Below are 135,157 nucleotides of genomic sequence, written 5' to 3'. Positions count from 1 at the left end.
AGAGTGATACGACTGCACTGTGTAAACAGCTTACTCACTCAGGTTTCTGATTCCAGCACATGTCCCACGCCTAGATTATGGAATGATCATCTTAGAACCAAAGATTAACTCCTTCCGAAACAGCTCATTTAACAGTGCTGGCCGAATGTATTTCCCACACAGCGATGCAAATGTATAGCATGGGGACGGCGCAGGGTGTCAGTGGTAACAGAGGACAGCCTCCTGCAACATCTGTATCAGCACTAACGCCGATCTCCAGCACTTTACACCCTATATGCCACAGTAAATAGCAACCAAAGCACAAGCTCTACAGTGTGATCAAAGGAGCACAAATCAAAGTCCCCTCGTGGGACTAATAACTGTTCAAAGGCAACATGCACACCACAGTAAAAAAAACTGATGGCCTGTGAATAATGCCCATCAAAAAACAAATATTTAGTTTACCGGTAAATGGCTTTCCAGGAGTCCGGAATGACAGCACCCATGGAGGATGTCCTTATTGGCATCTGTAGGGACAGGAAGAGAGACAGTTTAAAAGGCCCCTCCCCACCCCCTCTCTCCAGTGTTCTTATAACGTACTACACCGGATAGGCCGCCACATCTTTATTTTGAGAACAATGTTAATTCACACTGTATACAGTAACAGTATAAGTCATACAAACCAAAAAGGGGGGGGGGGGGGGGGGGGGGGGGGGAGTATTGGGTGCTGTCATTCCGGACTGCTGGAAAGCCATTTACCTGTAAACTAAATATATGTTTCCAGGACGTCCTCCATGACAGCACCCATGGAGAACTAACAACTTAGAACGTAATCTTAGGGGGGGGACCACTGCCTGTAGGACCTTATGGCCAAAGGCTAAGTCCTGATTGGCCATTTAGTCCAGTCTGTAGTGTCTGACAAAGGTAGTGGAGGAAGACCAGGTTGCTGCCTTGCAGATTTGATCGATGGAAGCTCCTGCTTTCTCTGCCCAGGTTGTAGCCATGGCTCTGGTAGAATGAGCCCTCAAAGCTATGGGGCAAGACAGATTCTGTAGTCTATAACATTCCCTGATGGTCTCCTTGATCCAGCGGGCTAAAGAGGTCTTAGAGGCTTTGCATCCCTTGTTTCTACCTCCGAATTGGATGAAGAGGTTTGGCGATTTTCTCCAAGGTTTCGTCCGCTTGATGTAGGCGAGGACTGTTCTCCTCACATCCAGACAGTGGAACCGTTCCTCCTGTATGTTTTTGGGAGCGGTACAAAATGAAGGGAGAATTATCTCCTGTTCTCTGTGAAACACTGAAACAACCTTGGGAAAAAAAGGAATGATCCAACTTAAGAACTATCCTATCGTCTAGGATCCTCAAAAAGGGTTCCCTAACTGACAGGGCCTGAATCTCGCCTATCCTACGGGCAGTAGTGATGGCTAGTAGAAACACCGTCTTGAAGGATAGGAGTTTGTCAGATATATCCTCAATGGGTTCGAAAGGAGAATCACATAAGCTGTTCAGTACTACATTTAAGTCCCATGTGGGAACCGTTTGTCTTAAGGTGGGTCGCATTCTGGAAACTGCCCTGACAAATCTTTTGACCCACCTGTGTTCTGCTAATGGAAAGTCTAAGCAGCTACTTAAGGCTGAGATCTGTACCTTGAGTGTGCTAGGTTTTAAACCCATATCAAACCCTCTCTGGAGGAAATCTAGTATGTGGCCTATGGACGGATTTCTAGTCCCTGGATGATTCTGAGCTAGCCAAGATGAGAATCTCTTCCATATTTTAAGATATATGGCCGAGGTTACCGGTTTACGGCCTTGTTGCAGGGTTGATATTACCTGATCGGAGAGACCCTTTTCCTTCAAGGTCTGCCTCTCAGGATCCCGGCAGTCAGTCTCAGCTTGTTGAGATTGAGATGTTCCAGAGGCCCTTGTGTTAACAGGTCTTTCCTGCATGGTACGGATCTTTGACTGACATCTCTTTCAAGATAGGGTACCAGGCTCTCTTGGGCCAGTCTGGCGCAATTAGGATCAGAGTGGTAGAGCTGGTCCTCATCTTCTTTAAGATCGCCGGGATTAGGGGCAAAGGAGGAAAGGCGTATGCCAGTTTCATGTCCCAACTCTGGGCTAGGGCGTCTACTGCCACTGGGTTTCCACTGGGGTTTAGAGAGTAGAAACAGTCCAGCTGAGAATTTTCCCTGGATGCGAAGAGATCTCTCTCTAGTTGGCCCCATACCTGGCAGATCTGCTTGAAAATCTGTTTGTTCAGACTCCATTCTCCCGCGCCGATCCTGTGACGACTTAGGAAGTCGGCTCTCAAGTTCTGAGACCCCTTTAAATGGGTCGCTGAAATGGACAGAACTTCCCTCTCTGCCCATGTAAAAATCAGATCTGCTAGATCCTGAAGGAGCGGGCATCTGGTTCCGCCCTGTCTCTTTAGATAACAAACTGACGTTATATTGTCGGATAGGATCCGGACGTGTTGACCTTGGAGAAGATGCTTGGCTGCTCTCAGAGTCTTCAGCACTGGCTTCAGTTCCCGGTAATTTGAGGACCTTATTCTGTCCTGAAGCACCCAAGAACCCTGGAAGAGATGTTGGTCCACATGCCCCCCCCCCCAGCCATTCAGACTTGCATCCGTGGTAACTGTTATGGCTGGAGACATATTCCACGGAACCCCCTTCTGCAAATCTATCCACCAGGACAGGGATTTCAAAACTCTGACAATTTTATCTTTGAGTTCAGAGAGCGGTGGTCTCTGTTCCAGGCTGTCAACACTGCCCCCTGGGAGGGTCCTGGAGTGGAATTGGGCCCAAGGTATAATTGAGATACAGGAGGTCATCAGTCCCAGGATCTGCATGGCTTCTCTGATTGAGTGGGTTCTCTTCTTTTTGAACGACTCCATCTTTTCTCTCATATTGATTTGTTTCCTCTCTGGTAGAAAGGAGTGTTGTATCCTCGTGTCCAGGAGAGTGCCCAGGAATTCTTTCCTCGTGTCTGGTACCAGGTCCGATTTTGGATAGTTCACGATCCACCCCAGATCTTTGAATAGGGCTAAAGTCTGATGGATGTCCCCCTCCAACTTTTGGACTGAATCTGCTATCAGCAGAAAATCGTCCAAGTAGGGCACGATTGTAATCGAACTCTGGCGAAGGTAGGCCATCATTTCTGATACTATCTTTGTGAAGAGACGGGGGGCAGATGAGATCCCGAACGGCAGGCACTGAAATTGGTAGTGAAGGATCTCCTCCTTGTACTTGACCGCAAACCTTAGATACTGTTGATGTTGAAGATGTATGGGGATGTGGTAGTATGCATCCTTGAGGTCCAGTGTGCAAAGGTGAGCACCTGGTGGGATCAAAGGAGTAGTGGATCTTATTGACTCCATCTTGAACCTGTAGTAGGTCACCCACCTGTTTAGAAATTTTAAATTGATGATCGTCCTTACCGACCCGTCTGGCTTCTTCACAAAGAATAGTCTTGAATAGTGTCCTGTGAAATGCTGGGGAGGAGGGACCTGGGTGATAGCTCCCAGAACCAGAAGCTTTTGTATATCTGACAGCAGCTGTTGCTGAAGGAGACGAGATTCTAAGTAATTCACCTGGAAGGTTTGTGGAGGAGGAGTTCTGAAATCTATCCTGAAGCCTTCCCTGATGGAGTCCAGGATCCACTGGTTGTGAGTAACTCTCTTCCATCTTTCCCAAAAGTGACGAAGTCTCCCTCCTACCGGTCTGGCGTCACGGTTTTCCTGTGTTGGTATTGGGGTTGAAGAGGAAACCCCTTCCCCTGCCCCCTTTGGGGTAGCTCCAACGGCCCGATTTACCTTTCCCTCTATAAGCCTTGGCCTGACTTTGGCCAGAGGGTCTACGAAAGGGCTGCGGCTTTTTAGGTTTCTCCTCAGGAAATCCTTTTTTGTTATCCGCCACGTTCTGGAGGATAGAGTCCAAGACTGGGCCGAACATAAAAGAACCAGAGAATGGTATGGAGCAGAGTCTGTTCTTAGACGCTACATCCCCAGACCAGGACTTGAGCCAAAGGGCACGTCTAGCAGCGTTAGTCTGAGACTGGGATTTGGCTGCAAATCTAATAGTTTTCGCTGAAGCATCCGCCAGGAAACTTGAGGCCATGTTTAACAGAGGGAGTGACTCTAAGATTTCTTCCCTGGATGTCTTAGCCCTGAGGTGACTCATGATTAATCCATAAGACTAAAGGCTCTGGAAGCTGAAGTGGCAGCAATGTTAGTGTTAATTGTAGCTGCCCCTGACTCCCAGGATTTTTTCAGCAGACCATCCAACTTCCTATCCATGGGATCCCTCAGCTGCGATGAATCCTCAATCGGTATTGAGGTCTTTTTAACAACCTTGGCCACCTGGACATCTACTTTTGGGACCTCGTCCCAGAGATTAGGGTCCTTCGGATCGAATCGCAGTCGATTTTTGAAATCTCTGGGAATGAAGAGCTTCTTTTCTCCATCTGCCCATTCTTCTGTAATAAGATCTTTTAGATTTTTATTTACTGGGAAGACCTTTCTTTTCCTGACTTTAAGACCCCCGAACATATCATCTTCCACTGAGCGTGTTTGTTCCTCCTCCTCAATAGCCATGGTCTGTCTAATGGCGGTGAGAAGAGGATCTAGATCCTCGGATGAAAATAAATATCTACGTTGTTCAACCTGAGGAAAGGACACTGCGTCATCGTCGATTCCGTCTGAAGCGCATAGTCCCTCTTCCTCTGAATCAGAGCCTGACTGGATCCTGGCTCTTTTGGAGGGGGGGGGGGGAGATGGTACTGGGTCTGGGTTCTGGCTCGAGGTTGCTGCCTGCACCTCTTGTTTTACGATATCCCTCAAGTCTGAAAGAAGGGATGACCGTTCGTCTTTAAGAATTTTGGAAAGGCATTCTGGGCATAACTGTTTTTTATATGACTCCAGAAGCCTTGTTTGGCAGGTCGCACACTTCTTTCCCTTCTTTTTAGGGTCTCCATGTGGTTTGTGCCCTGACTCCTTAGCAGTCTAAGGGAAAAGGGAATAGAGACTAATTTAGCAAAGGGGATTGCTAAAAAAAACACCCCTGTCAAAGCACATAAAGCGTGGCTTCTTACAGGGGCCTGGACGGGGGAGTCTGAACAAATCTCCTGCTTGTTGGACGCCTGGACCTCCATGATGCAACCTCCCCAGGCTGCCATCAGACATTTAAATAGGTTTTCGTTTACTCACCGGTCCGCCCGTCGCCGCCTGGCTCTGCCTGCTTTTCACAGGGGGACTCATTCCAAGGAAGAGTCAACCCCCTAGACATGCGAGACCTCCTGATTCGGAAGGTCTCCAGCATGCCGATGCGCGCCGCCATGACACTTCCGGTGCCGCGTGTTCCGGTCACGTGGGAGCGCTCGGTAATCCACCTAGCGTGCGCAGGGGAGCGCAGGAGCCACTGCCGAGCCCAGAGCTCCGGAAGGGAGAAGCGACTACAGCGTCCCCGATTCCTGCGGCCAAGCTCAGAGAGGGGTATCGGGGACTCAACCAGGGGACCACTTCCCAGAGGGGTGCTGGTTAAGGGGCTGCAGGAGACTGAAGAGGAGAGGTAAGCACCCCCCGACCAGACTCGCCCCATTCCCTACCTAACATGCTAGGAGGGAGCTGTCTCACTCCCCCTATCCCAGTAGGGACAGGAAGAACACTGGAGAGAAGGGGTGGGGAGGGGCCTTTTAAACTGTCTCTCTTCCTGTCCCTACAGAAGCCAATAAGGACATCCTCCATGGGTGCTGTCATGGAGGACGTACTGGAAATAGAACATTTTCTGTCTTGTCTGTTTTCTGAAAGGCATCCTTCAAAAATCAGCTGTTAAAAATTGACCATTTTCTGTTTATGGGGTAAAAAAAATAATTGCTGTTTGCTCAACGACCACCCAAAAAACCTGAATTAGGCCTTATTCATACGACCGTTGTTTGGGTCACATCTGAGCATCATTTTTTGCAACTCAGATGCGGACCCATTCACTTCTATAGGGCCATAAAAGATGTGGACAGCACTGTGTGCTGTCGGCATCCGTTGCCCCGCCCCAAAAAAATAGAACATGTCCTATTCTTGTCCATGTTGCAGACAGTCCGTTCCATAAAATGAGGAACTTACACAGATGACATCCGTGTCTTTCGGACCGCAAAACGCAGCGCAGTCGTGTGCATGTAGCCTAAAGGTGATCCCACAGTCTTATGTACCGATAAACAGTGCATCAAACAGCGCTGGAGCCTGATGAGGGTAGTAACCACCAGACCCAAGGTACTTTACTCATGCCCTTACATATACTCTTAAAGGGAGTTATCAAGGTTGTACCGCAATCCCGTTCCGTACATTGGTCACGTGAACCTAGCCTATAACCTGCAGTGCATGAGCGAGTCTGAATCTTTCAAAAGCGCTGTGGCAGGAGATTCAGACGCGCGCATGCACAGTGGGTTCTAACCCCAGGTACCAGAAGAGGCTGCCGAACAGGATCACGGCGCAACCTTGATAACCCCTATGATGACCTATCCTCAGGATAGGTTATCATTATCACATCGGATTCAGCAGTTGTCCAAATCCCAGCACCCCCAGTGATCAGCCGTTTCAGGGAGCTGCTGTGCTCACCGGAGCTCTGGTGAGAGATTCAGGCTCCCGGCAGCTTTCCAAGCACAGCGCAGTAAAATGTATAGTGGCAGTGCTTAGTACTGCAGCTCAGCTCCTTTCACTTCAATGGGGCTCAGCTGCAACTAGGCCATATGACCGATGTACAGTAACATCACTGGCCTAGGAAGGGGCAGCGGCGCCTAACAGAAGGCCAGCCTCTTCTAACAGCTGTCAATAGGTCATCAATATTAATTACTGGATAACCTCTTCACTAAAAACCACAAAAGATAATACACGTAGTGTATTTGCTGAGGACAAGCTCCAGAAATTGCAGCAAAATCTGAATGTTCTACAGTGGTTTTTTTCAAGGAGCTTTCCCCAAATTTGACCATAGATTTTACCGTTTGCATTGCAAAGTCTAAAATCTAAAGGTACTATTACCCCAGCAGATGTCATATGGATCACAATAAACAATCGAAGATGTAGCCACTCATTAACTACAAACACTTCGCTTATTATACGCATAATCGCTCGTACTTGCGGTCGTTACTCGTTCGCTTTTATATCGTTACTTATTACATGTAGATATGGGAGACAGATGCTTGGTCAAGAGGCAGGTATGAGATTGTTAACAATTAGACGACTCCATATTATACGAACCGTTATATTAACGAGGAGCGATCATTTTTTAGCTGAAAGATCACGAAGGACAAGAAACAAGCGATTTTTTTCACTAGTCTTTGAATCGTTCATACTTACATCACACGATTCTCGTTCATTTTCGCTCACGTGCACAAGAATCTGTACGATATTCACGCTGTGTAATAGGGCCTTAAAGGGAATTTTTCCTAAAAAAATGACCTGCTGTTTAACCAGCTCCCGACCGCCTAACGCAGGGATGCGTTTTTTTTTTTTTCCTGATCACTGCAAAAACACCGTAAAATTGCTGCGGCGCTATAAAGATCACTTTTGAGCTTTTTGGATCTTTATTAGCGATCGCAGCTTTTTGTTTTTTTTTGAACATTTTTTGGCATAGATTTTTTCATCCACATTGATCGATGCGAATGAAGAAATCTGTGCCGTTCATTTTTTCTTTTAGCCCAGAGGCTGAACGGAAAAAAAATCTCATTACTCGTATGCTCAATATAAGGCCTCATGCACACGACCGTGCAGTTTTTTGCGGTCCGCAAACCGCGGATGCGCAAAAAAGGAAGGCGCCCGTGTTGACTTCCGCAATTTGCGGAACGGGCGCCAGCAATATAAATGCCTATTCTCTTCCGCAAAGCGCGGACAAGAATAGGACATGTTATATTTTTTTTGCAGGGCCGCGGAACGCAGCCACGGATGCGGACAGCACACGGAGTGCTGTCTGCATCTTTTGCGGCCCCATTGAAATGAATGGGTCCGCATCCGAGCCGCGATGCGGACCCAAACAACGGTCGTGTGCATGAGGCCTAAGGAGAATAGCAGAAACTCCTAATGCTGGCCATACATGTAATGATTGTGGAGACCCTCAAATGCCCGGGCAGTACAAACACCCCACAAATGACCCCATTTTGGAAAGAAGACACCCCAAGGTATTCGCTGAGGGGCATATTGAGTCCATGAAAGATTGAACTTTTTTGTCACAAGTTAGCGGAAAGGGAGACTTTGTGAAAAAATAAAAATAAAATCATTTTCCGCTAACTTGTGCAAAAAAAAAATAATATTCTAGGAACTCGCCATGCCCCTCACGGAATACCTTGGGTGTCTTCTTTCCAAAATGGGGTCACTTGTGGGGTATTTATACTGCCCTGGCATTTTAGGGGCCCTAAAGCGTGAGAAGAAGTCTGGAATCCAAATGCCTAAAAATGCCCTCCTAAAAGGTACTCGTTGGACTTTCGGCCCCTTTGCGCATCTTGGCTGCAAAAAAGTGTCACATGTGGTATCGCCGTACTCAGGAGAAGTAGGGCAATGTGTTTTGGGGTGTCTTTTTACATATACCCATGCTGGGTGAGAGAAATATCTCTGTAAAATGACAACTTTGTATAGAAAAATGGGAAAAGTTGTCTTTTACAGAAATATTTATCTCACCCAGCATGGGTATATGTAAAAAGACACCCCAAAACACATTGCCCTTCTTCTCCTGAGTACGGCGATACCACATGTGTGACACTTTTTTGCAGCCTAGGTGGGCAAAGGGGCCTAAATTCCAATGAGTATCTTTACGATTTCACAGGGCATTTTTTACGCATTTGGATTCCAAACTACTTCTCATGCTTTAGGTCCCCTAAAATGCCAGGGCAGTATAAATATCCCACAAGTGACCCCATTTTGGAAAGAAGACACCCCAAGGTATTTCGTGAGGGGCATGGCGAGTTCATGTAAAATTTTATTTTTTGTCACAAGTTAGTGAAATATGAGACTTTGTAAGAAAAAAAAATATAATAATTTAAAAAACATTTTCCGCTAACTTGTGACAAAAAATAAAAACTTCCATGAACTCACTATGCCCATCAGCGAATACCTTAGGGTGTCTACTTTCCGAAATGGGGTCATTTGTGGGGTGTTTCTACTGTCTGGCCATTGTAGAACCTCAGGAAACATGACAGGTACTCAGAAAGTCAAAGTGCGTAAATTCATATTTTTGTACCATAGTTTGTAAACGCTATAACTTTTACCCAAACCAATAAATATACATTTATTGCATTTTTTTTTATCAGACATGTAGAACAATAAATTTAGAGAAAAAATTATATAGAAATGTCGTTTTATTTGAAGAATTTTACAACAGAAAGTGAAAAATGACATTTTTTTGCAAAAACTTCGGTCAATTTCGATTAATAACAAAAAATGTCAGCAGCAATGAAATACCACCAAATGAAAGCTCTATTAGTGAAAAGAAAAGGAGGTAAAATTAATTTGGGTGGTAAGTTGTAGGACCGAGCAATAAACCGTGAAAGTAGTATAGTGCAGAATTGTAAAAAGTGGTCTGGTCATTAAGGGGGTTTAAGATAGGGGAGCTGAGGTGGTTAAAACACTTTGAACTATGAGCAAGCCTTGAGATTCGAACAAGAAATATAGCTAGGCCAGATTTGTTAGAAACTCAGATCTTAACCACCTCAGCCCCCAGTGCTTAAACACCCTGAAAGACCAGGCCACTTTTTACACTTCTGACCTACACTACTTTCACCGTTTATTGCTCGGTCATGCAACTTACCACCCAAATGAATTTTACCTCCTTTTCTTCTCACTAATAGAGCTTTCATTTGGTGGTATTTCATTGCTGCTGACATTTTTACTTTTTTTGTTATTAATCGAAATTTAACGATTTTTTTTGCAAAAAAATTACATTTTTCACTTTCACTTGTAAAATTTTGCAAAAAAAAACGACATCCATATATAAATTTTTCTCTAAATTTATTGTTCTACATGTCTTTGATAAAAAAAAAATGTTTGGGTAAAAAAAAAAAATGGTTTGGGTAAAAGTTATAGCGTTTACAAACTATGGTACAAAAATGTGAATTTCCGCTTTTTGAAGCAGCTCTGACTTTCTGAGCACCTGTCATGTTTCCTGAGGTTCTACAATGCCCAGACAGTACAAACACCCCACAAATGACCCCATTTCGGAAAGTACACACCCTAAGGTATTCGCTGATGGGCATAGTGAGTTCATAGAACTTTTTATTTTTTGTCACAAGTTAGCGGAAAATTATGATTTTTTTTTTTTTTCTTACAAAGTCTCATATTCCACTAACTTGTGACAAAAAATAAAAACTTCCATGAACTCACTATGCCCATCACGAAATACCTTGGGGTCTCTTCTTTCCAAAATGGGGTCACTTGTGGGGTAGTTATACTGCCCTGGCATTCTAGGGGCCCAAATGTGTGGTAAGGAGTTTGAAATCAAATTCTGTAAAAAATGACGAGTGAAATCCGAAAGGTGCTCTTTGGAATATGGGCCCCTTTGCCCACCTAGGCTGCAAAAAAGTGTCACACATCTGGTATCTCCGTATTCAGTAGAAGTTGGGGAATGTGTTTTGGGGTGTCATTTTACATTTACCCATGCTGGGTGAGATAAATATCTTGGTCAAATGCCAACTTTGTATAAAAAAATGGGAAAAGTTGTCTTTTGCCAAGATATTTCTCTCACCCAGCATGGGTATATGTAAAAAGACACCCCAAAACACATTCCCCACCTTCTCCTGAGTACGGAGATACCAGATGTGTGACACTTTTTTGCAGCCTAGGTGGGCAAAGGGGCCCATATTCCAAAGAGCACCTTTCGGATTTCACTCGTCATTTTTTACAGAATTTGATTTCAAACTCCTTACCACACATTTGGGCCCCTAGAATGCCAGGGCAGTAGAACTACCCCACAAGTGACCCCATTTTGGAAAGAAGAGACCCCAAGGTATTCGCTGATGGGCATAGTGAGTTCATGGAAGTTTTTATTTTTTGTCACAAGTTAGTGGAATATGAGACTTTGTATGAAAAAAAAAAAAAAAAAATCATCATTTTCCACTAACTTGTGACAAAAAATAAAAAATTCTAGGAACTCGCCATGCCCCTCACGGAATACCTTGGGGTGTCTTCTTTCCAAAATGGGGTCACTTGTGGGGTAGTTATACTGCCCTGGCATTTTCCAGGGGCCCTAATGTGTGGTAAGTAGGTAAATGACCTGTGAAATCCGAAAGGTGCTCTTTGGAATATGGGCCCCTTTGCCCACCTAGGCTGCAAAAAAGTGTCACACATGTGGTATCGCCGTACTCAGGAGACGTTGGGGAATGTGTTTTGGGGTGTCATTTTACATATACCCATGCTGGGTGAGAGAAATATCTTGGCAAAAGACAACTTTTCCCATTTTTTTATACAAAGTTGGCATTTGACCAAGATATTTCTCTCACCCAGCATGGGTATATGTAAAATGACACCCCAAAACACATTCCCCAACTTCTCCTGAGTACGGGGATACCAGATGTGTGACACTTTTTTGCAGCCTAGATGCGCAAAGGGGCCCAAATTCCTTTTAGGAGGGCATTTTTAGACATTTGGATACCAGACTTCTTCTCACGCTTTGGGGCCCCTAGAATGCCAGGGCAGTATAAATACCCCACATGTGACCCCATTTTGGAAAGAAGACACCCCAAGGTATTCAATGAGGGGCATGGCGAGTTCATAGAAATTTTTTTTTTTTGCCACAAGTTAGCGGAAATTGATATTTTTTATTTTTTTCTCACAAAGTCTCCCGTTCCGCTAACTTGGGACAAAAATTTCAATCTTTCATGGACTCAATATGCCCCTCACGGAATACCTGGGGGTGTCTTCTTTCCGAAATGGGGTCACATGTGGGGTATTTATACTGCCCTGGCATTCTAGGGGCCCTAAAGCGTGAGAAGAAGTCTGGAATATAAATGTCTAAAAAATTTTACGCATTTGGATTCCGTGAGATTTTATTTTTTGTCACAAGTTAGTGGAATATGAGACTTTGTAAGAAAAAAAAAAAATAATTCCGCTAACTTGGGCCAAAAAAATGTCTGAATGGAGCCTTACAGAGGGGTGATCAATGACAGGGGGGGTGATCAATGACAGAGGTGGTGATCAATGACAGGGGGGTTGATCAATGACAGGGGGTTGATCAATGACAGGGGGGGGGATCAATGACAGGGGGGGGATCAATGACGGGGGGGATCAATGACAGGGGGGTGATCAATGACAGGGGGGGGTGATCAATGACAGGGGGGGGGGGTGATCAATGACAGGGGGGGGTGATCAATGACAGGGGGGGTGATCAATGACAGGGGGGTGATCAATGACAGGGTGGTGATCAATGACAGGGGGGGGATCAATGACAGGGGGGTGATCAATGACAGGGGGGGGGTGATCAATGACAGGGGGGGGGGGTGATCAATGACAGGGGGGGGGTGATCAATGACAGGGGTGGTGATCAATGACAGGGGGGTGATCAATGACAGGGGGGTGATCAATGACAGGGGGGTGATCAATGACAGGGGGGTGATCAGGGAGTCTATATGGGGTGATAACCACAGTCATTGATCACGCCCCTGTAAGGCTTCATTCAGACGTCCGGATGCGTTTTGCGGATCCGATCCATCTATCAGTGGATCCGTAAAAATCATGCGGACGTCTGAATGGAGCTTTACAGGGGGGTGATCAATGACAGGGGGGGTGATCAATGACAGGGGGGTGATCAGGGAGTCTATATGGGGTGATCAGGGGTGTAGTGTAGTGGTGCTTGGTGCTACTTTACTGAGCTACCTGTGTCCTCTGGTGGTCCATCTAAAAAAAGGGGACCACCAGAGGACCAGGTAGCAGGTATATTAGACGCTGTTATCAAAACAGCGTCTAATATACCTGTTAGGGGTTAAAAAAAACACATCTCCAGCCTGCCAGCGAACGATCGCCGCTGGCAGGCTGGAGATCAACTCTCTTACCTTCCGTTCCTGTGAGCGCGCGCGCCTGTGTGCGCGCGTTCACAGGAAATCCCGGCTCACGCGAGATGACGCGTATATGCGTCGCTGAGCGCAGGGCTGCCACCTCCGGAACGCGAATCTGCGTACAGCGGTCCGGAGGTGGTTAAAGGGCTTATCCAACCACTATAATGCCCAGGCGCCTCACAGATTGTACTTACCCAGCTCCTTGGCACCCGCGTCGCTCCTGATAGCCGCAGGGCTGCCACTGCATCTCCCCATCGCTCAGATCAAAACATCTGGCGACGGGGGCAGGCCGCGTTGGGACGAGCCTTCATAGCATCACCCGCTATTCTAGGGAGGCTCGTCTTCGTCGTGGGGTGCTATTGGCTGCCACCCCCTTTAATATTTTAATCTGCGCAGGGAGATGCAGCGTGGGCCGTACAGGCAGAAGGAGAGATGAGGGTGTCGGGAGCAGCATTAGAGGGGTTGGATTACCCCTATAACGCATAGGGTGCTACTTCCAATAGGTGGTGCTGGAGAGATGGTTCTCTTTCTTGGGCGATACCTCTTCGAATAGTCGTTTCCCATGGAGCATTGGCCACAAATCTCCACACAGGACCGGTCTCGTTAGGGAGATTCAGCATTTGCCTCAGGCAACAGAAAGGCTGGGCACAGCCCTCCGATCAGTGGAGGTCCTGCCACCGTCTCCCAAAATGTATGGAGAACACGCAGGAGAAATACGTGCACATCGCCTCAGAGTCTTCATATTACACAGTGTGGGCTCCTCTCACCGCCCTCTGCCCTGGCAGACATTAGGGAGGCTCTCCTCTTGCCCACAAACCCTATTATTTACCTCAGATTTTTCATAATTCTCCATTACATTTTTGATTTCTGTCATAAACTTGACAATACACCGGGCTGCACCCAGCAGCACCGTCACAGAACAGCCTCACATGGTCCTCCTGACAGGAGGACAAGATTTCCCGCCCTTCGCTACCCCAGTGACACGCATCGCCACAGACCACGCCCACTGGCGGTGAGCCGCTCGGTAGGACGACGTGCCAACTACCTCGCAAGCCAATCAGAGTTTCGCCTGCGTATTGCGTCATGCCGGCACTTTTCTGCGCTACGTACGGGGCGGAGCCTTGTGACCTCCCTGAAGATGATTGGAGGGCGGGATGTGACGTCAGGCAAAGGGGCGTCTGAGCGGATTGAGGCCGGGGAAGTGACGTCAGAGTGCGGGCAGTGGGTGGGTAGAGAGTGCTAGAGCCTTCCAGAAGGCGAGAAGTCCGTGCAGCCTCCAGGTGGGTGCCTCTTATTAGTATTATATCACACACACACACTTGTGTCATCATGTGATGTCACTCATCTGCACTGAGATATTATTTATAGTCTATGAGTCCATAGTGTGTACCCAGAAGTAGATACTGGAACTATAACTCCCAGTATTGTAGAGAGATCACCACCATCATGTGTGTGGCAGGGCCTTGTAGTCCTCTTGAGCTGGGTCATGTCACGTCTGTATTGGGGTAGAGGTTGTATGATGTCATGCTGTCACATGTTATCACCCGGATGATCGCAGGAGAGTGAGACCTGACAATGTTATTCGTAGGGTCCGTTCACAGTCGCGCTTCAAATCCGGCTTACAGGCGCACAAAAAACGGTATTTGCAACCCGCCAATAATGCCATAAAGCAGCCAGACCGCAGGCGGCAACAACGCCTGTAAACGTACCCTTAAAGGGGTTGTACACACACTAGGTCGGACCTGTAAAGGGCAGCTTCCTGGCGCTGGCTCTCCGCACGTTCTCCTCCAGGCCTGCGATGCTCTGCTGGGCTCCCTCGATGTCAACGTCCGGTTTGACATCACCGCAGCCAATGAATAGCCATGGTGGAGACCGGACCCCCTTACGCCATGACAAACAGTCACATGATGCAAGGGGATCCGGTCTCTGCTGCGGCCAGTGATTGGCTGCGGTGATGTCAAACTGGATGTTGACGTAGAGAGAACCTAGAGGAGCACCACAGGACTGGAGGAGAAGGAGCCAGGTAGCGGTAACCAACCACACACACACAATTTTGGGGTGAAGATTTAAAAAAAAAAAAAAAGACATGATCTTGGATATGGAGTCCACGTGTGGATTAGCTCTACTGTCTGGGGCAAATCTGCGCAGCTTTGGTGTGGATTTTCCGCTGTGGAATTTACCTGTTAGTTCTTCAACCATGTGACCCTAAAGAGTCCAGGAGGACGTGTTTGCGTTGTGCCGCATTGTCACAGTTCGTATTGTCTGTGTCTCCGTCAGGTCCCTCTGTAAGCAACAAGATGGTGGATTACAGCGTGTGGGATCACATCGAAGTGTCTGATGATGAAGACGACACTCATCCTAACATCGATACGGCCAGCTTATTCCGATGGCGTCACCAGGTGAGAACGTCATCCTCTTCAATAATAATACAGCGGGCCCTCAAGTTACAATATTAATTGGTTCCAGGACGACCACTGTATGTTGAAACCATTGTTAGGCTACTTTCACATTAGCGTTTTCAATTCCGCTATTGAGATCCGTCATAGGATCTCAATAGCGGAAGAAAACGCTCCAGTTTTGTCCCCATTCATTGTCAATGGTGAATGGTGTCCACCAAAATGCATTCCGTTCAGTTTGGTTGCTGCAAGCAGTGTTTTTCTGTCCGCGATGTGGTGCGGAGCAAGACAGATCCGTCCTGTAACACAAAATGTAAGTCAATGGGGACGGATCCGTTTTCTCTGACACAATAAAAAAACTGATCCGTCCCCCATTGACTTTCAATGGTGTTCATGACAAATCCGTCACGGCTAAAGAAGACATAATACAACCGGATCTGTTCATGACGGATGCATGCGGATGTATTATGGTAACGGAAGCTTTTTGCAGATCCATGACGGATCCGCAAAAAATGCTAATAAGAAAGTAGCCTAAGTTGAGTAATCAGTTCGAAAGCCCCAAAATGTCATCCAAGATAAGAGAAAATAAAGATTTATGAAAAATAAGCAGATAACTAAGACAGATATAACAGGTCCGTACATATACCAGTCAGGAATAGCTGTTAAGTAGAAAATAATACAGCTATTTTACCAGAGAAGTGACCTTGATTGGTTGGATCTGGGTCTGAGACATTGTATGTTGAGTCTAGTTTAAACTTACGATGGGTCAGAAAAGACCACTGTATGCTGAAAATATTGTATCCTGAGGCCGTTGTATCCTGATGGATCACTGTATATTGATTGAAGTGCGTTTAAAGGGTTTTCCAGGAAGCTGTAATTTTGTAATGTATTTTTTTTACCTTTGTTGCTCCTATCTTCAGTTCTGGGCTGTGGTCACATGACCGTGTCCATGCAGCTCTTTCATATCTCCTGTGATGTTATGTCAATGGGCGGGGCAGTGATAGGGGAGTGGCTATGAAACTAGCTGGGTGGGAGGAGCTATGAACTAGCTGGGCATTTTTAGGGGCGGAGCTGGAAGCTGTGGCAGAGGAAGGAGAAGTGCATCATGGGTTTGATTGGATACAGCAACAGGAAGTGCTACATACAGGATGCAAATGAACTAGAGGGATCGGTTTACATGGTGAAAATAGGTCAGAAGAGTCCAAACTGAAAAAAAAAAAAAAAAACATGGGGAAGATGTACATGAGCATAACAATTAGGGCTCATGCACATGACGGGTTATCCGCAAATCATGGATACCGGCCGTGTGCATTCCACATTTTGCGTAACAGAACATCCGGCCCATAATAGAACAGTCCTATCCTTTGTCCATAATTCGAACAAGAATAAGACGTTCTGTATTTTTGCAGATGCCACGGAACCAACAGATGCGGTTCCGCATCTGACCCATAGAAAAACGTTTGTGTGCATGAGCCCTTAAAATCAGAGGAATCCTGAAAAACCCTTTAAAGAGGACCTTTCACCAGAAGAAAGTATCTAAACTGACTATATAGACGTGTAGAGCGGCGCCCAGGGATCCCCCTGCACTTACTGTTATACCTGGGCGCCGCTCCGTTTTCCTGGTATAGCCTCCGGTATCTTCGTAGTTAGGCTCCACCCAGGGGAACCTGCCGCGGTCTCCTTCTCCTAAGCTGTAGTGCTGGCCAATCGCAGTGCTCAGCTCATAGCCTGGCTATGAGCTGAGCGCTGCGATTGGCCAGCGCTACAGCATAGGAGAAAGAGACGCCGGCAGGTTCCCCTGGGTGGAGCCTAACTATGAAGATACCGGAGCCTATAACCGGAGAACGGAGCGGCGCCCGGGGATAACAGTAAGTGCAGGGGGATCCCTGGGCGCCGCTCTACACGTCTGTATAGTCAGTTTAGATACTTTTTCTGGTGAAAGGTCCTCTTTAAAGGGTTTCTGTCACCCCATTAAACCGTTTTTTTTTTTGTTTTTTCTTTAATAATAATCCCTATAGTGCGATCTCATGATACATAATCAACTTAATAATTTTGGTTCAGTAGATTTTGGTAAAAAACGATTTTTAAAATATGCTAATTACCTTGCTACCAGCAAGTAGGGCGGCTACTTGCTGGTAGCAGCCGCATCCTCCGATGGTAATGACGCCCCCTCGGCATGCTGATTGACAGGGCCAGGGAAGGTAATCCTTCTCTGCTGGCGCTGTTAGAATTTGAAATGTCGCGCCTGCGCCGTACCTGGCTTCAATCGGCGCAGGCGCACTGAGAGGCGGCCGCTCTGCTCGACCGCTCCATCCTCAATGCGCCTGCGTCGATGACGTCATCGCATACACCCGGAAGAGAAGACGCCGGAGTCTTCTCTTCCGGGTGTATGCGATGACGTCATCGACGCAGGCGCATTGAGGATGGAGCGGTCGAGCAGAGCGGCCGCCTCTCAGTGCGCCTGCGCCGATTGAAGCCAGGTACGGCGCAGGCGCAACATTTCAAATTCTAACAGCGCCAGCAGAGAAGGATTACCTTCCCTGGCCCTGTCAATCAGCATGCCGAGGGGGCGTCATTACCATCGGAGGATGCGGCTGCTACCAGCAAGTAGCCGCCCTACTTGCTGGTAGCAAGGTAATTAGCATATTTTAAAAATCGTTTTTTACCAAAATTATTAAGTTGATTATGTATCATGAGATCGCACTATAGGGATTATTATTAAAGAAAAAAAAAAAAAAATGGTTTAATGGGGTGACAGAAACCCTTTAAAGGCCCTTAGGTCTGCCAGATGCACGGCCTAATAAATGCGCTGATAGGCAGTAATGCTGTGGATACTAATTGTGAAATGATTACTATATTATGTGACTGTTGAAGGGAACCTGTCACCGGGATTTTGTGTATAGAGCTGAGGACATGGGTTGCACATCCGCAATACCCAGTCCCCATAGCTCTGTGTGCTTTTATTGTGTATAAAAACCGATTTGATACATATGCAAATTAACCTGAGATGACGAGCCCCCGTCCCTGAGGTGACGAGCCCCCGTCCCTGGGGTGACGAGCCCCCGTCCCTGAGATGAGCCAGGGACAGGACTCATCTCAGGTTAATTTGCATATGTATCAAATGGTTTTTTTGACACAATAAAAGCACACAGAGCTATGGGGACTGGGTATTGCGGATGTGCTTGCGGCCATCTAGCAACCCATGTCCTCAGCTCTATACCCAAAATCCCGGTGACAGGTTCCCTTTAAGGGGGTCAAAATGGTTTTTAAAAAAAAAAAACACACTCACTAATCCTATCAGAACTGCCACCACCAGTCTCTACTTTCAGGTCCCTCTCATTACAGGACCTGTGTCCGCACAGCCAATCACTGGCCGCAGTGGTGACCTGCCTTAGCGAGTGATCGGCTGAGCGGACACATTTCCTGTATCGGGAGGGACTAGAACCTAGAGACTGGTGGGGGACTGAGAAGTGTCAGGACTCTTTTGTTGTTTTCCATTTCATTGTGGAGATTTTTTATTTTTTTTGTCTCGTTGACTTTACTCCTCTTGTAAACGCGACAGATTTTCTGCATGCATTTCCGCTATGGAAAATCTGGAGCATATCCACCCCATGCAGCTGTACCCTAAATGTTATGGCTGATCGGTGTGGGGATGCAACTGTAATAAACCCTCATTTGTGGGAAGTTCTAGGTCTGTATTGGTGTGTATTCACTGACAGCAAACAGAGATCTTAAAAATGGCGAGGAATTGAAACACAAATCAGATGAGAAAGTCCTGTCCGGTGAACACCACAAGGTAGTGCAGAAGCGGTATATTCCCAACAGGGGATTTCAGTAGATTGGAGTATTGGGGGCCCCCGATGATCTTCATGGGTAATGTTGTGTATATATGTAAGTGAAGGTCCTGATAATTGACCCGGCTTTACCTCCACCTGCCTGGCACAGGCCCGTGTTGAGCGGATGGAGCAGTTTGACAAAGAGAGAGGAGAACTTCAGAAATCGGCGAATGAATGTAAAAAGAAACTGTCCGAATGTCAGAAGAAACTGAAAGAAATGGAGGTTAAGGACAGCGCGAAGGCCGATGCTGAGAAGCTGAAGAAAGAAGTGGAGCAGCTGAAGAAGGAGGAGAAGAACTGGCAGAAGAAGGAAGAAGATCTGAAGAAGAAAGAGAAGACGATGCCTTGGAATGTGGACACGCTCAGCAAGGAAGGCTTCAGCAAGGTAGGAGTGGGGGGGCCGCACTCGACTACTTAGGGGGTGTTCACATGGCGTCTTTTGCAGTTGTTTTGCGATTTGTGGCGGCACCAAGAATGGACATGTCCCTCCTTGTCGCGGCTGTAGATCACAGTTGCATGAACGGCAGTGCGGTCTCCTATTGAGAACAATGGGAGATGAATTCCGGCCGCCTGGCGAGTTTCTTGGCTTGGATGTTGTCAAGTTCTGACTGCAAAAGCCGCTGTGCGAATGGACCCTTAGGCCACCGGGGAGTGGGGTGGACCACCTCTATGACGTAGGGCACATGTTTGTACTGTAACGACGTCTCGGTTTTCTCCAGAGCGTTTTTAACGTAAAACCAGAAGTTAATGAGGAGTCGGAAGAGCAGAAGGAACAAAAGCACAAAACCTTTGTAGAAAAGAACGTCAAGCAACTGAAACATTTTGGTAAGTGGCAGGACTATAGAGAACGGAAATGTCAAAATAATCGTATTCATGGATGTCTGAAGACAGGGGAAGAAGAGAGATCGGCAGGGGTCCGACACCCGGGACCCCCGCTGATCAGCTGTTTGAGAAGGCCCAGTGACGTCACGACTAGTATCACTGGCCTGGGGGCGTGGCTAAGCTCCATTCAAGGGAACAGAGCATAGCCCCGCCCAGGCCAGTGATACTAATCGTGACGTCACTGGGCCTGCGGAAAACAGAGAGGAGGACCCCCACCGATCAGATGCTGCTGATCTATCTAGAGCAGGCATCTCAAACTCGCGGCCCTCCAGCTGTTGTAAAACTACAACTCCCACAATTCCCTGATGTAGACTGATACCTGTAGGCTGTCCGGGCATGCTGGGAGTTGTAGTTTTGCAACATCTGGAGGGCCGCGAGTTTGAGATGCCTGCTCTAGATAGATCAGCAGCATCTGATTGGCGGGGGTCCTCCTCTCTGTTTTCCGCAGGATAGATCATCAGTTTAAAAGAACTTCAGAACCCCTTTAAGCAAATCACATTTATCATGTAGAGAAAGTTAATACAAGGCACTTACTAATGTATTGTGATTGTCCATGTTGCCTCCTGTCCTGGCTGGATTCATTTTTCCATCACATTATACACTGCTCTTTCCATGGGTTATGACCACCCTGTAATCCAGCAGCGGTGGTCGTGCAGAGGATAGGTCATCAGGAAAAAGAAAACACTTGGAAAACCCCTTTTAACGTGTCTAGTGGCAGCCATGTATGAGTGGGGATGAGGTGGAAATGGTCTTTACTGATCCATAAAGTGCAGTGTCACAGGGATGCTTCACCTAGGTAGTTGGGTGGGGTAGCGTTGTGCCAGGGTATATGACCTCTGACACGGGTTGGGTTGTCTTGTGATATGGCAGCTGTCCCCCAAGTAACGATCCCTCCTATCCCTCTCTGTAAGGAATGCTGCACCGCTGGGACGACAGCCAGAAGTACCTGTCTGATAACCCCCACCTGGTGTGCGAGGAGACCGCCAACTACCTGGTCATCTGGTGTATTGACCTGGAAGTGGAAGAGGTGAGAGGATCTTCTGGTTAAGGGTGCATTAACACGGGTCGCATGAGGAGACATTCATTTCTATCGGGCCACAAAAAAGGCGGACAGAGCGCGAGCCATCCGCATCCGTGCAGAATTATAGAACATGAAGAATAGGCTTTTTTTTTTTTTTTTTCAATATGCCCTGCGAAAAGTGTGGGATTCACATGGGTCACCTCTGTATTTTGTGGTCCTGCGATTTGCAGACCACAAAACGCATACGGTCATGTGAATGAGCCCTAATTGTGATGAGGGCCGAAAGTCAGCTCATCCAGTACCTAAAGGAGATTATGAATGTGTGGGCCATACAACTAATGTATACATTTATATAGCATATAAACACACACATATATATCAAATGAGATGACTTGCGGACTTCAGTCCATGTCCGCAGGACCAGCGCGTATTTGCAGTCCATGTACAAAACCGTACAGGCTACTGGATTGGTCCCACTGGCTACTATAGTCTACTTTGGAGGTCTCCTCTGAGCGTACACACCTATAAGAATATATTAATACACTTAAAGCGGTATTCCCATCTGTGACAATGGCCGCATATCGCTAGGGTATGTCCCCAGTGGTGGGACCAGCACCTACGCTGAGAACGGAGCGGGGAGAGTGGTGGCTGGTTCGGTCCACCACCACCAAGCTCTCTCCCCATAGAAGTGAATGGGAGCGCGCCACGCTTGCGCAGCCACCACTCCCAGGCCCCTTTAATTTCCTGTTTCGTTTCTACAGATTTTATGCAGACCCTATGTGTCTCCATGGTAACAGACCCCAAACAAATTTTGTAATGTTATTCTAGAGTCTCCTACTTTCTTTCATGTGTCCCCTTCTTTGTACTAACATATATTTCATTAGTAAGAAGTAAAGGACATGTAGATGCCAATATGACTGCACGGTAAGACTACAGAGGGTTTGTTTGTAGTCTGTTACCATGGAGACACCGTAGAATCAGAACAATAGGACATTTTTAATGAAGTTGCTTAAATTAAAGGATAACTGTCATATTTTCATTTAAAAAAAAATCTATTTTTTGCATATGTTCCTGCTGCAGCAGCATTATGCACAAACCAATCTTTAGTTTCTTCACTTACCACTGTTTTCCTTGAGTTTTTCTCTTAGTTACGGCTGTTTTTAATCCTACATTATGAGGATCTTCTCAAGATGGCTCCTCTGCCAGTTCTCTGAGGCCAAAACTGCCTTCCCTCAGGTCACATACACACTTACTGTAGCCAGCAGCTCCCTGCCAGCCAATCAGATTGGATTACTGAGAGACACGCCTCCTCACTCTGAAGCCTTATGCAGGCATGCAGTGTGAAGGACCGCCCCTCTCTGTCTTCCTAGCCGGAGACAGATGAGCCATAGCAACGGTCTTTTAAGGGAGCAGTGGAAAGGGACAGAGGACATTAATGAAAGCTGTTATTATAAGGTAATTACAGATCTTTTGACAATCATTGACAGACTAACTCAGGTATACATGCCTAGCTCTAATAGACTAGCAAATAAAATAAAATATGACACTTATCCTTTAATTTTTCATGTCGTGCGCATTTAGAAAATATAATTGTTGTGAAGATGGGCATATCCTTTAAAGGGGTTGCTTAGGATTAGAAGAATATGGATGCTTTCTTCCCAAAACAGCAACGCACATGTCCACAACCCTATTCGGAGATCTGAGTGGCAGTACCAGACACAACCTGAGGACAGGTGTGGTGCTGTTTCCAGTAGAAATCAGTCTTTTTTTTTTTTTTTCTAAACCTGGATCACCCCTTTAAATGTTTATATAAATAGCATGGGTTTATTGAAGGGGTTGGCCCTTCTGGAACATTGATGGCTTATCTCTAGGATATGCCATCAATGTAAGAGAGGTGCAGGTCCCACCTCTGGGACCCTCTTCTATCTAGAGAACTCCCCAAAGTGGAGAGCACACTGCGCGTGCGTGGCATGCTCTGCATTCATCGCTATAGCCCAGCCGCGCAGCGCCATGGGACTGCTGGAAACATCTGAGCCAGCGCGGCTGCTTTCTGTTCACTTCGGGGGTCCCGTTCCTGAGATAGGAGCTATGGGGGGATGGCAGCTGTTCTGAAACTACAATTCCCAGCAAGCTCCATTTATTTCTATGACCATTCTGAGAAGAGTAGAGCAAGTTTGCATGCTGGGAGTTGTAGTGCTGCAGGTTGCCCACCCCTGTATAGCACATACCTGGGGGTGGGCTGCAATACCAAACATGGCCTACAGACATCAGTGGCGCTGTTTCTGGTAACCAGCAGGACTTTTATCCTAATCTTTGAGCATAACCCTCACCGTGAATGTGGAACATGTCCGTGTCTGTGAAGTAAGAGCATGGTATGAATGGGGACGTGTTTTCCTTCCTGAAATAACGCCGCCCTCCTCGTGTTTGCTTACTGTAGAAACACGCCCTTATGGAACAAGTCGCCCACCAGACCATCGTCATGCAGTTTATTCTGGAGCTGGCCAAAAGCCTAAAGGTTGATCCCCGAGCATGCTTCCGCCAGTTCTTCACCAAGATAAAGGTCAGTGACTAACGCCTGGGACCGGGGGCGTCCCCTGTAGGTCTGGCTTCAGCTAAAGGAGACGGGCACCAAGTTCCTTAGGTACCTACGGTTGGCATTAAAGTGGCGCTCGCTATTCAGGGCTCTCCTCTATTATCCCATGCGGGTCCCACTGCGAAGCGCGGCTTTCCTCTGGTGTCTGGGGATAACGTGGGCGGCCCATAGATTTTTCGGTTTGACCTACCGCTACCCTGCATCACTCCCTTTCATAAGGCGGTATAAAAAGTGAAGCTTGAGGAGGCGCAGCGATGAAACGCTGACACTATTCTGTATAACGTCCGCAGCGTGGCTGCACAAAATGGGCCTGAAGAGGCTGTTGCTGCGTTAGCAGTTGTCAGCAGTCACTCGCTTTACGGCGCTGCTGAAAATAGACTTGTATATTTGGTACCACAGCATACTAAACACACAGGATACGCTTGGCGCTAATGCTGGCCAGGAGAGAGATGTCCCCCCCCCCAGAGCGCAGTTGCCCCTTTGCTCTGAATGGCCGTTAACATTAGCGGCTGAAGTGGGGCAGATATTGGTGGAAGAGGATCCGCCGCTGTTCCTTACCATTCTTCATAAAATAAAAATTCTGTATTCTTCTCTTTTTAGAATTCTGCCTTGTGCCGTTCCTCCATTATACCTCCCAAAAATGCATTAAAGGGGTTTTCCAATATATATTTTTTTTAAACTGATAACCTATCCTCTGGATAGGTCTTCACTGTCTGATTGGTGGGGGTCCGACACCCGGGACCCCGCCAATCAGTTGTTTAAGATGGCAGTGGTGAGCCGGTGCCTACTTGCAGCTTTGCCTAGGCCACTGACGTCACGTGGGCTAGGAGCGGCTCAGTCCCACTGCGCTGTCGGACCCCCACTGATCAGATACTGATGGTCTATCCTGAGAATAGGTCTTCACTATAAAAATGTCAGAAAAACCCTCTTGAATGAAATGACGGCTGGGTGTTTCCATTCTCCCTTTTTCTGGAGCCTGTTCTTACACTATGGAAAGACAAGGGTTGTAGTAACACCCAGTTATCAATTCATTCATTCATTTCCAGGAGGAATAACAGAGGAATGGCACAATGCAGAGTTGTAAAAAAAATATATACTCCAGCATTGGTATTTTTGTGAAGTACCGTACAAGTATATACTAAAGCAGACGTGATCTTTTGAAAGGGGCACAAATCGTATATTCTGATGTGTCGTGGAGGCCATGTCAGAAAAGAGGAGCCGCCCTACATTCCCATTCGTGCCCCCTAATTGGGCATGGGAAAGGGGGTTCTCCTGATTTATCGATTATAGTGAGTGTCTGCCCAATATACTGTACTCCCATAATGTCCCCCCCCGCAGACCGCCGACCAGCAGTATATGGACGCCTTCAACGACGAGCTGGAAGCTTTCAAGGGCCGAGTACGGGAACGAGCAAAAGTCCGGATAGAAAAGGCCTTGAAAGAATACGAAGAGGAGGAGCGAAAGAAGAGACTAGGCCCCGGGGGGCTGGATCCTGTGGAGGTTTACGAGAGTCTTCCAGCTGTAAGTCAGTGTGATATCAGGGGTTGTGTAGGGTGATGACCAACCATCCCATAATAGTATCAGGACAGGAGGTAGATGAACATCCGCTGCCATTTGTATCGTTTATTGGCCAACATCATGGCTGTAGCCTTAGTCCAGCCTGAGATAAAGCCTTGTATCGAAGACTTTCCTGGCACGATCCGGACTACTGATGGCCTAAAAAATTACTTAGAGGGGTTATCCCATAAATAATTTAAAATGAGACATCGTATAGTACACGACAACCTCTTTCTAACAAAGCTAGAACCGGCCCTGTACCTGACATGGATCCAGAGATCTCACATTGCCGGTGTCCGTGTTTTGTGGATCCACAATTTGCGGATCCGCAGAACACTTACGGACGTGTGAATGGACCCTTAGGGGGTGTGTCCTGTCTCAGGGGGCATGTCCTTTCTGGTGCAGCTGGTGGCAGTTGAAGAATGGAACTGAGCGTGTGCTTCCATCTCAGTGAGCAGGACAGAGAACAAACAGCAGGTGGCGCTATACAGATAGATTTCAGGGAATAACTTGGGGGCTATGCTAAATTTTATTGATTATCTCAGGGGCTATACTAAATTTTGGAAGCTCAGGGGGTAGTGACTACTGCGCACCAGCAGTCAGTGGGGGAGTCAACATGGCTGCCTCCTAAGAGAAGAACACACTGGGTTACACTTTCATTGCTCAGGTTTTGGTATTGTCATCTAGGACGGAGCAGGAGGTAACGTCAGGATGGGATTGATGTGCTTTCTCTTCTTGGGTTCTCGGTCGGAAGCATTGGGTTATGGATTTGCTTTTGGATTATAATCCCGGTAATTTCTGTCAGGGCATACTGTGTGTGTAGTGGGATTAAGGGACAGTCTGCTTATAATGGCGGCCGAGCTGTAAAGTGTGTTAATGGATGTAATCAGCTTGAGGGAGGAGGAGCAGAGACGGGCATAATGACGACCTGGAGAAATCTAAGAGCCGTTACTAGTGAGGCGTTCATGTGCATTCCCATATGATGGGTGGGAGGAAGAGCCAGTTAAAGGGCATCTGTCAGCAGTTCTGTCCCTATGACACTGGCGGACCTGTTACATGTGACCTGTTTCTTGTCCGCAAAACACACATGGACATGTGATTGGACCCTAAGATGTCGGGTAATGGGCGCCCACCCACCGTTCATCTGCTGCCTATTAGATGTACAGAGCCCTGTAGCTATGTACCTGCACGCCATGGATAGTGGTGGAGTTGTGGGGGTTAAACCTTGGCGTTTCCCATTTGTGTCTGCAGAATGCAAATCTTGTGGCTAAACCCGCGGGCGTGCGTGCGTTTGCAGTTATGTAGCGACATTGGCAAGAGGACGCACTAACGCCATGTTTTTTTTCCCTCTGTCTAGGAATTACAGAAATGCTTTGATTCAAAAGACATTCAGATGCTGCAGGACGCGATTAGCAAACTGGACCCTAAAGTAAGTCTGTAGGGGGAATGAGTGGACAGGCCGGCGGGGCAGTGTCCGGGCACGTATGCTTGTGCGGAGCATTCTGGCATTTGACACATTACCGTAGAAATTGGTCAACCCCTTCAATCCCAGGTGTAGACCCAGAGGCAACTATAAAGCAACTAAACTTTTCCCGCATCAAGTGTAGTCAATGAGAAAAGTCATTTCACTGAAGTTTGTTTCATACTGAAATTGACCACTAGATGTCACTCAATGCCATGAGATTGTGGCTGCGCGCGCAGTGCTGAGATCGCGAGCCCTAATCGCCTTACGCTACGCAACGTGACGTGCAAATAAAAAAAATTCTAATCCGATGTATTTTTCGTTGCAGATCGCAAGTTGCATGACGTGTGTGAGAAACCCTTGCGACATCATGCAACTTTCTTTAGCATTTAATGGGGATGTTGCAAATCTTAGGCTACGTTCACACAACCGTTCTGCATCCTAGTGCGCATCCATTCTCTGGGCATTTTTAATGGCCGTTAAAAATGGTTTATTTCTTTTTTTAAGATCGCAACCCCTGGTATGTGACTAGATGTCATTCTGCCGTAGCCTTAGGGCAGATTCACAGGACTGTGCTCGGCCCGGGAAGCACAGCCCATGTGTGTCGGTTGCATCTCCCAGACTGAACTGACTACGTCATAGTGATTTATGATACGGTGAGTTCCTATCTGATTGTGGGGCTATTGTACTGTACTCCCATGGATGATATGAGTACAGTACAGTAGATCCGCGATCAGGTGGGAACTGTCGGTACCCTAGATCACTATGATGCAGTGAGTTCGGGTCAGGGTTGCCGATGATGTGGATGACACACATGTGGACTGTTTCCAAACCGAGCACAGTCCTGTGAATCACCCCTTAGTCATTGGCGCCTGCAGTCCACCTGTCCAAATATGACCGTACCCCTCATGTCCATCACACCCTTCCTCAGTCTTTGTTATTCCACCCCGCAGGACGCCAGGTTTTACATGAAGCAATGCGTCGACTCCGGACTCTGGGTTCCAAACGCCAAAGGAGACGCCCCCGACCAAGAGGGCGCGGACGCAGAACCAGTCTACGAAGAGGCCAAAAATGAGTCCACCGAGCAGAAAGCGGCATCTTAAGGCATCTCCAAAGCAGCTCTCAACGTGGTGCAATAGAATTAGCAGGATCTCTTCTGAGGGACCTTTACCTTTTTTGACCCACAAGAGGCGCAGCCAATGCTATTAACCTTCCTCTGAGATCCGGATCCAATCACAAGGCTGAAGAAAGCAAAATACCGACGGGGAACAAAAAACAAAAACAAACTGGTGACACTGGGAACGAGGGATATAGCGAAGGTCCCCAGGCTCCATGATTTCTGGCGGGTACCTGACTGTAGTTTTGTTAAATTTCTTCCTTTCCACCTCGGGGTATGAATTTTTTTGGAGGCTGCTTTTTATCCCTCAGGGCTGAACGGGTGAGACTGCATCCCAGGAGGTGACACTGAACCTACGTAATCCCAATAGCGCAGTAGCATGCAGGTTAGGGATGGTCTACTACAGCTGGGGTGTCGTGCCTATATCAGTACTGGGACAGGGATAGCGGCAGTCTTGTGTCCTGTGTTGGCTGTGAATCATTTGCTTGTTCTGCTTTCTTGTTAATGTTACAGCACTGAGAAGAACATAAAAGTCATTTTTTTCACTAGAAATTCATTGTGTTTTTTTCCATCACTTTCATTTTTCAGTAGTTTATGCAGTTGTTGCTCCTTTCATCAGTAGTGGGGAGTATGGAGCCCCAGATGATAGGACGGGAAGGTTAAAGGGGATGTCCGGTAATTATTATTGATAATCTATTCTCAGCATAGGTCATCATTATGAATTTCTGGATAACCCCTTTAAAGGGGTTCTCCAGTTCAGAGTTAAAGGGGTTGTCTCATGGCCTATTGCAAGGATATACCACCTCTGGGACCTCTCCTACCTCCAGAATGGCCACCCTCCATTCGGGTCGCATATCCCATCCTTTTGAGGATTTTTCCATTGCTTCTTACGTCTGGTGTGGATTTACCCGAATTAGCTTTTCACCTATGGGAGTATCACTAAAACTGGTTCCCATTCAGTGTATGCAAGCAGAGATCTTGAAACCCTGAGCATCTGATATACAAAGTGAACCGTTATATCCGCTAAGACTCCCGTCACCCGCTACAACATGGGCGCTGCATGTCTCCTTCAGGTTTTCTAGCTCGGAGGCTGATTACAACAGGCAGCCCTCCATATAAAGAGCCTGTTTACTTAACCCTTGTGCTGCTGATTGGGCACTATAGCCTTCAGGTGCACATATGAAGGGGCACAGAGTTCTGTTATTAGTCATTGATGGGGGGGGGGTCTTAGATTTCTACAGTGTCCATGACAAGATGCCCTTAAAATTGAAATGTTCTCATCTGTATCTTTGGGGGACACAGGATAGACGGTGGGTATAGCTGCGGCCACTATGGTTAAAAGTAGTCTATCCTCCTGCCAGCTATACCCTTCCCCCAGGGACTAAGCCGGATCAGTTTCAGTTTAGTGCTTGCAGGAGGCCGACATACCTTTACAGGTGGTCACCCCACACATAGTGATGGAGACCAGCGGGTCACCAAGCCTGCTGCACATTCCCTATCTTTAGAAGGCATGGAAGGATGCTGTTGTCTGTCAATATTAGGTCAACTTAGCCTTCAAGTCCCCCCTGTTTTCCGGTGTAGCTTCCCTCCCTGAGGGACAACATACCTAAGAAAGTGATTCGGCTGGAAAGGTGAGTAGTATCCTGAGACACCCCATCTATCTGCCCAGGATTCCCTATCCAGGTATGCTGGAGGACTCGTCTTCCTTTCTCTTCTACCCTTCCCCGTATGGCTGGAAGGGTTAATTTTTTGCCTCTGCAAAATGGGAGTGTTCTCCCTGAGCGGATCAAAACCTCATCCTTCCCTCCCCTCCCCTGTATCTCCTCCTCTGGACTTGGAGTGTCCTCCAATCCAAGTTTAGGGACGGGCCACCTGGACCATACTAGGGTCAGTCCTCCTTTGTATTCCTTCTTTCCAGGATCCTCCTTCCCTCCCGATGCGCTGCCTAACACTAAGTGATGACCAGGTAGCCATTGAGGAGGCTTCCTCCTCAGGCTATATTTTATATTTTTTTTTACCCGCCAGAGGATCCGCACTCTCACCCACAGAACTCCCGGCGATGGCATCGGGGTTATGGTTTCTTCTTCCTCTCTGGTGTTTTTTCTTCCCACTGGAGGAGTCCTGGAGCCTTCCAGCTCTGACACTGATGCTGGGGCTGTAAGAAGGATTATCCTGCAAAGTAAGCGAAACATGTGTCCCCTTTCCGCTCTTCATTCCCTCCGGAGCTGGACATCATGACCACTAGGCCACGGGCGTAGGTAATTGAGCCCAAAGTTTCACTTTAGGCCTGGGCCTCCTCCCGGAAGGAAGGGCAATTAGAGGGCAGAGCAGAAGTGTCCTTTTCTGGCACAAAATCTTTGCGCCTTCACTCCCTCTGCCTTTTCTTCAGGGGAGACTCATGGCCACGGTTTCTGAGTCCTGTTTTCCCACCATGGGGACTGTTTAAGAACGTTGCATGATCTAGCCAATGTCCTCTACTGATACGGATGAGAAATATGGATTTTTGTTCCTTACTGTAAAATCCTTTTCTGTTCCATTCATTGGGGGACACAGTCCCCACCTTTCTAAAATTTTGAGGTATAGTCCAGTTTTTCTTGGTCTCCAGCATCGTTGTGGGGTGGCTCTGCTCTGGGTTCCTACATTACTTTGGCTACTCTTTCCGATTCTCCTCCACCTGCTCTAGAACGCATTGATCTAGCTTAGTCCCTGTGGGAGGGGTATAGCTGGCGGGAAGATCGAGCACTTTATGCTTCGAGTCTGCCCCCTTCTGGCAGCAGCTATAGCGATGGTCTCTCCCGTGTCCCCCCTATGAAGGGAAAGGGATTTTACAGTAAATGACTTGTATTTTCTGCTGATAAAGGCTTATCAAGAATAGAAAATCAGAAGTTACTCGTCCCACACTTCTTGTTCCTCCTACACTACTCATCAGATGACTGCACAGGGCACCGTTCTGCACCCCCACACGATACTGATTGCATGAACCCCACAATAAAGTGTTAAAGGCAATGTGCTTCGGTTTTGTGTATACAGCTCCTCTGCAGACCTATGTGTCTCCATAGTCACAGCCTAGAACCCTTTCTAGTCCTGCAGCTGGGAGTTGTTCCTCTCTTTCTGTCTCCACCTTTTGCTAAGCTACGCACTAGAGGTGGACGGAAACATTTGATCGTAGTCTCTCTTCATAGGGTTTCCCAGAAGGAGGAGCTGAGCAGATTATACTGTATAAAAAGAGAACCTGTCACCATGTAATCTGCAGGCAGCGTGTTATAGAGCAGGAGGAGCTGAGCAGATTATATATAAAGAGAACCTGTCACCATGTAATCTGCAGGCAGCGTGTTATAGAGCAGGAGGAGCTGAGCAGATTACATGGTGACAGGTTCTCTTTATATATAATCTGCTCAGCTCCTCCTGCTCTATAACACGCTGCCTGCAGATTACATGGTGACAGGTTCTCTTTATATATAATCTGCAGGCAGCGTGTTATAGAGCAGGAGGAGCTGAGCAGACTAATATATATAGTTTTATGAGAAAAGATTCAGTATAACTTATTTTTCATTCATTTAAATTCCTGTGCATTCTGGGCTTTGTAGTCCAGGAGGCGGTCCTATCAGTGATTGACAGCTCTCTTTGTATACACAGTCATAGGGAGAAGGCTGTCAATCACAGATAGGACCGCCTCCGGGACTACAAAGCCCAGAATGAGCAGGAATTTAAATAAATGAAATACAAGTTACACTGAATCTTTTCCCATAAAACTATATATCAATCTGCTCAGCTCCTCCCACTCTGTAACAGGCTGCCTATAGATTGCACTGCATTTTGATGTTGACAGGTTCCCTTTAAGGGGACAACCCTTTTAAAGATTAGTCCAGATGCGGCGAATAATTTCTGCTCCAGCTTTTTACATGAATCTCCAATAAAATCTGCCTGCGGATTGACCCTGTGCATTGCAAAGGGTGAAATCTGCGGCTTTTCCGCTACATAAATACTGTGGATTTTAAAATCTGAAGCATGGTCTTTAAGAAGATTTGTTTCCACTACACAGGGTTGGGCTTTTCATGCCTGGACCCAGCCTAGCGGGAATCTGGCACTATCCGTTCACATTAGGCAGTAACACTGCTGTGTTTCGAGTCACATAAGGGGTCGTCTGGTGTAAAAAAAAAAAACAATATTCAGATACGTTTATTGGGGGCAATCTAAGTGACAAGGCAAATCCTCATGCAGGACCTCCATCGCTGTGTCGGGGCAGCTCCTGGGATGATATCTCCCTATGTACCTTGCTTTACATAGACACATTACTGTTTTCTGTGGGAAGTGTGTAATACATCCTTTCACCTGTGGGGGCACTGCAGGGGAATCGCACACTTGTCATATTCCCTTCCTGAAGGACAACCAATATTATGTAAGGTAAATGGCTTCCACCCCAGCCGTGGCAGAATGGCACTGACGGACGGGCACTCTGGCCGGGATCGGAGATAAATCTAATCCTGACCATTTCACCCCTTCAGCCTCATGATCAGTAGTCGAGGTGCTGTCAAATGGATGGGGGTTTCCTATGAATAATAATGATCACTGCCCCAGCACAAAGGTCCCCAAGTCAGTTCCCCCAAAAAATATACCCATATTACTTATTCCATGCACAGAGAGATAGCAGTTAAAGGGGATTGAGAAGAAGTTGGGCAGACCCTCCCTCCTGGCCAGACTTGTAAAGGGAAGCGTACTTACCTGCTCCTTGCTGCTGGGTCCTGCCCTCTTCACTTCCCAGCCCCCACTACCTCGCTCAGGTCCCAACATGTGCTTTGACGCCTCTGCAGCCAATGACTGGCCTTAGTGGTGACCTCGGCACCCCCCCCCCCCCCCTTTTATTGATGGCCTTTGTGATCGGTGGGAGTCCAACACCCGGCACCCACACTGATCAGTTGTTTAAGGAAGCCACAGCTTTCCAATGACCACAGAGGTCTTCGCGCAGCTCACCGAGCATAGCGCCATACATTGTATTGTGGTTGACACTGGTACTGCAGCCCAGGCCCATTCACTTCAATGTAACTGAGCTACACCTAGGCCATGTGGGGCACCGCAGCCTCTACAAACAGCTGATCGGAAGTTGGACCCCCACCGATCAGATATTGATGACATCCTTTAAATCTGCAGTGACAATTTGTGCTGTGGATTTTCCCCTTTGCTGTGGGGAAATCCGTGGGAAAATTTGCATGTAAATTATGAGGATTTCTCAGCAATTTAGCAAAAATCCACTGCAGACTTTCTGTTAAACTTCTGCCCAGAGATGCAGTCGTCCTCATAACTAGAGATACGGATCTTTCTCCTGCAGGCTGGAACGTGGATGCCCTGGGGCTGAGAACATCATGTTTTGTGTAAATAATAGGAAGTTTCATTTCAAGCCCTCGGGACATCAGTGAGCGAAGCATCACCAGCGTGGAAAACACCTAGAATTGTACCGCCATCCACCCTGTATACTGTAGCACCGCAGTGCATCTGTCCGTCCTGTGGACCCGTGATATCATGAAACTAAAGGGGCTCCCCGGCTTTCACCACTCCACTTTCTTTACGTTCCATCAGATTCCTCACTGGTTTCAAGATCTCTGCTACTGTCAGGAAACTGAACGGTTTCTGCTTATATCCAAAGGCTTGAAACTCGTTCTGGTTATTTGCAAAGCACCAGGAAAAGAGGGTCAACAGTCCCAATCCTTGGATCCCTTCAATTACAAGGCACAGTTTATTGACCCCCCCTATACAGGCGGCAGGTTGACTAGACAGGGACGTAACGTTGCACAATCAGGTGCGGGACCAACATGCGACAAGTGGGTATTTGGAAACTGCTTGGCATAAAAAGTTTATGAGGCTGTTATTGGGTTGCGGCACTGTGTCCTCTACCGTTCTCTTCCCATCGTATCCCTAATGCACATACATCACATGGAGAAAAGTATTAGAACACAACTCTTAATCATTGAATTCAAATGTTTATTTCAGTCCCATTGCCACAGGTGTATAAAATCCAGCCTGCCATTACCATAGGTGTATAAAATCTAGCCCCTAGCCATGCAGTCTGCCATTACCACAGGTGTATAACATCCAGCCCCAAGCCATGCAGTCTGCCATTACCATAGGTGTATAAAATCTAGCCCCTAGCCATACAGTCTGCCATTACCACAGGTGTATAACATTTATCCCCCTAGCCATTACCACGGGTGTATAACATCCAGCCCCAAGCCATGCAGTCTGCCATTACCATAGGTGTATAAAATCTAGCCCCTAGCCATGCAGTCTTCCATTACCACAGATGTATAACATTTATCCCCTAGCCATGCAGTCTGCCATTACCACAGGTGTATAACATCCAGCCCCAAGCCATGCAGTCTTCCATTACCACAGGTTTTTAAAATCTAGCCCCTATCCATGCAGTCTTTTATTACCACAGATGTATAACATTTATCCCCTAGCCATGCAGTCTTCCATTACCACAGGTTTTTAAAATCTAGCCCCTAGCCATGCAGTCTTCCATTACCACAGGTGTATAAAATCTAGCCCCTAGCCATGCAGTCTGCCATTACCACAGGTGTAAAACCTCCAGCCCCAAGCGATACAGTCCTCCATTACCACAGGTGTATAAAATACAGCCCCAAGCCCTGCAGTCTGCCATTACCATAGGTGTATAGCCTCTAGCCATGCAGTCTGCCATTACCACATGTGTATAACATCCAGCCCCAAGCCATGCAGTCTGCGATTACTAAAGGTGTATAAAAAAAATTCAGCCCCTTACCATGCAGTCTGCCATTACCAAAGATGTATGACATCCAGCCCCTAGCCCTGCAGTCTGCCATTACCACAGGTGTAGAACATTCAGCTCCAAGCCACACAGTCTGCCATTACCATCCAGCTTCTAGCCATGCAGTCTGCCATTACCACAGGTGTATAACATCTAGCCCCTAGCCATGCAGTCTGCCATTACCACAGGTGTATAAAATCCAGCCCATAGCCATGCAGTCTGCCTTTACATACATTTGTGAAAAAATGGCTCATTCTAAAGATGTCACTGAGTTCCAGTGTGGTCCTGTAATAGGATGTCACAGCCGCCACAAGTCACTTCCTGAAATTTCTTCCTCCTAGATTTTCCACCATCACCTGTGAGCAGTATTATTGCAGACCTCCCAAGTGTCCCTCTTTTTGACCCAAGTCCCTCTTTGCTCCTTAAATGTCCATCTTTTTGATCTGAGGTATAGATTTGCATTACTACATTCACAATATTGACCCAGAAAGTGTTTCTCTGGTTCCTCTCTGTGTATTAGAGCCTGTCTTGTATATTATTTCATTATTTAATGCAGTTGGGATTTTAGAAATTTCTATAGTCAGATTATTTTTGCGCTATTTCGCAAGAGAGAACTATTGAAGTGCATAGATATGCAGGAAAAATGGAGCTTTCACGCAATGAACCATAAGTGTCCCTCTTTGACTGTCCAAAAAGTTGGGAGGTGTGTTATTGGATTGGAAGGAACTGCAGCAATTCAGCCACAAAGTGAAAACCACGTAAAGTTACAGAGCATGGTCAGTGAGTGCTGAGGATATAAAAGTCACCAGTGTTCTGCTGACTCCACAACTACAGAGTCCAGACCTTCTCTGTTATTATCAGCACAACAACTGTGCTGTGTCCAGGTGATTTGAGAATATCGGACAGAATGACCACCTGTGGTAAGTCCTGATGCACTGACACCAATTATATCCCCTGCTCAATACTAAGAAATCCTGAAAACATAACCGGCAGGTGGGCTCTGAGGACTGGAGTTGAGGAACACTGCCTTACATCACCAACCACCATGTCAACCACCACTGGACTCTGGAGCAGTGGAAACATCTTCTGTGGAATAATGAATCACACTTCTCTATCTGATGGATGAGTCTGGTGAATGCCAGGAGAACATTACCTGCCTGACTGCATTGTACCAGCTGTAAAGATGGTGGAGGATAATGCTATGTGGGTGTCCTTCAGGGGTTGGCCTAGGCCTCTTAGTTCCAGCGAAGGGAAATCTTAATACTTCAGCAAACAGAGACATTTTGGACAATTGTCTGCTTCCAGCTTTGTGGGAATAGTTTGGGAGAATGCCCTTTTCTGTTCCAGCAGGACTGTGCCCCAGTGCACAAAGCAAGGTCCATGAAGGCAATGTTTAGGGGAGTTTGGTGTGGAAGAACTTGAGTCCTGAACTCAACCTCATACAAGACCTTTGGGATGAACTAGAACAGAGATTGTGAGCCAGGCCCTCTCCTCCAACATAAGTGTCTGACTTCACAAACACTTTTCTAGATGAATGGGCAGCAAAAATTCCCACAGACACCCTCCAAAATTTTGTACAAAGCCTTCATGGAAGCCTGGAAGATGTTTTCAACGAAAAGGGTTAAGGGGGAGCTACACCATATTAATACCTATGGATTTAGAATGGGTGGGATATCATAAAAGCTCCTGGAGGTGGAATGTGGAGACGACCCAATACTTTTCTACATATAGTGTATGTATCTTCCAGCATTCAGGTAAATTATATGTCAAAGCATAGAGCATCCAGATAATATACATGTTTCAGACTAACAAGGCCTTTGGTGTAGGGTACTGTGGTCCCTGGTGGACATACATGAGGTGTTGTCTCTCCCCACATGTGAGGACATGAAGCCCACCTGGTCATTGTTAATGACGTGGGGTGACAAATCGTGGAGCCCCCTTCTTTGGGGTGTGTAATGATGAAGGCCCTCATTGAATCCACTGGAAAGGAGGATCCTTGGGATGTTGAGGCCCTCACTGTGAGGAGAGGTTCTCGTGGTATGGGAAGAGGAGGCTCCCGGACTTTAGTTCTCCTACATTCAATTTATAAACTCTACATCAATATCTAGAACCCGAGATCTTAGTCCTGATAATTGTCCTTGTGATCTCATCGTTACACATCTCACCGCCGCCTCCCAGATACATTTAGATTAGTTTAATATCTATATTTGCATCTTTAATTGGATTATGTAAGATGGACTTTTTGTCAGTTCCATCCTGTGAGGCGGTGATGTGATGAAAGACTAATATCACAGAAATATATAGCTACCTATTAAAAAATAACTTTTAATTAATAATAATAAAAGAGCATCATTCCAATTATTTCTATGATATTGATTTATATGCCAGATTAGATTACAGGCAGACCTATCCTGAACATAAGGGTGAAAGATGTTCAATTGATATAATAGAAAGCAGAGACTCAACACTTACGTTTTGATGATGTATGTACGTGTGGAGGGTTCAATATCCTAGAGGATATGTGATGACTAACCCTTTACTTACCCCTACATGACCCTAATGCTTTCTCAAGTAGGCTGCTAGTATATAGGACAAGATGGATTGTCCTGTGGATGGTGAATTCCGATAATGGAAGGTCCAAAAAGAAATGTCCCGACGCGTTTCCCCAAGTACAAAAGCTTGGTTCGTCAGGGGACTTTGTTGATATTCCGTAGCCGAAGGATGGTGGCTATACGTTCTGGCGGTAACAGAGGCTGATGACACGCAATGATTGTGTGATGAAAGACTAGTCATAAGTTCAACTATGATATTTAGCCTTCCTATTTTAGCTCTACTACTTTAGTTTAATTCTGCTACACCAGTTCAGCTCTGCTACTTCAGTTCAACAGTGTTACATAAGTCCAGCTCTGCTACTTCAGGTAAACCCTGCTAAAACAAGTCTACTCTGCTATGTCAGTTCAGCTTTGCTACAGCTTAACCCTGCTACATCTGCTCAGCTCTGTTACTTCAGTTCTACTCTGCTACATCAGTTCAGCCCTGCTACTTCAGCTCAACATTGCTACATCAGTTTAGCCCTGCACCATTATTTCAGCTCTGCTTACTTGAGTTAAACCCTACTACATCAATTCAGCTCTGCTACTTCAATTCAACCCTGCTACAACAGGTCTACTCTGCTGCTTCAGTTAAAGGGAATCTGTCACCGGGATTTTGTGTGTATAGAGTTGAGGACATGGGTTGCTAGATGGCCGCTAGCACATCCGCAATACCCAGTCCCCATAGCTCTGTGTGCTTTTATTGTGTAAAAAAACCCCGATTTGATACATATGCAAATTAACCTGAGATGAGTCATGTACAGGACTCATCTCAGGTTAATTTGCATATGTATCAAATCGTTTTTTTACACAATAAAAGCACACAGAGCTATGGGGACTGGGTATTGCGGGTGTGCTAGCGGCGATCTAGCAGCCCATGTCCTCAGCTCTATACACAAAATCCCGGTGACAGGTTCCCTTTAAAGTCTGCTACATCTATTCAGCTCTGTTTCTTCAGTTCTACCCTGCTACATCAGTTCAGCTCTGCTACTTCAGCTCATGCCGAACACCACATCAGCTTTGCTACTTCAGTTCAACCTTACTTTATCCGTTCAACTATGCTATTATAGTTCATCACTGCTGCATTGGATATCTTACTATGCTGCATCAGGTCCACAGCATAGCCACACTGTCTGGCGCACCCAGGTCTTGTGCATAATAGTAATTTTTCGTTTGGGGGCTCTCTCTCTCTCCTTAGCTATCCTTGCTTGTACTGGCTTGGGGTGACCTACTCCCGTCAGCACAGTCACTATGTCAAACCAGCCCACAAATGGGGCATCTTCACCTGCTCCAGCTCTGCAGAATTATTCTTCTAATGATCATGCGACCCCCGCGGCCTCTTATTCCCAATAAAATTTGTGACACCCCTACGGTTGATCCTAAGATGGTGCAATTTTTAGCTAAGACGGGTTTCAACCCTCGCAAAGGCTTAGATTCCGCACTGAGGGCATGTCAGGACAAGTTACTGGATATAACTGGTCCTCTGGCAAAAATATTTGATTTAACAGAATCCGCTAAAGCGGACGGCAAACAGGTGGACCCTGAGGAACTCAGGGGATGGGTTCAGAGGGCCATCTGTATTGCGGGAAACTCCAATACATCCCTCGCCATAGAGAGGCGCAAGGCTATACTCATGAAAATCGAGCCCAAGCTTGCCAATTTAGCTCTGACTGAGTCGGGCAAAGCTGCCCAGTGTCTCTTATTTCGTGACTCCTTTATTAAGGAACTGGGCAAATATGTCGGGGCCTTTACGGCCTTAGACAAGGCGCAGACATCCATGCGCAAGGTGTTTCAGAACAGTTTTTCCATCAGGGCCGGCAGTTCGAGTGACCGTCTGTCCGGCCGTTCCTCTCTTCAGACCCGAGGCTCGGGTAGAGGCTCCTTTGCATACAGGCCATCTCTACAAGACCCAAGATACCAGCCTTCGTTCTTCCCATCCCGCCGCGGAGCAGGCCGTTCCAGGGGTTTCAGAGGAAATCCAGGTTCCAGACACCCATATGGTAAGTTCTCATGCTCTGAATTCTTCGGCTGTTTGTGTCGGGGGCAGACTTTGGCTCTTTTCACATGCTTGGTCAAAAGTCACCTCCGACCCTTGGGTCCTGTCCACGGTCAGGGGTTTCCAGATAGATCTCGTAGATATCCCGACAAACCTACCTCCTGCACACCCACTGTGGTTGTCCGATCAGGCTCGCGCTCTCGTCCACGGGGAGCTAACGGCTCTGTACCATGTACCACAAAGGGGCGATAGAACGGGCTCCCGAGAGCCATTCGGTGGTCGTCAGCAACATTTTTCTGGTACAGAAAAAAGGGGGCCTGATGCGCCCCATTATCAATCTCAAAACTTTGAACACCTTTGTCCGTTACCGTCACTTCAAAATGGAGGGCATCCACCTACTAAGGGACATGCTTCTCCCAGGGGACTGGATGGTCAAATTAGACCTCAAAGATGCATACCTGACGGTTCCGATAGCTCCCGCCTCCAGGGACTTGCTCAGTTTTTGTTGGAACGGTCAGATATGGCGCTTCACGTGCCTACCATTCGGCCTCTCGTCCGCTCCCTGGTGTTTCACCAAGCTGATGCGCCCAGTGGTAGCTTGGCTCCACGGCCGGGGAGTTCGATTAATCATCTATCTGGACGATATCCTCCTCATGGCCCAGAGTCCTTCTGTCCTCCAGGAACATTTGGAGATGTCCATGGCTCTCATCTCCAGTCTCGGTTTTATCGTCAACCGTCAGAAATCCCGAGAGTCCCTCTACGTCTATACAGTTTTTGGGCTTCACCATAGACGCCATCGAACAGACTCTCAGTCTTCCTCAGACAAAGGTCCGGGCTATTCCCAAGGAGATACGGATTTGGTGATAGAGTCGGATGCCAGCCTTCACGGTTGGGGGGCTCATTGCAACGGTCTTTCCACCGGAGGCCCGTGGTCTTCAGACGAGACACGACTCCAGTCTACATCAATGCCCTGGAGCTCCTTGCGGGATCTTTTGCGATACGCAGTTTCGTCAACGGCACAGTCAGGGCCTGTATCAGGCTCTGCATGGACAACGTGTCGGCGGTCCGATACGTCAACTGCATGGGTGGCACTCGGTCATCCGTTTTAACGCACTTAGTGAAAGATTTCTGGGATTTCTGTTTGGCCAGACACATCACTGTGGTGGCGGAGTACCTCTCATGCCTCCAACAATACTCTCGCCGACTGGAGCTCACGTTACATCTCCGATTCCAGCGACTGGAAGTTAGATGTAACAATTTTCTCCACCATGTCATCTCGTTGGGGCCCTTTCTCCGTAGACCTATTCGCGTCACGGTTGAACACACAATTACCCAGGTATTACAGTTGGCGACCAGATCCGGAGGCAGAGGCGGTGGATGCTTTCCTCCAGCAGTGGACGGGGCCCCTCATGTACGCTTTTCCGCCTTTCGCTCTAATTCCTCGGGTATTAGTCCAGATTCGTCGCCAGTCAGCCGAGCTGGTGCTGATCCTGCCCTTTTGGAGGACCCAATCTTGGTTCCCCCAACTTTTAGAGTTGCTCATAGAGGAGCCCTTCCTCCTACTGTTTTTCCCGGAACTCCTCATAGGGCCATCCGATCGCCCTCATCCTCTACTCCAAGAGGGATCCCTGCGACTCCTTGCTTGCAGGGTGTCAGGGGTCCCTGGGACATCGTGGGTGTTTCGGAGACAACTAGACTCTTATTGGAGAGTGCATGGGCCCCCGGTACTAGACGGGCCTATCGAGCAGCCTGGAATACTTGGGCTCGCTGGTGCGTCATTCGGGATCTGGATCTCGTTGAGGCACCTGTGACTTCGTTGTTGCTTTTCCTTACGTCCCTGTTTGAAGACGGTAAGGCGTATCGCACTATTAATTTATACAGGTCCGCTATTTCTTCCAGACATCATGGTTTTGATGGATGCCCAGCGGGTCAACACCCTCTTGTGTGTAGGCTACTCCGTGGTTCTCGCCTTGCCCGACCACCGAGACCTCGGTTTTCCGCGACTTGGGATGTTTCGTTTGTCCTAAATTTTTTAGTCGCTTGGCCTTCTAACAGACAGTTGTCGCTTCGCCAGTTGTCAGCTAAACTTGTCACCTTGTTTTGCTTGATTTCTTGCAAGCGGGTGTCGGATGTGCGTGCGTTGGATCATGATGCCCGTTCGTTCACTCCGGAGGGCGTTACGTTTAACATTACTCGGCGTACAAAAACTAACATCCGTTCTGTTTCCTATCCCGCTTTTCCTTCTTCTCCGCAGCTGTGTTCTGTTGCCTGCTTGCGTGAATACGAATCGCGCACGTTGCAGGTACGTTCTGCAGTTTCCCCTCAGTTATTCAATTCTTTCCGTCGGCCTTTCGCCCCTGTTACCAGCGTTACGCTCTCCCGGTGGGTTAAGTGGATCCTTTCCCTCTCTGGGATCGATACATCCATTTTCACCGCTCATTCGGTCCGCGGGGCGGCGGCTACGTCCATGGCTGTGGCTCGTTTGGAAGATGTAATGAAATTGGCAGACTGGTCTCGAAGTCTCCACCTTTCGGGAATTTTATTTTCGACCAGCGCCTCATGTTTTCTCTTCGGTGGTGGCCCAACTTTAAACTTGCAATAGGAGCCTCCGTGTCTTGATATAAAATTACATGATTTTCCTATTTTATGAAGTCGTGATTTTATGAAAGACACAGAGGCGAGTATTGCCCCACCCTTGATTGTCCTCCTTTTCACTGTGATTTGTGTTTTTGATTGGATTGCTGATTGCCTGTGATTATGATTTACTCTCAGTTATTGCAGTCTCAGACGCTTTATTTACCGACTCTTTATCAAACATTTCTCTTCCGTAGGTTGAAGAAGCTAGACCACCTGGAACGTTCGTCATCGTTTTCTCTGCTCAGAGGCCCTGTTTTCTTCGCAGTCGATGTTGCGGCTGCAGTAAACAAGTTCAAGTACAAGGTTGCTTCGTTCATCGTGTTCTTGGATGTTCGTTGATCAGCAAGTAGTATCCGATGGCAGTGCACAAAGAAAGAGGAGGATCCCAGTTGGAGAGGGTCCTTATCTACTGGGACTGTGGGAGGAGCTGTTGTCATGGTTACTTTGTTTTTCCATTCTTTTTTCTTTGCTGCTATGTGGTTCAGTAAAGAAAGGGTTAATGCAATACTTACCTGTGTCTTTCATAAAACCATGACTTTACGTCATAGAATAGGAAAATCATGTAATTTTATTGGTTCCATTTTTGTGGCACGTACGACTTTTTTTTTATCACTTATTCAAAATTATTTTGAGGGGAAATTAACAAATCATTAAAAAAAAAGTGAATTCTGTGTTTTTAATTTTTGTTTCCATTACGGCGATCAGCGCACATGAAATTTGTATTCATATTTTAATAGTTCTGACGTTTTCGAATGAGGCGATAACTAATATGTTTTTTTGTTTATATATATTTTTTAATGTAAAATTGGGAAAGGGGGGCGATTATAACTTTAAAACTTCTACCGTGTTCCACCATAGATTTGCACCGATAAAATCTATCCCACTTTACTGAGCCATAGGCGTGCACTGTGCCTGCCAGGAGGAGTAACTGAGGTACATGGGGGGCAAGGTATTATTTTGGTCCCTCACTTTTTTCAGTGAATTTATTTATGACATGAGGGTCCATACAGACACTACTACGTCCCCGGCTCAGCACCAGGGTCCAGCTCTCCTCCGCCCCTGCACGCAAGCCAAATAAACAAGAGTCACGGCACCGCCCACCCCTAGTCACGTGGCTCACCCGCTCCATCCAATGATATGAATCCGGACGCTGGAGCTCTAACCAATCGCAGCGGTGAGCTAGGCGGAAGTGGGCGTGGCTGCTGAGGCGTATTCTGCCCTGTTGACGGTGGGTGACGTCAAACCTTCTCTTGCGGTGACAGTGAGAGCGGCCCCGGGCGGACATGAGACCGGCGGAGGTGAGCGGGATCGGCTGTTACACGCTGGTAGCAGCCGCTAGTTAACCCCTTCTTCTCCGGTGGGGCGGCTGTGTGCATGGCGCTCCTCTTCCCCTAGTTACGCCTCCTGTCCTCATATTACTGTATTAATGGTACAGATGTGCTGCGCAGCTTCTCATAACTGCCATGTAGGCTGCAGCCAATGTGTGTGCGACCGCAGGATCAATATCCTCTATCTACAGATGTAGCTGAGCAGGGGTACTCTGGGGGAGGCTGCGCGCAGTGGAGGGGGCTCCTCAGGGGGAGGCTGCGCGCAGTGGAGGGGGCTCCTCGGGGGGAGGCTGCGCGCAGTGGAGGGGGCTCCTCGGGGGGGGGAGGCTGCGCGCGGCGGAGGGGGCTCCTCGGGGGGGGAGGCTGCGCGCGGCGGAGGGGGCTCCTCGGGGGGGGGGCTGCGCGCGGCGGAGGGGGCTCCTCGGGGGGGAGGCTGTGCGCAGCGGAGGGGGCTCCTCGGGGGGAGGCTGCGCGCGGCGGAGGGGGCTCCTCGGGGGGGGAGGCTGCGCGCGGCGGAGGGGGCTCCTCGGGGGGGAGGCTGCGCGCGGCGGAGGGGGCTCCTCGGGGGGGAGGCTGTGCGCGGCGGAGGGGGCTCCTCGGGGGGAGGCTGCGCGCGGCGGAGGGGGCTCCTCGGGGGGGGAGGCTGCGCGCGGCGGAGGGGGCTCCTCGGGGGAGAGGCTGCGCGCGGCAGAGGGGGCTCCTCGCGGAGGGGGTGTGGGCGGGCATATGAAGTTGTGGTGCTGATACAAACCCTTCCCCATACTTGATGGAGCAGACCTTTAACACACGTTACTAATGTGAAAAATATCTTATGTCTGAAATTACAGGGTAAAAGCCTGAGGCTGCACTACTGAGGGATGTTCCTGCAGTGTTGTCATAGAGACCGTGTGATGATCCCTGTCCTATAGACACAGGATGTGGAGATAGTGATTTGGATCCGTACAAGGTCTATATGACAACCTGCATCTGACCGGTCAGAAAGGGACATGTCATCACCAGAATGTCTCAGTAGTGCAGCCTCAGGTTTTGGGCCTGTAACTTCAAGCAGTTATCTCAGCAAGTATTTTGTAATGCCACGTTCCGTTATTTATGCTTTTGGTTTTATATGCTTATTTACTGTAGTTGTTTGTACTTTCTGTTTCTACACATCACTTCTCTATGTAACCTGTGATCAGTCAATGTCACCTCAGCGTGAGCCGCCGACTGACAAACTCTGCTCTGCTACATCTGTAGTCTGACTTTGTTTATACATTACTTTTCTCTCTTTCTGGGCCTTGCGCCCACCCCCTCCCTGTCTGCCGGCCCCTGGGCCTAACATAGAAACATAAGAACCATTTGGCCCATCTAGTCTGCCCAATATACTGAATCCTATGAATAGCCCCTGGCCCTATCTTATATGAAGGATGGCCTTATGCCTATCCCATGCATGCTTAAACCCCTTCACTGTATTTGCAGCTACCACTTCTGCAGGAAGGCTATTCCATGCATCCACTACTCTCTCAGTAAAGTAATACTTACTGATATTACTTGCGCCCACCCCCTCCCTCTCTGCCGGCCTCTGGGCCTTGCGCCCACCCCCTCCCTCTCTGCCGGCCTCTGGGCCTTGCGCCCACCCCCTCCCTCTCTGCCGGCCTCTGGGCCTTGCGCCCACCCCCTCCCTCTCTGCCGGCCTCTGGGCCTTGCGCCCACCCCCTCCCTCTCTGCCGGCCTCTGGGCCTTGCGCCCACCCCCTCCCTCTCTGCCGGCCTCTGGGCCTTGCGCCCACCCCCTCGATCTCTGACTACCTTTCGCGCTATGCACACATGTGACACCAAAGTTGGCACCCCATACCACTGCCCACTATTCCACACCAGTAGGCCGGTACCATTTATAAAACTGGTGTCTTCTCATGTGGCAGAGGGGTCTTTAAGCCCGCTCTGTGGCCCAGGTACAACTAGTACCCCCACATCCCCTGTAGCAATCATTGATACTTCCTTTTTCAGAGGCGTTCCCCACTATGAAAATTCCCTTTTAATTGAGCAGGTCCTCCTATGGTCTGTTTGGTCTGGTGACCACCCTGTGGCCAGCTGTCTAATGCATGGGCTCCAGCGGTTCCTTGTAGAACATGGCCTCCATCAGGTCAGGACAGGACTCTAGAAAGGATACGTGGAATAGGTTGACTACTCCTTTAATACCAATGCCTGGAGGTGGTTCCTGCCCCATCCCCCAGTTTGTTTCCTCACCGTGCCACCTATTTAATAATAATTTTGGTGCACGTCTGTCTCACTGTTTACAGAAGAACGGGTTTTATCTGCCGTTTCCTCCTGGTAACAGAAGCCACAATGTGTTTTCTTATTATTATTATTATTATTGAGTCCTATGAAGGTCACTGATGATAGAAAGAATAGGCTCTTTCAGACCTTCATGGTGAAGATGTGGCAAGTCAGAACTTGCAGGGGCCGATAGAAAGCTGGTGGAACAAAGGATGTGTAAGGTGTGGGCTGGAAAGGTCATACTTGGTGAGGCTCCACCGTACGCTTGTGGTGGAAATATTCACATGTATGTAACAGATGACCCGGTTATGTGAGGTCATCACATCTTCTAGGTATTACCACAGATGAGATCATATCTCTGGAGCCTCCATCTTCTAGGTATTATCAAATGATAAGGTCATATCTCAGGAGCTTCCATCTTCTAGGTCAGGGGTCAGCAAGTGAAAAGAAGATTCTGGGAGTTGTAGTTTCAGTACAGCTGCCGAAGGTTGCTGATCCCTGTTCTAGGTATGATCACAGATGAGGTCCTATCTCAGGAGCTTCCATCTTTTAGGTGCTATCACATATAAGAGCATATCTCAGGAGCTTCCTCTCCTGTCTTCTTCTTCTGTTCTGCTCATTGCTCCATTCTTCATGTGGTAGATGATTATGAAGGTACAACCACACGGCACAGTTGTGACACAGCCGGGCTGTACGAGTCGTAGTCGTACCTATGTTCAAGGGTGGCGCTATTTCCGGAAGAAAGCAGCTACCTATTTCTCGTCTGTTACAACTCCCTTTATGTTCATCCTGGGCTTCCTAGTTCCTGACTATCGTGCCACAAATTCTGTGAACCTTCTGGTGCCTATATTTATACATTGTAAAGTCGGCTGAACTCCTTTTGAGCATTTAAAGACGTTGTCTACAGGGGGTCATGTATTGGGGATCCTAGCAGCAAGTGTTCCAATTCTCTGCAGCGCCACCACAGGATATGTGGAGCATTACACTGCGCCCTTTGAAATAAATGGTCTGATTGCGCAGTGTGAATGCTACAGACTAAGGGCTCATTCACACAAACATATTTTTTTGTCTATGTCCCTTCCTTTTTTTTTTTCTGTATGCGGAACCATTCATTTCAATGGGGCTGCAAAAAAAAACCGGAAATTACTCCATGTTCATTCTGTATCCGTATGTCCGCAAGTACGTTCTGCAAAAAATTGAACATATCCTACTCTTGTCCGTTTTGGGGACAAAGAAAGGCCCCTTGCAGACGAGCGTGTCCGGATTAGGTCCGGATGGGTTGCGGATGCGTTCAGTGAAAACTGCGCGATTTCGCAAGCAAGTCTATTCAGTTTTGTTTGCGATCGCATTCAGTTTTTATCGCATGGGTGCGATGCGTTTTGCACGCGCGTGATAAAAGACTGAATGTTTACAAATCTCTTGACAACCATCTGTGAAAAACGCATCGCATCTACACTGGCTTGCGATTTTCACGCAGCTCCATTCACTTCTACGGAGCCAGCATTGCGTGAAAATCGCAGAATATAGAACATGCTGCCATTTTTCACGCGACGCCCAAGTGATGCGTGAAAACCAACGCTCATGTACACAGGTCCATTGAAATGAACGGGTCCGGATTCCGGGCGGGCTCAATGCGCTCGCTTCACGCATTGCACCCGCACGGAATACTTGCTCGTGTGAAAGGGGCCAAAGGCATTGTGGCAATGGATCCGTGGTTTGGGGACCACATAATACATATGGTCGTGTGCGTGAGCCCTCACATATATGTTTTATAAAAGCGGGTTCTCCCCTAATCGGAGGGGTTTTCTGGTACTTAAATATGGATGAGCTGTGCTCAGGATAGGTCCTCGATATCAGACCAGTGGGGACCAACTCCCGGCACCCCCACCGATCATCTATTTGAAGGGTCTGAGTTGCTCTGGCGAGCGCTGCAGCTGCTTCACAGTATACTGAGCACAGCGCCCTACATTGGATAGTGGCTGTGCTTGGTATTGCAGCTCATTCCCTTTCACTTCAGTTTGACCGACTGACGCCACAGCAAGAGGCAGCAGCGCTTACCCGAGCATTTCCAACAATTGATCGGCAGGGGTGCCTGGAGTTTGACCACCGCTGAGCAGATATCGATGACCAACCCTAGGAGTAGGTAATCCGTAATCAGGGCTGTGTCACAAAACTTATTTGCGATTTTTTTCAAACCAGCCCTTGGATCTGAAAACTTTTGCAATTGCAAATTTCTATAGCCAGTGAGATGTTTCCTGAAATCTGTCTATTTAGCGCCACCTGCTGTTCTTTTCTTTTCTGTATTTTTTTTTTATTTATTTTTTCGTCTCACTGAGGTGGTCGCACATGCTCAGTTTAAATCTTCAGCGGCCGCCAGCTATATGTTGTGTTAGAAGCCGTAGCAGTTACAGGGAGACGCCAGGCCGAAGATAATCTAGCTGAGCAATTGCAGCAATGATTGGCAGTAGCTCTGGATCCATGTCCTAGATGATGTCTGATTCTCATTTCTTAAATCAATCATGGACTAAGTCCCGGAAAACATTTTAACCCTGTAAATTTTATAATAAAATAAAATCGGACATTTTCCCAATTGCAGGCATTATGGCAATGGCGGGTGTAAAAGTACGGTATGATGGGAAGGATTTGACATATGGGTGGTGGTCAGTATTTTTGCACCTGTATTTTCTCAGTAGCTGTGGAAAGCTGGGTGATCGCCCATATGGACACTTTCCATGAGGCCATTCGTGGTTTATTCGCCACTGAACATCCGGTATCTCTTGATTCCTCTTCCTTCGCTCTGGAATGGCCGATAACACGGGACAATAGCGCACGGTCAGCACTTGTATTTCCCCTCTTGGGAACGATTAATCCCACTTGGTGATTGTCTCCCTGTAGTGCACAAAGCAGCTATTGTGACATCCCGGGGATTTCCTGATGTTATGTAATGTGATACAAAAAGCGGATCCTGTGCCCGGGTACACAGGCCTCCTTGTAATGACCATGTGTTCTCTGCTCTGCCCTCTAGTGATGGCTTTGTGTCAGTGCACGGTGAGAAACAGCGACTCGGACATGGAAGGCTGCACCTTCACCGGAGCTGGCCTCAGGGTGTTTCTCTATTGGAGCAACGGAAAGGAACACTACGTCAGCTTTACTCAGAGCGTCACCACCGCCGAGGAGATCTGTATTCACGTGGCACAGAGGCTGGGTGAGTAACTAACCGCATGTCCTGCCAGCCAATGGTTAAGGCTACTTTCTCTCTTGCGGCAGAGTGATCCGACTGCCTGCCGGATCCGTCAAAACGTATGTCAACTGATGGCATTTATAAGACTGATCAGGATCCTGAACCGTCTTACAAATGCATTGAAATGCCGGATCCGTCTTTCCGGTGTCATCCGGAAAAACGGATTCGGCATTTATTTTTTTCACAGACCGGAAGGACGGATCCGGCACTAATACATTCCTATGGAAAAAAAAATGCCGGCATTCAGGCAAGTGTTCAGTTTTTTTGACCGGAGATAAAACCGTAGCGTGCTGCGATACTACCTCCGTCCTGATCAGTCAAAAAGACATCCTGATGCATCCTGAACGGATTACTCTCCATTCAGAATGCATGGGGATGAAACTGATCAGTTCTTTTCCGGTATAGAGCCCCTAGGACGGAACTCTGTGCCGGAAAAGAAAACCGCTAGTGTGAAAGTAGCCTAAATCAGACATGATGCTAAGGTGTGAACTGCGCTGCAGCATGAGCTGATCTCTGCCGTACGTCTCTCTGCAGGAATTACACCGCTCTGCTATACCTTGTTTGCTCTGTATGATGTGCAGGAGAAATACTGGTATCCTCCAAATCATGAATTCAAGATCACTAGAGATATGAAACTACTTCTCCACTTTCGGATGAGGTAAGTGATGTAATAACCTGTGTATAAATTATGTGTTATATATCCTCTCCTATATCCACCCTAATACTCCATATATTCTCTCCTATATCTCCTCCTATTACTCCATATATCCTCTCCTATATCTCCTCCTATTACTCCATATATCCTCTCCTATATCTCATAATATTACTCCATATATCCTCTCCTATATCTTCTCCTGTTACTCCATATAACCTCTCTTAGATATCCTCCTATTACTCCAAATATCCTCTCCTATATCCCCTCCTATTACTCCATATAACCTCTCCTATATCTCCAACTATTACTCCATATATCCTCTCCTATATCTCCTCCTATTACTCCATATATCCTCTCCTATATCTCCTCCTATTACTCCATATAACCTCTCCTATATCTCCTCCTATTACTCCATATAACCTCTCCTATATCTCCTCCTATTACTCCATATAACCTTTCCTATATCTCCTCCTATTACCCCATATATCCTCTCCTGTATCTCCTCCTATTACTCCATATATCCTCTCCTATATCTCCTCCTATTACTCCATATAACCTCTCCTATATCTCCTCCTATTACTCCATATAACCTCTCCTATATCTCCTCCTATTACTCCATATAACCTCTCCTATATCTCCTCCTATTACCCCATATATCCTCTCCTGTATCTCCTCCTATTACTCCATATAACCTCTCCTATATCTCCTCCTATTACTCCATATAACCTCTCCTATATTTCCTCCTATTACTCCATATAACCTCTCCTATATCTCCTCCTATTACTCCATATAACCTCTCCTATATTTCCTCCTATTACATTCCCCCCCCCCTTACAAATGACCTTATGTATGTAAAAATACTTAATTGCATTGCCATGTTCATAATGACACAAAAACAAATTATGTTAAATTAGTCTTTCTCGCCCATATTCCTTGGGGGACACAGAAAACCATGGGTATAGCTCTGCTCCCTAGGAGGCGTGACACTAAGTGAAGACTGTTAAGCCCCTCCTCCATCAGCTATACCCTTCAGCCTGGAGAAGAGACTGCCAGTTTTTGCTTAGTGTCCAAGGAGGCAAGACACCCCCTGCTTATGCAGGGTTGTTTTCCTATAATTTTTTTATTTTTTGCGTTATTTGTTGTTTTAATTCGATTTTTTTCTACCTACAGGGACAACAGAGGCGCATTAGACCCCTCTTTTTCTCCCGGGGTTGAGTTGCGCCAGTGCCGGTAATCCGCACTGCCGCCTCCCCCACAGAAGACAAGGTGGACCAGGGCAGCCTCGCTCCCCTGCGTCCCGCCAGCTCAGGGTCGCCCGCACGCCAAGTCCCTCCCCCGGCTTCCTGCCACTGCGGTGCCAGGAGCTGAAGGGGCGACCCCGCTGGATGGATTGAGGGCGAAGACAGCGTATGGTGAGAGTGGCTGCTCCAGCCTCCCCTTCCTCCCTCCCACCACTGCTACATCCCCCACCACTGCTACATCGTCCCCCCCCCCCCCCCCCCCCCCCCATGGGCATATCGGGACCGTTACCGGGCATCATTTGGGGGGGACTTTGTCTTGGGCAAGTCCTTGGCACGGACGCTGCCTTCAGGGGACGGCTGCAGGCAAAGAGGCCGTCTGCCACATCCAGGCGCGGCTGGGGCCGCTTACTTGGCGCGAACGGCGCCATTTCATCTTGGCCGGCACTTCATCACCTTGGGGGTTAAAATCATTTTGCCGCACGCGCGGGGCTCTGCTTCTCCTTCAGCGCGGCAGAGGGGGGGCGGAGCTTCCTACATGCGCTCCGCTACTTCCGGTTTCGTCGGGCTCCACTCCTCATAGTGCTGCGTGGAATCCTCTCTGCCGTGCGATCCGGAAGCCATTCATCTCCGTGCTGCTGCCTCTCCTCCACAGCCTCCTCAGTCTGTTCCCCTTGCTGCTGCCGCTTGCATCATCCGGGTCTGGTAGGACTGTTAACCCCCTCCGTGCCACCAGTACTGTTGCTTGGGTGTAATCCCCGTTCCGCTTTTCTCTGGGGTCTCCCACTTTAAGTGCAACATCTTTTTTCCACCATGTCAGACCCTTCTGCGGCCGCCAAGCCTTGGTACCATGCCTGTACTGCTTGTAGGGAACCCTTTCCCCGGGGGCAGTCTGATCCGCACTGTACTGCATGCCGAGCTCCACCGCAGCCTCAGTCGCCCGCTGTGTCGCTCCCTGCTTCCTCTGACCCGCCTGACTGGGCTAGATCCCTGTCCCAGGCCGTGGAAAGCCTCACTCATGTCGTGGGCCGCCTAATAGACAGGCCGCCTACCCCGCAGGACGCCACTCTTACTGTCGCGCCCTCCGGGTCCACTGCTTCTGCCGCTGCAGCGGGTTCACTCTCTCTTAGTGACCCCTCCCGAGCTAGGCACTCTCAGAAGCGTCTTAGAGTAGAGCGAGCCTCCTCCTCAGAGGCCTCCCTCTCCCCGCGTGGGCACCCAGACGGGCCTCTCCTCTCCAAAGGATTCGCTCTCTGAAGGTGAATTGGCGGTTTCAGATTTGGAAATGGACTCGGCCCTGCCGTCCAAGCTAGCCTCAGCGATGGGTCAACTCATCTCTGATATTCGTGACACCTTTAAGGTGCAAGATGACCCCCCCTAGCTCTGACGCAGCTAGCGTCTCCTTTATCAGACCCAGGCAGGCCTCAAAAGTCTTTCCAATCCACTCTGATTTCTCCTCCGTGGTGTCTAAGGCTTGGGCTCGCCCGGACGCCCGTTTTGTCAACCCCAAGAAGCTGGACATTTGCTATCCTTTTCCAGCCGATGTCGTGGCCACCTGGTCGTCCCCACCCAAGGTGGACCCCCCTGTGGCCCGGCTGTCAAAGAACACGGCCATCCCTGTTCCCGACGGGTCCTCTCTTCAGTCAGCGGAGGACCGTCGCATGGAGACCCTTTCCAAGGGCATTTTTGCTGCCTCCGGTTCTGCTCTCAGACCGGTTTTTGCCTCTGCTTGGGCAGGAAAAGCAATCTCTGCTTGGGGTGCGCAGCTGGAACAGGAGTTGGACTCGGACGTCCCCATCCAGGACCTACGTTCCTTGGCCCAGCTTATTATTCGGGCCGGGAATTTTGTTTGTGAGGCCTCCCTTGATGCGGGAGCCCTTATTGCACGCTCCTCCGCCCTGGCAGTTTCCGTCAGGAGGGAGCTCTGGCTGAAGGTTTGGAAGGCGGACGCTGCCTCCAAACGTTCCTTGGCGGGGCTACCGTTTGCGGGTTTCCGCCTTTTCGGGGTCCGCCTAGACGAACTTATTTCGGAGGCCACGGGTGGTAAAAGCACCCATCTTCCGCAACCCCAAGCCAGGGGCACCCCCCGCGGACGCCCTGGTGCGTCTCGTTTTCGGTCCTCCCGCAGGGCCTCTGGGGCTCCCCCCACAGCTGCCGCTTCGGCTCCTCCCCAGGATAAGCGTAGGAAGCCGTTTTTTCGGGCGCAGCCCTCCTGGCGCAGGCCGCAGGCTGCCCGCGCACCCGCAGCAAAGCAGTCCTCTGCCTGAAGGCGCGCCCCCACCCACCCGGGTGGGGGGCCGGCTCCTCCTTTTCAGGGAAGTCTGGATGGCTCACGTCTCCGACGCCTGGGCTCTCGAAATTGTGTCCTCCTGATACAAGATCGAATTTGCATCCTTCCCTCCAGATCGGTTCTTTCGCTCCCGCCCGCCGCAGGACCCGAAAAGCGTGGCTGCGTTCTCCGCGGCTGTTCAAGCCTTACTGGACAGGGGGGTGATTACCCCCGTTCCTCTAGAGGAAAGGTTCCAAGGGTTCTACTCGAACCTCTTTGTAGTTCCCAAGAAGGGAGGTTCGGTGCGGCCCATTTTGGACCTCAAAAAGCTCAACCGTTTTCTCCTCCTTCGACGGTTTCGGATGGAGTCCCTCCGTTCCGCGGTGGCTTCCCTGGAGCAGGGAGATTTCATGTCTTCCATCGATATACAGGATGCCTACCTCCATGTTCCGGTAGCCCGGTGTCACCATCGCTTCCTCCGATTCGCCTTGGGAGACCTCCACTTCCAATTTGTCGCCCTTCCCTTTGGGCTGGCAACAGCCCCCCGGGTGTTCACCAAGGTCCTGGCCCCGGTTTTGGCCTTACTCCGTTCCAGGGGTGTTTTTCTGCTACCGTACTTGGACGATATCCTCATCAAGGCTCCGTCCCTTTCTCAAGCGGTTGCCAGCGTGGATCTCACTCTAGAGACTCTGGCGAGGTTCGGTTGGGTCATCAACTTTCCCAAGTCCTCCCTTCCCCCCTCCAGACAACTAGTCTTCCTGGGAATGCTTTTAGACACGGGAGCGGCGGAGGTACGTCTTCCCTCGGAAAAACGACTGATCCTCCGTCGGGCGGTTCGGGGTCTCCTTCTCCACCGTCGACCGTCCTTCCGCTTCTGCATGCGGGTCTTGGGGCAGATGGTTGCCTGCTTCGAGGCGATCCCATTTGCGCAGTTTCACTCCCGCCCTCTCCAACGGGCGATCCTCTCCTCCTGGGACAAATCGCCGGAGTCTCTGGATCATCCCTTCCATCTATCGCCTCCGGTGCGGTCATCTCTCCGCTGGTGGTTACAGTCCCCTCTTCTGGGCAGGTCTTTTCTGCCACTCAACTGGTTGGTGGTTACAACCGATGCCAGTCTCTTGGGCTGGGGAGGCGTGTTTCCTCCCCGATCCGTCCAGGGCATTTGGTCTCCATCGGAGTCCAAACTCTCGATCAATGTCCTGGAGCTGAGAGCGGCCCTTCTGTCTCTGCGACACTGGACTCATCTGCTGAAGGGTCATCCAGTTCGTGTGCAATCGGACAACGCCACGGCTGTGGTGTACATAAACCACCAGGGGGGCACTCGCAGCGCTGCAGCAATGCGGGAGGTCACCAGCATTCTCCGTTGGGCGGAAGCCCACGTCCCGGCCCTATCTGCAATTTTTATTCCAGGGGTGGACAATTGGGCGGCGGACTTCCTCAGTCGCACCACCGTCGACCCCGGCGAGTGGTCTCTTCACCCGGAGGTATTCGAGGCCATTTGCCTTCGTTGGGGCATACCGGACGTGGACCTCATGGCCTCCAAATTCAATCACAAGGTCCCCGCCTATCTGTCCAGGGCCAGGGATCCGGGAGCTTGCGGAGCCGACGCCCTCGTTCTTCCTTGGCGAGGCTTCACGCGCCCATACATATTCCCTCCCATCCCACTCCTGCCCAAGGTCCTTCGGAAGATCGCGGCGGAAGGCGTCTCGGTGATTCTGGTCGCTCCGGACTGGCCCCGCCGGTCTTGGTATGCCGACCTCATGCTGCTCCTGGCAGACGCGCCCTGGCCGCTGCCCGCCAGGGAAGATCTTCTCTCTCAGGGACCGATCTTCCACCCGCGTTTAGGGTCCCTACGTTTGACGGCGTGGTTGTTGAGACCACCGTCCTGACACGTAGGGGTTTTTCTGCGGACGTCGTCCGCACCATGATCCGCGCCCGTAAGCCGTCCTCTTCTAGGATCTATTATAGGACTTGGAGGACCTTTTTGGGGTTCTGTGCCGATCTGGGGATTCCTCCGCTCCGCTTTTCTCTCCCCACCGTTTTGTCCTTCCTGCAGAGCGGACTTGCCCAAGGTCTGGGCCTTAGTTCTTTGAAGGGTCAGGTGTCTGCGCTGTCCATTTTGTTTCAGCGCCCACTGGCCCCCCTTGGTCCTGTCAAGACCTTCCTTCAGGGCGTGGCTCACGCGGTTCCCCCGTACCGCCCTCCGGTACCGCCCTGGGACCTGAACCTGGTTCTCTCAGCGCTCCAGGCTTCTCCTTTCGAGCCTCTGCGGACGGTTTCCTTGCGACTTCTGTCCTGCAAGGTTATTTTCCTTGTAGCCGTCACCTCTCTTCGGAGGGTGTCCGAATTGGCTGCACTCTCCTGTCTGGAACCTTTCCTAGTGTTCCACCAGGACAAGGTGGTTCTTCGTCCGGTCCCTTCCTTCCTTCCTAAGGTGGTCTCCACCTTTCATCTGAACGAGGACATCGTTCTCCCCTCTTTGTGTCCTTCCCCTTCCCACCCGCGGGAGAGGAAGCTTCATCGCCTGGACGTTGTCAGGGCGCTCAAGGTTTACCTGGAGGTAACCAGCTCTTTCAGGCATACTGACTCGCTCTTTGTGGTTCCGGAGGGGTCGCGCAGAGGGATGGCGGCATCCAAAGTTGCTATCGCCCGTTTTGTCAAGATGGCTGTTACTGAGGCTTATCTCGCCAAGGGCAAGGTTCCGCCCCTTGGTGTTACCGCTCACTCCACTAGAGCGGTCGGGGCTTCCTGGGCTCAGAGGAATCGGGCTTCTACGGAGCAGATTTGCAAGGCGGCCACTTGGTCCTCCTTGCACACCTTCACCAAGTTCTACAGGGTGCATACTCATGCGTCGGCTGACGCTGCTTTAGGCCGTCTGGTGTTGCAGGCGGCAGTTGATTGATGCCTCTGGTGTTGGTCTAGTTTGTTCTGGTCCCTCCCTTCTGGGACTGCTCTGGAACGTCCCATGGTTTCCTGTGTCCCCCAAGGAATATGGGCGAGAAAAGGAGACTTTTGTATTACTTACCAGTAAAGTCTCTTTCTCGCTCTTCCTTGGGGGACACAGCACCCGCCCTTCATTTGGGTTACAGTTGTGGTTCCGGCTTGGTTGCCCCGTTGGGGTTCGACAGTTCTTTTTACGGTTGGTGGTTATCTTTCACTACTTGGACACGCAACTGGCAGTCTCTTCTCCAGGCTGAAGGGTATAGCTGATGGAGGAGGGGCTTACAGCTTTCACTTAGTGTCACGCCTCCTAGGGAGCAGAGCTATACCCATGGTTTCCTGTGTCCCCCAAGGAAGAGCGAGAAAGAGACTTTACTGGTAAGTAATACAAAAGTCTCCTTTTTGTGCAAAAATAGAATAAGAACAAAAAGCTATACGAATGTGTTGTGGGCAGAATAAAGTTATCATGTTGCACACAGTAAACATCATAAAGACAAAAACCCAGGTTGTTTTTGGTTATTCAATACATTAAATGTACCCTCAAATGGTGGTATTAAAAAAAAAAAATGCAATTTGTCCCTCAAAAACAAGTCCTCACATGAGTATGTCGATGGCTTGAGATGCGGAGACGAAAAAAATAAAGAAAAGTCACTAGTGTTTTAAAGTCTACAGTATACCGCATTCTTAAAGGGGTTGGCCCATCTGGCATATTGATTACATATCTCTAGGATATACCATCAGTGTCACATCGGTGTAGGTTCCACTCCAATCATCAGAACAGGCCAGAGCGTGGCCACGCAGGTGCAGCTACCATCAGTACATAGCTATGAGATTCTGAAAGTAGCCGTGTGCGCTTGCTCAGCTATTTTCGGAACTTCCATAGCATAGTATTTCTGGAGATAAGTGCGGGTCCTACACCCATTGACATTGATCCTAGTGATATGCAGTCAGTGTCACAGATGGTCTAACCCCTTTAAGACATTACGTTCAACCTTTCTTTTGGCGGTTTCAGGTATTATTTTCGGAACTGGCATGGGATGAATGAGAAGGAACCAGTAGTTTGTCGCAACGTCCCCAAGATCAGTGACAGTAGTGAAGACAAGAGTCGGACTGAGCAGTCTAGTGCCATCCTGGACCTGGCATCATTTGAGTACCTGTTTGAGCAGGTAATGTTGTACGGACAGATACATGATGAGTCATTCTAGCCATGGGGTAAACACTGGCCTCCTGCCATACTGGAGGTGATGCCGTCTCTGATCTTTATACACACTGGGCCTCATATCAGTAGGCTGAAGTCCACCTGTCCATGCGGATAGTGATATATTACATTGCTATTATTGATACTGCCTCTAGTTCTACCATTGGCTATCCCCTGTGTAATGGGAACATTAGGCTATTAGAGGGCACGAGTCTGTGATGTCCATGTTTTCATAAGATGACCTTCGAATCCAGATTTCTGGTTGCACTTGCTAAACATCTCGGATCCTCTTACCAACCATGCCAATCATTATACCAGAGGTGATGAACATCATGTTTTGCCGCCTAAGTCCTCTGCCTTTTTTTTAGGCTGAGGAGACTTGGTAGCCTAATGCTCTCCAAAGCCTCCCCGTTGTAGGTTTGAGGATGAGAGGAGCTTGTTTTTAAAGGGGTGTTCCCATCTGGTACATTTATGGCATATTGATGTGATAGGCCATTAAAGGTGTATTCCCGTCTTGGACATTGGAGGCATATCGCTAGGATATGTCCCCAATGTCGGATAGGTGCAGGTCCCACCTCAGGAACCCACTTATACTTGCAATGGAGCCCTCAAAGTGCTGGAGGGCGCACAACGCATGTGCAGCCGCCCTCCTTTAATTTCTATAGCCGGCTATTTCCGTAAGCCCCATAGAAGTGATTGGAACGGTGGCCGAACTTGTGTGGTGCGCTTCCCATTCATGTCAATGGGTCTTCCGAAAATAGCCGAATCCCCAATGTTCAAGATGGGCCAACCCTTTTAATATCTGTTAGGTGTGTGTTCCACCTCTTAGGACTCGTTCCTATCTCCAGATGTGTCCTTCCCCCGATGTGAACGGGGTGCAAGCCACACACTCATGACCACCCTCCATTCACTGCTGTGGGACTTCTGAAAGGAGCTTGGCTATTTTCAGAAGTTCCATAGAGTTGAGTGGAGAGGTGACCACAAGTGGGCGGTTTGCTCTCCATTATCTGCTACAGGACATCCGAAAATAGCCAAGCGTGCTTGCTCAGCTCTTTTTGGAAGTCCCATTGATGTGAATGGGGAGGATAGGGGAACTTACTTTTAACTGTATGGCTGCCAGAGTGGGAAAGACACTGACTGGGAACACAGTTTTTCAGTGTTGCTGAGGGGAAAAGGTTAAAGGGAATTATTTTTTTTTTTTAATGGAAACTGTGACTTTATTAAGATGTATAGTCTTGAGGAGAAAGCATTCTTGGCATGATCTAACATTAGGTGGCAGGGGTCCTCTGATGCACCCTGGATAGGTCCATTTTTAGCCACTTCACAAGGGTGCCCCAGTTGACTTTGCATTTCTTGCAGGGCAAGTTTGACTTTGTGAATGATGTGGTATCACTGAAGGACTTCCACACTGAGCAGGACGTCCACAAGTTTAAGAACGAGAGCTTGGGCATGGCCGTCCTTCACCTTTCACACATTGCCATCAAGAAGAAAGTCTCGCTGGAAGAGGTGGCCAAGCAGATTAGGTGGGTATTCTTCCAGGATCAGTGCTGCCCCCTAGACTAGTGTACACCGTTCCCAGAAATTTCTATGGACCATACCATTCTAGCAGAGGTGGCATCTTCAAGTGGGTTATGGGGCTGATGAGGGTGTCATGATCGGCGTCACGCAAAGGGAGGGAAATGGGAAGGCCCTGTCCAAGGGAGAGGGAAAGGTGGTGACCCCTGAATCACCTTGAGGCTGGCACCTGACTGCCCTGACGTCCCTAGACGGGTTCCTCACCTGTACGCCGATCACGTGCCTAAACCCTGGCTTTCCCTAAGATGAGCCCTACGTAGTGAACAGGGCGGTGGGAATATCTATATCTGGCAACCAGAGAAGTGGGAGATGGGAATATAAGGAGGTTTGGATTGCTGGACAAGAAACAGCTGAGGAGGAGAAGCTACGGATCCCTGAGTGAGCCAAAAAGGATTGCAAGGCAAACCCAGAAAGCTACCATTAAGAAACAGCACTATCTTTATACATAGATCGCGCAGCCACCCGCTGCGACTTCCTGACCCCGGGTATAACGGAGTCAGACGTGGCTCTTGACACCCTCGTGACAGAGGGTGTACGAGAACACACATTCATTCAGTGCGGTTGAGTTTATTACCTCCGCTTTACGCTCTATGATATTCTCTCAGTTCTGAGGAAGCCGCTATCTTATCTTCTATTTCACGAGCAAAGATGCAAATAAGTTATCTCAGTAATTCATCGAAAATGTGAACCTACAGCTTGGCTTTTTTTTTTTTTTTTTTAAAGAGAACCTGTCCTTTTTTTTCTTTTTTCAATTAATTCAATTCCTTGTACAGGTTTAAAAAAAAACAAAAAAAAAACATGGTCGCCTTGTTCCAGGAACGGTGCCACTTCTGTCCATAGGTGGTTTGTGGTATTACATCTTGCTTCCATTTAAATGAGTTGGGCAGAGTTGCGATCTGTCATACACCCTATGCACAGGTGTGGCGCTGTTTTTGTAGAATTGGCAGCCTGGTTATACTTACAATGGGTCTTCGGGTTCTGGCATAATTGAGGTTGATCCAGAAACGGTGTCGGTATGCACTTACTTGTGGGGTGGTAAGTCTCTTTATATCCCCCCCCCCCCCCAATCTAGTCTGAACAAGCAGAGCAGCAGTGTAAAGCATTGGACCCTATAACACTGTGCCTATAAATGAGCCTTGCACACATTGGGCATATGTAAACTCCAGTTTATTAGTGTGTGGCCCATAAAGGACCAGGGGGTCAAAAAAACATTTAAAGGGAATGTGTCACCAAAAACTTTTTTTTCTACCATTAAAACCAGATAATGACACACCTCCTGTATTTATTTTCTGATTGCAGAGTTTTTCTATTCCATTTCATGAACATGATTATGGGGGCAGCCGTCTTGCCTGAGCTGTTCTTAACTACATTTTAGGAATTGCTTTACAGCAGCCCCAGTGAGCCATAGACACAATAGACAGGAGGGGGCCCCATTGACTTCTATGGGAGAGTTTTCTGGGCATGCTCAGTGACCTGTGCAGAGGTCAGGAGGGAGTAGATGAGCTGTTATTTCACCTATTGTGAATGGTGGATCCGGTGTTATCTATGTTGTGGTGATATCTGTCATTGTAATCCTTCCTGTAATGATAAGGAGGTGACTACTGAAAAGTGATCTGGTGCCTCCTATTTGTCATGGTGGCTAGTGCGAAAACTGAAGGATTTTAGTTTTTCTAAATAGATATGAACATAAAAAATGAAATATAACTTCACAAAAAACACGGCTGCACCTTTTTGGAGGCAATTTTTTTTTTTTTTAATGATTGCATTTAACTTATTTTTTGCTAAAAATCATATTTTCAATTGACTTTTTTTATTAAAAAAAAAACATTCTCTCACAAAGGGTTAACTGTTTTTCTAGCTGTGTGACTGGTACTTTCACTTTGTGCCGGTCATCTAATAACCCTAATCTCTAAACTACTAAGGCCCCCTTTACACGGGCATCGCGGGTGAGGGCCGAATGCAATGCAGGTGTGTTCAGGATAAATCGTGCGAGCAGGCACGCAATTTCAGTCAGTTTTGACTGCGATTGCGTTCAGTTTTTTTCCGCGCGAGTGCAATGCGTTTTGCATGCGCATGAGAAAATACTGAATGTGGTACCCAGACCCGAACCCTGACTTCACTGAAGTTTGGGTTTGGTGTTCTGTAGATTTTATTATTTTTCCATTATAACATGGTTATAAGGGAAAATAATAGCAATCTTTAATACAGAATGCTAAGTATAATGTCAATTGAGGGTTAAAAAATAAAAACATTACTCACCTCATCCACTTGATCGCGCAGCCGGGATCCTCTTCTTTGTTCTTTTTGAAGGACCTGCAAAAGGACCTTCGCTGACGTAATCGCCCTCACCACGTGGGTCAGAGAACAAATATGGAGCTGTTTTAGGACATAGCCATGTTTCCACAAAGCGACATTGTTCTGAACTAGGGCCCCATAAGAAAGATGCTTCACATGTAGAACATGACCACTTACAAATGAGAGTTGCTGTGGGCAAGTGCGCCCCCTTTTTTTTAGTTGCCCAAGTTTTTGACCCTTGGACTGACAGCCTCTTGTGGCTTTTCTCCACAGCTTTAAGGAATGCATCCCGAAGTCCTTCTGCCGGCAGATCCAGCAGAACAACTACCTTACTAAGTTCCGCATGAGGAGTGTCTTTAAGAAATTTGTCCGTCACTTCCACCTGCACACGGTGAGCGCCGGGAAGCTGAGCGAGGAGGACGTCATGTACAAGTACCTGTCCACCCTGGAAAACCTGGCACCCAGATTTGGCTGCGAGATGTTTAGGACTCTGAGCCTGGAGCTTCCCACGGAAGGGGAGAAGCTCCCGTTATATATCAATGGGGGCTACGTGGACCACAGCGAGTCTGTGAACAGGGCGACGACCACACACCAGGTCCTGGTTAGCGGGATGGAGGGGATCCAGTGGAGGCAGAAGAAAGAAGAGGTGAGCTTGTTGTACGGGTTGTCAGTAACTCTGAAAAAATGGTATCCTGTACTGAGTGTCCCCTCTCCATTCACCTCCAAAGCGGACTACTACATTCTGCCGGTTTTCTGTTAAAGGAGACTCGGACATTGGGGGCATATTGCCCTCCATTCATACCTATGGGAGTGCTGAAAATAGCAGAGCGCTGGCCCTACTATGTTTGCCAGCCCCTCCTGCGCTTTGCAGACTCCATTCTAAGCATAGGTGCAGGTCCCTCTGGGACCGTCACCTATCAGACGTTAGGGGGCATATCCTAGCGATATGCCACCAATGTCCCAGATGGAAATACCCCTTTAAGAGCAAGCAATGTACTGTGGTTGCTAAGATGTTTAGACTCTGACAGTTCTGGAAGTTTGTCAGTCCGGTGCCCACATAGCAGAATTTTTATTTTGTCTTTAGGTGCAAGCAGAGCTCCTCATGTAACTTAAATAAAATAAATTACATAATAAGCTGTAATGTGAGTGCCAAAACCTTAAAGGCTATGTACACCTTCCAGGGCATTTTTTAAAGATTTCATTTTACTAATTTGGGGCAAAAAATAATCTTTTCAATTGGTCTTTATTAAAAATATTGAGCCATTCTGTCACAAAGGGTTAACTGTTTTTCTAACGGTGTGCATCCTACTTTCACTTTGTGACCTCATCTAATAACTCTAATCTCTAAACTACTGAGAAGTCATAAACACTTTTATTTAAGCCACGTTCTTATCAGTAAGTTAAGAACTGAACTATACTGTGTTTATAATGTCATAGAGCAGAGATAAGGAGCCCGTCTGCTCCTGGTCTGACGGAGCAGAGAGAAAATTCAGATCCATCTATTAGAGCATCTCAGCCCTGTACAGAAAAAAAGGTTTCATATTTTAAATATGATTTTTAGCTCGTAATGAGTACAATGCAATAATAAAAAAAATTGCCCCCAAAGGTTTACGTAGATTTTAAATGAGTGTTTGAGCTCAGGAGATAAGAGATTAGGCTTCACATGAGCCATCAGCTGGCGAGAATGAGTAGTTATACTGAAGATTTTTAATAAAGACCAAAAGGAGTACAGGGTACGTCCTGTGTTATCCGGTCACCGCCGCGCGGAGGGCGGTGATCGGAACTGGGTGCCTGCTGAAATCATTTAGCAGGCACCCTGGGTCAATGCCAAGGGGGTTCTTGTGACCCTCCCCCCCCCCCTCCTTCAATTCAGACCTGCGGTTTGCAGCGCTTTCGGAAGTTCTAAATACCTTTTATTTAAATGTTTAAACCCCACCGCTGCCCTCTTTGTTATCTGCCGGCGGGGGGGGGGGGAGGGGGGGTTGCGGGCGGTGCCGAGCGGTTTTAGAAGAGTGTCAACACGCGTTGCTGACACTCTGCTTGAAACGGCTGACATCTGATGCCACGGACCGCTGTATGGAAGAGGTTAACAGGGAGGGAGCTCCCTCCCTCTCCGATCTGGGGCTGCTGTGCCTTTTCAGCCCCCAATGGGAGAGGGAGGGGGCGCCCCTCCCTCCCCATCACCCGCTGCTCTTTTTGATCGCTTGCCATTACACTTTTTGTGATGTAAGGTGACAAAAAAATGGCTTTTTTGATAACGTTTTTATTTTCAATAAATATTGAGTTTTGTTTGGCTGTTAACCCTTGCTTTGTTACTGGAAAAAAATGGATTAAAATGGAAAATTTGCCCAAAAATCGACATTCTGAAATTTTATCTCCATTTGCCATTAACTGTTGTGGAACACCTAAAGGGTTAACGACGTTTGTAAAATCACTTTTAAATATCTTGAGGGGTGTAGTTTCTAGAATGGGGTCATTTTTGGGTGGTTTCTATTATGTAAGCCTCACAAACTGACTTCAGACCTGAACTGGTCCTTAAAAGTGGGTTTTTGCTTCTAAACTTCTAAGCCTTGTAACGTCCCCAAAAAATAAAATGCCATTCCCAAAATGATCCAAACATGAAGTAGACATATGGGGAATGTAAAGTAATAACTATTTTTGTAGGTATTACTATGCATTATAGAAGTAGAAAAATTGAAACTTAGAAATTTGGAAATTTGCTAAGTTTTTGGTAAATTTGGTATTTAATTTTTTTATAAATAAAGAATTTTTTTGACTCCATTTTACCAGTGTCATGAATTACAATATGTGACGAAAAAACTATCTCAGAATGGCTTGGATAAGTCAAAGCGTTTAAAAGTTAATCACACATAAAGTGACACTGGTCAGATTTGCAAAAAAAATGGCCTGGTCCTTAAGGTGAAAATGAGCCCGGTCCCTAAGGGGTTAAAGGGGCTGCAAATAGAAGGAATTCTGTTCTCTTGGACAGAGTGGACAGCAGATAAAAGGAATGTCTCCTACTCTTGAGGACCTTTCCTGTCCCATGTGCCACAGACAACCCATTAATTTGAATGGATACTGTGTAATACTTAATTTCTCCTGTGGAGGCACTGCAGGGATATTGAGCACTTCTGGCTGGGTTTCCCCACAGATCGCTGGCAGCAGGACACTTTGTCATCTGCTTATTGTAAAGGACACCCTTCTGGGGATTGTCCAAAAACCCCATTTGGGTGGAATTGGGTTCAGAGGAGATCTCTGTTTATAATAGTTCAATATAAAATAGTTGAGATCTTGAGAAAGTGAAACCATAATATGTAAGGCCTTGTTCACACCTCGACAGCGAAAATAATGGCAGTACTATATTAGCTGCGTCACGGCCACGACGGTGTCTAAAAAAACACTGTGGCCATGTTGGAGTCCGTCAGGTTTAGCTTAAGCAGATTTTGTAAACTGAGAGGGGCTAAAAGACAAGGCCCTCCTTTATCAAAGCTGTCTAACAGGAAAATAGGCCTTGTCCACATAGAAGCCAATCAGAGCTCAGCTTTCATTTCTCAAACTGCCCTGGAAAAATGAAAGCTTTGCTGTGATTGGTTGCTATGGCCAACAAGGCCTGTTTTCCTGTTAGACAGATTTCATGAGAGGAATTGAAACGGGTGGGTCTCATGTGTGAACACTGGGGCAGATTTATGAAACTGTCTAACATAGAAACATAGAAAGTGTCGGCAGATAAGAACCATTTGGCCCATCTAGTCTGCCCAATATATCTGAATCCTATGAATAGTCCCTGGCCCTATCTTATATGAAGGATGGCCTTATGCCTATCCCATGCATGCTTAAACTCCTTCACTGTATTTGCAGCTACCACTTCTGCAGGAAGGCTATTCCATGCATCCACTACTCTCTCAGTAAAGTAATACTTCCTTATATTACTTTTAAACCTTTGCCCCTCTAATTTAAAACTGTGTCCTCTTGTGGTAGTTTTTCTTCTTTTAAATATGCTCTCTTCCTTTACCGAGTTGATTCCCTTTATGTATTTAGCAGTTTCTATCATATCCCCTCTGTCTCTTCTTTCTTCCAAGCTATACATGATAAGGTCCTTTAATCTTTCCTGGTAAGTTTTATCCTGCAATCCATGTACTAGTTTAGTAGCTCTTCTCTGAACTCTCTATAGAGTATCTATATCCTTCTGGAGATATGGTCTCCAGTACTGCGCACAATACTCAACATACCCACCAATCGCAGCACAGCTTTCATTTTACCAGAGCATAATGTGAGATGACAACTACTGTGATTGGTTGCTATGGGTGACAGTCCGTTTTTCTTTTTAGACCGTTTGTCTAACAGGAGAGCGGGCCTTGTTGCCTATAGCAACCAATCTCAGCAAACTTAGAAGGTTGTAGAGCTCTTCATTATAAAATCATTTACATGAACAGGAAAACCCCTTTGAAGGGGTTATCTCATTAAGGCAACTTATCCCGTATCCACAGATGTCTGGTCAGTAGTGATCTGACTGCTGGGTCCCCGCCAATCCCAAGAACGGGGGTCCCTTCTCCCTGTGCCCAGTGCAGCTCTGTGGGACTGCCAAGATCGCTCCTGTGCGCTATCTCCGGAAGTCTCAGAGTTGAATGGAGACGCTGCCATGTATGCGTGTCTGCCGTTTCATTCAGACGAAAAGCACGGGCCCCCGCTCTTGTGATTTGGCGTAAGCACCAGCAGTCAGACCACCCCCATAGTTGCCAACTGTTCCGAATTTGGCAGGACTGTCTCTGATTATTTTTTATTATTATTATTTTTAACCCACTAAAACATTGGTAAGTATGCACCCCCGATCAGACACGCAAGTTTTCTCAGCGGGGCAACCCCTTTGTGGACACTGTAGTTGGTCATATCTCATTCGGCCAACATCTATCTCTCCTTGCAGCCCCATGTAACAGCCCTATCCTTGTGTCCCACCTGATGTGTGCGTCCTCCACCCTCATTAGATGGTCGTCCAATCCCGCTGCCCACCTTATGTTCTCACCTCCCAGTAGTGGATCAGGATTTCTTCTTGAAACGCGTTAGTCATCTTTCTCCTTTCTCTTGTGCAGGAGCCAACGGAAAGCTGCCATCATAAAAATTACTTCAGCAAAAGAAGCCGCGGCAAAGGACAGAAGGCGGGAAAACCAGCGACCGAAACCAGCGAACCCATGTGGGAGCCGTTCTGTGACTTCCAGGATATCACTCACATCGTCATCAGCAAGAGCAGAGTCAGCATCAACTGTCAGGACAACCGCTGTCTGGTGAGGGCCCTCTCTCCACATGCTGTCACTTGCTTATCGCCCGCCCTACTCTCACTCTAGTTAGAATGGAGGTAGATATCATAAGTGTTGGCCAGATTATGCGGCTGGTGGTCTTCCAAGACTGCACTTGGGACGGTCACAATATTTTGTATGCAGATGAGGGGCTGCCATAAACTGATGACTCTTTTCTCCGGCAAATCAAGTGGTAATCAAAGTCCTCTTCCTTTGTGTCTCCAGGAGATACTTCTACCTTCGTATGAAGAGGCACTGTCTTTTGTCTCACTGGTGGATGGATACTTCAGACTCACCACCGACGCCAACCACTACCTGTGTCATGAAGTGGCCCCTCCGCGCCTGGTGATGAGCATTGTCAACGGGATTCACGGCCCACTACAGTACGTGTCTATAGGGCGGTAACATACAGGACAGGGGCTGGGCCAAGTTCTCATAGTCTCCTTGGACTCCTAGAAAGTCTGAGTCTGTACGCTGCCAACCCTGCCTCTCCAGAGAGCAACCAAACCTAGCCAAAGGGCTCAAGCCACAACCAGATCATAGGGCCACTGGCCTGACATATGGCCCCAAGTCTAGCTCAGCCATCATTATTTACCTATTAGGCCATGACAGACTGTGTGGCTTCACCCCTTAAAGAGAATGTACCATCTCTACCTTTCATGGTTGAGATGGGAATGACCCACAGAAAGTGGTGGCCAGAGTCACAGGAACGGCCAGCGCTCCACTGTTTCTGTTACTCCCATGGTAGTGACTGCAAGCTTTTCAAATAGCATGGCAAACTTGGCCATCTCCGTAAGTCTGCCTCCCCGGGCCAGCACATCTAGGCCATGAAAGGTCGTGATCGGACAACCCCTTTAATGACCTATGATGTAACTGTATGTAATGGGTCACAAGGGAGTGTGGAGGAGGCAGAGGTGCTCATCTCGCTCCACTCATAGTGCTGGCTGTTTCATACTTCAAATACTCTCCTGCAACGAACAGGACCAGCGATAACACCGATCCCTGCTGCAGTAGTGACCACATGAGGGGTTAGGGTGGTGATGGCTCTGACTCCCCATCAAACCAGAACAATCACAGGGTACCAAGCAGTTATTATGGCAACTGGGGGCATAGTGAAGATCCCCCAGGCATGCCATGTTACTTCCCCTAATACTGTCTGCTCTAGCAGGGTGGAATAGGAAAATGGTAGGAAAGTATTGCAGTGTATTGTACATGCGATCAAGTGATGTCATATTCAATGGTTAATAATTATTGTTTAGAACAAGTTACAACATTCAAAATATAGGCTATGGACACCTTTTGGGGGCGTTTTTTTATTATTGCATTGTACTTATTTTGATCTAAAAAAAATTAAAATATATATATATAATATTTTGATCCTTTTTCTCTGTACAGTCTTGAGATTCTCTAGCATCATGTTCTGTATTTTTGCTATTTCTGTCAGGCAGCTCAGCTGCCTGCTCCTTTTTGCTGACCTCCTAAACACTCATCAGTAGGATAAGAATTGAACCATAATAAAAAATGTGGCTTAAATAAGTGTTTTATGACCTTTTTAGTAATGGAGAGAGAAGGTTTATTAGATGACCGGCTCAAAACGAAAGTACGTTTCACACAGCTAGACAAAAAGTTAACCCTTTGACTAGGGGTGCACCGAAATTCCGGCGGCCGAAAATGGGCCTAATCCATTTCGGCCGATATTGGTACATATCGGCAGAAAATATGATAGCCCCGCCCCGCCGCTCCGGTATACTAATATAAGATGTCATATTAATTTATTGGTTATTAAACATGCCCCCTCAGTCCTATTACTACCTTACATCCTAATCGCATCTGTAGAATTCAGGCGGGCGGCAGCGTAACTCTTGTCATGTGCCTGAATGAAGCCGGCGGCGCAGGCAAGTGACGTCAGTGAGAGACGCGCCGGCCGCCCGGCTTGGGCTGCCTGAATTCTACAGATGCGATTAGGATGTAAGGTAGTAATAGGACTGAGGGGGCATGTTTAATAACCAATAAATGAATATAACATCTTATATTTGTATACTGGCGGCAGCGGGGGGGGGGGAGGCGGGGGCGATCTGTGGATGGCACAGTTATGGGCTGGGGGGGTCTGTGGATGTCACTGTTATGGGCTGGGGGGGTCTGTGGATGTCACTGTTATGGGCTGGGGGGGGGTCTGTGGATGTCACTGTTATGGGCTGGGGGGGGTCTGTGGATGTCACTGTTATGGGCTGGGGGGGTCTGTGGATGTCACTGTTATGGGCTGGGGGGGTCTGTGGATGGCACTGTTATGGGCTGGGGGGGTCTGTGGATGGCACTGTTATGGGCTGGGGGGTCTGTGGATGGCACATATATAACAGTGCCACCCACAGATCCCCCAGCCCATAACAGTGCCATCCGCAGATCCCCTCCTGTAACAGTGCCAGCCACAGATCCCCCCCCCCCCTGTAACAGTGCCAGCCACAGATCCCCCTGTAACAGTGTCCGTCATCCACAGATCCCCCCCCCCATAACAGTGTCCGTCATCCACAGATCCCCCCCATAACAGTGTCCGTCATCCACAGATCCCCCCCCATAACAGTGTCCGTCATCCACAGATCCCCCCCCATAACAGTGTCCGTCATCCACAGATCCCCCCCATAACAGTGTCCGTCATCTACAGATTCCCCCCATAACAGTGTCCCCCCATAACAGTTGTTTTGTACAATCACTTGTGTATGAGGAAGCACCATGTTATATAATATGATTTATTAAATTCATGAAAAAGAATTATTAATAAAATCATTTTAAAAAAAAAGTATTTTAAAAGTATTTGGGCAAAAAGGCAGTTTCGGTTTCGGTCAAGGGCATCCTGAATTTTCGGTTTCGGTTTCGGACCAGAATTTTCATTTCGGTGCACCCCTACCTTTGACAGAGTGGCGGGATATTTTAAATAAAGACCAATTGAAAAAAAAAAAAGATTTTTAGACCAAAATGAGTCAAATGCAATTGTAAAAAAAAAAAATCGCTGAAGGTGTACAGAATAAAAAAAAAAAATATATATATATATACATAATTGGTATTGCAGTGTCCAAATTATTAAAATATATGTAATTTATCGATCACGCCAGAAGTGTAACTTTTTGGTCACCTCGCTTACCAAAGAAATTGAATAAAAATGATCAAGGTGTTGTCTGTACCCCAAAATGGTATCGATAAAAATGACAGCTCACCCCACAAAAATATAGGCATAATAGTTTCAAGTGCATAGGAGCCGAGCTGCAGTATCCTGGCATGGCCACTAGACGGCAGATGGAGACTCCTGCTTCCAGCTCCGTCCATAGGAATGTTTTTCCGCACCTAGAGCTGGTGCAAAAAGCTGGCGAGTAGGGGGTTCCAGGTGTTGAACCTCCACCAATCTGATATTGATGACCTATCCTGAGGGTAAGTCATCAATATCTAAAAAGTGGAAACCACATTTATAGTAATTTCACTGTATTAATATGGATATAACGAAATATTGCTGTATTTAATGCCGCCACATCTTAACCAGCTGTGTTTGTTATGGTGTTACAGGGAGCAGTATGTCGTCCAGAAGTTAAAACGAGAGGAGCAGGAGGACGGCCTGTACATTGTCCGCTGGAGCGCATTCAACTTTGCCCGACTCATTATGACTGTGAAAGGAACCAATCAGGTCAGTGAAAGAGAGTGATGGCAGGCCCCCATGACTGTATGAGCTGGCAGAGGTGGTACTAACGTCACACTGCAGTATGGGGGCTTCTGGTTTATGCAAATAACGCATATTAAGGCCTCATGCACACGGCTGTTGTTTTAGTGGCTCGGATGCGGACCCGTTCACTTTAATGGGGCCGCAAAAGATGCGGACAGCACTCCGTGTGCTGTCCGCATCCGTTGCTCCGTTCTGTGGCCCTGCAAAAAAAAATATAACCTGTCCTATTCTTGTCTGTTTTGCGGACAAGAATAGGCAGTTATATCAATGGCTGTCCGTGCCGTTCCGCAAATTGAGGAACGCACACGGACGCCATCCGTGTTTTGCAGCCCGCAAAACACACAACGGTCGTGTGCATGTAGCCTTACTGTAATGAAAGATTCTGCACACTTCTAATATTGCTTCCATTCCTCACCATTTTCATGATCTCCGCAGTCACGTATAAAGGGCAAATAGCATTCAGGTGTAGCTCGGTGAACGTTATTGTCTCTATCCCTGGAGGTCTAGGGCAGGGAAGGGGTTTATGCCAGTGCCTCTGGTGGTTTGTGGCAGTGAAGGTGTTAGTGTCAGCATCCCTGGTGGCCTAGGGCAGTGAAAAGGTTAGTGTCAATCCCTGGAGGTGTAGGCAGTGAAGGTGTTAATGTTGGTGTGTTTAGTGGTCTTGGACAGTGAGGGGATAAATTCCAGTATCCCTGGTGGTTTAGGGCAGTGAAGGGGTTAATATGAGCATCCCTGGTGGTCCCAGGCAGACCAATGGTCAATTTTAATATCCCTGACAGAGGGAATTGTAGGGGTAGCACTAATGGAAGTGGTCTTGTTTCCTCGCTGCACTGATCATAGAGATGAGTGCGGGGAGGGGATAGAGAGGACGGGGCAGCTGTCTGTAACTGTACAGTTCTCTCTGTGATGAAGCAGAGCTGTTTGGGGGGCGCTCTGCCCGATCATTAAGATATAGAAATATATTCCTGACTTTTCTGCAGCTTTTCGCATTGAAGTCTCAAACATTAGAACCTTTTCCACCGTTCTCCCCACAAATTCCTGTGCAGTTCGTACTGTAACCAGTCCTCCAGAACCCTATAGATTACAGCTACGTATCCAACGTAAAATTATATAGAATCCTTCCTCTGCGACTGCTCATCCTGATCCTCCTGGTTTATGAATAGAGCAGTAGAATTGCAGAGGGCACAGAGTTTTCAGGGAATGACTCTGTTGTACTCGGGGTCTGTTGTTGTCACTCTATCTGTTACTGGTTGAGATGACAATATGGAGGAAGGAACGTGGCTATATATGGTGTATCCGTGTTTTTCTTTTCTTTTTTTACATTTATTTTTTATTATTTCGTAGAATAAAGGGTTCATCTATCGGCAGTTCCGGATAGATAAAGTGGACGATATATACACACTGGAACAGTGGGACCGCGTCTTCTCCGGCGTCAAGGAGTTAACGGACAACCTGCGGGGCTGCACACTGAGATCTGGCCAGGAGGTCTTCCATGTGAAGCAGTGTGTCCTGCCAAAGTCTGGAGGTACAAGCGCCGTCCTGATATTTACTGTGTTAGAAAGATAACTGGCGAGTGGTCACAGGCCGCGCCGCTAGACTGGACAAATTCTGGGAGTGGGTAGGACCCGCTAAAAAATGAACATAATATTCCTGTACTGTGGCACCGAATAATCCAAGAAGCCTGCCCTTGTGTCCGGCAGAGGAGTGCAGTATATAATGTGAAGGTCTCGGGGTGTGTTCACACTTCAATGCTGCAAACCTGCTCACACTGTAGTACTATTGAATGGGGCTAAACATGTTCGTATTAGATCAGCGGGGTCCGACACCCGGGATCCCTGCCGATCAGTTGGCCCACCACAGCACCCTACATTGTATAGTGGTTGTGCTGAGCTGCGCCTAGGTCATGTGACCAATGAATGTGATGTCACATGGCCTAACGAGTGCAAGTGCCTTCTCAAGCAGCTGATCAGCGAGGCAACTGGGTGTCGGACCCTCACCCATCAGTTACTGGTAACTAGGGTTGAGCAAACTTCTGTTTACAAGTTCGGCGTCCAAGCTTCGGGTTATATAAGAATTCCGTTATGGATTCCGCTACCACAGACCATAACGGAATTCTATGACGGCATGCACCACGGAAGCCTATAAGAGGCATTCTGTATAGCATTCCGTCATGATGGAAGTCTATGGGCAGCATGCAATACAGAATGCCTCTTATAGGTTTCCGTGGTGTATCCCGTCATAGAATTCCGTTATGGTCCGTGGTAGCGGAATCCATAAGGGAATTCTTAGATAACCCGAACCTTGTAAACATAAGTTTTCTTGACCCTACTTATGACCTATCCAGAGGACAGGTAATCAGAAAACCCCTGTAGACCATAAGTAATATGGCGTGTTGTGCTATAGAGCCGGTGTTTTATCTGACTGTTTATGTACCTCATATGTATTATTGGAGGTCATACGCGGTATTACATACCCTGAGAGCCTACAGATCTAACCACCTCTAACGTACCACACCTTTCATCCACTTTCAGAAGTTTCCAACTTAACCATTTGTCGGAAAGGGAAGAACAGCAAGGAGAACACGTTGTCCCGAAATCTGAACTTGAGTCAGCTCAGCTTCCACCAGATCCGAAAAAATGAGATCACACAGGTATGTGCTTAAGGCAGGGCTTGACAAATTTCCTTGGAATCTAGGAGCCATCTAAAAAAGTTAGGAGCGTTTTTTTTTCAGCGACAAAAATAACACCTCTTAAATAACATATAAAAAGTCTACAACCAAACAACATGGGCATTAACAACAGATACAGTGGCAGTGTACAGAATCGCACGCACGTATACAGTGGACAGTGCCGCACGCACGCACAGTGTAGAGTTGTTGCGATACCAAATTTTTGATTCGATTTCGATACCATAAAAAAGTATTGCGATATTCGATACCACGCGAAAAAATAAACAAGAAAAGCCATGTGCATTCCGCATTTTTTAAAAATGGCAAATCGCGCAGTTTTTATTTATTTTCTGTTCCTGCGTTCACCGCATAGATTTTTTTAAAATATTTTAATAGCTTGGACTTTTCTGACGTGGCGATATGTGATATGTTTATTTATTGTTTTTATATTTTAGATGTGAAATTGGGTGATCTATTAGGTGACTAGGACTTCACACTACTGTCCCTGCTGCTCTGTGCACACAGCAGCAGGGAGATTACCATGGCAGCCAGGGCTTCAGTAGCGTCCTGGCTGCCATGGTAACTGATCGGAGCCCCAGGATTACACTGCTGGGGCTCCGATCAGAAGCTGCCACTGCCACCAATAAGGAGGGGAGAGGGGACCCTGTGGCCACTGCCACCAATGATTTTAATACTGGGGGGTTGAGAGGGGCGGGCGCACTGTGCCTCCAATGATTTTAATGGGGGGGGGGGGGGGAGCACTGCGCCACCAATGATAATTAATCCTTAATACAGGAGGCGGGTACTGGCAGCAGATCAGCGGCAGTTAACCCCTCCGGTGCCTCACCTGAGGGGTTAACTGCCGCTGATCGCAGCTCCCTGTCAGAGGCAGGGTGCCGCCTATGTGATTCTGCTGCCGGCCCCTGCCTCCTGTATTATGTGTTAAAGACGACCTTATATGGGTCCAGAATTTAAGTATTAGGCTACACAGAGCGGTGCCCAGAGATGTCCCAGCACTTACTATTATTCCTGGGTGCCGCTCTGTTCGCCCACGGTGCCCCATTACCGTCTCCTGCTCCGCATGCTAATTACTACTATCGGAGCAATGGGGAGGAGACATCAGCTTCTCTAGTGGGCGTTACTTCTCCCTGCGCTGCGATTGGACAGCACTACAGCCAGGGAGAAGGCACGCCCACTAGAGAAGCTGATGTCTCTAGCCACGAGCAGCATCCAGTGAGCGGGCGGGGTGGATCCGGGTAACTCCTTCCCTGCCAGACTGTCCGAGAAGTCCACGTAGAGGCGGCGGAGTGCCGGGAGCACCCCGGATTACTGGAGGGCAGCCATGTGAGGGCAAATACCCAGGCGCCAGGACAAAATTCCTGGCGCCTTGGATTTGTCAAGCCCTTGCTTAAGGGCTCATTCACACAACCGTATGCCCTCTGAGACATACAGTCCGTGAGCGGGCCATATGTCCCAGAGCGGCATACATCGTGTGTATGGGAGCGCACAGCATAATAGGTTACTATGATGCTGCGCGCATTGGGCTGCCCACGGGATTATTGTCCTGCACTCATAAGATCATATGAGTGCAAGACAATAGTCCTGCGGTGATAGTTGGTTGACTGATATTTGGGTCATTTTTAAGGTTGTATAGAAAAGAGTAATATTCTTTAAAAATGTTCAACTATCTGTTGTGGTTTTATTACTTTTTGATTGTTTTCTGTCAGTAAGTAAGCTATCCTTTGTTTTGCTTCTTTGGTTTTAGCTTGTCTTGTGAGGAACTTTCCAGGTTTATTGTTGGCGTAGAAATTCATTTTATATTTTAGTAATATTTTTCCATATTGATTGGCAAGAGTGTGTTGTAGTTCCTGCCTGAGTTTTTTTTTTTATATTTTCAGAATCAGTTTGGTTTGGTTTTTGTTCATTTTTATTTTCAAGATATGTTCATTCTTGAGTTATGTGTGTAATTTCCTTTTTTTTTTTTTTTTCTTCTTTTTTTTTCTTTTTTGTTCTGTTTGAATAAATATCCCTCGTATTACTGCTTTATGTGCGTTCCATATTGAAAAGGGATTGCAATCTGATTTTGTTGTTAATGGTAAAATATTCTTTTAGGGAGGATTTATGTATTCTGGGTGATTGATAATATAGTCAAAGAGGTGTAGATGGACCTAGATATTGTTCTTTAATTTCTATTGATGTTGGTGCATGGTCTGACCATGAGATACTCCTAATTGATGGGTTTTGTGTAGGTCTGGTCTACTTAGGGTACTTTCACACTTGCGTTATTCTTTTCCGGCGCTGAGTTCCGTCCTAGGGGCTCAATACCGGAAAAGAACTGATCAGTTTTATCCCCATGCATTCTGAAGGGAGAGAAATCCGTTCAGGATGCATCAGGACGTCTTCAGTCTTTTTGACTTTTTAGAACGGAGATAATACCGCAGCATGCTGCGGTTTTATCTCCGTCCAAAATTCCGGAACACTTGCCGGAATGCCGGATCCAGCATTTTTTCCCATTGAAATGCATTAAATGCTGGATCCAGCCCAGAGTGTTCCAGCAAAACTGATCCGGCATTGCGGTCTGCGCAAGCTCAGACCGCAAAAAATGGGAAAAAAAATAAACGCCGGATCCGTTTTTTCCGCATGACACCGGAGAGACTGATCCGGCATTTCCGGAACTGCCTGCCGAAATCCTCTGCCGCAAGTGTGAAAGTACCAATATGAGGAACTTATCTGTTCTGGAATAGGAGTTGTTTGGTATAGAATAAAAGGTATAGTCTTTTTGGGTTCCGTGGAGGCATCTCCAGACATCTAGGTAGCCTTCTTTAACAATAAGGTTATGTATATTAGAGTTTCGTCTAGATGGGGCAGTGGAGTCTAAATCTGGGAACATAATATCATTTAAGTCACCGCCAATTATTATTGGGACTTGTGCTATTTTTTTTTTTTTTTTTTGAGAATATTTTGGCGAATGTGTGAGAAGTTAGAATGTTTGCATTTAGGGGTTTTAACTTTATGAAAATCGGTTTCTTGTGAGAAAAGAATATCACATTTTAAAGATATTGCCTCGTTCCACAATAAGAAACGTTTAGTGGGACAATTTAGGCCTTTGGCATTAATAGAGGTAATTTTTATAGTCCTATTTAAAAAATAAATAAATAAAAAGGGAATAGATTTTACCTTTTGATATAATGTATGTTCAATTAGTGTGTGTGTAGTGGTGTATATCTACTTATCTTGCAGGACAGTATGGTGAGTGATGTTGAGTATCGGCATGTCCAACCATAGGGAATACTTATCTTTAAAAAATATATTACATAACGAGAATAAATGCAAATCTAAATGGTTAAACTGCCTATAGTAGGCCTATAATCTGTGTGGCGGAGAGATCAGGTTGGGGGATTAGTGCCATTTCATGGTGGTGTTTGGTTAATTCCCATGTTTTAGGAGCGATTGCCTCTTTTTCCGATGGTCTTCCATTCTTGTGTGTTTTTTTTTTTTTTTTTGGGTGATGTTTTGGGCTGGTGTTTGTTTTGATGCTTGCGTTAGGTTCCATTGTTGTAGTAGTTTTTCCTCTTCTTCTTGGTTTCGTATTATATATGTAGTATCTTCTTTTTTGATGATTATTTCCGTATGGGAAGCCCCATTTATATCTGATTTCGTTCTCCCGGAGAACACTGGTGATGTTAGACAGATCTTTTCTTGCTTGTAGAGTCGTTGCTGAAAGATCTGGGAAAATTTGGATATTTGGATAGGGCTCAAGTAGGTCTTTCCTCCTTCTGTTTTCTTGTAGAAGTTGATCTTTGATGTGGTAAAAATGTATTCTAGTTAGCACATGTCTTGGAGCGTTTGGGGGCTCAGATTTGGGTATCCGGTGTGCTCGATCAATTCTGAGTAGCATATTGTCACGTGTAGGTAGAATTGATTTGAGAAGTTGTTGTACGTAGTTTTCTAATTTGGGGTGGGGGTCGACTTCGTCAGGTATTCCTTATTTTTACATTATTTCTGTGCGATCTGTCTTCTAGATCCGTAATTTTTTCCTTCAGCCATTTTATCTCAGAATTTGCATTGTCGTATGCGTCTTTTAGGTCATTTTGGGCTGTGATAAGTTTCACCATTTCGTTTATGTGGGAGGTACGTGAGCCTAGATTTTCTATGTCTTTTATGGATATTTTGCATTATTTGTCCAATATTGTCGCATATATTGGTTCGTAGGGATGTTAGTATTTCTTTCAGTATGTTTTCTGTAATGAGTTGTTCGTTTAGCGACGTATCCATGACTCCTTGGGATTTCCATTCCGGCTCCAATTCTTTAAGCCACAAGGACCCTGACGATGTGCGGCACATGGCCTCCTGTCACACTTAGCTCTATATTATCTGCTTGCAGAAATCCCACTTGGGCCAGGGAACCCGAACTAATATCTATGAGGGGGTTCTCAAAGTGAGTGGCAGCGGTGAGCTCGACCTGGACTACGATTACCGTGAACTGAACAATAACTCCCATGATCTACGTGTGGTCCTGAAGGTGCTGGATGCCAGTCACCAAGACATCGCGCTGGTGAGTCTTCATGTGTCTTCGTGTCCTTTTGAGATGCTCTAGTCATCTCTGACCGCTGTGTTCCTCTGTCACTTTTTCTGCGATATTATCCACATTCTTTCTACCTTATCGCCATATGCCAGTACCATCCTGCCCACCACAAAGCACCGGGGTTCAGGCATCGTAACCAGCAGGTTGTTCTTACACCAGCCTCCTCTGGCGTTACCACCACCCAACGCTGGCTTGTCCTAAACAGATTCCTCCATTTTTTAAAGGGAACCTGTCAGGGGTTTCTGTCCCCCAAACCACCTGCATATTATGCCTGTCTTTATGTATATAAAGAAGTTTCCATACAGAGCTTAAATTACCAGAGAAGAGTCCGGTGGCAACCAGCGCATGGGCAGATGAACCTCCGGGCTCTTCTCATAGCAGCTCTCTAGGTGTATGGGCTGCTTTCCATTGGTAATCTGTTACACCCACCTCACGCATGTCATTGCCATTGTTTCCACCACCACTGGTCACTTCTTGTGCACATCTGTGTTGCCACCAGCTGATGACATTCTCACCCTTCTGTGTTTATGACCACCTTAGAGTCATACATAGGAAGGTGACCAAGGGTCCGTGAATTAGCTTTCCATCTAATGATGGGGAGGGATTGGAACGATCGTTTCCCTATGGAGACATTTTAAATTATTATTGCAAAGATGCCGACATCAGCACTAGTACCATTGTGTGATGCCAGATACCTATGGTCTCCATCCAGCATGTGGTCCACAGCCAGGGCCTCTGTGGTGCCATCACTGCGTCCTTTCTCTTTCACAAGTTTTCTCATATTTACGTAATTGCCCACCACCATGACATTTATCTCCAGCTTTACCGCTGCTTACTGTCCCTTTTTTTTTTCTCTTCTCGCAGGCGTTCTTTGAGACTGCTAGTCTGATGAGTCAGGTGTCTAATATCCACCTAGTGTTTGTCCATGGAGTTTGTGTCCGGGAATCGGAGAGTGAGTATTGGCGGGATATCTGCAGTGAATGGCGCGTGCACCAGAGGCTTATATCCACGGCTCTGTTTTCTTTTTCATACAAGATATCATGGTGGAGGAGTTCGTTGAACACGGACCTTTAGACGTTTGCTTACGCAAGGATAAATCATTGATCTCTGCCGGGTGGAAATTCACAGTGGCCAGGCAGCTGGCGAGCGCTCTGAGCTATCTGGTAAGTGTCTTATGTTCTAGTCCGCTGGTTCATCTGATGTCCAGTTGGGAGGTTTATGACGTTGTAGAGAGGTTTGGTTCTGAAGGCTGCAGAATAGTGAGTGCAGCCCTGGAGTAGAATACAGGATGTAACTCGGGATCAGTACAGGATAAGTAATGTAATATATGTACGCCGTGACTGCACCAGCAGAATAGTGAGTACAGCTCTGGAGTATACTACAGGATGTAACTCAGGATCAGTACAGGATAAGTAATGTATGTACACAGTGACTACACCAGCAGAATAGTGAGTGCAGCTCTGGAGTATAATACAAGATGTAACTCAGGATCAGTACAGGATAAGTAATGTATGTACACAGTGACTACACCAGCAGAATAGTGAGTACAGCTCTGGAGTATAATACAAGATGTAACTCAGGATCAGTACAGGATAAGTAATGTATGTACACAGTGACTGTACCAGCAGAATAGTGAGTGCAGCTCTGGAGTATAATACAGGATGTAACTCTGGATCAGCACAGGATAAGTAATGTATGTACACAGTGACTGCACCAGCAGAATAGTGAGCGCAGCTCTGGAGCATAATATGTAACTCAGAATCGGTACAGGAGAAATAACCGTTACTCAACAAAACTGTGAAAGATGAACATTTATTTTAATGTGTGTTTTGGGGTATGAACATCATAGAGGGGTATCTCCCACTTAAAATGGGGTGGAAAGTAAGTCACAGCTGCAGCTCCCATATGAAAGGCGTTGTTGGTAGAGAGACCTGTTGCTTGTAGGACCATATTAGCTACTTGCAGACAATGCTGTTTTGTAATAGTCCCAAAACTGTAGCTAAATGGGTTATTTGTGTTTCTGTAGGAAGATAAACACTTGGTCCATGGAAATGTCTGTGCAAAGAATATTCTTTTGGCCAGGAAAGGTCTGGAGGACGGATCTTCTCCTTTCATCAAGCTGAGTGACCCAGGAGTGACCTTCACGGTGCTGTCTCGAGAAGGTACTGGATAATATAGAGACCTGAAAGAGTGGATTACCGTCTATAAGTCCCACATGTCAGTGTCATGTTCTTCCTGCAGAGCGGGTGGACAGGATCCCCTGGATTGCACCCGAGTGTGTCCGCAATATCTCCTCTCTGAGCACTGCTGCTGACAAATGGAGTTTTGGGACGACCTTGTTGGAGATATGTTTTAATGGGGAAGTGCCTCTAAAGGAGAGAACAGCATCTGAGGTAAGCAGACGGGGTTAAATATCGACCATTAGGAGGCACTGAGCAGATTGACTTTCCAGGTCTGAGATTCATTTTTACCAAATTTCTTTGTTCATTGCTTCTATGGACTGGAAGATTATTAGCAGATCTCAGGACAGGACCAGCTACTGGCTGGACTATACCAGATGTAAATATGGGCTTATTTAGTTAATTTGAGTAACTTCAGAATATATCTTTACAGGATTTGTAGCTCCATTTTCCTGATACAGAGCTCCAAATCCCCATCACACAGCCACAGTTAACATAATAAAATTCTGTCTGCCTGCAGCCACCACTAGAGGGAGCTTTCTGACAGCAGCTTTATTATGGAGCTAAATTGGAGCAGTATAAAAAATGGTAGGAGTGAGCTCACTCTAGTGGTGGCTTCAGGCAGACAGAATTTCATCATTTTAACAACTTGTGGACGTCCTTGCAGAGTATGCAGCTGCACTGAGATCTTGCTGCTGAAGAAACGGGGAGACTGTTGTCAGTAACTGCGAGACTCCCTGTAGAGAAAGCAGAGACAGTTTATGGCCATCCATGCTTTCTCCTTTGTCCTATACATGGATCTTAATAGGCACAGCATATACAGTTCAGGAAGCAGCCATGACGCTATCTGCTTCCACCCCAGTGATCATGTGATCACCAAGTAACAGCAGGAGCTTCCTAGTCTTAGCAGACCCATATCAGCTCTGTAGTGAAGCTCTGAAGGTGGTAGTACCCCTTTACCTGGAGTTAATGTCATCTTCAGTTACAGGAGAGATCGGTAATACAATAATGTCAAATGCCCCCCCCCCCTTTCCCCCCAACCCTGAAGACCATAAACTATATTATTTAAAGAGGACCTTTTACAGGTCCTGACATTGCAATATAAGTATCTGGCACTGTACATACATTATTAGTAGATGTCATGGCTTTACATTTTTTTTTTTTCAGCTTTGCTGCTCTGTTTCCTTACTGTGCCCCCTGTTCGGGTTTTGCGCCTTGTATGCTAATAGCATCGGTACAAGGAGGAGGAGACGCCATATTTTCCCAGGGGTTGTCTCCTTCTCCCTGGCTATGGTGCGGTCCAATCGCGGCAGAAAACAAAAATGACATCAAAATAAAGCCTCAAGTAATTCCTTTTGCAGCCGCATGGACTAAAAAAAATTAAAACTGGTCATGAACTGGTTAATATACTGTATCCTTAAAAATGCAAAGGTCCTTCGTACATATTTTCATTTTCACGCCCCCTTGTGTTAATCGTACGTCTTCCCTTGTCTGCAGAAAGAAAGATTTTATGAGAAGGAGTTGGGCCTCCCGGAACCCTCCTTCAAGGAGCTTGCTGACCTCATTGGTCTGTGTCATACATACAACCCTGCAGCGAGGCCGTCCTTCCGGACTATCCTCCGAGACCTGACCCAGTTTCAGCCCCATGGTAAGTAATGGTCGGGACTGGAGAGTTCCTGCTTCTCTTCACTGACAATTCCTCATCCAACGCAATGAGATCAGATTGTCCTCTAGTGTATCAGGTGACACTCTTTTCTAATTCCTGTTACCTCTTCTATGTTCTTCTCAACCATAGATCTGTCTGACATTGGCTCCATCAGTCCCGATTTCTCCATCACAGACCCAACCGTGTTCCAGAAGCGGTACTTGAAGAAGATCCGGGAGCTGGGAGAGGTATTTCCTATAGCAGTGTTATGCCCCGATTCTGTATTACTGGTGATTACCTTCGGAAACAGCATAGCTCCCATTCACTGCAATGTGAGTAATGGGAACAGTTTCCATAAGCCCTGACCACCTGGGGGGCAGCGTTTAGTCCTCTGTCATCATGAAAACGTCAAGAGAAGACAACTCCTGGAACCGGATGGCTGTCTAAATTTAGTCATCAAAAAGGCCCTGGTCAATCGGAGGTTAACCCCTTCACGCAACATCACGTACATGTACGTGGGGGAATGTGGTGCCTCACCGCATTCCCACGTGCATGTACGTGATCGGCTTTCACTGTCAGCGCAGGGAGCGAAGCGCTGAAGCTCCAGTGAAGCCGGCGTGCTGGGGTTGCTAGGCAACCAGAGAAGCCGGCAGGAGCTGTATTGTAGCTCTGACCCGCCCACGATCGCTGTGATTGGTCCATTACTGCAGAGGGACCAATCACAGCGCATCGGGGCAGGTAAGGGGGGGTTAGGGAGGGACTATGTGCTTCTCCTTCTCTGATCGCCCCAATTCCTGTCAGGGAAGCGATCAGAGAAGGAGATAGTGTGAAAATATTCCCCACCTATGACGAGTATACTCGTCATGGCGCACTGCTACTTAGCGCGCCATGATGAGTATAAACGTCATGGCATAAACTGTCACCATGTCTGCAGACATGGTGACAGCGCTGAGATCCCGGCTGTCACACACAGCCGGGCACCTTAGGTCAATGCCGAGGGGGGTCCTGTGACCCCCCCATGTCGGCGATCGCTGCAAACCGCAGGTCAATTCAGACCTGCGGTTTGTAGCGCTTTCTGCGGTTTCTGATCGCCGCGGTCCCTGACCGCGGGGATCAGAAACTTTACTATGCCCAAAATATATATGTTTCGCCCCCCCCTGCACCCCTGAATAATATTATGGGGGCGGGTGGTGCAGGGGGGGGTGTCGCAGGCGGTGGGGAGGTGCGGTAAGCTGCGGGAGGCGGGCGGTGCGGCAGGCGGGATCGCGATCCCCCGCCCGCCTCCCTTTCAATGATCGTTGGTGGTAAGTGGTTATACCAGGGTGCCAGCACATTGCTGGCACCCTGGTATAAACGGCTGACATCTGCGATGCGATGTCAGCCGTTTAACCCTTTCCATACAGCGGTCCGTACGGACCGCTGTATGGAAAGGGTTAACAGCGCAGGGAGCTCCCTCCCTCTCCCATCGGGGGGCTGCTGTGCCTTTGCAGCCCCCCGATGGGAGAGGGAGAGAGCTCCCAGAGAGCCCCCCTCAGCCCTGTACTTACCCTTCCCCGTCTGCGCAGTTCTGAGCAGACGGGGAAGGTTCCCATGGCAACAGGACGCCTCTCAGGCGTCCTGCTGTCCATGGTGCTGAACAGATCTGTGCTGAAAGCATAGATCTGTTCAGACAAGTGTAAAATACAGTACAGAACAATATATATTGTACTGTACTGTATTATACAGACATCAGACCCACTGGATCTTCAAGAACCAAGTGGGTCTGGGTCAAAAAAAAAGTAAAAAAAAGTGAAAAAAGTAAAGTTTCAAAAAAACACATTTATCACTGAATAAAAATAAAAAAAATAAAATACACTACACATATTAGGTATCGCCGCGTCCGTAACGACCTGATCTATAAAACGGTCATGTTACTTTCCCCGCACGGTGAACGCCATAAAAATAAAAAAATAAAAACTATGAGGAAATTGAAATTTTGCCCACCTTACTTCCCAAAAAAGGTAATAAAAGTGATCAAAAAAGTCGCATGTACGCCAAAAAAGTACCAATCAAACCGTCACCTCATCCCGCAAAAAATGAGCCCTTACATGAGACAATGGCCCAAAAAATAAAAAAACTATGGGTCTCAGACTATGGAGATACTAAAACATGATTTTTTTTTTGTTTCAAAAATATTATTGTGTAAAACCCTGATAAATTATAAAAAGGTAGACATATTAGGTATTGCCATGTCCGTAAGAACCTGATCTATAAAAATACCACATGACCTAACCCCTCAGGTGAACACTGTAAAAAAAATTAAATAAAAACGGTGTCAAAAAAGCTATTTTTTGTTACCTTACATCACAAAAAGTGTAATAGCAAGCGATCAAAAAGTCATGTGCACCCCAAAATAGTACCAATCTAACCGTCATCTCATCCCGCAAAAATGATACCCAACCTGAGACAATCGCCAAAAAACTGAAAAAACTATGGCTCTCAGACTATGGAGACACTAAAACGTTTTTTTTTTTGTGTCAAAAATGATATTATTGTGTAAAACCTAAATAAATAAAAAAGTATACATATTAGGTATCGTCACGTCCGTAAGAACCTGCTCTATAAAAATAGCACATGATCTAACCTGTCAGATGAATGTTGTAAATAATAAAAAATAAAAACAGTGCCAAAACAGCTATTTTTTGGCAAATTTTCCATTTTAATTCATTTTTTCCCATAACAAAGCAAGGGTTAACAGCCAAACAAAACTCAATTTTTATTGCCCTGATTCTTTAGTTTATAGAAATGCCCCATATGTGGTCGTAAACTGCTGTACGGGCACACGGCAGGGCGCAGAAGGAAAGGAGCGCCATATGGTTTTTGGAAGGCAGTTTTTGCTGGACTGGTTTTTTGACACCATGTCCCATTTGAAGCCCCCCCGATGCACCCCTAGAGTATAAACTCCAAAAAATGACCCCATTTTGGAAACTACACCCCTCAAGGTATTCAAAACTGATTTTACAAACTTTGTTAACCCTTTAAGTGTTCCACAAGAGTTAATGGCAAATGGACTTGAAATTTCTGAATTTCAATTTTTTGTTACTTTGCCTCACAAAAAAGTGTAATATAGAGCAACCAAAAATCATATGTACCCTAAAATAGTACCAACAAAACTGCCACCTTATCCCGTAGTTTCCAAAATGGGGCCACTTTTTTGGAGTTTCTACTCTAGGGGTGCATCAGGGGGCTTTAAATGGGACATGGTGTCTAAAAACAATCCAGCAAAATCTGCCTTCCAAAATCCATATGGCATTCCTTTCCTTCTGCACCCTGCCGTGTGCCCGTACAGCAGTTTACGACCACATATGGGGTGTTTCTGTAAACTACAGAATCAGGGCCATAAATAAAGAGTTTTGTTTGGCTGTTAACCCTTGCTTTGTTACTGGAAAAAAAATATTAAAATGGAAAATCTGCCGAAAAAGTGAAATTTTGAAATTTAATCTCTATTTTCCATTTATTCTTGTGGAACACCTAAAGGGTTAACAACGTTTGTAAAATCAGTTTTGAATACCTTGAGGGGTGTAGTTTCTTAGATGGCGTCACTTTTATGGAGTTTCTACTCGAGGGGTGCATCAGGGGGGCTTCAAATGGGACATGGTGTCAAAAAAAACAGTCCAGCAAAACCTGCCTTCCAAAAACCGTATGGCATTCCTTTCCTTCTGCGCCCTGCCGTGTGCCCGTACAGCGGTTTACGACCACATATGGGGTGCTTCTGTAAACTACAGAATCAGGGCCATAAATAATGAGTTTTGTTTGGCTGTTAACCCTTGCTTTGTAACTGGAAAAAAAATATTAAAATGGAAAATCTGCCAAAAATGTGAAATTTTGAAATTGTATCTCTATTTTCCATTAAATCTTGTGCAACACCTAAAGGGTTAACAAAGTTTGTAAAATCAGTTTTGAATACCTTGAGGGGTGTAGTTTCTTAGATGGGGTCACTTTTATGGAGTTTCTACTCTAGGGGTGCATCAGGGGGGCTTCAAATGGGACATGGTGTAAAAAAAACAGTCCAGCAAAATTAGCCCTCCAGAAACCAAACGGCGCAACTTTCACTCTACGCCCCGCTGTGTGGCCATACAGTAGTTTACGGCCACATATGGGGTGTTTCTGTGAACATCAGAGTCAGGGCAATAAAGATACAGTCTTGTTTGGCTGTTAACCCTTGCTTTGTTAGTGGAAAAAATGGGTTAAAATTGAAAATTAGGCAAAAAAATGAAATTCTCAAATTTCATCTCCATTTGCCAATAACTCTTGTGCAACACCTAAATGGTTAATGACGTATGTAAAATCAGTTTTGAATACCTTGAGGGGTGTAGTTTCTTAGATGGGGTCACTTTTATGGAGTTTCTACTCTAGGGGTGCATCAGGGGGCTTCAAATGGGACATGGTGTAAATAAACCAGTCCATAAAAATCAGCCTTCCAAAAACCATACGGCGCACCATTCACTCTACGCCCCGCTGTGTGGCCGTACAGTAGTTTACGGCCACATATTGGGTGTTTCTGTAAACGGCAGAGTCAGGGCAATAAAGATACAGTCTTGTTTGGCTGTTAACCCTTGGTTTGTTAGTGGAAAAAATGGGTTAAAATGAAAAATTAGACAAAAAAATGAAATTCTCAAATTTCCTCCCCATTTGCCAATAACTCTTGTGCAACACCTAAAGGGTTAACAACGTATGCAAAATCAGTTTTGAATACCTTGAGGGGTGTAGTTTCTTAGATGGGGTCATTTTTGGGTGGTTTCTATTATGTAAGCCTCGCAAAGTGACTTCAGACCTAAACTGGTCCCTAAAAATTGAGTTTTTGTAAATTTCGGAAAAATTTCAAGATTTGCTTCTAAACTTCTAAGCCTTATAACATCCCCAAAAAATAAAATATCATTCCCAAAACAATTCAAGCATGAAGTAGACATATGGGGAATGTAAAGTCATCACAATTTTTTGGGGTATTACTATGTATTACAGAAGTAGAGAAACTGAAACTTTGAAATTTGCAAATTTTTCCAAATTTTTGGTAAATTAGGTATTTTTTTGTGCAAAAAAAAAAATTTTTTTGACTTCATTTTACCAGTGTCATGAAGTACAATATGTGACGAAAAAACAATCTCAGAATGGCCTGGATAAGTCAAAGCGTTTTAAAGTTATTAGCACTTAAAGTGACACTGGTCAGATTTCCAAAAAATGGCCTGGTCCTTAAGGTGAAAATGAGCCCGGTCCTGAAGGGGTTAAGGAGCATATGGAAGACCTAAAGGAAGGGGCATCTCAGCTCAGGACCCTTCTGTGTGAGCTAGAAAGGAGAGCTGCTGTGGCGGGGCCGGGTATCCGTGCAGGACATTGATGACCATTTAAAGGGCATCTGTCAGCAGTTTTGTACCGATGACACTGGCTGATCTGTTACATGTGCGCTTGGCAGCTGAAGACATCTGTGTTGGTCCAATGTTCATATGTGCCCGCATTGCTGAGAAAAATGATGTTTTAATATATGAAAATGAGCCTCTAGGAGCAACGGGGGCGTTGTCATTACACCTAGAGGCTCAGCTCTCTCTGCACTTTGATTGACAGGACCAGACGAGATCACATTTATTTACACTGCCCAGTCCTGTCAAAGTGCAAAGGGAGCAGCAGCTGCGGAGAGAGCCGATCCTCTAGGAGTAATGGCAACGCCCCCGTTGCTCCTAGAGGCTCATTTGCATATATTAAAACATCATTTTCCTCAACAATGCGGGCACATATGAACATGGGACCAACACAGATGCCTTCAGCTGCCAAGCGCACATGTAACAGGTCAGCCAGTGTCATAGGTACAAAACTGCTGACAGATGCCCTTTTTAATGTATGCTTAGACACGTGAGATTAGACAAGCTGGGTGCACCAGCTTCACTTTAAAATACGACTCGTCAAACAAACTGAAAAACAAGGCATCGGTTACGATTTCTTCTCCCCCCCGAATACATTTCATGTCGGGGGAGAGTCTGGAAACCACCAGACACATCAGATGATCGACTGGTCCCAGTGAAATTCAGTCACATACATGTAATGTGTATGGGCAGACCGTTCATTGTGTGCATATCCTAATATACAGGAAAGACCAGTAGAGGGCAGCCTTTGGTGGACTCGGATAGGACTTGCACTGCAGTCCATGTAACCCATAATACAATGACCAGCTTGCAGATCCCATCAGATATCTTCTCCCTGCTGCCCGCCATTCACAGCATGCAGTCTCACAGACACAAGAGGGAGCGGTGCAGCTGCATCCCCCTCCTCTCCATCTACTCTTTTCGCACTGGGTCCCTGCATTGTGCTGGTAGTAATGAAGAGTCACCGACGACGTTCTTATCTCCTCTCCCCAGGGACACTTTGGGAAGGTCAGCTTGTACTGCTATGACCCAAATAATGATGGGACAGGAGAGATGGTGGCCGTGAAGTCCCTGAAGTCGGGCTGCAGTCAGCAGCTGGAGACGAGCTGGAAAGGAGAAATTCGAATACTGAAGACCCTCTACCATGAGAACATTGTGAAATATAAGGGCTGCTGCAGCGAGCAGGGTGGGTTCCAGTTCCCTAAACTCTCCCTCACTTGCTGCATCTCTCGCATTTATCCCCTTCTTGTCTGTGTCCACAGGAGATAAGATCGTCCAGCTCATCATGGAGTACGTTCCTCTGGGGAGTCTGCGTGACTACTTACCCAAACACAACGTGAAACTGCCACAGATACTACTGTTTGCGCAGCAGATCTGTGAGGTGAGGTCCTTGCCCTCGCTGTTTTCTGGGGTGGGGTGGGGTGGGGGGGGGGAAGGGTCAGGGTGGTAGGACGGCATATACTGACCGGTCTGTGTACACACAGGGGATGGCGTACCTCCACTCTCAGCATTACATTCATCGGGACCTCGCTGCCCGCAATGTCCTGGTCGAGAATGAGAACGTGGTGAAGATTGGGGATTTTGGGCTTGCTAAAGCTGTACCTGAAGGGCATGAGTACTACCGAGTAAGGGAGGATGGTGACAGCCCTGTGTTCTGGTAAGAGCATGGAACTTCTGGATCTGATCCGGGGGTGGGGGGTGAATACCTTATGATGGCATAGAGAGTCTCCTCCATATTGAAAAACTTTCCAATGTACAAAATTTGCATCTTTCCTGTGCCACCATTGAAGGCTTACCAGAGGCATGTGTGTCACTAGTGGGCAGCCCACTGCATTATTGGGCAGGGATGGCCAACCTGCGGCTCTCCAGCTGTTGTAAAACTACCATTCCCACCATGCCCTGCTGTAGACTGATGGCTGAAGGCAGTCTGGGCATGCTGGGAGTTGTAGTTTTGCAACAGCTGGAGAGCCCCAGGTTGGCCATCGCTGTTATAGGGTCTCAGCCCTTGGCTTTATTCGGGGGACACATTCATACCTTCCAAAAAGCCCATGGAGGGACAGCAGATCACTAAGCCATGCCTCTAACTCCATCTATACGTGCCCAGTCACCTTAGTGCCCACACATGGTAATTATTCCCCCTTAGTGTCAACTGTATGGATGCAGGTACAGGTAAAATAGGGACATGCCTCTACCTTTCCGGGACCACGGGACAGCCACCGAAATCCAAGACTGTCTCCCTCAGTCACTGCCCCCCCCCCCCCTTCTCTCCTGTAGTCCTAAGCTGTGATGCTAGCAGATTGATGCTTCACTGTGTGGTGCTGCCACCTGCTGGCCACATTATGTCTCCTCTAAAACATAAGGAGCTAATTATTGAAGCTTGCTGGATGGATTAATCGGCATAGGAGATGGGGGGGCCGCAGGACACATCTGTGACCACCGACCTACCTATCATATACACCTGATTAAAATGCGGTTTTCCTTATGTTGATCTAAGGCTGCATTCTCGAGTTACGGCACTTCTTCTTAAAGGGGTTGTCCCATGAAAAGTATTGTATAGTTTTCAAACCAGCACCCGGATCTCAATACTTTTGTAATTACATTCAATAAAATGTATCTGTATAGCGCCACCTGCTGTTTTTTTTTTTTTTCTTATTTCTTTGTCCTACTCACTGTGAGGCCTTATTCACACGTCCGTGTTTTGCGGATCCGCAAAACACTGACACCTGCAATGTGCGATCCGCACATCACAGACACTATAATAGAAAATGCCTTTTCTGGTCCGCAATTGCGGACAAGAATAGGACATGTTCTATTTTTTTCAGGAACGAAATTGCGGATCCCGAAAAAACGGATCCCGAAAAAACAGATGCGGATCCCGAAAATGCGGATCCAGGAAATGTGGATTTGCATCCGTTCCAGCCCCATTGAAAGTCAATGGGTCCGCAAATTGCGGAACGAATGCGGACCCAAATTACGGACGTGTGAATGGACCCTTAGGGTCGCACATGCTTAGTTCCATCCTTCAATTACCTCCTGAGCTGTGATAGGGAGAGCTGAGACACGCCTCCTGAGCTGTGATAGGGAGAGCTGAGACACGCCTCCTGAGCTGTGATGGGGAGAGCTGAGACACGCCTCCTGAGCTGTGATGGGGAGAGCTGAGACACGCCTCCTGAGCTGTGATGGGGAGAGCTGAGACACGCCTCCTGAGCTGTGATGGGGAGAGCTGAGACACGCCTCCTGAGCTGTGATGGGGAGAGCTGAGACACGCCTCCTGAGCTGTGATGGGGAGAGCTGAGACACGCCTCCTGAGCTGTGATGGGGAGAGCTGAGACACGCCTCCTGAGCTGTGATGGGGAGAGCTGAGACACGCCTCCTGAGCTGTGATGGGGAGAGCTGAGACACGCCTCCTGAGCTGTGATGGGGAGAGCTGAGACACGCCTCCTGAGCTGTGATGGGGAGAGCTGAGACACGCCTCCTGAGCTGTGATGGGGAGAGCTGAGACACGCCTCCTGAGCTGTGATGGGGAGAGCTGAGACACGCCTCCTGAGCTGTGATGGGGAGAGCTGAGACACGCCTCCTGAGCTGTGATGGGGAGAGCTGAGACACGCCTCCTGAGCTGTGATAGGGAGAGCTGAGACACACCCCCTGAGCTGCAGCAGAGAAGACACTCCCCTTGAGCTGTCAGCTTGATGTAAATCTAGCCAAGCAATGAATGGGGAGATCTCTGGATCCATATAAAGTACAGGGCTGGTTCTAGCTTTGTTAGAAAGAGGTTGTCATGGACTATGGGATGTCTGATTTTAAATTTTTTACACATTGTGGGATAACCCTTTTAATATACAAATTAGGCCTTTGGTGCAATGAGGGTGTGTCACCATTGCTCTTGTTGCACCCAAGCTCCGCTCCTTTCTGTTGCCAGCCACTCCCTGGCTGCTTTGATTGACAGGTCCAAACAGTAGCAAAGCAGCCAGGGAGAGGCTGGCCACAGAAAGGAGCGGAGTTTGGGTGGAACAAGAGCATCGTTGACGCCCTCATTGCACTAAATATCTAATTTGCATATTAAGGAAAAAATATAACTCTGGAATGGAGGCTCGGAGCAACGAAAGAAAAACAGCGTTTTAATCAGATGGACTACAGCTATGGGTCTATACAAACAGCTGGACAGGGAGGTCGTTGGTGACCGATTGCCTTTAACCCTTTATATGCTGTGTTAAGTAGGAGTGTGAAAGCCAAAGGCTATCTTATTCCTGTTTTAAGGTCATTTTTTGAATATTTGTTATAAAACTTAACATTTAGTATGTATTTATTAAAAGCAAATTTTCTATCACCCTAAATCTTAATGAAAGTGCCCATTTGAATGTTCTCTTTTTTTGCTGTAATTTCTCTACCTGCTATGAGAGACCAACAGAGATATTGCCTTCATCTCCCCTTAGTCACTGTGCTGTGGCATTACTCATTCCCTGGTTACTTTATATTGAATAGTGCCAATATACGGCTACTGATGGTGCAAGGAGTTACCCTCCTTTATTACATAGTCGCCCTCAGCACATTTATAGTCGGTAGCAGATTGTATAATATAACTCTTAGCTCTGTTCTATCCTACTGAACCTGATCTTTTATTGTGCTGAAGAGAATGAAATAATATTAGGAATAGGAGTCATACTGAAGAAACAATGATAAATTAAGTCCCAAGTCATGCGCAGTTGGAGATCGGTGATGTGAAAGTGTCTTAGATTGGGACGCACTTGCATCTAAGGTTCTGATAGCTGCATTAGTTTAAGTCCTAGCGCATGCACAGAGAAGTGCACGTTCTGGAGTCTGTGCTAAGCGGAAGTAAAAGGCAAATAAATCTAAGGCAGAGGATAGACATCAGTAATGACCACCTGTAAGAGAAGTGGGATGCAAAGAGATTATTGGCCATTCCCCATATAGTTCTGACAGGAGCGCGCTCTGATAATGACAAATAGGAATCCGCCTTTTGGATTTAAAATACACCTAATGAAAGCGCTCTTGTTAGCTGTAGCTCCATTTCCCCTGAGGACGCCGACCCGTTGGGGGAGCTGCAAACATAGTGATTTTAATATAAGTGACCAAATGAGTGCGGTGGGGTGAACTGCAGACACCCTGGCCGCCTATGGTAATGTCACGGTCCCTCAGGAGATCAGAGAGACTGGCTGAGCGCGGAGGAATCCAACAGCCTCCTTGATTTCTCTTTATTCAGTGTTTATGGGGTTAATGACCACTTCCCTTTTCTCAGCTGTTGCTCAGTGGTCATCACTTCTACCCTTTATAGTCTCACCCCACCCTTCTGACTATGTGGTAGATAGCTTCATTTGGGTTTGGCTGAGCTGGTGTGAGATCCTCTCTGGTGTTCCTGCTCATCCGTCTCTACAGAAGTTAAGTGTCACGTTTGTTTGTATTTGTTATATTCCCTGTTGTATCTGGGCCTGAGACAGAGACTTCCATTCGTCCATCTGGGGAGGAATGGGTTGTCTCTGGTCCTAACCTTATTCCAGGGCCTTATAGGGATATAAAGGCCCAGGTATCCTGCATATGAATATTCCTACCTTCAGGGTCTATTCATATTAATAGGTAGTCAGGGCCCGCATTAGGGTTGTCTAGGAGGTGACCTGTTTTTTCCCTAGTTTCCAGGATCAGTTACTCTTCCCCTTTCCCTCCTGTGTTCAGTCTGAAAAATGCCTGATCAGTCAGAAAAATGCATCGCAATACCGGATCATCCGGCAAAACAGATCCAGTATTTTTTTTTTCCACATTTTTAAAGGTCTGCGCATGTGCAGACCGGAATACCGGATCCGTCAATCCGGCAAGTGTTCAGTTTTTTTGGCTGGAAATAATACCACAGCATGCTACGGTTATATCTCCGTCCTGAACAGTCAAAAAGACTGAACTGAAGACGTCCTGATGCATCCTGAACGGATTACTCTCCATTCAGAATGCATGGGGATGAAACTGATCAGTTCTTTTCCAGTATTGAGCCCCTAGGACGGAACTCTGTGCCGGAAAAGAAAACCGCTCGTGTGAAAGTACCCTAAAGGGGATATAAGGGTAATATCCCTGTTGATCTCTCATAGCAGAGGGGGAGAGAAAATTTGGTTTTAATAAATACATATTAAATGTTATGTTTTATAACAAATATTTAAAAAATGACCTTAAACAGGAATAAGATCGCCTTTGGATTTGGTAATTTGAATATTTCCTGGGTCACACCTAGCGTCTGAGTATTGAATTAAAACTAGGAGTGTGTTCACACAGCAGATACGCTGCAGATTTTTCCGTCTAGATTTGCAGGTGGAGAACAGACATAGAATTCACCCACACGTTTCAGTGCTTAGGGTGAAATTTGCCCCAAAATCCACAAGGAAATCGCCACGTAACGCACACGAATCTCGACGTGAGTTCACTGCAAAATTTGTAGCGGAAAACATTTCCACGTGGACGTACCGTAAGGTGGTAGACGAGCTTAAGGAAAATGTCAATTTTTCATTTTATAAATGTTTTTTTATTTTTCCCCTTGTAGGTACGCCACAGAGTGTCTGAAGGAATGCAAGTTCTTCTATTCCTCTGACGTGTGGTCCTTTGGGGTGACCCTGTATGAACTGTTAACTCGCTGCGAGTCCCATCTCAGCCCCCCGACTGTAAGTCCATATTACTGCCATTGTCGTGTCGTCCTATTACCTACATCCAGGGCCACCTTTAGCAGCATGTTACCGCTATGCCCCTTCCCTGTGCTTTACACTGCAGCCCTGCTTGTTTAGATTGGCTGCTGTGTATGAGCCCAGGCCCACCAGGATGTCCGTGTGCTCAGAGCTGAAGGAAACCCTATAAACTCTGAATGTCTCTCCTCTTTCCTAGAAATTCATAGAGATGATTGGGGTCACCCAAGGACAGATGACTGTGGTACGGCTGATTGATCTGCTGGATCGGGGTCAGAGGCTGCCTTGTCCAAATGAATGTCCTATGGAGGTAAGCAGCATGGCTATCGCCTATACAGTCAAGATCTCTGCATCTGTGGGTAGTGGGAGCAGAACATGACTGGGACTGGTTATTATCCTCTGCATGTGAACCTTTTTAATTTACTGGCAGCAAGCAGAGATCTTGAAATGGTTAACAATTAAAAGGCAACATTTATTAGAAAGTGATCTCTTTTTTTCCCCGAAATCTCTCTTTTGTGTCTTCCCTTTCTAGCTCTATAAACTGATGAAGAACTGTTGGGAGACGGAGGCGAGTTTCCGGCCATCTTTTCCAACCCTCATCCCGATCCTGAAAGCCTTCTACAATACGTACAGCGCGCAGGCGCCGTCCGTGTTCAACCTGTGCTAATGTCACGGTGAGAATTCTGCATGTTCTTCCAAGTTCCCTTTTACCTCCAGCGGGTCACTGCGATGTGGTGACGTACTTCCCTTTAAGATGGGGTGGGGAAATAATGCATAGACTTCAATGTAACAGCACCCCCTAGTGGGCAGAAAATAGGATTTACCCAACACATTTAAAGAGCATCTGTCAGCAGTTCTGTACCTATGACACTGGCTGACCTGTTACATGTGCGCTTGGCAGCTAAAGGCATCTGTGTTGGTCCCATGTTCATATGTGCCCGCACTGCTGAGGAAAAAATCATGTATTAACCCTTTCACTCCCCAGAGTTTTATTTTTATTTTTTTTGCAGTTTCGTTTTGCGCTCCCTGCCTTCTTGGAGCCATAACTTGTTTTTTATTTATTTTTTAGTTCACATAGCCGTGTGAGGGCTTGTTTTTTGCAGGAAAAGTTGTAATTTCTAATGCCACCATTTAATATTGCATACGATGTAGTGGGAAGTGGAAACAAAATTCCAAATGTGGAGAAATTGGGGGGGAAAAAAATATGCAATTGTGCCACGCAAAAATAATAAAATTAACAATCTTTATTAAATCCAATCCAATACAATAAAATAAATATGATAAAGTAATTACCGGTACATCAATACGGTTAAAAAATGGATCCTATGTAGAAACACGTGGTAGGTCACACACACTAACAGCGGTCCGCAAATACCAAAAGTATAGCAACAAACAAATGGAGCTCCTAGGTCACTGTACAATATAGCAAAAGGGAGTCAGATAGATACAAAGGCTAATAACTATAATGAATGTGAAAGGGGAGCCAGAAACTGTTCCCAGCAGTCCAAGAATTTCACATAAGACTCGCTCCGTCAGGTAATACCTTAAGCACAGTGATCCATGGAAGTCCATGTATACGCAGCAGTGTGCCACCATGGAAAACAAGTGAATAATGCGTGAACTACAAGTAGGACAAGTATACCATTGTAAGAGCAGTGTGGCCTCCAGCGGCTTCTTCCAGGGGGCGTAATGTTTTCTTATTTACAGCATTCAATATGCGATAAAACTGACCAGTTACTTTCATTCTCCAGGTCAGTACGAATCCGGCAATACCACATATGTGTAGTTTTTTTTTTTTTTTTTTTTCTTGCGTTTTGATTATTAATTAAAAAAAAATAATTAAATCCTTGGTAAAAAAAAAAAAATGTCGCTATATTCTGAAACCTATAACTTTTTTGTAATTATGTGTACGGAGCGGTGTGAGGGCTCCAATTTTTTTGGGCGGGGCGATCTGTACTTTTCATTGATACCATTCTGGGTTGTGTACAACTTTTTGATCACTTTTTTATTTAATTTTTTGTGGGAAATGAAGCGACCAAAAAAGGCAACTCTGCCATTTTGCCGTTTTTTCCATATGGGGTAAATATTTTTATATTTGCAGCCGTTCAGTTCCCCCATGCAGTCATTTGTACGAATGATCCCACTGACGACTGAGCCCCGTCCTGGCCCTTCAGCAAGATGGCAGATAATCGACTGGGAGTGCTGCTGGGCACGGAGACTGTCATTAGCACTGCGGCCCCATCTTTCTCTGGATCGGTGGGGTCCTAGTGGCCGAACCTCCGCCATAATAAAGTGATGGCATGTCCTAGCTGTATGGCACCACTTACCGTGGGTGAGCCCAGCTCGGGCTGGCCCAATGGGCAATGTCAACTTACCTCCCTTTCCCCTTCTGTATCAGCACCATGTTGTAATAAAATGAGGGAAGATCCAGCCTGAGGTCAGCACTACCCCTTTTATGAGGTGGGCAACAGGGTACGAGGGGGCAAAATCACCTTTCTCCCTTTTGGGAAGAGAGGGTGGTTGTGAACGCAGAAGGGAGGGGCTCCTCCATTTTTACTATTGCTGTGGGCTCTAATCTTGGTTTCCTGACACTTAGAATTGGAGGATGAGAGTTGTATTTTTTTGCTCATTTTTCTTTTCTTTTTTTTAAGGCTGAAGATATGAAGCCGCGGAGCATGGAGTAACCGGGCCGGCAGCCGCTGCCTGACCTGCTTACCACGTGAAATCTGGCAGTGCCACCTACCGCCACACGGGTGATCAATGGCATGGATAGTCTGAGTCACTGGAGCTGCGTTAACCACTTCGGGCGCAAAGCTGGGAAGATGCACTGTAGGATCCCCGTGTGAATGGCCGGACGTGGTCGTGGGCTCCGACCTATTGAGGGGAACAGACGATAGGGCCCCCCCCTTCCCCCCGTCTTTATAGCTGTGAAGTTCTGGGAATCTCACGAGTCCTAGGAGGCAGGAAGATTCCTGTGTTGCATGTTACATGTGAGATGCAAAAAGCTAGTGCAATATTGCCGTATTTTCTGAATGTCTGTGCGGTCCCCTCACCCTGGGCAATGTGCCGCTCTCAGCCTGCTGGCAGGGCATGCTTGGACTTCTAGTTCTACAGTAGCTGGAGCACCTCAGGTTGCCTATCCTTTCCATAAGAAGCCTTAATATATGTGAAATAAGTGTCTGGTGTTAATCCGTGCCTGTTCGCTGCAGAGGGGGTCGGGGAGACTTCCCAATGTGGCACCCTTATACTGTATAGATAAATTTGCTTATCGTGGGTTTTAATGCCCCAGTTCAGATGTTAAATATTAAACTGCTTAAGCGGAGCCTGCCAGCCTTACTTTATGGGGGGGTGGGGGTTCTCAGAATGCATTGCAAAGGTTGGTACAGACTACAGGGGTTTTCCCATGCTGGTCACCACAGGTCCTGCCCATAATGCACAGAAAGCTGCCACACTTGAGCCGCCACAAGGGGGAGCTCACTGTGCATAGGTTTACAGAGTCCATTAAACTCCATACTATCCGTATGCAAGAAGCTCCCTCTACTGTTGACTTTTATCATGCAAGTCTGTAGCTATGTGAAAAGAGCCATGGGATTTGGAGCTTTGATTTAGGCTTCCTTCAGACGGCACCATGAACCCCCAAAAAAACACACCGCACGTTAAAAAAAAAAATAATATATATATATATATACATACAAAACATGCTGAGTTTCATAATTTTCAGAGTTACAGTAAACGGCTTGAAAAGCACCAAAAATTATGTTGCAAAAAACACCAGAAAAGAAAACTAAAGGTGAAAATGGAGCTCCAAACCCTAAAAAATACATTGTAACTGAATTTTGGATCTAGATTAAAAATGATAAACCGGCGTTTATTGGAGGTGCACGTTGTAATAGGTTAGAATTCTCTCTCCTTGAAGCCTTCATTAGGGGGAGCTTTGTGTATAGGCATTTATTATTAAGATCAATGGGAGCTGTATACCTCCATAGGCAGTGAGCTCCCCCTAGTGGTGGCTGTAGGAAGCCAGGATTTTACCTGATGCAAAGGACTCTACAGAATATAAATTTGGACACAACCATTATCTGTCCGGGTCTGACCAAGGATGATTTATTTTTTTCCACACTCCATGCTTTATCACTTGCTGATCTTATTCTATAACCTTCTACCTGGACAGATGTTTGATCATCTGACGACTTGCAAAGATAACACCATAGGATCAAACACTGGTAGTCACTGATCCCTACACTCTGATATGTTCTAATAAAAATAGTTTGTCAAGATGGGGGGGGTTGACTTGTGGTGGTCTCCTATTTCCTCATTTGAAAGAAGCACTTTATGGGGCAGCCAGAGATCGCTGAGTACTTTGGTTATCTCCAGCAGGGTCAGAGTTGAAGGGACATGTGCGACTGCCACTTCATTGAAACAGGGGCTAGTGATCAGCGGGGGTCCCAGCAGCCTGATCCTACTCTCTTCCCACAGGATAGGGGATAAGTGTTCTTTTGTGGGAGAACCCCCTGTAATATTTTTCTATACAGATTACATGGCTCTGTGTAAGGTTATGCATCTTTGCTATGGTTGTGGTTCTTCATTAATAAGAGGGTTCACATACTTGATTATAATGGAGGAGCTCGGCCTTCATACTTTATGATCACCATCTACATCAGTATCTACAGTTGTGACCAAAAGTTTTGAGACTGACACAAATTTAGGTTTTGACAAAGTTTGCTGCCTCCGTTTTTATAGTGGCAGTTTGCATTAAAGGGGCTCTGCAATTTGTTTAAACTGATGATCTATCCTCTGGATAGATCATCAGCATCTGATCGGCGGGGGTCCGACACCCGGGACCCCCGCCGATAAGCTGTTTGAGAAGGCATCGGCGCTTTAGGAGCGCCGTGGTTTTCTCACTGTTTACCGCTGGCCGAGTGAGTAATGACTAGTATCAACTGGCCTGGGCGCGGCTAAGCTCTGTTCACTTGAATGGAGCTTAGCCGCACCCAAGCCATTTATACAAGTCGTGACGTCACTGGGCCAGCGGTAAACAGTGAGAAGGCCGCGCCGCTGCCTTCTCAAACAGCTGATCGGTGGGGGTCCCACCACCACCGATCAGATGCTGATGATCTATCCAGAGGATAGATCATCAGTTTAAACAAACTGCAGAACCCCCTTTAACCACTTTCCGCCACGCTAACGCCGAAAGGCGTCATCTCTGCGGCGCTCCCAGGCTACGCTAACGCCGATTGGCGTCATCTCGCGTGAGCCGAGATTTCCTGTGAACACGCGCACACAGGCGCGCGCGCACACAGGAACGAAAGGTAAGCGAGTGGATCTCCAGCCTGCCAGCGGCGATCGTTCGCTGGCAGGCTGGAGATGTGATTTTTTTAACCCCTAACAGGTATATTAGACGCTGTTTTGATAACAGCGTCTAATATACCTGCTACCTGGTCCTCTGGTGGTCCCCTTTGTTTGGATCGACCACCAGAGGACACAGGTAGCTCAGTAATATGTTGCACCAAGCACCACTACACTACACCCCCCCCCCCCATCACTTATTAACCCCTTATTCACCCTTGATCACCCCATATAGACTCCCTGATCACCCCCCTGTCATTGATTACCCCCCTGTCATTGATCACCCCCCTGTAAAGCTCCATTCAGACGTCCGCATGATTTTTACGGATCCACTGATAGATGGATCGGATCCGCAAAACGCATACGGACGGCTGAATGGAGCCTTACAGGGGCGTGATCAATGACTGTGGTGATCACCCCATATAGACTCCCTGATCACCCCCCTGTCATTGATTACCCCCCTGTCATTGATCACACCCCTGTAAAGCTCCATTCAGACGTCCGCATGATTTTTACGGATCCACTGATAGATGGATCGGATCCGCAAAACACATACAGGCGTCTCCCTGGAGCCTTCCAGGGGGGGTGATCACCCCATATAGACTCCCTGATCACCCCCCTGTCATTGATCACCCCCCCCTGTCAGGCTGCATTCAGATGTCCGTATGATTTTTACAGATACATGGATCGGATCCGCAAAACACATATGGACATCTGAATGGAGCCTTATAGGGGGGTGATCAATGACAGGGGGGTGATCACCCCATATAGACTCCCTGATCACCCCCCTGTCATTGATCACCCCCCTGTCATTGATCACCCCCCTGTCATTGATCACCCTCTGTAAGGCTCCATTCAGACATTTGTTTGGCCCAAGTTAGCGGAAATTATTATTTTTTTCTTACAAAGTCTCATATTCCACTAACTTGTGTCAAAAAATAAAATCTCACATGAACTCCCCATACCCCTCACGGAATCCAGATGCGTAAAAATTTTTAGACATTTATATTCCAGACTTCTTCTTACGCTTTAGGGCCCCTAGAATGCCAGGGCAGTATAAATACCCCACATGTGACCCCATTTCAGAAAGAAGACACCCCCAGGTATTCCGTGAGGGGCATATTGAGTCCATGAAAGATTGAAATTTTTGTCCCAAGTTAGCGGAAAGGGAGACTTTGTGAGAAAAAATTAAATAAAATCAATTTCCGCTAACTTGTGCCAAAAAAAAAAAAATTCTATGAACTCGCCATGCCCCTCATTGAATACCTTGGGGTGTCTTCTTTCCAAAATGGGGTCACATGTGGGGTATTTATACTGCCCTGGCATTTTAGGGGCCCTAAAGCGTGAGAAGAAGTCTGGGATCCAAATGTCTAAAAATGCCCTCATAAAAGGAATGTGGGCCCCTTTGCGCATCTAGGCTGCAAAAAAGTGTCACACATCTGGTATCGCCGTACTCAGGAGAAGTTGGGCAATGTGTTTTGGGGTGTCATTTTACATATACCCATGCTGGGTGAGATAAATATCTTGGTCAAATGCCAACTTTGTATAAAAAAAATGGGAAAGTTGTCTTTTGCCGAGATATTTCTCTCACCCAGCATGAGTATATGTAAAAAGACACCCCAAAACACATTGCCCAACTTCTCCAGAATACGGCGATACCACATGTGTGACACTTTTTTGCAGCCTAGGTGGGCAAAGGGGCCCACATTCCAAAGAGCACCTTTCGGATTTCACAGGTCATTTACCTACTTACCACACATTAGGGCCCCTGGAAAATGCCAGGGCAGTATAACTACCCCACAAGTGACCCCATTTTGGAAAGAAGACACCCCAAGGTATTCCGTGAGGGGCATGGCGAGTTCCTAGAATTTTATATTTTTTGTCACAAGTTAGCGGAAAATGATTTATTTTTTATTTATTTTTTTCCTTACAAAGTCTCATATTCCACTAACTTGTGCCAAAAAATAAAAACTTCCATGAACTCACTATGCCCATCACGAAATACCTTGGGGTGTCTTCTTTCCAAAATGGGGTCACTTGTGGGGTAGTTATACTGCCCTGGCATTTTAGGGGCCGAATGCGTGAGAAGTGGTTTGAAATCAAAATCTGTAAAAAATGGCCGGTGAAATCCGAAAGGTGCTCTTTGGAATGTGGGCCCCTTTGCGCACCTAGGCTGCAAAAAAGTGTCACACATGTGGTATCGTTGTACTCAGGAGAAGTTGGGGAATGTGTTTTGGGGTGTCATTTTGCATATACCCATGCTGGGTGAGAGAAATATCTTGGCAAAAGACAACTTTTCCAATTTTTTTTATACAAAGTTGGCATTTGACCAAGATATTTATCTCACCCAGCATGGGTATATGTAAAATGACACCCCAAAACACATTCCCCAACTTCTCCTGAGTACGGCGATACCACATGTGTGGCACTTTTTTGCAGCCTAGGTGGGCAAAGGAGCCCACATTCCAAAGAGCACCTTTCGGATTTCACAGGTCATTTACCTACTTACCACACATTAGGGCCCCTGGAAAATGCCAGGGCAGTATAACTACCCCACAAGTGACCCCATTTTGGAAAGAAGACACCCCAAGGTATTCCGTGAGGGGCATGGCGAGTTCCTAGAATTTTATATTTTTTGTCACAAGTTAGCGGAAAATTATGATTTTTTTTTTTTTCCCCTTACAAAGTCTCATATTCCACTAACTTGTGACAAAAAATAAAAACTTCCATGAACTCACTATGCCCATCACGAAATACCTGGGGGTGTCTTCTTTCCAAAATGGGGTCACTTGTGGGGTAGTTATACTGCCCTGGCATTCTAGGGGCCCAAATGTGTGGTAAGAAGTTTGAAATCAAAATGTGTAAAAAATGACCGGTGAAATCCGAAAGGTGCTCTTTGGAATATGGGCCCCTTTGCCCACCTAGGCTGCAAAAAAGTGTCACACATGTGGTATCTCCGTACTCAGGAGAAGTTGGGGAATGTGTTTTGGGGTGTCATTTTACATATACCCATGCTGGGTGAGATAAATATCTTGGCAAAAGACAACTTTTCCCATTTTTTTTTTTATACAAAGTTGGCATTTGACCAAGATATTTATCTCACCCAGCATGGGTATATGTAAAATGACACCCCAAAACACATTCCCCAACTTCTCCTGAGTACGGTGATACCACATGTGTGGCACTTTTTTGCAGCCTAGGTGGGCAAAGGGGCCCACATTCCAAAGAGCACCTTTCGGATTTCACCGGTCATTTTTTACACATTTTGATTTCAAACCACTTACCACACATTTGGGCCCCTAGAATGCCAGGGCAGTATAACTACCCCACAAGTGACCCCATTTTGGAAAGAAGACACTCCAAGGTATTCGCTGATGGGCATAGTGAGTTCATAGAAGTTTTTATTTTTTGTCACAAGTTAGTGGAATATGAGACTTTGTAAGGAAAAAAAAAAAAAAAAAAAATCATCATTTTCCACTAACTTGTGACAAAAAATAAAAAGTTCTATGAACTCACTATGCCCATCAGCGAGTACCTTAGGGTGTCTACTTTCCGAAATGGGGTCATTTGTGGGGTGTTTGTACTGTCCGGGCATTGTAGAACCTCAGGAAACATGACAGGTGCTCAGAAAGTCAGAGCTGCTTCAAAAAGCGGAAATTCACATTTTTGTACCATAGTTTGTAAACGCTATAACTTTTACCCAAACATTTTTTTTTATCAAAGACATGTAGAACAATAAATTTAGAGCAAAATTTATATATGGATGTCGTTTTTTTTGCAAAATTTTACAACTGAAAGTGAAAAATGTCTTCTTTTTTTTTTGCAAAAAAATCGTTAAATTTCGATTAATAACAAAAAAAAGTAAAAATGTCAGCAGCAATGAAATACCACCAAATGAAAGCTCTATTAGTGAGAAGAAAAGGAGGTAAAATTCATTTGGGTGGTAAGTTTCATGACCGAGCAATAAACCGCTAAAGTTGTGGAGTGCCGATTTGTAAAAAAGGGCCTGGTCTTTAGGGGGGTATAAACCTGTGGTCCTTAAGTGGTTAAATCTAGATTGTTATGAAGAGTGATCCAATGAGTTGCAATTCATTGTGAAATCCCAAAACCCCCATTTCCACTGCATTTCAGCCCTGCCGCATAATGACCTGCTAAAGTCATGTCGGTGATCTGCTCGTTAGGTGAGGAGAAAGTGTAAATGAGGATAAGGCAGTGGAGATCACTCCATCATGCTGAATGAATTAGAGGAGCAGACTTGTTGCTTTTTAAAGGGGAGTGGAGTGCTTGAAATCATTGTCTTCTTCTGTTGATGGTTCATGGTTACCCCTGAGGAAACACCTGCAGCCATCATTGCTTTGCATCAAAGGGGGTTCACACACAAGGACCTTGCTGCTTGTAGGATTTCACCTAAATCGACCATTTATCAGATCATCAAGAACTTCATTGAGAGAGGTTCAATTGCTGTGAAGGTTTTAATGCACCCAAGAAAATCCAGCAAGTGCCAGGACCATTTCCTAAAGATGATTCAGCTACAGAATCGGGTCACCATTAGGGATGAGCGAATCGACTTTGGATGAAACATCCGAAGTCGATTCGCATAAAACTTTGTTTCAATACTGTATGGATCGAGCGCTCCGTACAGTATTAGAATGTATTGGCTCCGATGAGCCGAAGTTATTACTTGGAACTGATCCTAATTTCGGGAAATGTTTTTTTACAGTATAAATCAATTTCTGAAGTTATTATGCAAAGTCTCGCAAGACTTCGCAAAGTAATAACTTCGGCACATTGGAGCCAATACATTCTAATACTGTACGGAGCGCTCGCTCCGTACAGTATTGAAACAAAGTTTTATGCGAATCGACTTCGGATGTTTCATCCAAAGTCGATTCGCTCATTCCTACTAGGGATAATTGAACTTGTATTTTTGGCGTACATGGTTCAGGTTCGGGTTATCTGAGAATTCCATTATGCATTCAGCTACCACGGACCATAAGTTATGGTTCCTGGTAACGGAATCCATAACGGAATTCTTAAATAACCCAAACCATGTACGCCAAACTTGAAAACACAAGTTTGCTCATCCCTAGTCACCACCAGTGCAGAGCTTGCTCAGGAATGGCAGCAGGCAGGTATGAGTGCATCTGCCCGCACAGTGAGGCAAAGGATTTTGGCGGATGGCCTGGTGTCAAGAGGACCATCAAGAAGCCACTTCTCTCCAAGAAAAACATAAAGGACATACTGACATTCTGTAGGAAGTACAGGGATTGGACTGGGGTGAAGTTATTTTCTCTGATGAAGACCCTTCAGACTGATTGGGACATTGAAAAAAATTATTGTCCAGAGAAGAAAAGGTGATGGTTACCATGAGTCTTTTGTCATGCCAACGGTAAAGCATCCTGAGACCATTGGTGTGGGGTCGCTTCTCATCCTAGGGAGTGTTCTCACTCACATTGCCATGAATACCTCCTCCAAGAGCAACTTCTCCCACCCATCCCCAGATCTCGATCCTATTTAGAACCTGTGGTCAATCCTCCAAAAAGCAGGGGGAGAAACAAAAGACACAAATTGTGATAAACTCCAAGCACTGATTAGGAAGAATGGTCTGTCATCAGTCAGGATTTGGCCCTGGAGCTGACATCCAGCATGCCTGGGCGAACTGCAGAAGTCTTGAAAAAGAAGGGTCACCACTAGAAATACTGGGGCATATTTATCAGCTGGTCCGTTTTTAGGCTTTCACTTAGGCCTCATGCACACGACCATGCCTTTTTTTTTTTTTTTTTGGCGTTCCGCAAAAAACGGAAGCTGTCCGTGTGCCTTCTGCAATTTGCGGAACGGGCGGCCCATTGTAGAAATGCCTATTCTTGTCCCCAAAACGGACAAGAATAGGACATGCTATAATTTTTTTTTTGCGGGGCCACGGAACGGTGCAACGGATCCGGACAACACACGGAGTGCTGTCCGCATCTTTTGCGGCCCCATTGAAGTGAATTGGTCCGCACCTGAGCCGCAAAAAATGCGGCTCGGATGCGGACCACAAAAACAATTGTGTGCATGAGGCATTAGGCTACTTTCACACCGGTGTTTTGGCTTTCGCGCAGGAAAAAACTGAACGCAATGCAATCGCAGACAGATTGTGTGCGAACTTGCGCGGGTTTCCCTGAACCCGCTCGCAACGTATCCGGACTAAATCCGGCACGCTCGTCTGCAAGGGGCCTAAGACTGGTCTAATTACTATGCGCATGAAAATGTGGCGCAACTGAGCTGAAAGCGGGCGCACATCTCTATGAATGTAGGCAAAATGTGGCGCAACTCACCATATAAAACAGCCCTGGAGTAGAGAACAAATTAGACAGTTTCTGCGACTAAATCAGGTGCAAAATAAGGTACACCTACATAAATAGGTCGGAAAAACAGTTGCTAAAGTTAGAAAATTTCAGAATTTGTTTAAAAAAAAAAAAATATCTAAATAGGCGAACAAGGTGCAAATGCCTCCAAAACGGGTGCATTTTCAATAGTAAATGCAACTAAAAAAATAAACCTAAAAACAGGCGCAGACACGATAGTAAATGTGCCCCACTGAGTCTTTCATAAACTTGTCAATAAAGTATGTAACGCTTAGAATTGTAACTTAGTATGCCATAGACACTTCCAACCAAAAAAATCCAAAAACACTGAGGCAGAAAACTTTCTGAAAACCAACATGCATCAGTCTCGGAACTTCTGAACACGACATGGTGGGGGAGATTTACCAAACTGGTGTAAAGTAGAACTGGCTTAGTTGCCCATAGCAACCAATCAGATTCCTCCTTTTTCCAAAGGAGCTGTCAAAATTGAAAGGTGGAATCTGATTGATTGCTATGGGCAACTCAGCCAATTTTACTTTATACCAGTTTGGTAAATGTCCTCCCTTTCCCCCCTCTGGCTCTGCACCCGGCCTCCATCATCACACGGCACCTGAAAGTAGTCACACAGGAACAGGCAGTGGGTAGGATCTCTCAGCAGTGCAGCCTTAGGCCTCATGCACACAAACTTATTTTCTTTCCGTGTCTGTTCAGGTTTTTTTTTTGCAGACCGTATACGGAACCAATTATTTCAATGGGTCCACAAAAAAAACGGAAGGTACTCTGTGTGCCTTCCGTTTCTGTATTTCCGTTCCGCAAAAAAAATAGAACATGTCCTATTATTGTCCGCATTATGGACAAGGATATGTCAAAACTATATCTTTTATATAAAATATAAATATCTTATATAAGAGATAAAATGTCAATAAAAAATAGAAATCCACTAGGCGGACATAAAAACGCCTTTTCTTTTATCTTGAGACTCTAAATTTAATTTATGCAATTAATGGGGGAAAAAAAGGGCAATCAATTATGCAAAAATATAAAATTTATTTACAGAATGCATATAAATCCAATAAAATACTGACCATTTTCAGTCAGATTTTAAACTGTGATACCACTCACCACCACTAGATGGTGCTGTAACCAAACACCATCACTTCACTAATACAGAATGACTTAAAGTTATATATGATAAAAATGCAAATGCTATATTTTTAGCAAACAGACCAATAATTAATATATCAAGAGAAACTCAGGATCTTCTGTTTACCAACAGGCTATAACATGACAAAACACAGATTATTACAGAAACAATAATGGTTATCCCTTGATTCTGTCTCAGCCTATGACAATCAAAAATATACACTCACCTAAAGAATTATTAGGAACACCATACTAATACGGTGTTGGACCCCCTTTTGCCTTCAGAACTGCCTTAATTCTACGTGGCATTGATTCAGCAAGGTGCTGATAGCATTCTTTAGAAATGTTGGCCCATATTGATAGGATAGCATCTTGCAGTTGATGGAGATTTGAGGGATGCACATCCAGGGCACGAAGCTCCCGTTCCACCACATCCCAAAGATGCTCTATTGGGTTGAGATCTGGTGACTGTGGGGGCCATTTTAGTACAGTGAACTCATTGTCATGTTCAAGAAACCAATTTGAAATGATTGGAGCTTTGTGACATGGTGCATTATCCTGCTGGAAGTAGCCATCAGAGGATGGATACATGTTCTCATTCTGTTTACGCCAAATTCGGACTCTACCATTTGAATGTCTCAACAGAAATCGAGACTCATCAGACCAGGCAACATTTTTCCAATCTTCAACAGTCCAATTTTGGTGAGCTCGTGCAAATTGTAGCCTCTTTTTCCTATTTGTAGTGGAGATGAGTGGTACCCGGTGGGGTCTTCTCCTGTTGTAGCCCATCCGCCTCAAGGTTGTGCGTGTTGTGGCTTCACAAATGCTTTGCTGCATACCTCGGTTGTAACGAGTGGTTATTTCAGTCAACGTTGCTCTTCTATCAGCTTGAATCAGTCGGCCCATTCTCCTCTGACCTCTAGCATCCACAAGGCATTTTCGCCCACAGGACGGCCACATACTGGATGTTTTTCCCTTTTCACACCATTCTTTGTAAACCCTAGAAATGGTTGTGCGTGAAAATCCCAGTAACTGAGCAGATTGTGAAATACTCAGACCGGCCCGTCTGGCACCAACAACCATGCCACGCTCAAAATTGCTTAAATCACCTTTCTTTCCCATTCTGACATTCAGTTTGGAGTTCAGGAGATTGTCTTGACCAGGAGCACCCCCCTAAATGCATTGAAGCAACTGCCATGTGATTGGTTGACTAGATAATTGCATTAATGAGAAATAGAACAGGTGTTCCTAATAATTCTTTAGGTCAGTGTATATGATATTAATATGATAATTTGTTCAATTCGGCAATCAGACTACGGAATATAACTTTCCAAAGGTTTAGTCCTCTTTTCAAATAATGCCAGATTTTCTATTAGCAATATGCATCTTTGCTAATAGAGTACTAAACATTATGGAGGCGCTTAACACTATATATTCCCACAATATGGGGATTTTTATCTATATACCGATAGAAGTATCTTATTAATATCACAAGAAATGAGTATAACATAATTTACCAAGTCAAGGATGGGCAGAGTCTCGGATGGGACCAGTTCTCAGGAGTTCTCTAATAGTCAAAATATAATTCAAGTTTCTTCTGGCATATCTTTCTTATGATCAGCTTCCTTTATGGATCTTTTCTTTCTTGTGCGGACCCTGTTCCTTATGATCTGATCTGATGGTTTGCTGATCCCCCTATGTTCCTACCCCAGCAGTACTTATCCTCCCTGATATCTTACGTTACCTCCTCCTGGATTATGATCTCCCAATCAACTGAGGAAGGTGTAACGTATGTTAATACTACTATGATGTCATCTTAACCCTTGATATGCTACAGAAAACAAGCTATAATAATAATATAATATTGTCCATCTGCCTCTAGATGGCACTGTGGTATTGCAGATGAATATCACATCCTTAAACATTAATTCTAAATACCTAATAATACGTTCACATGACCTTCTTAACCTCTCCAATACACATCAGTAATAAGGGTTTCTTCCTGACACTTTTAATTAGCCATAATCTAGACATGTTGGAGTCACTATCTTCTACTGCCTTTTTAAATTCATGATAATGGACAACGGGCCTTCTTACTTAGCATCCGGGTATATATATTTAACTTGTCCACATGGATGACTAATAACATTCAACTCTCCTCATGAAATCCAATTAGTAGGAAGACAATTTCAATACTTTCTAGACCTTCTAAGGCTATATTCAGTCAGTGAGATACACACGGCATAAAATATATATTCTAAATGATACATACATGGTACAATATATATATATATACACACACATATCGACACACTGTTACACATAAATGACACATTATATAAATCATTGGTTAAGATATGTTGCAAATATATATAGAATATAATTATGAATACATGAATGGGACATCACACACCAAATGTTTCCCACAAGGCATGACTTCCTTAATGACCTTGTAATGAAGTAAAATAATACATTTCTATTTGAATGGTTCTCTCTCACAGACACACGTCTGTAGGACCCATTATACACTGCTCAAAAAAATAAAGGGAACACAAAAATAACACATCCTAGATCTGAGTTAATTAAATATTCTTCTGAAATACTTTGTTCTTTACATAGTTGAATGTGCTGACAACAAAATCACACAAAAATAAAAAAATGGAAATCAAATTTTTTAACCCATGGAGGTCTGGATTTGGAGTCACACTCAAAATTAAAGTGGAAAAACACACTACAGGCTGATCCAACTTTGATGTAATGTCCTTAAAACAAGTCAAAATGAGGCTCAGTAGTGTGTGTGGCCTCCACGTGCCTGTATGACCTCCCTACAACGCCTGTGCATGCTCCTGATGAGGTGGAGGACGGTCTCCCAAGGGATCTCCTCTCAGACCTGGACTAAAGCATCTGCCAACTCCTGGACAGTCTGTGGTGCAACGTGACGTTGGTGGATAGAGCGAGACATGATGTCCCAGATGTGCTCAATTAGATTCAGGTCTGGGGAACGGGCGGGCCAGTCCATAGCATCAATGCCTTCGTCTTGCAGGAACTGCTGACACACTCCAGCCACATGAGTCTAGCATTGTTTTTCATTAGGAGGAACCCAGGGCCAACCGCACCAGCATATGGTCTCACAAGGGGTCTGAGGATCTCATCTCGGTACCTAATGGCAGTCAGGCTACCTCTGGCGAGCACATGGAGGGCTGTGCGGCCCTCCAAAGAAATGCCACCCCACACCATTACTGACCCAATGCCAAACCGGTCATGCTGGAGGATGTTGCAGGCAGCAGAACATTCTCCACGGCGTCTCCAGACTCTGTCACATGTGCTCAGTGTGAACCTGCTTTCATGTGTGAAGAGCACAGGGCGCCAGTGGCGAATTTGCCAATCTTGGTGTTCTCTGGCAAATGCCAAATGTCCTGCACGGTGTTGGGCTGTAAGCACAACCCCCACCTGTGGACATCGGGCCCTCATGGAGTCTGTTTCTGACCGTTTGAGCAGACACATGCACATTTGTGGCCTGCTGGAGGTCATTTTGCAGGGCTCTGGTAGTGCTCCTCCTGTTCCTCCTTGCACAAAGGCGGAGGTAGCGGTCCTGCTGCTGGGTTGTTGCCCTCCTACGGCCTCCTCCACGTCTCCTGATGTACTGGCCTGTCTCCTGGTAGCGCCTCCATGCTCTGGACACTACGCTGACAGACACAGCAAACCTTCTTGCCACAGCTCGCATTGATGTGCCATCCTGGATAAGCTGCACTACCTGAGCCACTTGTGTGGGTTGTAGACTCCGTCTCATGCTACCACTAGAGTGAAAGCACCGCCAGCATTCAAAAGTGACCAAAACATCAGCCAGGAAGCATAGGAACTGAGAAGTGGTCTGTGATCACCACCTGCAGAACCACTCCTTTATTGGGGGTGTCTTGCTAATTGCCTATAATTTCCACCTGTTGTCTATCCCATTTGCACAACAGCATGTGAAATTGATTGTCACTCAGTGTTGCTTCCTAAGTGGACAGTTTGATTTCACAGAAGTGTGATTGACTTGGAGTTACATTGTGTTGTTTAAGTGTTCCCTTTATTTTTTGGATCAGTGTAGTATTAACAGATACACCACATCTGCTCACAATAATTTTTAAGAGACCATACACTCTATGTCCGTTACAAACATTTTACCCAAACTGAACTCATCTCGCCCTATTTCAATCCTACAGAAAGATTTTAGACTCTGGTTCAGTCTGTCTTTACATTCAAAGGCGATGAGCATTGATATTTAGACTATAATATCTTCAGATAAGACTGTACACTTATGAAAATGCATGACAGATAGCACTGTTCTATGAAGGGCCAGCTGTTCTGTTCTGCAAAATATAGAATGCACACGGACGTCATCCGTATTTTTTACGGATCCGTTTATAAGGAAGGCAGATGGTTGTATTATCAGTAACGGAAGCGTTTTTGCTGAACCCTGCCGGATCCAGTAAAAACGCAAGTGTGAAAGTGGCCTTAATTGCTCAGACCAACCAATGAGATTCCACCTGTAATTTTTAGTGCTCCTTTCTTAGGCTACTTTCACACCTGCGTTTTGTGCGGATCCGTTTGGTATCTGCACAGAAGGATCCACACGAATAATGCAAACGCTGGTATCCGTTCATAACGGATCCGTTTGCATTCATTCAAAAAAAAAGTCTAAGTTAAAACTGATCCGTCTTGACTAAGGCTACTTTCACACCTGCGTTAGGTGCGGATCTGTCTGGTATCTGCACAGACGGATCCGCACCTATAATGCAAACGCTTGTATCCGTTCAGAACGGATCTGTTTGATCATGATAATGCAAACAGATCCGTTTTGACTTAGGGTACTTTCACACTTGCGTTGTTTAATTCCGGCAGGCAGTTCCGTTGCAAACTGTATGGAAACGCATGTCATTTTTCAGACTAATCAGGATCCTGATCAGTCTGAAAAATGCCTGGTCAGTCCGAAAAATGCATTGCAATATCGGATCAGTTTTTCCGGTGCCATCAGGCAAAACGGATCCGGTATTTATTTTTTTCTCTCATTTTCGAATGCCGGATCCGGCACTAATACATTCCTATAGAAAAAAATGCCGGATCCGGCATTCAGGCAAGTCTTCAGTTTTTTTCGCCAGAGATAAAACCGTAGCGTGCTACGGTTTTATCTTTTGCCTGAACAGTCAAAATGACTGAACTGAAGACGTCCTGATGCATCCTGAGCGGATTGCTCTCCATTCAGAATGCATGGGGATAAAAGTGATCAGTTCTTTTCCGGTATAGAGCCCCTAGGACGGAACTTTGTGCCGGAAAAGAAAAACGCTAGTGTGAAAGTGCCCTTACACTGAAACTCAATAGGGGACGGATCCGTTTTCAATTGCACCATATTGTGTCAGTGAAAACGGATCCGTCCCTATTGACTTACATTGTAAGTCAGGACGGATCCGTTTGGCTCAGTTTCGTCAGACGGACACCAAAACGCTGCAAGCAGCGTTTTGGTGTCCGCCTCCAGAGTGGAATGGAGGCTGAACAGATCCTTATTCATTTAGAATGCATTGGGGCTAAAATGATCCGTTTTGGGCCGCTTGTGAGAGCCCTGAACGGATCTCACAGGCGGATCCAGAAACGCCAGTGTGAAAGTAGCCTTACATTGAAAGTCAATGGGGGACGGATCCGTTTTCAATTGCACCATATTGTGTCAGTGAAAAATGGATCTGTCCCCATTGACTTACATTGTAAGTCAGGACGGATCAGTTTGGCTCTGTATAGTCAGGCGGAAATCAAAATGCTGCAAGCTGCGTTTTAGTGTTCGCCTGAAAAGCGCAACAGAGACAAAACGCAGCCAAACTGATGCATTCTGAGCGGATCCTTATCCATTCAGAATGCGTTGGGGCTGAACTGATCCGTTTTGGACCGATTGTGAGAGCCCTGAAACCGATCTCACAGGCGGACCCAGAAACGCCAGTGTGAAAGTAACCTAAAATGAAGGGTGGAATCTGACTGGTTGCTATGGGCACAGACCTTCTCACAGCTGAGGGTTTGTTACAATTGTCTTCCATGACCAATTTCTTTTTGCAGGTTGGGCCCAAAAATGATCACGGGTCCTGCATGAGGAGTGGTTCTGGTGACATGACAAGCCTGTGATCCGTCTGCCATTCCAGATCGGCAGCAACTTGCAAACCGCGGCCACAGACTCGGCAGTTTGGATTTTATTTTGATGGCCGCGTTGCGTTATGTCGCCTCTCCACACACGCACAGTCTCCCTGTGATGTTAGGTGTCCAAAGTTTCCGTGTAGCCTGAACCTAGAAGTCGCGGTGGCGCTCCGAGCCTTAGGGCCACGTTCACACATCAGATACCAAGCGCCAGAAATCCAAGGATGAGCCTCAGATTCAGGCCCCATGCACACGATGTATTTTCTTTCCGTGTCCGTTCCGGTTTTTAAAAACAGAAGTAAGGCTACATTCACACGTCCGTGGTGTGTTGCGGACCCGCAAATTGCGGGTCCGCAACACACCAGCCCGTCACCCCCATAGAAATGCCTATTCTTGTCCGCAAGCTGCGGACAAGAATAGGACATGCTCTATCTTTTTGCGGCGCTGCGGACACAAAATCGGGGCAGCGCTCCACAATTGCGGCTGCAGACAGCACACTGTGTGCTGTCCGCATCCATTCCGTCCCCATAGAGAATGAATGGGTCCGCACCCGTTCCGCAAAATTGCGGAACGGATGCGGACACATTTTGCGGACGTGTGAATGGAGCCGTGTGCATTCCTTGTCCGTATGTCCGTTCCACAAAAAAATAGATCATGTCCTATTATTGTCCGCATTACGGACAAGGATAGTACTGTTCTATTAGGGGCCAGCTGTTCCGTTCCGCAAAATACGGAATGTACACGGACGTCATCCATATTTTTTGCGGACCGTAAAATGCACAAGGCCGTTGCCATTTTTGCAGTCTACAAATTGCGGATCACGGATGCCGACCATATGCGTTAGCGTCCTGCCCTCTAGAGAACTGTCCGCAAAACTGACAAAAATAGGACATGTTCTATATTATTTGCACGGCCGCGGAATGGACCTATGGATGCAGCCTGCACTCGGAGAGCTATCCGCATCTTTTATGGACCAACTGACTTCTATGGGCTGAGGGCACATCCTATGTTTTGGGGCCCATGTGAACGCACCCCCTAGGCCCCATGCACACAACTGTATCCAGTGGCGTAGGGATCGCCATAGCAACGGCTATGGGGCCCTACGCCACTGGGGGCCCGTATTCAGTTTTTTTTTATTAACACACAGGCAGCGTAACTACCGGGGAAGCAGCTGCTTCGGGGCCCGACAGTTTATTTTCGAGTTAGTTAAATATCGATGTCTTACTGTTCAGGGCCCCTTCACAGCAGCGGTCTTAATGTTCAGGCCCCCTCGCTAATGTGATCTAATCTTACTGTATTCTAAAGTCTCCTGATGTGTCTGGGATTCGAACCCACAACCTCCAATGTATCAGTGGCAAAGCATTAACCCTCACAGCCATAAAGGAGGCATTGCTACTGATTGAAAAAATATGAGACTTCTACTGTTATAGCTGTACATCTATACACATGACAGCTGCCCCAACACACCCAGCACTGCTATATCTCTATGTGACAGCTATCCCAGCACACTCAGCACTGCTATATCTCTATATATGAGCAGCTGTCATGTGTATAGATGTACACTTAGCCAGCTATAACAGTAGAAGTCCTTTTTTTTTTTTTTTTTTTTTTTTTTTTTCTTCAGTCAGCAGCAAGGCATCTCCTATGGTCTTGTGGTTAGATGCTTTACCTCTGATACAGAAGGTCGAGGGTTCGAATCCCAGCAGAAACCTTTACTGAAATACAAGCACTGACTCCATATATGGACATACAGAGCAGGGATTATCATTTTTTTTTTAAATACCCGACTGTTACTGCTATGGGGGGAGCGGGGGGCACTTGATACTGGCACATGGGGGAGGGGGGTTGGCACCTGATACTGGCACATGGGGGGGGGGGGAGAGAGGCACCTGATACTGTGGATGGCACTGTTTAGGGGAGGGGGATCTGTGGATGGCACTGTTTAGGGGAGGGGGATCTGTGGATGGCACTATTTAGGGGAGGGGGATCTGTTGATTGCACTGTTTAGGGGAGGGGGATCTGTGGATGGCACTGTTTAGGGGAGGGGCATCTGTGGATGGCACTATTTAGGGGAGGGGGATCTGTGGATGGCACTGTTTAGGGGAGGGGCATCTGTGGATGGCACTGTTTAGGGGAGGGGGATCTGTGGATGGCACTGTTTAGGGGAGGGGCATCTGTGGATGGCACTATTTAGGGGAGGGGCATCTGTGGATGGCACTATTTAGGGGAGGGGGATCTGTGGATGGCACTGTTTAGGGGAGGGGGATCTGTGGATGGCACTGTTTAGGGGAGGGGGATCTGTGGATGGCACTATTTAGGGGAGGGGGATCTGTTGATGGCACTGTTTAGGGGAGGGGGATCTGTGGATGGCACTATTTAGGGGAGGGGGATCTGTGGATGGCACTGTTTAGGGGAGGGGCATCTGTGGATGGCACTATTTAGGGGAGGGGGATCTGTGGATGGCACTGTTTAGGGGAGGGGGATCTGTGGATGGCACAAATGGGGCCCATGCATTTGTAGCTACGCCCCTGACTGTATCGCCTACATTTTTGGCATAGAATTGATGCACCCGTGTGAAAACCCTAACTGACAGGGCCGATCCTACACGGGGTGCAGTGGGTGCCCCGCACCCCAGCGCTGTCACCCGAAAGGCGCCGAGCGAGCCGCCGGGACTTTTTATTTTATAATGCCCGCTCACTCAGCTGTGCCGGCCCCCAGCTGATTCCCCCGCTGTTTTGCTGGCTGACGCCGCCCGCCCAGTTCATTTACAATACCTGGCTGTGGGCTGCCGGTGGGCGGTGGCTAGTATTCAAATAGGGGGGCGGAGTTTTGGACCCGCCGGAGGCAGAGAGGGAGTGCGTGCTGTGCGGCGCAGGCTGAGGTCACGTCACGTCACGTTACGCTACATCTGAGTACCCTGCGCGCCTGGCCGCCTGCTAGCTGGTGAGGGCATATAAAAAAAGAAGTATGTACCCCCCCTGTCCCACAGTGCTACGAATCCTCTGTTGTCCCCTGTATTACCCTGATACCCATCAGTTATATAATATATAATCTGAGGGGTATCAGGGTAAATTATACAGGGGGTAATATAACTAGGGGTATCAGGGTACATGAGGGGTAATATAACTGAGGAGGGCTAGGCTACTATCAGACATTATACAGGGGTAATATAACTTATCTTACCCCTCACCCCTGTATTATGTCCCTGATATAGCCCTCCTCACTTATATTACCCCTGTATAATGTACCCTGATAGATAACCCCTTAGTTATATTACCTCTGTATAATGTACCCTGATACCCCTCAGTTATATAATATAACTGAGGGGTATCAGGTTAAAATATACAGGGCGGGGTAATATAACTAAGGGGTATCAGTGTACATTATTATACAGGGGTAATATAACTAAGGGGTATCAGGGGACATTATTATACAGGGGTAATATAACTTATATTACCCCTGTATAGTGTACCCTGATACCCCTTAGTTATATTACCCCCTGTATAATTTACCTGATACCCCTCAGTTATATTACCCCTGTATAATGTCCCCCATAACAGTGTGTGTTATCCACAGGTCCCCCATAACAATGTGTCATCCACAGGTCCCCCATAACAATGTGTCATCCACAGATCTCCCATAACAATGTGTCATCCACAGATCCCCCAAATTATTTTAAAAACCTGCTGTTTCTCTAGATGACCTTATGTTTATGGTAGTGGTAATAGAGTCTCAATGGTCTATAAAAGCAGCTACACTATTTTTACAGACCTTTGAGACTCTATTAACACTACTATTAACTATTAACATAAGGTCATCTAGACTAGAAAAAGCAGGTTTTTAAAATTCTTATTTTTCCCATTTAGGTGTTAGAGCAATCTAATTAAAGTTATGTTTTAACACCTAAAGAGAAAGAAAAAAATAAATAAAAACCTACGGTTTCTCTAGATGACCTTATGTTGATAGTAGTGTTAATAGAGTTTCAATGCTTTGTAAAAATAGTGTAGCTGCTTTTATAGACCCTTGAGACTCTATTACCACTACATTGTAAAGGGGAGGAGTTAGTAAGATAACCACGCCCATGTGGGGGCGCCAGAAATATTTCTGCACCCAGGCGCCTGTGACCCTAGGATCGGCCCTGCTAACTGACTTGCATTGGATTTTAGCGCATAATCCGCCCCTAAACCCGACCCGTGTGAACGTGGCTTATTAGATTTTGCGCTCAGTTGAGAAGAGTTCCCATGAAACTGCACATTCAGATGAAACGTGACCCGGGCTCGTGCGGCACCGCCGCGGGACACAAGCTTCCAGAGCCCCCCCCGGACGTCAGCAGCAGCGGTCAGTCGGTCACACCCGCATCACCCGCGTTTCCAGACTCAGACAGCTTGCGCTTCTAAAAAGTTCCCATGAGCCTAGTGACGTCACGAAGACAGCCCCTCCCCCGTAGCCAAGGGAACGGCCGCGAGGGGCGGGGCGGCGTCCGAAGCGACCAATCGGAGCGAACCTGGCCGGTCGGTTTAAACTCGACCAATGAGAGCTCGGCTTCAGTGTTGTGCTCACTCTGCTCAGGTAGGACCGAAAAGCCTTCTGTCAAGATGGCTGCCGCCGTGTCCGTTGGAGGCTCCTGGGGAGCTAAAGAGGACAGCAGCAGCAGCGACGACGAGGAGGTGTTCGTGAAGGAGGACGAGAGGGAGAAGCGACTGGAACCGCACGAGATCCGGAGCCGGGTGGAGCGGATGAAGAGGGAGGTGAAGAACCGCAGGAAGATCCTCATCAAGGGGCTCCCGGGAGACGTCACCAACCAGGTGTGTGTGTGTGTGTTGTAGCTGATAGTCCGTTATCACTTTGGCATGCGTTTTAACGCATGCCAAACCGCAAGGTCTGAACGCACTCTACGGCTACTCACATGTATATAGTTATTTAAAGGGGAGCTCCATTACTAGACAGTCATTGTGTGACCTTTCTAATGAATAATTCATGAGCTGCACCATTTATTATGGGGGGGGGGAGAGGTGTGTGTATCCAGTAACTGCTTAGTATCAGCTGATGTGCCCCGCAGGTGACTACTTCACCCCCCCCATGCTCTTCCCACAATGGTATAACCCCCAAAACTAGTGATTTTCTGGCAGTTTATAATGTTGCCCCCCCAATATCTTATATCTGACTGTATAGTGTCTGAGCCCCGCGCGCCCGGCTCTGCTGTGTCATGCTGTCCTGTGATCTCCCTGTGCCCCTCTCGGTGGCCTCCTGACAATGGGTGAATTCCAGTGGCACCCGTGTGCTACATGCCATCGCCCCGGGGTGCATTGATGCTCTCAGGGCAGGGGGGCCCTCCGCAGCTCGTGTAGGGGTCCCCCGGCTGTGGGTGAAGTAGCTCTTCCAGAAGCGTCGGGCACGTGCGCCCGCTGACAGCTGCTGGGCTATTCCTATCCGGCCCCTCAGTAAAAATAGGCCTGAGGGCGCAGGAGGCTTCTAAAAGGCGAGTGTGAACGTGATCTGCCCCTGCTAGGTGACACATGGTGGTCACCCAGACCCCTGACCGGCGGGTGGATGATGGGGGCTAACATGTCGGCCATGTTGGTGGTCACCCAGCTTTCCTGAAAACGGATGTAGTCGTGTTTTTACAAAATGGTGCAGGAGCAGGACCTGCGATAATGTAAGGAAACCATTACCGGGGGGGATGGGGGCTGCGATTGGCTGCAGCGGGCAGGTAGGTGGACGGTAAGTTGCCTCTACAGTACAGTTTCGGGGCGGCACGTGAGGGGGCCGCTTTATATATATTTATTTATTTTTTCAGTTGAGATTTCCGGTGCGGGTTTACAGTGTAAACTGCCGGGGGTCCGCACATTCAGACCGCGCTGATCCTGTGGAATCCCCCTTTAAGGATTGACACAGCGTTTTTCACCGATCTCACGGTTGCAGTTGTGGCTTCCTATAGACGTGGTTTTCCTGTGTGAACGCGGTCTTGTGCTCATTGTTTTTCAAAATCTTGGACGACCATTTTAAGGAGTCTGGCTTTTAGTTTTGGGGGGGGGCGAAAGGATTTATAAAACTGTCTTTGCCCATAGCGACCAATCACTTCTGTTAGAGGCCTTTAATAAATGTAAGCCGCCCTGTGATTGGCTGCTGTCGGGCGGCCATCTTGACCTGGTTTTCCTTCTGCTCCTCCAGGAGGTGAACGGTCTGCTGGGGGACTACGAGCTGAAGTACTGCTTCGTGGATAAATACAAAGGGACCGGTAAGTGCTTGTTTCCTCTTCTGACCCGGGGGGGGGCTGTATGGTCCTGACCACTGGGGGGGATCAGGCTCCGGCAGTAGGCCCAGTGCACTGCAGCTCTGGAGTATTTGCCTAACTGGTTTCAGCGGGATGTCGGCTCTTCTAGTACTGACCTGCTGAACCCCGCAGGGATGGAGAGCAGTCTGCCCTCCTGACCACGACCGGCGGGTTTCTTTCCTGTGGCGCACTGCAAGGTTCAGCATGCCAATACTGTAAAAGTGCCGACTGGCGTCTCAGAAGTAACAGCCCGCTGAAGTCGGTGAGGGCAGCCTAATACAGGCGGCGGGTTCCCACGCTGTAATACTATGGCACCACTAAGCAGTGTGGACCCTTGCCTTAGTACTACGGCATGTGCCGCTAATGGCCTTGATCTGCGGTTCTGGGGGCGTGGATTCAATGGGAGGCCGTGCCGCGGTTTATGCAGTCGAGGGTTTTTGCTGCCCAGTTTCCAAAACTGCGCCAGGTCTGTTCTTGGAACGATTACCGGAAAACTGGGTCTATCTGAATTAAAAAAACACAAGGCACTCGAGGCGCAGGGACGGTCTGATGTGGACCTGGCACCCGTCAGGTTCATCTCCACAGGAAACCAGTTTGCCTTGGAGGATACTTGCACAGGGGAGAACATCCAGACTCCATGCTGATGATGATCATGGTCAGATATGAACCCAGGACCCGCAGTGCTAACCACAGAGCCGCCATGCTTTAAGGGTTTTATATATTGCGGTGCCAGGTCCCCCGTCCCCCCCCATTGCTAGGCGCTGACAGATTGCTCTGGAAGATCTCCATATGGTTGACCTCTGCATCATGGAAGGTGGGTGCAGATGAGCATCTGAGGGTATAGACCTGGGGTCACAGGTGGAGCGACCTGTGTTGTCACAGCTGGTTGTACGTCCTTTGGCGGTGTGTGACCTGCGGGTCACTGGTGCGTGTGCCTGCTTTGTGCTGGCCTGAGATCTGCTTACTCCAGAGTTCTCTTCTGTCTCCCTCCTGCAGCCTTTGTGACTCTACTGAATGGGGACCAGGCAGAATGTGCCATCCGCCGCTTCCACCGAACCCGCCTCCGAGAGCGTGAGATTTCTGTCCAGCTGCAGCCTACGGATGCCCTGCTCTGCATTGCCAACTTGCCATCCGGCTACACCCAGCAGCAGTTCGAGGACCTGGTCCGCCCATTCGGTAATCTGGAGCGGTGCTTCTTGGTATACAGCGGGGTGACCGGGCAGCCAAAGGGCTATGGGTTTGTGGAGTATATGAAGAAGGACTCTGCCTCCCGAGCCAAGTCTGACCTGCTGGGCCGACAGCTGGGCTCCCGCACGCTGTATGTCCACTGGTCGGATGTCTGCCAGCTCACCTATGACCTGCTGCACTCCCGCTGCCTGTGTGTGGACCACCTGCAGGAGTGCGACCCCAGCCAGCTGAAGGAGGCCTTCTCCAAAGTCTGCGCACCTTCCTTCTGTCAGGTGGGTGACACTTTACTAATGGTTTCTGCCCAGTGTCTAGGGTGAGACACCAGGGCAGACCACCGCAAAGTCTGGTATCTGGTCAGACTTTGTGATGGTCCCCATAGGGAAACATTGAACTTGTGTTAGAGGGGTTTTCCAGGCTTCCACCATCAGTGATAGGGGTCCAACACTTGGCACCACCACTGATCAGCTGGACTGGAGCTTCCACTGTCAACTGCCTACAAAGTGTAGTGTCCATTCCGGGTTACTGCTGATCAGTGGAGCGCTGGCTGTCGGGTCCTCGCCGTTCACACATTGCTGAAACCCCTTTTTTTGACAGCAAGTCCTCTCCCCCATGGAGAAAGGGGCGAGTATAAGATGTTAAAGGGGCGGTGCTCTGATCTGTCCTCAGGATTGGTCATCAATATCGGATCGGTGGGGGTAGGACTCCCGGCGACCAGTGAATCACTGCAGTTCCATGCACCGTCCACTGAACAAAGCTGTGTAGTTTCTGCACCGACTGCCTCAGAGCTGCGCTCAAACTGTTGAGGAGTGGGATGTCGGATCACCGCTGATCAGGTATTGATGATGCGCCTTCAATATTAAAATCCTGGACCACTCCTTTAAATGGTTTGTCTCCTCAGCAGAAAATTACTAGTGTATTGTGAGTGTCCATATTGCCTCCTTTGCTGGTTGGATTCCTTTTTCCATCCCATTATACACTGCCTGTCTCCATGGTTACGACCACCCTGCAAGTGCTGGTGCTTTTTCCTATAGTGTGCAAGCCTGACCACCACTGCATGATTAGAGGGTGGTCGTAACCATGGGAAAAAAGGTGTACGAGTTGGAAAAATGAATCCAGCCAGCAAAGGAGGCCACGTGGAGAATTGCCATACATTAGTAACTTTCTCTACGTCATAAATGTCGTCTGCTGAAGTGGCACGACCCCTTTTAAAGGAGCACTCCTGCAAACACCCATTAGAAAGGTACATGATGTAATATCCTTCATTAAAGGGGTGGCGTTATCACTAGGATATGCTGTCAATATCTAGTAGGTGTGGGTCCCACCTCTGGGACTGCACCCATCTCCAGAAGGCAGCCAGGCACCCACAGCTGTCCTCCATTTGTCTCCATGGGACTGCTGAAAATAGCGGAGTACGTTCAGAGGATGTCTTGTTTGCAGTAGGATAGAACTGAGCATGTGCGACCACATCAATGAGCAGGACTGAGAAACTGGAAAACCAGCAAACTGCAGGAGGTGGGGAATACCTAAGTAGGTATGATCTTTAATTACATGCACTTAAACAAGTATTCAAATCCAGGTGCTGCTTTTATAAATTCAAAGGGGTTATGCCACCCCTGTAATGGCCCGGCCCCTCATACTAGTTATACTTGCCCTGCTCCCCGACACCCGCGTCGCTTCTGATGGCTGCCGCTGCATCTCCCTGTCGCGTGGATCAAAACATTCAGCAACCGGGGCGGGGATTCAGCCAAGCGCAGGCTGCAACGGGAATGAACCTAGCATCGCGGATGACGCTAAGTAGGCTCGTTCCCATCGTGACCTGCTATCCCCATCCCTAAGATGGCTGGTAAGTTGGTGACAGTCTGATCACTGGGACCCACACTGATGAGCGCAGTGGTCGAGTGCACACTTCCACTCCATTCAGAGTATCGGACTGTCAAAAGTTCCGGTGTTGTGTATGGAGCTGCGGGGTGCAGAGAATCCGGCAGCAGCACTGAGGTCCGCCCTTCTTTCCTGCCGCCATAGGCTCTGGCCATCGTGTCCTGTATGTGCTGTGACTTTCAAAGCTTTATGTAAGTTGTTCTGAAGTATTCTGCTCCACGTCCATTAGAAGGACAAAAAAATTTAAAATTAAAGGGTTTTTCCTTTTTTATATATTTATTTTTTATTTTTTCTTCCACTTGTGTATCTGACTGTTGCTTCTCCCTCAATGAATCCATCAGAGAACTGCTCTTTTGGCTCAATGTGTAGTCCTTATTTCTGAGTTCCTAGCAGCTCATAAACAAGTTTGATGATTTAGGCCACTTTCACACTAGATTTTTTTACTGGATCCGGCAGGGTTCAGCAAAAACTCTTCCGTTACTGATAATACAACCGGATCCGTTCATAACGGATGCAGACGGTTGTATTATCTTTAACATAACCAAGACGGATCCGTCATGAACTCCACTGAAAGTCAATGGGGATGGATCTGTTTTCTATTGTGTCAGAGAAAACTGATCCGTCCCCATTGACTTGCATTGTTGGTCATGATTGATCTGTCTTGCTCACTGGTATGAGAACGGAATGCATTTTGGAGAACTCCGTTCTGTGCAGTTGCGTTTTGTCCCCATTATGATGGATCTCAATACCGGAAAAATATTAACGCTAGTGTGAAAGTAGCCTTAGCTGATTATATGAGCGGTCAGGAGTTCAGAGAAGGGCTACACATCTGGCAGTTTCAGTCTGAAGCAGAAATCAATAGATGTCATGGAGGGGGGGAGGAGTAATGCTGTTCTGTTGCTCTGAATCTGTCAGAATTGCTGACAGCCAGATGTGTAGATTATACCTGAGCTCCTGACGGCTCATGAATTATAGCTAAATGATTAAACTGATGATCTGAATTAAAGGAGTGTTTTATGAGCCGTCAGGAGTTCAGTGATGAGGGCTGCACACGGCTCCGTTCACTACTTTGGGAGTTTTGGAAATAGCTGAGTAAGTGTGCTTGACGATATCCGGCACTTCTATAGAAGAGTGGCCTCGTTCTCGAGAGCTGCAGGGACTATCGGACATTTATGGCTAAATGTTCTTTAGCGATTTGAGACTTCACTGACCCTTTCTCTTTTCAGCTGGCTTATGGACAGGACGGTCAGTTTAAAGGCTTTGCGGTAGTTGAATACGCCTCTGATATGGTGGCTGAAGTGGTCCAGCAGCAGATGGATAACTCTACGGTGGCTGGAGGACACGTCCGGGTCTCCTTCTGTGCTCCGGGACCTACAGGAAGGAGCATGCTGGCGGCATTGATTGCAGCGCAAGCAACGGTGAGTGCGCACAAAGCAATCGGTGAGGTTTCTGGAAACTGTGTATAGTGGGTCTTCTCTTCTTAATTTTCTTCCCTTTCGAAGGCATTAAATCGTGGGAACGGCCTTCTACCCGAACCCAACATCCTGCATCTTCTGAACAGCCTGGGCTCTCCAGCTACACTGCAGCTGCTGCTCAGTCCTCTGCTGAACGGAGGGAACAAACAAGGTCAGTATCCTGGTAATGACCGCGGTGTGCTCAGTCTCCTCCAGCAGGCATGGAAGACCCCGAGCTGTGGAGAAAAGTTATTGGCCATCTTTGGTTGCAGAGTACAGACAAGCCCTTTCTGACTACAGGGTCAGGATGTTTGTAGTCTGTTGCCATGGTGACGCACACTTTTTAGAGTATGTCTGCCCCTTGTGTTTGGAGATGTTTGCACTGTATATAGATGGTGACTGCAGTTACTTATCTTCACGTTTTCTCCCTTTTTTTTTTTTTCTTCCAGGACTCCTTGGTGCAGCCCCTGCCATGTCCCTTCTCGCTAACCCTGCCCTGTCTACCGCCCTCCTGCAGCTGGTACTGCAGGCACAGACTGCCACCCAGGTCAGTGGCCACTACATAGGACTGTTTATTCCGTTCAGATCTGAAGGTACAGGGTGGGCCACAAAAAAACAATCCTGTAGTTTTGTACAGGATAATGGAAGAATTCCATGTACCTGACCCAGGAGAAGTGGTTGCTGCCCGCAGCTATGCCAAGGTGTACCAGTCTTGCAGCATCACATGTTCCATATCCCTGACATGAGTTTCAGTTCATGCCATTTCTGGGGATTTAGTCTCAGACTTATCAGATGACCATGGCCACAATCCTTTGTTCTCGTACAGTCTTCTGTGAACGCCATGAACTTGGCACAGGGACGTACAGCAAGTCGCCCTTTTTAGCTGAAGGAAACCATCCTCACGCTTTGGCTAATTGTGTGTAGAATTGCCTGAAGATGTCCATGTCTCGGCTGTGTTCAGATCTTCATCAATTTTGGATCCTGAACTGGCTGGTGCCGCTGATGGGTTTTTCTGTGTCCCAGGTACCTATTCTGCAGCTTAAAAGGGGACCGCTTGGTGGTCACATGACGCAAACGAGTCCTCGATGCAAAAAAAATTGCATCTATTTTGTTTTTTGTCAAACTACTCTATTTTATCGTGTAATCGTTGCAACCCTAATCCTAGCGATTTATATCTTTAACATCTGAGATGGGCCAATCCCCTTGACTCTTTTATGCTAGAATTGAGACCAGAGTACGTAGGCCTCCACTGTCACAATTCTTTGCTGGATACACGCACAACACTTCTGCCCCATAAGGGTTTATCAATTGCAGACGGGGTCACTTTATTTTTGTAGCCCACCCTGTGTGCAGTCTTCTGAAATGGTTATGCTGCCTCTGTGTTGGGTGGCCGTGTCATGAACTGATTGCCTCCATTTGACATCACTGAGGCCAATTTTATTTTATTTTTGTGCAGAAACCTCGTATTCTGGGGGACTCTCCTCTCGCTGCTTTGTACGGGGCTCTGGGTCTGTCTCCTCAGATCACACCCCCACCAGGGAAGACACTGCTTCCGGAGCTTGGTTTAGGTAAAGTTCTTTCCTTGATCTTGCATTGCAGGCCTGGGTGATGTATAGGTAATATGGCGAGTACCTGTAGAACAGATATGAGGAGTTGTACAAATGGGATCTGTGTGACCTGCATTATAATATATATATTTTTTCTCTCCTGCAGGCATCCCTTCTGACTTGGGTACTCCTGCCCTGCAACAGTTTCTTGGACCACAGGCACCTGAATGGGACAGTCCCCCTCCCACTCCTGTTTTGGCCTCCATGCTTGGTGGGCTGCCAAAAACTTCAGAGTCAGGGGTAAGTTTTCTGCTGACAGCAGAATAAGGCTACATGCGCACGAACGTGTGCCGGCCGGGCCCAACCATGGGGCCACCGCAATCTGACGCAGACACATTCACTTGATCGGGGCAAAAAATAGTAGTGCATGCACTATTTTGTGGCATGGAGAGAAACCCTGCAGAAGCACTCTGTGGTGGTTCCGCACCGACCTTCCAGATTGCAGACCCCTTCAAATGAGTGGGTCTGCATCCGTGATGCGGAGTACTCGTGTATTGTGGACCCCCTGTTTGCCGCAATACAGAAACAACTGTGTGCGTGAGGCCTAAACCTGTAAGAGTGCCATTTCAGGCATGGCTGTGTTCACACCATGGCTAGCATGTGCACTCTGGAAGCTTGCAGCGCATATCTGAAACCTATCCACAGATCCCATTCGCCCCAATGAAGTCCTTTTGATCTCAGTCAGGCTGGTATAGAACAGTGTAATCTCGTAAACGGCTGCTGTGGACTAACGTGATGGCCTCACGGATGTTTGCACTCTGTCTTGTTGCAGATTTCCCTCCTAGGAGAACCCCCCAGGGATCTGAACATTCATTCCGGTCCTTACATGAACTTCCACAGCAGGATCCCCAGCACGGGCTCAGTGGGTGAGTAGGAGGATGGTGGCTGCACACTGGTTTTATCTGTTGGCGGCATTGCGTTATCTGACGTGTTTCCCTCCTTCTGTAGGTGCGTCTAATAAGCAGGCGTCTTACAAGCAGAAGGGAAGCCGTGTCCCTCTTGCGTCTCTACAGGAGTCCATGCTGGCCCCTACAGAAGGCTATCCCTATGACATACAGGCTGTAAGCAGACTATTGAAGTGTAAAGCATCACTCAGTTCTTGGTGATATGTATGGTTATGAAGCTGGGGGTTGGCAGTTGTGTAATCCTAACCCGTACATGTACGCTGCATGGCAATGGGCTTTGAACTCCTAAATGTACAGTGCAAGTATATATGAAACTTGAGAGCGCCCCTAATAGAGACGGGGGCAATGATGGGTGCCTCCTCCCAGCATGGCAGAGCTGTTGTCTTGTACTTACTGGTTTCACCATAGGAGTTATGTTCTCCTGGTTGGGTCCCATGGAGGCCGGAATTGAAAAGTACAAAATAAATACAGTGACTGTCTTCCCTACCTTTTTATTTTTTTATGACGATGAAAGTATATTTTGTAAAAAAAAAAAAAAAGTTAAAAAAATTCTGAATTTAAAGGTTTTCCATCAGGAATTCTGTTATGTAGCTGACTGACATGAGCGATGTGCTAATGTCAGCACTACATAACAGTGCTTTATACTTTTGTCCCTTCCGCCGTTCTCCTAAATAAACACACTCGGACTACATCACAGTGAGGAAGCCGGCACCAGGAGCGCGTCCTTCACTCACTGCACCTGCGCTGGATTTCTTCAGCGATCCAGCTAACTCGGACGTCCCTTAAGAGGCGCGGGCTAAACTGAGGACCTGGGCGGGATAAATGGTTAGTAGACGGAACCTCTAGGTGCTGAAGCAACGCCCTAATAGCACCTAGAGGCTCATTAGCATATTTTAAAAGTTGTGTTTAAGAGAACGGCGGCAGGGACAAAAGTAACATCGCTCATGTCAGTCGGCTCCATAACAATTTCTGATGATAGAAACCCTTAAAGGGCTTCTGTCACCCCACTAAAGTGATTTTTTTTTTTTGGGGCTAGTTAAATTAGTTATATAGCGATATATGAAAATATAATGCTCTTACTTACTTTGATCCAGCAGTTTATTCAAAAAACGAAGTTTTATCATATGCAAATTCGGTCTCTACCAGCAAGTAGGGCGTCTACTTGCTGGTAGCTGCTGCAGAAATCCGCCCCCTCCTCTTGTTGATTGACAGGGCCAGCCGGGATCTCCTCCTGCGGCCAGCCCTGTCGGCGTTTCAAAAATCGCGCGCCTGTGTTGAATCGGCGCAGGCGCTCTGAGATGAGGAAGCTCGTCTCCTCAGAACTCCCTCAGTGCGCCTGCGCCGATGACATCACCGAAATGGAAGAAGTCATCGGTGCAGGCGCACTGAGGGAGTTCTGAGGAGGCGAGCCTCCTCATCTCAAAGCGCCTGCGCCGATTCAACACAGGCGCGCGATTTTTGAAACGCCGACGGGGCTGGCCGGAGGAGGAGATCCCGGCTGGCCCTGTCAATCAACAAGAGGAGGGGGCGGATTTCTGCAGCAGCTACCAGCAAGTAGACGCCCTACTTGCTGGTAGAGACCGAATTTACATATGATAAAACTTCGTTTTTTGAATAAACTGCTGGATCAAAGTAAGTAAGAGCATTATATTTTCATATATCGCTATATAACTAATTTAACTAGCCCCAAAAAAAATCACTTTAGTGGGGTGACAGAAGCCCTTTAAAGTAAATTTGGGGGGAAGGGTCAAACCAGAATGTTGCCATAGCTTCCCCACCTTCACCCAGCCATAATTTCATTTGCACAAGATTTCTGGAATCTGTTACAAAATTTGGCCCACCCCACACCATTTATGTGCCACAATGTGTGGCTTTTTGACAACTTCAAACATTCTCCCACCCCAATTATGTCCAAATGAAATAAAGAACCCCTTCTATTTAAACTTTCTATGCATTTTATATTTTTTGCCTTCTCAGGAGCTGCACCCTCGGGCCTTCTCGCAAAGCAGAGACCATATTGTGCCAAGCCTGAGTGCCTATGAGCCAAGGAATAAGGTAAGTGCCCACCAGAGGCTCGTTCTTCCTGTGAAAATGGAATGCATTGTCCTAGTTCTTCGCCTTGGACTCTGCAGATCTCCCTGCCCTCCAGATTTCGGGAGAGGAGCAGCAGCATGCCAGCCCCTCTACCACCATTCACTGGGGGATCACCTACCTCTTACTTCACCAGCGGCTTGCAGGCTGGACTCCAGCAGACGCACATGAATAAAGTAAGAGCTCCCCTTTGTTTTTTTCCATCTTGTGTAGAGTAGTCCTGTTTGGATGATCATGGCATTTAACGAAGTTGTTTCTACAGGCGCTCAGTAGGCGTCCCAGCAGTCCTGGAGGAGTCCCGTTAGAGTATGAGGATCGGAGTCTACCATCAGGAAACGCTTGCAAGGTAAGTGCATTATACAATAGTTCTGTTTTTCTACTGTTGAATTTTTGGGTGCTGCCCCTTTCCAAGATGCAAATGTGTATTGGATCATATGAAACACACAGTAAAACTTTAAAGGGGTCATCCAAGATAATTAAGAAGGTCTGATATGGCCCTCCAGTAGCCTCTGTCCAGCACTGTTCTCTGCAGCGCTGGTCTGCTTTTCCTGCCTCTGCTTTTTCACCGCATGTGGCCGCTGCAGCCAATCCCTATCCCCAGCAATTAGACTGTCATCAGCATTAGATCAGTGTTGCAGCAGCAGGATGACAGGACCAATGATGCAGGGGCGAGTAGGATATCACTTTTTTGGAAGGCTTGTCTGGGTTAGGCTGGACACAGGCAAGCAAATTCAATGTGAGAAACTCTCAGCGTGAGTTCCCCTCTGACAGGTTTGCACAGAATTATAACGAAGTCTGTCCCTGTGAGACCTGGAATCTACTGACTTACTGACACCACGCTGTGTGACCCTGTCAGAGAAGCAGTGTCCGAGCAGGAACTCGCTGCCACACGCTGCGAGTTTCTCACATTCAACTGTTGTCAACTCAAGTTAGAGGTTGGTGTTCCCTTGTTTAGAGCAGAGAGCAACTTCACACAGTGACTCCCTTAGCAGGCCTTGATATTGTATAGTGACCTTGGTATCACGGCTCAGCCCCATTGTCTTGTATGTGGCTGAGCTACACCTGGCCCATGTGATGATGAACATGGTCTCCTAGCCTAGAGTAAGCTGCGAGAAGGCCTCAGCACTCACAGGAGTGCCAGGCCTTCACAAACAGCTTATCGGTGAGGGTGCCGAATCTCAGACTTCACCTGATTTATTAGAGGATAGGTCATCGGTTACAAATGGGCAGATAACCCCTTTAAACATTTCCTACCATTTTGCAGTGTGCGCATGTCCTTCTAGTTGCTGGTGCTGATGAGTCTGACATGGGTCATGCAGAACATGGCTTTGTACTTCTGATGTTGTCAGTCTGGATAGATGCGTTCAATAGCTGTGGGCTAAATGCTCGTTTGGCTGATGGCTACCTCTCGGCTACTCCATACACATGCATACTTGGCCATGTGCTCTTAGAGGGAAGTAAGCTGTTGTCAGACTTCCCTGGCAGAGGCTTAGATGTGATGGACATGACCGTGGTCGGCCTGGGAAACATGGCCCTTGTGGCTCCCCTGATCAGAACAGACTTCATCGTAGTGGTTTATGATAGGCTCAGACTATCTGATCACAGATCTGTTGTACTGACATTATCACAATGAGCACAGTACAATAGAGCACGATCAGATGGGATCAGACTGTATCGGATGTGGGCAACACACAGGCCCTGTTTCCCAGACTGATCATGGTTGTGTAAATTGGTCCTTACCTCGTTATTCTGTTCTTTAAAGTATAACTGTCATATTTTTATTTATTTTTTTGGAGTATTGGATTGTGGTGATATCTCCTTGGTGGCCCTATTTCAACTTTTCACTGTGTATTCAATTCCCCCTTAATTCCACATTGTTGTTCCCTGTACTGCCTACTTTTACCTGTGCTTAAAATCGAGTTGCTAGGCATGGCCCGTCTATCATAGGACAGAGGACGCTGCGTGCAAGGTCACATTACAGCCAGCCAGGGACTGTAAGTAAATGATTAAAGCCAGGTCCTCCCCAGCAGCTGATAACAGTGCCTGGGCTGTGTGCACTTCTCCCTGTCCCTGCACTTGGCAGACGCTCCCTCACTCCGCAGAGCTGGAGAATGCAGAGTTGGAGCAGCGCACAACAGGGAAGGGAGATCTGCCGTCTGCTCAGTGTATAAATGAAAGCAACATGTGGTAAGAGGACCCCTTTGTGCTGCAGGAGATTAACCCTTTAGGGGGAGGGCTCTGGTTACTGACACTTGGCGGGCTATGGTTACTGGCTAGTGAGGGCAGGCGGGATTAGCCTCAGGGTGAGGGCAGTGGCGGCCATCTTAACTGAATAGTGAAATTGCAGTTTTATGCAGACTGGTTGCTAAGGGCTGAATCTTATTAAATATGGGGTAAGTCAGTCTAATAGTAACCGATTTCTGGAATATCATGTTATTAGTAACTACATATATGAAAATTGAAATTAGGGTCTAAATGTGACAGTTCTCCTTTAAAGGGTATGTTGATATCAAACGTGCCCAATTCTTATGTTCCCTGAGGTCCCCATACATATTTCCTTATGTAAAAAGTAGAAGTGGGGCACTCTCTCAAGCAAAAAGGGATCTTTAATACATATTAAATACAATAAATTGACAATAAAACAGATATACGGTTTATATAATAGCAGCAAGTAATAGTTAAGACGGAAATCCTAAAAAGTTGTTAAAAATGCAAAAAATTTTTTAAAAATACATTAAATTACGGTCAGCATAAATATAGATCCCAAAGAATGTTCCAATTTTCAAATATTCAATGTTATTCAAAACATGTGTTCACTGATATTCGTTTATACTTTTCCACATTTGAAATATTAAGGAGGTGAATGCTCAAATAAATTCAGATTAAAACCAGTCTCTGATATACATCCATCAATGAGTGATTCCAGAATTCTCATTGTGGATATCGCAGGCTATAAGTAAATAGGCTTGCAATTTGTATCATAAGCATATAATAGCCAAAGTTCCAAAGAGACTTTCAATGATTCATATAGACGGTAATGTAGCTGCCTAATACTTTGTATCAAATGCGTCTCGTAGCAAAAGTTCCAAGCCGGTATAGCTTTCAGTAATCCAGACAGTATAGTAACTGCCGATGCGTGCAGCGGCGTCCCGCTGTAGTTGAGACAGAGCGATCGCTTGTATAGGATATATGTACTCTTACCCGGAGGTCTTTGAGCTGGACGAAGAGCCCTCGACTCGGCGAGTTAGGTTGATAGTTCCTTATGTTCATAAGGTCCATGTAGTGTCTATGCTGGGAGACCTCCTGACGTGTTAGATTTGTCGATGGGTTTACATTGGCTGGACTGAGGCCTGGGGGGTATGGCTTGTCATCTGGTTTGCATCTATCCTAATCTTATTTATTTTTTTTCTCCCTCCTTTAGACCCCTATAGGAGCACAGAAACGTGGCTTTTCGCACTTGATCCCATCCCCCGAGCCTAGCCCCGAAGGAGGCTACGTCGGACAGCACTCTCAAGGCCTGGGCGGCCACTATGCAGACTCTTACATGAAGCGCAAGAGGATATTCTAGCCGCTGCCCGTCACTGACAGCACCAAAGTGCCTGCCGCTCTGTCAGTCACATTAGATTAAGGCTCTTATCATTGTGTCGTGTGGATTAACCCCTAAGATGCCAATGCTGCCTGCCACTGGTGCTTGGGAGTTGAGCCTGGAAATGGGTTTCCTGTGCATATGGAGGGGGAAAGGCTCCTCCGTGCGCCTGGTTTATATATTTTTAAAGTTTGCATTTTTATTTAAGGTTTTACGTGTAATGTAATTCATTTGCTCTGGTTATTTAATGCGTCTGTTTTTAATTGTGCTGCCTCTTAATTTTGTTTTTAACTTCTTCCACTGCTCAGCTTTCTGTTCCTTCCTCTGCGTCCTGTCATTTTTGTCTTTGTGCAGGTGTTAATCTTGCTTTTCTGAGCCAACCAAGTGTGCCCCTCATGTGGTACCCGCACCAGTCTGCTGGGGTTGTCCCAGAGTCCACGTGGATAGGATATACTTGTAATGTCCAGGGGGGGTCACACCGGAAGATTTTGCCCTTTGGCTGTGGACACTTACACTGCTGTATACCGCTCCACCTCTCAGAAGCCAGATGGTGATTGGCGAGGTCACAAATTTAAGCATTATTGAAAATTTCAAGTAAATGGAAGCTTTTTTTTTTTTTTGAGGTGTCTGCTATCAAGTTGCTAATAAAGTTGGATGATGCCGTTACGGTAAAAGTAAATGGCTTTCCCAAAGTCTTGAATGACGGACTTGCAGGAATCCTTCCTGGGAAATCTGGGCGACGGCAGCAGGTGGTGTCGATGTGGTCGCCACATTTCCTGGAACTGACAACTTGATGCGAAAAGATTGACTCAAGGACTTGTATTTTAATGGTGGCTCTTGGTGCCCTTGCAGGAAAGGTCTGGTAAAGCTTGATGGGCATATGTTACGTTATGGCACGTAATCCCAGCCTGCGGTGCATGCGTCAGTCTGAATCTGACTGTGGCGAGAGGTTTCTATCCGAAGGCTAGGATCCCCTTCCCAATGTATGGCGTGATCGCGGCACAACTCAAATAATCCCTCTAAATCAGGGGTGCTCAACCTGCGGCCCTCCAGCTGTTGTAAAACTACAACTCCCACTATGCCCTGCTGTATGCTGATAGCTGCACGCTGTCTAAGAATGCTGGGAGTTGTAGTTTTGCAACAGCTGGAGGGCCGCAGGTTGAGCGTCCCTGCTCTAAATCATGCTGACCTTTATTATATCAAGTGGTGGAGGGTTTGGAAACTGTCTCTAATAGTAAAAGGTTCAATTTTAATTCATAAAATGTAATTTTTTTTTATCTATTTGGTAATACAATCTTTTTGTTGCCTGGACCTCCGGCTGCGTGTCATCTATATGGTCTCCCTCAGTGTGGACCTCATGTACAAAAAGCGGCAGCGTCCTTTTTATACATGACCTCCATAGCTCCAGATCTGCTTCACGGGACCGTTGCAGGGATCCTCTTTTTGATTGGCCGCACATGTGACTTTGTTTCTGTGTGTTTTCTGATCCTGTTTCAATTGCTGGAAGTAACTTTAATTGGAAGTAAAAAATCTATTTATAACAAATGATTGGTTTTATTTTTCTTCACCTTGGTCTATGGAAGTCTGCTTTATTCTCACTCTTGTACATTTTCATTTTTTTTTATGCACTATGTTGGTAAAAATCTATCCTGTTCCTTAATTTATATTAAGAAAATGACAAATATAAATGACTTTTTCAGTAATTAAAGTCCGAGTCTCCCTGTCATGGTGTAAGATGTGCCCTTCAGTCCTTTCTTAATCGGTTTCCACTGGGTGACCACCAATACGGGTGCCATTAGAAGTTGCACTAGGTGGTGGTGGTTTTTATTTTTTTCAGAACGAATTACTTAGAGTTGACCCTTTTCTGACACACCAATGCTTCTTACACTATTACAAAGTGATCGGGCTCTAGGGTCACTGGCCATATTGGTGCCTCCACAGGGGGTGGGTCTCAATGTGTGAACTGCTGGCTCTAAGGGAAAGTTCACACTTTTTTATTTAGGTTTTTCTGCCAAAGCCAGAAGTGGATCCAGCAGGAGCGAGAAGTAGAAGTTCTTCCTTTAGATTTCTGATTCCTTTTTAAATCCACATCTGGCTTTGGTTGGAAAACCTGCCTCCAAAAAACTGTGAACCTACTGTAGGAACGTCTTGCAGTCACAAGCTTTAAATCCACCTTCTCACCCACAAAGATGACATCACAATTTTCTGAGTGTTTCACGGGTTCTTCTGTTTAGCGTCTTCCTACTGTCTAATCTGAGCAGTTTTGGAGGAGCCTTTTATGGGCAATCTTCAAGACTATTTTCCATTTTATTAGTGTGGTGTATATTGACCATTAACACTGTCCTGTATATGACTGTTTATCTGCTGGAACTTTTTGAATGGGTTTTAAAAGTAAAGGCTTTATGAAAAGGAAAATCTTGTGCATGCTTTATTCTTGTGTCCACAACTTGCCCAGCATCTGACTCCTGCCTTGTCCATGGACATGAATCAATCCGTTCCTTTAGCTTAATAAACATTGACTAGAGGTGCAGGGTGGCTGCTTGACCACTGCTTTATTCACTCTTCTGGAGGCTGTACAGAAGACTTTGCTTTCCTATTTTTTTAATACCGAAGTCTGATACTGAAGTCTTGCCCAGCTTCAACTGAAACCAAGTTTTCCTACATGGAACACATACATTTGTATGGAAACTGCATTACAAACAAAGTTTCAAACTAATTGACCTCCGCTCTATGATCCGAAGCTCAATTTGTGCAACCCTAGTTTTTAAATTGTACGACAGTGTCCCTGTGTTTTCAAAAAAAGTTTGGCTAATGGCTGTGCTTCTTTGTACAGTCAAAACTGTGAAGGAACTGGTTGTTTTGGGTTTCCCTAATGTTTTCAGCCATATTCCCCGTTTCAGCTGCACAGTTAGATGCATCTCACTCAGCAGGAGGTGTCTCCCTTCTGCCAGCACTTTACCACATTGACAACCTTTCCCTTAGGCTACTTTCACATCTGTGTTTTTGCCGGCCAGTTTTGGGATCTGTAGTTTTGACATCCCATGCATCTGTTTTGAATAATACAACTGGCTGCATCTGTTCAGAACAGATCGGGTTGCATTATGTTAAAAATTAAGAAACTGGATCCGGCACTAAAGTCATTGACTTTCATGGTTTTTGGTGCCAGATTCGGCTTGTTCAGTTTCCCATGCCACACACACGTCGTTTGCAGTGTTTTTTTCGTCGTGCCATTTTAACTAACCGGAACGGAATGCACTCTGGTGCACTCCATTCAGGTTTGTTCAGATTTGTCCCCATTGACAATCACTGGGGACAAAACTGAAGCTTTGTCCTGCGGTTTTGAGACCCTGTGCTGGATCTCCAAACCTGACAGCACAACGCAGATGTGAAAGTAGCCTTACTTTGCGCTGTTGGTTTTTGGCTCTGGAGTTCACAAAGCAGATGAGGAGGGGGAGATCACACTTGGGGATCGTGGGCACTGGTCGTGTGACCTCTGCATCACTGATGCCAAACCATTCACTTGAATGGGTCCACAATCCAGAAAGTCCTATGGGGGGTCTAAGTTTGTGTCTCACAGACACCAAACGTTCAGCTCTTTTTAAGCACTATGGGGCTCACTTCTTAGATGGTGGCCACCATTTTGCATCAAAATCTGCAACTTTTCCCAAGTGTCAAGAAAAGAAGGGCGTGGTGGGAAAGCAGGCAGACCCATCTCATTTATTTTCCAAGCCAGTTTTTGGCATGGAAAATGGCTTAAATCAACACCAGCAACAGAGCCGGTGTAGATTTGAGTCTGTTGCACAGCCTGCTGGAGGAAATGCCAAAGCAGCACAGAGGGACTTGAGACTGGCGTAGTAAATATCCCTTCTAATTCCTTCAGGAAATACAATCTAGTTCATGTATTCAATTCCGTGCTGTTTCTATGCAATGGAGTCCAGTGGACAGTCCCATTCATGACCTCTAGTGATGAGTGAAGCGAGCTTCGGATGCTACATACAAAGTCGCTTCGTTCAAAACTTCAAGATTAATGCTGTACAGAGATCTGTCCGTACAGCATTAAGATGTATGGGCTCCGATGAGCCGAAGTTAGTTATTCACAAAGTCACATGAGACTTTGTTTAATAACGTTGGTAATTGATTATTTTTTTTAAGTGGAAAACCACTTTAAAACTTTGAAC

General features: G+C 46.8%; 3 protein-coding genes across 3 annotated transcripts; all 3 read left to right on the top strand.

Moving 5' to 3' along the window:
• The first annotated feature begins 14,152 nt into the window (after positions 1–14,152).
• Positions 14,153–28,418, top strand: CDC37 (cell division cycle 37, HSP90 cochaperone). The gene is made up of 9 exons (XM_040414931.1): positions 14,153–14,282; positions 15,280–15,401; positions 19,344–19,619; positions 19,954–20,059; positions 21,028–21,143; positions 23,575–23,697; positions 25,069–25,251; positions 26,645–26,716; positions 27,703–28,418. The coding sequence occupies exons 2-9, from the start codon at positions 15,300–15,302 to the stop codon at positions 27,850–27,852; spliced, it is 1,128 nt and encodes a 375-aa protein (XP_040270865.1). The 5' UTR covers positions 14,153–14,282; positions 15,280–15,299; the 3' UTR covers positions 27,853–28,418.
• Positions 28,419–43,061: 14,643 nt separating this feature from the next.
• On the top strand, positions 43,062–96,326 carry TYK2 (tyrosine kinase 2). The gene is made up of 25 exons (XM_040414930.1): positions 43,062–43,169; positions 48,477–48,656; positions 49,227–49,350; positions 56,807–56,960; positions 58,352–58,515; positions 61,136–61,508; positions 65,950–66,141; positions 66,379–66,536; positions 69,706–69,823; positions 71,204–71,384; positions 72,391–72,509; positions 76,912–77,082; positions 77,977–78,064; positions 78,148–78,275; positions 79,139–79,274; positions 79,354–79,505; positions 80,790–80,940; positions 81,088–81,185; positions 87,324–87,516; positions 87,593–87,711; positions 87,815–87,987; positions 92,869–92,986; positions 93,204–93,314; positions 93,537–93,678; positions 95,656–96,326. The coding sequence occupies exons 2-24, from the start codon at positions 48,479–48,481 to the stop codon at positions 93,669–93,671; spliced, it is 3,534 nt and encodes a 1,177-aa protein (XP_040270864.1). The 5' UTR covers positions 43,062–43,169; positions 48,477–48,478; the 3' UTR covers positions 93,672–93,678; positions 95,656–96,326.
• Positions 96,327–116,563: 20,237 nt separating this feature from the next.
• Positions 116,564–131,441, top strand: RAVER1 (ribonucleoprotein, PTB binding 1). The gene is made up of 14 exons (XM_040414929.1): positions 116,564–116,801; positions 118,168–118,234; positions 119,267–119,730; positions 122,563–122,754; positions 122,839–122,962; positions 123,240–123,337; positions 124,247–124,358; positions 124,504–124,637; positions 125,170–125,263; positions 125,346–125,458; positions 127,280–127,357; positions 127,435–127,569; positions 127,656–127,739; positions 130,815–131,441. The coding sequence occupies exons 1-14, from the start codon at positions 116,592–116,594 to the stop codon at positions 130,959–130,961; spliced, it is 2,052 nt and encodes a 683-aa protein (XP_040270863.1). The 5' UTR covers positions 116,564–116,591; the 3' UTR covers positions 130,962–131,441.
• Positions 131,442–135,157: the final 3,716 nt, after the last annotated feature.

The sequence above is a fragment of the Bufo bufo genome, chromosome 1 (genome assembly GCF_905171765.1).
Source record: "Bufo bufo chromosome 1, aBufBuf1.1, whole genome shotgun sequence".
NCBI lineage: Eukaryota > Metazoa > Chordata > Amphibia > Anura > Bufonidae > Bufo > Bufo bufo.
This window is presented reverse-complemented; position numbering and strand designations above follow the sequence as displayed.

Excerpts from the sequence above, each read along its gene's own strand:
- CDC37 (XM_040414931.1), top strand. The coding sequence starts at position 15,300 with ATGGTGGATTACAGCGTGTGGGATCACATCGAAGTGTCTGATGATGAA. Across the intron at positions 15,402-19,343 it reads TATTCCGATGGCGTCACCAG|GCCCGTGTTGAGCGGATGGA; the intron begins GTGAGAACGTCA and ends TGCCTGGCACAG. Across the intron at positions 26,717-27,702 it reads TTAGCAAACTGGACCCTAAA|GACGCCAGGTTTTACATGAA; the intron begins GTAAGTCTGTAG and ends TCCACCCCGCAG.
- TYK2 (XM_040414930.1), top strand. The coding sequence starts at position 48,479 with ATGGCTTTGTGTCAGTGCACGGTGAGAAACAGCGACTCGGACATGGAA. Across the intron at positions 77,083-77,976 it reads GTCACCAAGACATCGCGCTG|GCGTTCTTTGAGACTGCTAG; the intron begins GTGAGTCTTCAT and ends CTCTTCTCGCAG. Across the intron at positions 87,988-92,868 it reads GGTGACAGCCCTGTGTTCTG|GTACGCCACAGAGTGTCTGA; the intron begins GTAAGAGCATGG and ends TTCCCCTTGTAG.
- RAVER1 (XM_040414929.1), top strand. The coding sequence starts at position 116,592 with ATGGCTGCCGCCGTGTCCGTTGGAGGCTCCTGGGGAGCTAAAGAGGAC. Across the intron at positions 116,802-118,167 it reads CGGGAGACGTCACCAACCAG|GAGGTGAACGGTCTGCTGGG; the intron begins GTGTGTGTGTGT and ends CTGCTCCTCCAG. Across the intron at positions 124,359-124,503 it reads GCTTCCGGAGCTTGGTTTAG|GCATCCCTTCTGACTTGGGT; the intron begins GTAAAGTTCTTT and ends TCTCTCCTGCAG.